The sequence below is a fragment of the Gossypium hirsutum genome, chromosome A09 (assembly GCF_007990345.1).
Source record: "Gossypium hirsutum isolate 1008001.06 chromosome A09, Gossypium_hirsutum_v2.1, whole genome shotgun sequence".
Lineage (NCBI taxonomy): Eukaryota > Viridiplantae > Streptophyta > Magnoliopsida > Malvales > Malvaceae > Gossypium > Gossypium hirsutum.
This window is the reverse complement of record NC_053432.1, coordinates 70,514,494-70,658,672: the sequence shown is the minus strand read 5'-3', so window position 1 is coordinate 70,658,672 and position 144,179 is coordinate 70,514,494. Positions and strand designations below refer to the sequence as shown.

General features: G+C 32.0%; 12 protein-coding genes, 2 long non-coding RNA genes and 1 pseudogene across 19 annotated transcripts in view; 6 read left to right on the top strand and 9 right to left on the bottom strand.

The window, feature by feature from the left end:
• Nucleotides 1-10,127: 10,127 nt before the first annotated feature.
• LOC107889404 (probable glycosyltransferase STELLO2) lies at nt 10,128-14,882 on the top strand. The gene is made up of 3 exons (XM_041076578.1): nt 10,128-12,100; nt 13,711-13,837; nt 14,172-14,882. The coding sequence occupies exons 1-3, from the start codon at nt 10,401-10,403 to the stop codon at nt 14,643-14,645; spliced, it is 2,301 nt and encodes a 766-aa protein (XP_040932512.1). The 5' UTR covers nt 10,128-10,400; the 3' UTR covers nt 14,646-14,882.
• Nucleotides 14,883-22,628: 7,746 nt separating this feature from the next.
• LOC107889405 (magnesium-chelatase subunit ChlH, chloroplastic) lies at nt 22,629-28,512 on the bottom strand. Its single transcript, XM_041076577.1, has 5 exons — nt 26,498-28,512; nt 26,174-26,256; nt 23,876-25,678; nt 23,265-23,741; nt 22,629-23,164 (listed from the first exon to the last, which is right to left on the bottom strand). The coding sequence occupies exons 1-5, from the start codon at nt 27,903-27,905 to the stop codon at nt 22,787-22,789; spliced, it is 4,149 nt and encodes a 1,382-aa protein (XP_040932511.1). The 5' UTR covers nt 27,906-28,512; the 3' UTR covers nt 22,629-22,786.
• Nucleotides 28,513-30,414: 1,902 nt separating this feature from the next.
• Nucleotides 30,415-33,848, bottom strand: LOC107889406 (protein N-terminal glutamine amidohydrolase). Its single transcript, XM_016813813.2, has 6 exons — nt 33,722-33,848; nt 33,536-33,641; nt 32,865-32,942; nt 32,605-32,732; nt 31,594-31,718; nt 30,415-30,800 (listed from the first exon to the last, which is right to left on the bottom strand). Exons 1-6 carry the CDS (start codon nt 33,793-33,795, stop codon nt 30,643-30,645), a joined length of 669 nt encoding a protein of 222 aa, XP_016669302.1. The 5' UTR covers nt 33,796-33,848; the 3' UTR covers nt 30,415-30,642.
• Nucleotides 33,849-43,728: 9,880 nt separating this feature from the next.
• On the top strand, nt 43,729-45,876 carry LOC107889407 (tRNA-uridine aminocarboxypropyltransferase 2). Of its 4 annotated transcripts, none has more exons than XM_041076576.1 (5): nt 43,759-44,607; nt 45,009-45,125; nt 45,230-45,344; nt 45,438-45,502; nt 45,717-45,876. In XM_041076576.1, exons 1-2 carry the CDS (start codon nt 43,860-43,862, stop codon nt 45,026-45,028), a joined length of 768 nt encoding a protein of 255 aa, XP_040932510.1. In that variant the 5' UTR covers nt 43,759-43,859; the 3' UTR covers nt 45,029-45,125; nt 45,230-45,344; nt 45,438-45,502; nt 45,717-45,876. The 4 variants fall into 4 exon arrangements, with proteins under 4 accessions (XP_016669305.2, XP_040932510.1, XP_016669303.2 ...); XM_016813814.2 differs by having other exon boundaries at nt 45,438-45,562; XM_016813816.2 differs by lacking the exons at nt 45,009-45,125; nt 45,230-45,344 and having other exon boundaries at nt 43,729-44,607.
• Nucleotides 45,877-45,918: 42 nt separating this feature from the next.
• LOC107889409 (probable prolyl 4-hydroxylase 7) lies at nt 45,919-48,672 on the top strand. Its single transcript, XM_016813817.2, has 7 exons — nt 45,919-46,135; nt 46,236-46,293; nt 46,386-46,490; nt 47,132-47,189; nt 47,285-47,460; nt 47,586-47,647; nt 48,200-48,672. The coding sequence occupies exons 1-7, from the start codon at nt 45,978-45,980 to the stop codon at nt 48,207-48,209; spliced, it is 627 nt and encodes a 208-aa protein (XP_016669306.1). The 5' UTR covers nt 45,919-45,977; the 3' UTR covers nt 48,210-48,672.
• Nucleotides 48,673-49,325: 653 nt separating this feature from the next.
• Nucleotides 49,326-52,072, top strand: LOC107889410 (xylan glycosyltransferase MUCI21-like; annotated as a pseudogene).
• A 13,971-nt stretch (nt 52,073-66,043) lies between these two features.
• On the top strand, nt 66,044-71,267 carry LOC107889411 (transcription initiation factor IIB-2). Its single transcript, XM_016813819.2, has 7 exons — nt 66,044-66,691; nt 67,475-67,499; nt 68,984-69,113; nt 69,205-69,335; nt 69,502-69,590; nt 70,104-70,180; nt 70,818-71,267. Exons 1-7 carry the CDS (start codon nt 66,339-66,341, stop codon nt 70,949-70,951), a joined length of 939 nt encoding a protein of 312 aa, XP_016669308.1. The 5' UTR covers nt 66,044-66,338; the 3' UTR covers nt 70,952-71,267.
• Nucleotides 71,268-91,267: 20,000 nt separating this feature from the next.
• Nucleotides 91,268-94,235, bottom strand: LOC107890317 (uncharacterized). Its single transcript, XR_005901159.1, has 5 exons — nt 93,788-94,235; nt 92,592-92,654; nt 92,330-92,401; nt 92,097-92,204; nt 91,268-91,573 (listed from the first exon to the last, which is right to left on the bottom strand). It is a non-coding gene; the product is annotated as an uncharacterized lncRNA (long non-coding RNA).
• A 4,959-nt stretch (nt 94,236-99,194) lies between these two features.
• LOC107889412 (putative calcium-transporting ATPase 11, plasma membrane-type) lies at nt 99,195-107,359 on the top strand. Its single transcript, XM_016813820.2, has 7 exons — nt 99,195-99,684; nt 102,291-102,345; nt 102,449-104,388; nt 104,473-104,631; nt 105,767-105,938; nt 106,035-106,333; nt 106,779-107,359. The coding sequence occupies exons 1-7, from the start codon at nt 99,514-99,516 to the stop codon at nt 107,085-107,087; spliced, it is 3,105 nt and encodes a 1,034-aa protein (XP_016669309.1). The 5' UTR covers nt 99,195-99,513; the 3' UTR covers nt 107,088-107,359.
• A 640-nt stretch (nt 107,360-107,999) lies between these two features.
• LOC107889413 (UDP-URONIC ACID TRANSPORTER 1) lies at nt 108,000-112,606 on the bottom strand. The gene is made up of 4 exons (XM_016813821.2): nt 112,037-112,606; nt 110,392-110,495; nt 109,221-109,449; nt 108,000-108,501 (listed from the first exon to the last, which is right to left on the bottom strand). The coding sequence occupies exons 1-4, from the start codon at nt 112,499-112,501 to the stop codon at nt 108,355-108,357; spliced, it is 945 nt and encodes a 314-aa protein (XP_016669310.1). The 5' UTR covers nt 112,502-112,606; the 3' UTR covers nt 108,000-108,354.
• A 2,750-nt stretch (nt 112,607-115,356) lies between these two features.
• Nucleotides 115,357-117,136, bottom strand: LOC107890318 (uncharacterized). Of its 2 annotated transcripts, XR_005901158.1 has the most exons (6): nt 116,935-117,136; nt 116,399-116,441; nt 116,222-116,313; nt 116,051-116,150; nt 115,704-115,781; nt 115,357-115,536 (listed from the first exon to the last, which is right to left on the bottom strand). XR_005901158.1 is itself a non-coding variant. In XM_041076575.1 (5 exons), the coding sequence occupies exons 1-5, from the start codon at nt 116,998-117,000 to the stop codon at nt 115,478-115,480; spliced, it is 360 nt and encodes a 119-aa protein (XP_040932509.1). In that variant the 5' UTR covers nt 117,001-117,136; the 3' UTR covers nt 115,357-115,477. The 2 variants fall into 2 exon arrangements, 1 of the variants encoding a protein (XP_040932509.1); XM_041076575.1 differs by lacking the exon at nt 115,704-115,781.
• Nucleotides 117,137-120,095: 2,959 nt separating this feature from the next.
• LOC107889414 (uncharacterized) lies at nt 120,096-121,113 on the bottom strand. Its single transcript, XR_001681739.2, has 2 exons — nt 120,715-121,113; nt 120,096-120,476 (listed from the first exon to the last, which is right to left on the bottom strand). It is a non-coding gene; the product is annotated as an uncharacterized lncRNA (long non-coding RNA).
• Nucleotides 121,114-127,740: 6,627 nt separating this feature from the next.
• On the bottom strand, nt 127,741-130,974 carry LOC107889415 (glycerol-3-phosphate dehydrogenase [NAD(+)] GPDHC1, cytosolic). 2 transcript variants are annotated; one of them, XM_016813822.2, is made up of 5 exons: nt 129,536-130,974; nt 129,125-129,346; nt 128,562-128,809; nt 128,251-128,390; nt 127,741-128,104 (listed from the first exon to the last, which is right to left on the bottom strand). In XM_016813822.2, exons 1-5 carry the CDS (start codon nt 130,191-130,193, stop codon nt 127,981-127,983), a joined length of 1,392 nt encoding a protein of 463 aa, XP_016669311.1. In that variant the 5' UTR covers nt 130,194-130,974; the 3' UTR covers nt 127,741-127,980. The 2 variants fall into 2 exon arrangements, with proteins under 2 accessions (XP_016669311.1, XP_016669312.1); XM_016813823.2 differs by having other exon boundaries at nt 127,741-128,170; nt 129,536-130,882.
• A 3,888-nt stretch (nt 130,975-134,862) lies between these two features.
• LOC107889416 (flotillin-like protein 4) lies at nt 134,863-136,587 on the bottom strand. Its single transcript, XM_016813824.2, has 2 exons — nt 135,594-136,587; nt 134,863-135,500 (listed from the first exon to the last, which is right to left on the bottom strand). Exons 1-2 carry the CDS (start codon nt 136,521-136,523, stop codon nt 134,982-134,984), a joined length of 1,449 nt encoding a protein of 482 aa, XP_016669313.1. The 5' UTR covers nt 136,524-136,587; the 3' UTR covers nt 134,863-134,981.
• Nucleotides 136,588-141,284: 4,697 nt separating this feature from the next.
• The window catches only part of LOC107889418 (chromatin-remodeling ATPase INO80), a 9,902-nt gene continuing 7,007 nt past the window's right edge, over nt 141,285-144,179 (bottom strand). The window contains exons 17-23 of the mRNA XM_016813825.2: nt 144,150-144,179; nt 143,915-144,022; nt 143,386-143,480; nt 143,117-143,273; nt 142,686-142,883; nt 142,418-142,573; nt 141,285-142,004 (exon numbers count right to left, since the gene is read on the bottom strand). The exon at nt 144,150-144,179 is cut by the window's right edge and continues 228 nt beyond it. Of these exons, the coding sequence (XP_016669314.2) occupies nt 141,711-142,004; nt 142,418-142,573; nt 142,686-142,883; nt 143,117-143,273; nt 143,386-143,480; nt 143,915-144,022; nt 144,150-144,179 (1,038 nt within the window). The 3' untranslated portion in view covers nt 141,285-141,710. The remainder of the gene's footprint in view (nt 142,005-142,417; nt 142,574-142,685; nt 142,884-143,116; nt 143,274-143,385; nt 143,481-143,914; nt 144,023-144,149) is intronic.

Here is a 144,179-nt window from a genome sequence, read left to right as displayed (position 1 = left end):
TCATGTTAGTGAAGCGAAAATAAGAGAAAGTGATGAGAAATAGTGTAGAAAAAGAAAATAAGGGTGTTATAAACATGGTAATTAATATCTTGCACTAAAACAGTTCTAGATAGCAGCAGTAGTCTAACTTGGAAAAATGACAAAAAATTGTATAAATCGAATTATAGGATGAATAAAATATGAAATTAAATCTTATTGAGTCTACTTTCTTATAGAAGAAATTATGTAAGCAATGGAATTGTAAATCATGAGATATAATAAATTTTGTGAGACAAGGTCAGAATGATTTCGGGTTCCCCTGTTATGACTTTTAAAAATCATAAAAAATTGGAGAAAAATAATTATGGGATTAAATTTATATTTATAGAATCTTGAATGAGTATATTTTCAAGAGAAATAAACGGAAACATCATTAGAATTCTGTACGATGAGATAATTAATTTTTAGTGAAGAAGGGTCATAACTGTCAGACAGCAGAACAGGGGTAACTTTAAAGAATAAACTGTACTTATTGACTGAACCAAAAATTCTAAAAATTTTATGGTAAGAATATATATGAGTCTAGTTTCAGGAAAAATTATCGGATCTTAATTTTGAGTTCTATAGCTCCAGATATAAATAATTTAGTGACTATGACACAGATGGACAACTTGAATATTCATAAAAGTAAATAATAAATATTATAGATAATGTTACTTACAAATGTGTTATATACATTAAGGATGTGGAATGGAGAGGAGGAAGAGGAAAATATATATGAATATTCAGCTAGCATGGCTAATTTGCATGTTTTAGGCTTAAGGACTAAATTGAATAAAAGTAAAACTTTAGGGGGTAATTTTGTAAAAATGTCAAAATGACCAAATTGAAGGGAATGAATTGTTTTATTATCTAAATTAATAAATTGAATGAAATTTTTAATTTAAGATCGGGTGAAAATTGGGAAAATGGTAAATTACCAAAATGTCCCTAAATCTTAATATTTCTGCAATTTTGCTAGGTAAGTTCGTATAACTTGAATTTTATTCTTAAATGCTTGAAATGTATGTTTTTGATATGAATATGATTTGAATGTTCATTGTATGAAAATTGATGAAACATTAACATATTTGATAAAAAAGGGAAGAAATCCCGATTGAATGAAAGGAAAATTCGATGGATCTCTGAAAAAGAATTGACGGTAAAAAGAATCTAGCCCGGACGGGTGATCCTATCCTGATATAGCCCTTCTGAAGAATACGGGTAAATGGATTTAGCCCGGACGGGTAATCTGAATCAGGGTCTGAATTTAGCCTGGACTGGTAATTCAGATCCAAGCTCATTAGAGTAATTGTCGTTACAGGGGATTTAGCCTGGACTGGTAATCCCGACAATACTCTATGAGTTTATATTATAGGGGATTTAGCCTGGACTGGTAATTCCACTGTAAGGATGAGGTTCGCGGGAGTGTGCTCTCTGATATGAAATGTATAAGACCATGGTTGAAAGATACCATGGCAACCTGATATGAAATGTGTAAGACCATGGTTGAAAGATACCATGGCAACGTGATATGAAATGAATAAGACCGTGGTTGAAAGATACCATGGCAACATGACGGGAAATGAATAAGACCATGGTTGAAAGATACCATGGCAACGTGACATGAAATGAATAAGACCATGGTTGAAAGATACCATGGCAACATGACAGAAAATGAGTAAGACCATAGTTGAAAGACACTATGGCATCATGTCAAAGATAAATAAGACCGTGGATGGGAGACGAAATGACATCTATTAAACAATTGATATTCAGGTAATATGTATCAGATGACGAATGGTTATATGAAATGGTTGTGTGAAATGTTTACAAGAACTGGTCATATGGAAATATATGTACAAAATAGTTGTATGAAATAATTATGAAGATACATAAACGAAATACGAATAAGTACATGGAATATAATTTATGTTAAGTTTGATATAAATTTTACCGGAATAAATATGCATAAAATATATGGAAATGATGGAGCATGAAATATTAATATAATGAAATGATTGATATATACTTATTAAAAAACGGTAAGAGAATGATATGTTTCATGACATGTACATATGATTATCTTTGATATGTTGATACAAGGAAATTATGTAAGTAAAGACAATTATTAAACTCAAGTCTAACATGTCGAGAAAATAAGTATATCAATGTTGAATTTATATGAAATATGTGCAAGTATACTAACAATGATGTTGTTTGACGCTTAGACAAGTGCCAAGCTATTGATTGAATGGTAACATGTTTAATTATAAGAAGCATTGAAATGGTAAGTACTTAGATAAGAATAAAATTTAAGATTTTGCGAAATTTTTTTTATGATCTCGATTTAATTCCGGTTGGTTTTTAATGTATGTTTGGGGCTTCGAGGGCCCAATAGAGAGACGTTATGATTATTTTCAAAATATGAATAATAAATGACTCAAAATTATCTGAAAATATTCAGTAAACTCCGGTAATGCCTCGTACCTATTCCGGCAATGGATACGGGTAGGGGTGTTACAACATACATCACCAAACATACCAAAATAAGCCAAATCACATGGCTATACACATAACAAAGCATTCATCATTTACAAGCCAACTCAAATGGCTAAATCCATTATTAACATATAGCAAAATGACCATAAATCCTATACATGCCATATACCAAACTACATAAGTTCAAAAGTACCAAAGTGATAGCTTGATTGTGTGATGAGATCTCCGATGATTCTTAAATCTGAGCAAGCTTTGATAATCACTATAAAACATGGAAAAGTAAATAGAGTAAGCTATAAAGCTTAGTAAGCTCGTATGCTAAGTAAGTAAAACTTACCAACCAACAATTCAATAACATAAACATCATATAATGCAATTCAAATTTGAAGCATAACTTAACACATATATTCAACCCAAGGATTAAACACAATTTCCATCAACTTCTTTGATTTAATGATTGTATAGTTTACGTACATACCTGTACAAGCTCGTATCAATTTCATACTCATCTATATCCTTGATATACCTATTGAACCATTTGGAATACTACCGAATACTCGGGTATCTTGCACCCTAAGTGCCAATGCATAGCCAAAGCTATCTCAATCTCATATCACATGTAATGCTCACTCTCGAGCTATCAATTGGTCTGCACACACAAGTTGACGGTCATAACGTAGCTACATGGTGTTCCTCACACGAGCTGACGAGAATCTGCAACGCATGCCAGATAACTTAGCCACTTGTAGGACGTACGGACCAGCACCCAAATCACATAACCCCTAGTGACATGTCATTCGTATCCTAATCTATTCCTAAGGTTCAATCGGGATTTCTCATTGCCGACTCTTCGTTGAACATTTCCGTACAACCATATTCATCAAAAATTCAAATATAAAGCATTTAAAACACAATTACAAGAATGTTTATTAACATACGAACTTACCTCAATCGCAAAAACGACGAAATAGATTAATTAGTCCAAAACTTTGTTTTTCCTCCGATCTAGATTCGAACTTTGCTTTTCTTGATCTATATGTAATTAAATTTAGATTATTTAATCATCAATCTATTCAATTTATCCCAAAAATCACATTATGGCAACTTTACACTTTTCCCCTAATATTTCAATTTCTTTACAATTTAGTCCTTAACTCATAAAAATACAAATTCATGCAATTAGATCCCTACCCATGCTAGCCGAATTTCTCTTATTACTATAGCAACCCACAATTTTCATTTATTTCACAATTTAACCACAATATTTTCATATTTCACAAATAAATCCCTAATTAAATATTTTACTAAAAATCACTTTATAAATGTTGTTTATCTAACAACAACCATACATTTTCTATCATCAAACATCAAAATACACATATATTAATCAATGGAAAAACCATAAACCTTTAACATTTTTGCAAGTTAGTCCTTGGGGTAGCTAGATTAAGCTGCAATAATCTCAAAAACATAGAAATCTTTAAAAACCGAGTCAAAATACATACCATGCACTCCAAGCTATCATGGTCGAACTTAACAAGGTTTTATGGCTTTTCTTTCTTTGTAAAATCAGTGGAAGAAGATGGAGAAAGATGATAGCCATGTTATTTTTATTTAATTTGTCTTTATTAACTAAATTACCAATTTAAACTTTTTAATTAACCATTAAACATTACTTAAAAGATGTCCATATTTTTCACTAATAATATTAATGGTCTAATTACCACTTGAGGACCTCCACTTTAAAGTTTCATAGCTATTAGACACCTTTAACTAATAAAACTCAAGTTTTACTCTTTACGCGATTTAGTCCTTCTTATCAAATCGAGCATTCAAACGATAAAATTTCTTAACGAAATTTTCACACAATCATACTATCATGATGTAGACATTAAAATGAAAATAAAATAATTATTTTGATCTTAGATTTGTGGTCCCAAAACCACTGTTCCGATTTGACTTAAAACGGGCTGTTACACACGGCCTGTGACATGGCCTGCCACACGATCGTGTACCACACACGATTGATTGACACGAACATATGGTGTGTTTAATTTTGGTGAGGTTTGTCCACACGACCTTAGTTAGTTACACGGTCTGGTAACACGATCGTGTGTCTCAAGAGTACACGGTTTAAATCTGTTACACAGTTTGTAACGTCCCCTAACCCTATACCGTCACCGGAACAGGGTTACGAGACATTACCAGTCAGTACAGTCCAATTCCGGTCATTAATTAAAATAAATATTCACACACATCCTAGTTTTAATATGTCGTCCCTTTAATGGGCCCTTGCGGTCCAATATGAACAGTAATTTCAATTCGGGACTAATTTAGAATCACTACGAATTTTTAGTAAATTTCAAAATTCATATTACATACCGTTGCCAACCATAATTTACTCATTTCATCAATACTTTTACAACCTAAATGACTCTCATTAAACATCCTGGGTACATGCCACTATCAATACTCAACATACTTTACCTTAATGAATTCGTGCCTGGGATGTTGATTCAACGTACCATCTTTACTTAACCTGCGCACGGAAACAAACCGTACGCTGAGTATGGTATACTCAGTGGTATTTCTATAATCCGAACAATTTATAATATAACAAATACTTAAGATCATAATAACAATTATAATTATTCAATTATTTATTCATAGATAAATTTCAACTACTTACCATATAAATTTTATACAAATCATATAATAAACACAATAACATAATTGTTCAATTCTTAACTAAATCCATTATTATTTACTCCATTGTTTCACTTACTATTCGGTATAGCTTTCCTTAATTTATTCACAATTCAATATCATTAAACTATATTCAACTATACACTTATCAATCATATTCCATTTTAATTCATTTCAATAACAGTCAATTTTATTTATATCATATCAACTTACTATCCCTGATAGCTTTCAGTATATACATACGATTCATATATCTCAAATCACATTTCAATTCATCAAGTGGCATCATATATCATCAATTCGAACTCCAATCATTTCATGAACCTTTGGTTCATATTTTCAATTTCATATAAATTTTCAATTCTCAATTCAATTTCTCGTTTCATTTCAATAGCTTGATCAATCAAATTTATTCGATTTATCTTTCACTTATTTACCCCTATTAACAAACCCGGACTTTGACGGATACACGGATTCCAACCCAAACACACCAGTACGGCACATTGTGCCTAAAACGGTACATAGTACCTGATCAGTATACGACACATAAAGTGCCTAAAACGACACACGAGGTGCCTGATACGACACGCGAGGTGCCTGATATATGACACATAAAGTGCCTGATCGATAAAGCCGGCAAATCCCGTACACTTCCAGATCATATGGCATGCCAATTATATCCGACTCAGCCCGACTAGTTAATAGGGTATTTCATTCACTTTCTCAATTTAATAATTCTTTCATCAATATACCATTCTGATAATCACATATATTCACCCATTTTCACAATTCATACAATTTCATTCAATTCAACAATATATTTCAATTATTCACATTAATTCATAATTCAATACAATTCAATTCACTTTTCAATATCAAATATTCAAATATCACAATCTCATATATTCATATCAATTTCCTCATATTTCTAATCAATATATTTTTTCAATATAATATTCATTCAATATTCAAATTTCTACATAAATCATATATATTATATAATTCAATCAATATAAATTCAATCAAAATAATTTCAATCAATATAAATTCAATAAATTCATCGCATACCAAAATCAATTCATTCTAATTGTAAAACATCATAATTCTAACACTAACAATTGCCATATGTATATAAATATAACAAATAATAATTAAGTTCGGATTATAGAAATACAAACCGTAATTTTTGCTCCCGTTGACTTTGTCTTGTCCTTTCTTAGCCGAGATTTCCGGTACCACATTGACTACGAAATTAATACAATTCATAATCATTAATACATTACTAATTCATATCTTGAGTTATAGAATTCTAAATTAAGATCCGCTAATTTTTACTGAAACTAGACTCACAAATCTTCTTACAATAAAATTTTCAGAATTTTTTGGTTTAGCCATTAAGTACAGTTTATTCTTTAAATTCACCCCTATTCTGCTGTCTAACAGTTTCGTCCCTTCTTCACTAAAAATTAATTATCTCACAATACAGAACTCGGATAATATTCCCGTTGATTTCTCCTGAAAATAGACTCATTAGGGATTCTAAACATATAACTTTAAGCCTATAATTATTTTTCTTCAATTTTTGGTGATTTTCCAAAGTCAGAACAGGGGAACCCGAATTCATTCTGACCTTATCTCACAAAATTCATTATATCTCATAATTTACAATTCAATTGCTTATATCGTTTCTTCTATAAGAAACTAGACTCAATAATATTTAATTTCATATTTTATTCATTCTATAATTCAATTTATAAAATTTTTGGTGATTTTTCAAACTTAGACTACTGCTGCTGTCCAAAATAGTCTTAGTACAAAATGTTGATTTACTTTAATTTCAATTTAATTCTAACTAAATTCACTTACTTTTCTATCTTAATTCATACTTTATTTCTACTCAATTTTTAACCAAACTTAGACATAATTATCTATTTTTCATCATAAAACCATAATTTCGAAATTCTTTCAATTTAGTCCTTAAAGCATAAAACTTATGAATCACTTTACAATTCAATCCTTGTATCATTTTTAACTTGAATTTCTATCAATTTAGCCCTTAATTCATCATTTTATTTAACATGGACAATATCTAGAAATTTAATAACTATCAAAATATCAACTTAATTTCATCAAAACTTTGTTCTAAACTTCTAAAACATCAAAATTAAGTAAAAATGGCTTGATTGACTTACTTATTAAAGCTTAAAGCTTCAAACCTTCAATTTTCCCTTTTCTCCCCTTCTTTCTTTCTTTTTCTCCCCTGCTCTGTTTTCGTTTCATTCTGTTTCTGTTTCCTTTCATTTGCTTCTTTAGTTTATATATATAATATAATATAATATAATATAATATAATATAATATAATATAATTAAAACATAAAGTATCTTTATTATATAATAATATAATAATATAATAATATACTAAACATAAAAAAAAATCTTAGATAAACCTTCTCAATTTATACTTTTTGTATAATTATCCTTTTAGTCCTTTTTATTTTCTTTTAATCTATAATTCAAGTTTCACACTTTATTCAATTTGGTCCTTTTACTTAATTACTCTTAATTAAATTAAATTCACTTAATTAAACTCTAATTAACCACTCATTTTACTTCGTAAATATTTTTAATAAATATTTACGAATTCATTTTTCAGAAACGGAGACCCGAAAATACACTTTTTCGGTAACGGTAAAATTCGAGTCATTACACAGTTAGACAACACGGCCATGCTAGGGACTACACTTTTTACCTGAATTTTTATAAAAGTTTCAGTTTAGTCATAATTTTATTCCAAGTTTTTTTAAAGGTCCTGTATATTAAATTAATGCTAGGTTTTGATTGTAAATCACATCATATTGTTGTTAATGTTGTTTAATAGATTTGTTGGTTATTTTTGTCGAATCTTTATATGATAGAAATGCTTTACAACTGTAATACCTTATAGCTCAGGTTAGATGATCAGGCCAGGTATAAGGTGTTACATTGAGTCACTTTTGTAATGTAAATAGTCATTTTGGAATCTTAAATTGGTAATGTTATTTTGAGTCCCAAGCATATGAATTGTTAAATGCATTCATGAGATAAGGTTGAAATGTTTGAAATATGCAAATGGTAACATATGTTGAGTCGGTTTTAAGTTTGAATAGTCAAATTGGTAAATTTTGAATAGAAATGCTTGTTTGATTTGTGGCATATGTTATGTTTGAAAGTGTGTACTTTGCTTAAATTGAATAGGTATAGAATTCGTCATTTTGTAAGTTGTGAATTGGTACCTAATGGATATTGTGCAAAATAGTAGGTGGCGTCCAAAGGACAGACCTTCAACATTGAAACATGAAATTGATAGAAAGTGGTGTCATGACTATGGATATCTGATGTCTTGATGACACTTATTGTTTTGTCAAAGTCGCGACGTGATACCTTCTACATCGCGACGCCAACCTGAGAATTTTAAAAATGTTATATTTTAGTCCTTAACCAACCTCAGTTTATTGAAAGAGCTTTCATAGGTTTGTTTATATCCCGAATTTAATTATATAACATTTTGCAATTATGTATTGAGCTTAAAATAACACATAAATTGTTTATTTGAATTGCAAATGTGATCGTAGTTGCTCTAGCAATGAATGTGGCATCTTGTAGCTTAGACTCGATGATCGGGTTGGGTATGGGGTGTTACAAAATGTCACTAAAATAAGAAGTTTCTTTAATTTAGCCGGATGTTATCGAAGGTTTGTAAAATGATTCTCGATAATTGCTTCTTGTTTGACCTAGTTACTGCAAAAAAAAAATGTTAAGTTTGAATGGTCGAATAAGTGTCAATAGACTTTTGAGAGATTAAAGGCAATGTTGATAAAAGCATCTGTTTTGACATAACCTGTGTATAGTAAAGAATTTTTAGTATTTAGTGATGCATCTCACAATGGTCTAGGTTTTGTATTAATGCCAGAGAGCAAAGGAGTTACGTATGCTTCACAACAACTCAAGTCACACGAGAAGAATTATCTTACTCATGAATTAGAGTATGCAATAGTAGTTTTTCCTTAATGATTGAGAGACACTATTTATATGGTGAGAAGTGTCATGTATTCACTAATCATTAAAGTGTAAAGTATATGCTCATTTAAAAGGAACTAAACTTGAGACTATATAGATGAGTTGAACTGCTTAAAGATTATGATTTTGTTATGGATTACCTTTTACCTCTTTTTTTTCTTACCAACCATGTTCATTTTCTTATCAATCAAACATGTGAAAACCCCATAAATTAAAGTTATTTTTTATTCAATCTCCTTTTTTTTCTTCAGCTATATGGGTTGACGACACTAACTTCGACGGTCTTACTCTTTGCTACATATATAATACTAGTTTTAGGCTCTAGTATTTTCATGTTTTTATCATTTCTAACTCAAGAATTGGAGAGAGATTGCATGTTAAGGCCATTGTATTTGATATTTCTAACTTTATCAATTGAATGAAAGAAAGAACAAAGTGAAAGATATTGTTTAAAGTAATTTTGTGTACAAAAATCTTAAATATATACTTATATTTACTTATTAAGATTTTTTAAGATTTTTAAATATTTTATCCAATTTTTATAATAAGGACTAAAATGGTAAATATTGTTAACGTTGATGACTAAATTTATTAAAAACTTTAAATTTAAGATCAAATTTATAGAATATATAAATATTGAAAAACTAAATTTAGTATTAGGTGAACAAAACAAAACTACCTTAAACATTCATTAAAACAAAGGGAAAAGTGATAAAAATATTTAATTTCGAAAAATTAATTAATAAAAAAATTAATTAAGTGATGAATATGGAATGAGTTGAATAATATACTAAAATAGTATTTTATACTCAAATATTTGAAGAAGAAAGACAGGACAACGACCCACCAAACTACCACTCATAAGTTGCTAAAAATTTACATTGAAGCCTACGAAACCCAGTTGTGTGTGTTCGCTTGTAGCTGTCGGCAGAGGTCATTAAAAAGACTCCAAGGTGACTGTCTTTCTGTTTCTTTCCCTCTTTTTTACACAACGGAAACAGAAAATTAAATAGAAAAGCAATTGGGGGATCTATGAGTGAAGCTGAGATTAAGGAGCAAAAGTGAAGATCTAGCAAGAATTTAGGTTTGGAAGAATCTATCCAAGAAGAAAAGATCAAATGTTGGTCCAAGACCGTGCAGTTCCTAAATCTCCAAAACCTCCCCAGAACAGAAAGCTCCCCACTGTTCAACCCAACAGATTGTCTGAACCCAAAAACCTCGACTTCTCCGCATGGGTACCCGACAACTGCTACAGAATCGTCACTATCTTAGTCCTAATCCTCACCATCGCCGCCGTTTTCTTCATCTACTCCTCCACCAACACAGCTTTTCTCCTTTGCCTCCAATCCGAAACCCAGAGCGCCGTGGATTCCATCTCTCTCCCTCAAATCAACTGGAATTCCATCAAACCCGTTCCTGACCGCACTTCGCCTTACGCTAATTTCAGATCAGAGCAATGGGTCGTTGTCTCCGTTTCTAATTACCCCTCCGACGCATTGAAGAAGATGGTGAAGATTAAAGGGTGGCAAGTTTTGGCAATTGGGAACTCCAGGACTCCCAGTGATTGGAGCTTAAAAGGTGCGATTTTTTTGTCTTTAGATATGCAAGCTAATTTGGGTTTTCGCGTTGTGGATCATTTGCCTTACGATTCTTATGTTAGAAAGAGCGTTGGTTACTTGTTTGCGATTCAACATGGTGCCAAAAAGATCTTCGATGCTGATGATCGTGGGGAAGTAATTGATAATGATCTAGGGAAACATTTTGATGTAGAATTAGTAGGGGAAGGGGCTAGGCAAGAAGTTATATTGCAGTATAGCCATGATAATCCTTATAGGACTGTAGTCAACCCTTATATTCATTTCGGCCAACGTTCAGTTTGGCCTAGGGGATTACCATTGGAAAATGTGGGTGACTTTGGACACGAGGAGTTCTACACTGAGGTCTTTGGTGGGAAACAGTTCATACAGCAAGGGATTTCGAATGGGTTACCAGATGTTGATTCCGTGTTTTATTTTACTAGGAAGTCGGGTTTGGAAGCCTTTGATATTAGGTTTGATGAGCATGCACCAAAAGTGGCCTTTCCTCAAGGTATGATGGTGCCATTGAATTCGTTCAATACATTATACCATTCATCGGCCTTTTGGGCCTTGATGCTGCCTGTTTCTGTTAGTACAATGGCTTCAGATGTATTGAGGGGTTACTGGGGACAGCGGCTCTTGTGGGAGATTGGTGGTAATGTTGCTGTGTATCCTCCTACAGTTCATCGGTATGACAGAATTGAGGCATACCCCTTTTCAGAGGAGAAGGATCTTCATGTGAATGTAGGTCGTTTGATCAAATTCTTGGTGTCATGGAGATCAAACAAGCATAGGTTGTTTGAGAAGATATTGGAACTGAGTTATGCCATGGCGGAGGAGGGGTTTTGGACTGAGCAGGATCTCAAGTTTACTGCTGCTTGGCTTCAGGACTTGGTTGCCGTAGGTTATCATCAGCCAAGGTTGATGACATTGGAACTGGACAGACCAAGGGCAAATATCGGTCATGGGGATCGAAAAGAATATATCCCTCAGAAATTGCCATCTGTTCATTTAGCAGTGGAGGAAACAGGGGTGGTTAGTTCTGAGATTGGGAATTTGATACGATGGAGGAAGAATTTTGGAAATATCGTGCTAATCATGTTCTGCAATGGTCCTGTGGAGCGTACTGCCCTGGAGTGGAGACTGCTTTACGGGCGGGTATTTAAAACTGTGGTTATTTTTTCTGCGCAGAAGAATTCAGATCTTGCCATTGAAGAAGGTCAATTAGATCAATTTTACAAGTAAGTTGCCACAAGAATCATCACTTGCCCTTCACATGATACTTTTAATCTATCAATTAATTTTTCCATGGTGCATCTTTCTTAGAATATTGATATATATCTTTTTTAATTTGTTACTTTCTTTGCTTTTGAATATTGTTTTGGTAGAATAAAGTGATATTCTGGTTTACTAGATAGCTTTTGCTTCCAGCCATTATTTGCCTGATTTTCTTTCATCTGTACCTGGCCAGCGAGGTTTTGCAATATAAGTCCTGATAAATTGTTCTTTAAATCTTTGGACAAAATGAATTTGGGCATAAATCATTAACCGCAATATTATTCATAGATAACAATTATTAGTTTCTGTCATCGCATTTTCATAAATTACTTTATCCATGAACAACCAATATGAAATTTTTGTAAAAGCAACTGATCCATGGACAGCTAAAATGAAATTCTCTTCATCTTCTTTCACGTGCTTTGCACGGAAAATAATTGGCAGTTATTACATGCATGAGGTGATAAAGAAAATGATATCATATTGTGCTTAGGTAGATGAAGACTTTTGGAAAACTGCTTAATTTCGATTTATACTTGGTTTTTTTTTTTTTCTGTTCATATTGAAGATCTTAACCTGTTGATTTATGTTAATCTTGATCCTTTATATTATCTTATAGATTGGAGGTGTAAATGCAGAGGGACTAGTAAATAATGATTGTAATATATTGGGAAGTGGACGTTGATATTTGTTGTTTAAAGAAACTTGTGTTTCTAATAATTATTTTATTTGAATTTTTAAAATAATAAATGAGTCTCTCTCCTGATCGTAAATAATTGATCCATAACCTTACCTTTTTCCAAGGGCATTTCATTAGCCTTAAAGAATCGAAGTTGTACTTTAAACTGTTCTTGCATGAAGTAGATTGACCATAGTATTTGAAACCAGGATTTGCTATACCTTGTGATTAGTTTTTGTTGATTCCAGACTACCTTCAGACATTCTAAAATCTCTAAATGGCCCCTCTTTCCTGATTTTCTTCATTATCTTCAAGAATCCGTTCCTTTCTTGTTGTGGCATCTCTCTTTTCCAATCAAAGTACTGCCTCTTCTTTCCCATGATATATCATCGGAGGCCCCCTCTTCAACCTTGAGCTTTGCCAGCAGGAAGGGGTGCAGTGGAATCCTTTTCACTAAGATTCATAATTATTTTACTTTTTTTTAGCATAACCTCGGATTATGAATTCTTCTTCTTGTTTTGATTCTCCCTACTAAGCAAACCCTAAAAGGGAAGAGTTACCTTATAGTCCTAATGGAGTTTACGAATTATAAATGCAATAATAATTGCATGTTTTTGTTTTTTTGTTTTTTTTCTATATTTTTGACAGGTTATCACATTTGGTACTTAGTCAATTAAGTTTTTGTATGTTCCTTTCTTCTGAGTTAAGACTTTCTAAAAGCAGCAAATCGTTGTTAAATGGTCAATTTATGGTTGGTAACCATGGAAACCATAGCTGTTAAGTGAGGTCATGCCTGTTTTAACAGTATTGAGTCGTCCAGTTGGAATGTTAAATGATAATTACTTTTACGAAGATCTTTTATGTTTGCTAATTGTCTCTCAACATATTTTGTAGGCATCTGCCCAAGATATTTGATCGGTTTTCAAGTGCTGATGGCTTTTTATTCCTCGAAGATGATACTGTTCTTAATTACTGGAATCTCTTACAGGCAGACAAGACTAAGCTATGGATAACGGATAAGGTACCTAAATTCTACCTTTTCACTTGGCATTTGTGCTTTACTTGTCGTTTTACATATTTAAAATGTTGTCAATAATTATTTGTCCTACCTATGGTACTTCAGCTTTTGTATTTTCTTTTAAGAATTTATATTGTTCTAGTATTTAGCTGTTCGACAGTCAATTTCTTTCGCCATTTATTTGAAGAAAACATTTTGGATTGTTCAAAAATAATTTTGCAAATGGCAATATAATCGTACAAGCTTGGCGTGTTATGTTCCTAAAATATGGAATTGTTCATTACGAGTAACTCCTAAGTCACTGCTCCTATTTTCTTCTTCATTTGATGGCATTTAGGTATCCATGTCTTGGAGTACTGCATCAACCAAAGGAAGTTCTGATTGGTACTCGAAGCAAGCGGAGCTGGTAAGGAAGGTAGTTAGTACAATGCCGGTTCACTTCCAAGTGAACTATAGAGAAGTTGTGAGGAGTGACCAGAGCCTCACAATTTGCAGTTCTGAGATATTCTACATTCCTCGATGGTTTGTAGCGGACTTTGTTGATCTTGTTAATCTGGTCGGACATCTAGATATCCATCAAAAGGTTTCCATACCCATGTTCTTTTTGTCAATGGATTCACCACAGAATTTCGATTCAGTGCTTAGTACAATGGTGTATAAGCCAGAAGCACAATCTGCTAATTCTTCTTCGACACATTATTCCGCACACGCACCTGCGGTGCATCCATGGAAGGTGTCAAGCGAGCAGGAATTCATAAAGCTAATCAGAATAATGGGTGAAGGTGATCCTCTATTAACGGAGTTAGTTTGAACACTAATGAAAGGCAGTAGTGTGGAGGAAAGAAACATGTACTACTGTTGTAACTGTAATATGAAAAACTGTTTTTTTTTCTTTTTCTTTCTTTTCTTTACTTGTTCCATAATCATTTTTCAGGGGGAAAGGGGGTGTTCTTTTTGTAAGTTCCTCTGTAGATTCATTACATTTGTATGATTCATTACTGTTTGCAGATTCTATTAGAAGAGAAAATGAAATGAAATGATTCTGGTCTTTTGGGCTCATCAGTATATACATGAGAAGCAATCTGTTGATTTTCAATCTTGTTTTCTGATTTTAATGCTTACTGAAATTTCAGGTATAAAAAAAAATGTATCCGGTCAGTACTAAAATTGAGAATAAATATTACATAATTTAACAAATTTTCAATATTTACATTTTTAGTCAATATTTATACAAAAATTGAAAAAATTGAAGGTTAATTTTTTTTTCATTAATAAAACATTTTATTAATAAATTACTGAGTTAATTAGTTGGTTATATATATATATATATGTTAAGTGGGGAGGCAGAGAATCATCTTTCTTGCCTTCTCCATGATCGATTGTGAAAGAAGGATTAGGCAAAACTTGATATTTTTCATTCGGCCATCAAATTAACAAGGTACGTGAACTTGATTCTTCTTAAATTTCATAGATTTCTTTAGCATGAGATGTGTTCTTGTTAATCCATTGTTTATAGTTTAGTATTAGAAGAATTAATCTAAGTTACTATGGTAGAGAATGTTATGAAATTGAGTTGAAATTAAGAAAAATTAGTTGTTAATCTTGAAAGATGTAGGAAACATGTTAATAAGATAACGTGATAGGTAAGAATAAGTCTGATTTAAGTTTAAAACCTTGAAAGCTATTATTGCATCATTAAGGACTAAATCGGAAGGGATAAAAACTTTGGGTTTGATAATAAATAATGGTTGAAGGAGATCATTGTATTATATTTATTTAAGTCGGATTTAAATTCAACTTGGTGAATTGTGAAATTAGAGTGTTTCAGATATTAGCATTAGTAGGGATTATATAGAATAAAATATACTCATATTTAATTATCATCTTTCTATGTCCGAATTATATATTTAATGGATTTTTTATATTCGAATTTATAGTACATAGCTAAAAACGACATTGTTATGTCGAAAAGCAAAAAAGAAAGACAAGTTGTCGATGAATAGCTAATCTGGTTTGTGCTCTCATAATTCGAGTTCTTTAGATAATTATATGCATATGTTTGATTCGTTAAATGTCCGAAAATGACAAACCATCAATGTGAAATGTTTATGCCTAACTATGTGACTTGAGCTTGTTTGACAGACTAAATATATGTGTATATGTTTGTTGATGAAATACAATCAATAATATTGATAATTGCCTATTAACGTTATTAGATAGAATCACTAGTATAGTTAGCATGTCATATAGTCTGTTTTGATAGGTGAGAGATTTAGTGCTATGTGCGTTTATATTATGATAGTTCTCTAATACCTTGGGGGTTGAGAACGTATCACCAGCTCAAATTCCACAAAGGTACAAGCGTATTCTAGTGTGGTTAGTGGGATCAATGTCCCAATTAGCACTTCGATGCATATTTGGTGTGTTGGTGGATTGATCCGAGTATCTGTCCTTCAATTCGATATATGTTAATAAGGATTAAAAATGTAATACTATTTATTATATACATGTGTACTATATTGGGATAAAAATATTGAAGTGATACATGGTTTGATATGTTAAAGTAGATGCAAATACTCTGAGGGTGTATTGAAAACTATAATGAGTAATTGAGCAAATTATTGATGTGAACAAGATGAAATGATAAATGATTTATTTGTGTATACGTATCGTTGATATTAATGTTGAATGGTTATTGATTAACTTGAGTTATCTTATTACTTATTTCTATTTGATTTTGTTATGTTTATAATTGAATTTGAATTATGTTAGCACTACTAAGTATATATTCCTTAGCGTATGGATTTGTTTGTTCCATTTGCAGGTATTGGATAAAAGTTATAGTAGATTTGTGGTCAAACATCAAACTCAAAGGCTCGGGTCGAAAGTCTTCTCATTGGTACTTTTGGTAGTTTGGCTTTTTGATCGTTAGCTAATTATGCTTGATTATGTGAGTTTGAATATGTAAATTAGTTAGTTTAGTAATGACATGTTGGAAGGTACGATTTGGTAGTGATTGAATGCATTTTAATAGATTGAATTAATGATTATGTTTCGAGGTAAGTTTTGGTTCATTTTAATAAGGTTTGAGATACTTGAAAGTGGGTATTTTAGCAATTTGACCATTAAGTCTTGAGACATACTGAGCTGGTACCAAGACAAGAGGCCTTTGTCGAGACAAGGGCACATCAAAGCTAGATTAATTTTGTCCTGCTCCAGCCTCAAGATAAAAGCCCCTTATTTCTAGACATTTAAGCATCAAAGTAAAAATGAGAAAATAGGAGTCGAGGGACCTTGTCTCAAGACATAATTTCAAGTGTCTTGAGACATACTGATATCGAAGCTAAAATTTCCAAAATCAAATAAGACCTATCTTGAGACATGGAGTCCCATGTCTAGAGACATAACCTTGAATTTGACAAAAAAGTTGGATTCAAGTCTAACTCTAAATTTGACTTAATATAACCTTGTATTTATATGAAATTGATTATTGTATGAAAAGAGTGTGTATATATTGTTCAATGGATGATTAGATTGTTGTGAATGAAACTTTGTGAATTTCATGTCAAGTTAGCCTGAGTTGTTTCTGCAACATAATGTGGTTTCAGACATCTAGATCTGTTAATCGGGTTAAGTGTGAAGGTGTCACAATTATGTATATAGTTTGTCGAAAAACAAAGTCATGTTACTTAGGCCTTATACTGACTATGAAAAGAAGCTATAAAAAATAGCAAAACATGTTGTTTGTTAAATCAAATAATCAAACTGAAATTGTCAAGAGAGGGTGAATTGACTTTTAAAAATTTTGTGGAAGCTAGAAAGGATAATAAATTAAACACAAGAATTTAGAGTGGTTCAGCCCTAATTGCCTACTCCACTACTTTAACTTTCCACAACTAAGGATTTTCTCAAATTCACTAATTTAATAATCTTTGAGACAAGGTTTAACCTTGCAAACTCTCTTCAGGTTTTCTACCCAAACCATAAGATACAAAACCTCACAAAGAGATAGAAAAAATCAAACAAAGAAAATAATCCTTACTAGATAAAGTGTTTGCAAATTAAGCTCAATTACAATGAAAAACACTTGAGCAAATAAAATGACAATAAATCTCACCAATGTATGAAAGAAAAAGTATGGAAATATTTGGCACAAAGGTTATTTGATTGTTCTTTTTGCTTGAATATTTTTTCTTGTTGTTGTAAGACCTATGATTTAGTGCCTTGATTCAATTACTGTTAAAACTAAAAAAAACGATACTAAGATAAAATTATTGATACCAAACAAAAGATATTGATACTTGATCGATATTTAATGAATACCTCAAAATGGAAAAATTTTAATTTCGTATCGATATTGAAAAATATATCGATAAAGTGTGTCAAAATTGATACCATTTAAAAAATATTCGATACCTAACAAAAAGGTATCGATACTTGGTAAATTGTTTGCAACTTAGTAGTCTATTTTGGTATCGATTTCTAAAAATATATTGATAGACAAAAAGAATCGATAGTGGGCCTTGAGCATTTTTGACTTGTTTAAAAATTTTCCAAGTATAAATTTGATATTTTTTGTGTTTTAGAAATAATTTGAAGTACAATTTTGTTTAAAATTATTTTTATTCAAAACATAATTTTTGTTATATCAAAATGTTTTTTATCAAATAAAGCTTGGGTCAATAATGGCCCTCTTTTTATATAACAAAATAATTTGTGAATTTTGGTTTTGAATAAAATTTGGCCCCCTTTCTAAAATTCATTTTCACTTTTAAGGTTTCATCAAACATTGTTGCTTATTGTCAAAATTAACATATTCATTTGTGTTCATTTTTAGTTGAAAAACATTTTTAAACAATTGGTCACTAAATTTTGGCAACACAATCAACTATTGTTCAATCAACCATTACCATTAACTCTACCTTTCTCTTCTCTCCCTTTTTGTTATATCAAAATAAGACAAATAAAGCTTTAAGGAGAGAAATTTTGTTAGCCCAAGAATAGAAATTGAAAAACATGAAAACAAAGAACTAACATTAAGAATAAACATGATAATATCCCAAATTAAAGTAGGACAATAGAAGAGTACATTAACAAATTAAAAGATGCATGATGCAAACGTATGAATGGTCTAAACTAATCATCCCTAGGTGATGATGAAGGATCCACTGGAGGAAAGCGAGCAAGAAGTTGAGCCATTTGCTCCTCCAAAGTCTTTATCCTAGAGCCTAGATTACCAACATTATTATTTACTCAATCAAAAGCATCATCTACACAAGTACAAAAACCTCTAAACTCCTCACTCAAGGAAGTAATAGCACCAAGGATGGCAACAAACATGTTGTCAGAGTGAGACAGAGCAGATGGTTGAGCAGATGAAGATGCCGGTGGAGGAGCCTTCTTGGCAGGAAGTGGAATATCATCAAGATCAACTCCAAGGTCTTCATCATCATGACACGCCGCTTGGCCTTCTTTCTCCCATTCTCCAGTAGAGGGATTTTGTTTGTACTTGGCATGATGAAGAGCCCCAATACCGATAGGTTGATGTCTTCAGATAGGGGTATTGACACAAGTTTTGATGCCCAAACAAGAAAAAAAAAAAAAAGAAAGGTCCCAGATGGTAAGGTTACAGAGCTACCTAGGTCTCTCCCAATAGATTTGGTAATGTCGTTATACATGAGAAGAGCAACATCCGAACACCTGTTTGACTTAAAGCAATCGATCCACCAATAATCGATGTTTCGAATGACGATATATGCTTAGATATGGGTTGAAAGATCCAATAGATAAATGAAATGCAATAATTGATCATGCATATCTAAGTTAACAGCAAGATTAGATGGACCAAAATTGGTGGGATTAAAAGAACCCTTTTCATTAGACACAACCGGGAGGTAATGACAAAATTTCTGAAATCTTCTAGAGTGAGGTAAATATCTGTATTCATAAGATAGGAATTAATGGCAATAACAGTGTCGTCGGACTCATCATATTCGACCATTTGGTTACTATAAAAGGCTCGGACAAGGTTTTCGGGAGAACTATTCTAAAGAAATCAAGAAATTGTCACTTACGTAAAAGGGGAAGATACCTAAAATTAAATGATTATAAGCAATCAACATCTAATGTTCTAGAGGTATTAACTAGATGAGTGATGAAGTTTCTATAAAAACGTTCTCGTTCTCCCAGAGAACGAAAACATTCGCCAAAGGACAAGTTAGACCCACTAGGGGCACTAGCATAAGAGGGATCGAAGCTAAGACATTTCTTAAGAGGCATAATTTAATCTAGAATTCTAGAACACACTAATTTTACTAAGAAATTTCGTTGGGAAATTTGGACAAAGACTTGGTGAGCAAGAGATTAAAACAAGATTTTCAATAATACGGGCAAAAAATTTGGTAATCTCCTGCATAAAAACACAATAAATATGTTATAAATCATCTCAAAACTCAATTTCAAAATAGCTATTTAACAAACATTTTAATGAAATTTCGAAATAATTTTTTTTTTACCTCAAAATGTGTTTTAAAATGGTGAAATCCTTGAGAAACCTTGTGTAATCCTTGATGAAAATGATAATATGGGAATGAAAAACGGATGAGAAAAAAGGTAGGGGAAAATTTGTTTTATGTTTAGAAAACACGGTGTAGTATCATAAAACCGTAATAGGTATCGATAAGTTTAAATGTCTATTATGTTTTCTAAAGTGCAGAAAATTGTTTCCAAACTTGATTTCTAAATAATCAAATGTTTTAAATTAACTATTTTATTAAATTCTAATGATTTTATATGCTTAAATATGTTAAATTTAAGTACGATGCATATAAAACACATGTAAAAATTGTATATTATCATTCAACAAAAAAAAAATAGATCAAATAAGTTAAAAATAGACTAATCATGCAAAATCACCTCCCCTAGCTAATTGCATATGAGAGTCATTTAAATAATTTGTTCATGCTTTTTCAAATAATTTCAACTCATAAAATATTTTAAAATACATTATAGTGCAAAGATGTAAATAAACACAAATTCAAGGTAAGCCAGTAATATCTAACTCTCTCCTAAGTGTCTAAAATATTTCTTTATCTGGTTTTATAAAAATGTCAACTAATTAGTTCAAGGTGTCACTTATTTGGTTCAATGTGTCAATAAAGATCATTAGCAGCTCCAAAAATAATATCATCAACATATAAGTGAACTACTAATAAACCATTATCTTTTCTTTTGATAAAAAGTGTTGTGTCAACCTTCACTTCACAATAAAAAAAATTTAATAATTATTCATTCCAAACTCTAGGAGCTTGTTTTAAACTATATAAGGTTTTTAAAAGTTTGAAAACATGATTTGTAAATTTTAAATCTTCAAAATCAAGTGGTTGTTCAACATATACTTCTTCAATTAGAAAACCAATTAGAAAACACATAATATAAATATGTTAGAGTGTTATAATTATGAAAACATTATTAATGAGATCTACCTACGTGAGTGTGAAGTGCGTCTGCTTCTAGGAGCTCAATGACTTAACTTTAACTGCATTCATGAAAAAGGGTTATAGAAACATAGCCATAATGGTGTCCCCAGATAATGTGCATTGATTGATATTGAAATCATTGAGTGAAATTTATTCAGTTAATTAAATGGAATATTTGGTTCAAAGCATAGTCTACCATATAATTTCAATTAACTTTTAACATATTTCCAATCGCAGTACGACTTCAGTTATACAATCTATTTCCAATATATTAGATTTTGAAAGTGAGAAAGATTGTTGGAACATTTTTAAAATATTTATAATGTTCCAATAGTTATAATTGAAAAGTTACAAGTAATCCAAAAGTTATGTCTCCTGGTTATTAACCAAAAGATTATCACTATTTGTAATGATGAGTTATCTCTCTTGTTATCAAAAGTTATGTCACTTAATTGTTAACAAAGAATCATAATTATTCAAGTACATATCTATTGAATAATTATGCTTATTGGTAAAAGATGTGACTAACGATTTAGATAGTTATACTTTTATAAGAAGATATGAGAACTTCTATAAATAGTAGAGGAATTTCATTTGCATGATAAACTAATATATACCAAAACACACCAAAACTCATAAAAAAAGTTTTCTCTATTATCTCCATCTTCTAATAGTTAAAGATTATTCTATTAAAAAATTACTGTAGAAGTTTTTTATAGAATTTGATAAATAAGCTATGTTCCTCTTAGTGTTGTGGATTATTTTCGTCAGTACAAAATGCAAACAATCATTAATTTTCATTGTATTCTTAAGATTCATTTGTGAATAACTCTTTTGTAAAACAAAATATAAATGGAAGTGAATAGAATGTTAAAGAAAATGACATAGTTACACACCATAAAAACTTATGTTAAAGGAACATAAAATACACTTCAAACAAATCAAAGTATATTTTATAGTTCTAGATTTATTCCAATTTCAACACGATTTTTATAATTTATATTGTAATGATTTGAGTTTGATTATAATTATTTATAATACTAATTGTACCTTTAAAGAAAAAATTAGATTTTCTTCTATACAAATTTTTGTTGTGATGAACATAATAAAGCTTATTCCGCTGCAATGTTTAATTGTAGATGTGATTGTATTGAATTTCACATATCCCTGAAAATTCTTTTTACCAAAAAAAGAAAGATCAGTAGTGGTATTGTTTCATGTTGCTTTTGTAAGTTTCTTTAGTTTTCGCTGGGAAAAGCTTGAAAAGAAGGGAAAAACAATGTCTAATGATAGCAAATGGTGAATGACTCATGAAATTGACAAAATTACAAAGCAAAGGGTTTTTATTTTTTTTTTATTTTTTATGAACAAAATTACATTCCATAAGTTCACGAGTGTTTCAGCTCATCCTAAAGGGAGGGGCTCAAGTAAGTCATCAAATATTTGCCATTTTAGAAGCTATTTGGTTTACGGTTCATCGATCAATACCTTCAATCTTATCTTCGACTTCTGAATACAACTGCCTCAACTTCTCAATATTCTCCTCCGAAGTTTCCCAATAGCCACGTCCGTTGGCCTCCAAGAATGTTTGAATCAACTTCCTGAACGAGTTGGGATTGGTGTTCATCAGCCTGCTCAACATGTTCTCATCTTGAATGAAAGTTGAATTAGCCTCTTCGTACACCCAGTTATCCACTTGCCCCGAAGTTGCACTCCACCCTACAGTATTTGTAAGGCGCTTCTCAATTTCGCGAACCCCTTCATATCCACTGGACATCATTCCTTCATACCATTTGGGGTTCAACAACTTGGTTCGTGCATCTAGTCGCACAGTTTCAGCCAGAGTTCGAACCTGTAAATTAGAGCAAAGTAGGATTGTGTAATCAGCTTAAAAATTGGCACGTCTCAAAGATGATCCTATAACATTTGGAGGATAGATTCATGGTGCACACCTGGGCGTTTGCAGTGGTGGTATCTGCAATGTATGCACTCGGCTTCTTTCCATCCTTGCGGAGGTTTTGTACTAAGTTTGTTGGATCCGAGTCGAAGTAGTGACTCACATCAGTGAGTGAAATTTCTGAGGAATCAAGATTTTGGAAAGTGGCATCTGCTGTGCTTAGAGCCATCTCAAAGACTTTCCTTTTCTCAGTCATACCTGCACCTGGGGCATCACAGTCAAAAGCAAATGATTTCCGGCTCAGGTACATATCTTGGAGCTGTTTCTCATCATTCCATGAGGAGTTCTCAACGGCAAGGTTGACGTTCGAAGAGTACGATCCTGAAGCGTTTGAGAAGACCCTTGTTGCAGCTTCTCTAACCTCAATTCCCAAGGCTTTGGCTTGCTCTAAGGCGTGCTTACGTACATAGTTCTGCTCCACAGGTTCATCTAATTCAGCTACCATCTTCACTGCCCGATCAAGGAGGTTCATCTGTCAACCAAAAATAAGAAATAAGAACATGAAATGGTAAGAAAGGTGTAGGCAAATGTAAGAAAAACATGATCTTTATATACAAATTACCGAATGCATGTTCAAAACGGCTTTAAAAAAACTAGGATTGGTACCTGATTAATGAATAAATCTCTGAAAACTCCAGAGCAGTTAACAACAACATCAATCCTGGGTCTGCCAAGCTCTTCAAGGCTGACTGGCTCAACTCTGTTGACTCGACCAAATGTATCAGCCACTGGCCTTACTCCTATCATCCACAAGACCTGAGCGAGTGATTCACCGTAAGTTTTGATATTATCGGTTCCCCATAATACAAGTGCAACTGTCTCCGGATACTTTCCCCCGTTGTCAACCTTCTGTCTCTCAACTAACCTATCTACCACAATTTTTGCACTCTGCATTGCAGCTGTTGTTGGAATAGCTTGTGGATCCAATGCATGAATGTTCTTTCCTGTTGGCAACACTTTCGGGTTTCGAATAGGATCACCACCAGGCCCAGGTTCAACATATTTCCCCTCCAATGCTTGTTTCAGACTGCCTAACTCATTATCAGCAACAACCAGCTTTAAACACTCACCTAGGAACTCAAATAATACTCTAAGCTTTTCCCTATCTGCACGGTAAAATTTTGTGTTCGATAAATACTGAATCCACGGCTCGTTGATACCAAACCCAAGGATCGAGCTTAACTTATCAGCCACATCAACAACTTGACCATTCTTGTTGGTTGTTTTCTGCACAAAGGCAGAAATTGCCCCACGTGAGGCCTCAGTAATTTGCCGCAGAAGCTCTACATCCTTCAAGATGCCTTTGTCACTTCCTCTGTACACATCCTCTATGTTTCTTCCAACAGTCTCAGCTAATATAGATGGCAGTGATGAAATCCCATCTTCAGGTCGGTCTAAAGCAGCAATATTCACCAATGTAGCAACTGCTTCCATAGCAGATGGAGGCTCACCAATAACATGAAGCCCACATGGTAACAGTCGGGACTCGATCTCCATGATCTTGGAATATACTTTTCCAACAACAAGATCCCGTTCTTTTGCTGAAATTTCCTCTCCCTCTTCGGGAAGCTCTACATCCTTGTCAAGATTGCATTGTCTAGCCGTGCTGATAATAGAGCTAACAATTTGTTGCCCACGACCTGAGTCTTTAAGGGACTGGTATGATGAGATAAGTTCACTCAGTTGCTTAAGTCCCCTGTAAAGCCCAGCGTTTTCAGCCGGAGGAGTCAGATAGCTAATTGTATTAGCATAACTACGACGCTTGGCTATGGTAGCTTCAGACGGGTTATTAGCAGCATAGTAGTAAACATTGGGAATATTCCCGATAAGACTATCAGGGTAACAAACATCACTCATTCCCACCTGCTTTCCAGGCATAAATTCAAGTGATCCATGAGTACCAAAATGAAGAACAGCATCAGCTTCAAAAATCTTCTCAACGAAGGAGTAGTATGCAGCAAACCCATGATGCGGGCTAGCTGATTTTGAGAAAAGTAACCGCATAGGATCGCCCTCATAACCAAAAGTAGGCTGGACTCCAATGAAGACATTGCCGTACTGCTTTCCATATACCAAAAGATTCTCTCCATCAGAATTCAAATTTCCAGGAGGTTTACCCCAGTTTTCTTCCAAAGCAGGAGCGTAGGGAGTAAGGTTCTGGTATTCACGGATGCTCATTTTATAAGCAACATTCAGATTAGGGCTGTTAAATTGTGCCTCCTTGTCGTGAATCACATCCTCAATTAAAGCTTCAGCAGTCTCTGGGAGGCCTTCGACATTGTAGCCATCTTTCTGAAGGTCTTTCAAAACCGAATATATGGAAGCAAAAACATTGAGGTAGGCAGCTGTGCCAACATTCCCTTTGTCAGGAGGGAAGCTGAAGACGGTGATTGCCAACTTCTTCTCAGTCTGCAGGGATCATACAAACACAATTAACATAACAATCTAACCAAGAAAGCCCATATGTGCTAGTCAACAGTAATATCCTACAACAGCATGTTGTCAAGATTTGTTAAGCTGTACGTCATAGAATGTGAAGAATGAGGATAGGGTTGTTTATTGAACACAATTTAAACAATTATCAGTATGGAACACAATTTAAACAATTGGTTGATGAGTGACTGAAGATTTATAAACATATGTATAGTTTACTGAAGATCCCTTCTAGATTAAAAGCTGAAAAGTAGATTCAACTGCTAAGTGGTAGAATCTTATGGTAAACAATGTATCATTAGTCATTAAACATATATATACATGCTCTCTAGACTGAAAAAGCTAATTGCTGTTAATTTAAACTACTTTTTTGTTGATTACTTGGATCGAGGCTCTCATGGAAAACAGTAGAGGCCATCTAATGTGCACAGATTGGAAAGTTATATAGCATTAAAACTTAAAAGCAAATACCTTTGATTTCCTTTTCAATTCAGCCCACTTGATGGCTCGAGTGCAAAGCTGCTCAACCCTCTTGTGAAGAGCATGGGATTTCCCTGGAATCAAAAGTCAAAAGGACCATTTTAATCAACTCTGAAAACAATTTTTACTTGAGCCAGAAAGCCCAAAGTATACAAATGACAAATATAAGTGAAGCATGAGAGGAGACCACCAAAGATAAAGCAATAGACAAACCCCTCATTAGCTAAAAAACTAAGCACCTAAAATCAAACAAGTTCTGACAGGCAAATTTAGACATTAAATATGAGACTTGCTAAAATAGGTAACTTCAATTGCCTGTTCTTGGGTCACGACCGGCAAAAACGATGGGTTCCATGCCTCCGTCAAGCTCTGGAAGGGCCACCTGGAGAGCTACTTGAATAGGATGCAGTCCCAAAGTACTGTTTAGCCACTCCTCGGTTGTTTGGAAAACCAAAGGCAGTGCAACAATGTAAGGAACATCAAGCTTCATCAGTGCCTCAACGGCCCTTGGATGGTCCTGCCTAGCGGGTCCACCAACGAGAGCAAAGCCTGTTAATGACACCACCGAGTTCACCATTGGTTTCTTGGTAACCGGATCGATCAAGAACCTTTCAACTGGTCCAGAAAAATCAAGTCCACCGGCAAAAATTGGTATTACTTTGGCCCCTTTTGCCTCTAATTCCATGATGACTGCTACGTAGTGGCTCTCATCACCGGTAACAATGTGACTCCTTTGCAAAACCAATCCAATTACAGGTGCATCAGGCCCCCTAAGCTTCTCATTAACATCCCTCCTGGTACCATACCAATTCAAATACTCCTTCACGTCATCATACATGCAAGGAGCCAGTGGGTGCCAAATCCCACTGTCTAAGAACAAAACGGGATCCGAGTAATCAACTTTTGTCCCTTTGAGTGCAGGCACATAAGAGCTAGATATCATTTTCAAGAAATTCTGTAGATTATCGGGTGAACCACCAAGCCAAAACTGGAGGCTCAATATGTAAAGCCTAGCATCTTGTGCCTTGTCACTGGGCAAGTATTTCAAAACCTTAGGCAATGTCCTTACTAGCTTTAACATACTATCAGCAAAACCTGCTCCTTGCTTCTTTCTTTTGAATAACTGAAAAAATGGACTCTTCGATTGACCAAGCTGTGACATGCTGAAAGAGCCCAACTTGTTTAGCCTCATTACTTCAGGCATTGAAGGGAACACCAAAACAGCATCAAGCCTATCCCTCTCTTTCTCCACTGCAGTCTTCACTTTCAAGGCAAGCTCCTCAACGAAAATCAAAGACCCAATAAAGATATTCGCGCCTTCGAGATCTTTGCAGAATGTTTTATAAGTGTTTTCATCTCTAAGCTCCTCAACCAAGTACCCAACGACTTCAAATGAAGCAAAGTTGGAATTTTGGTTCAAGGACTGGACTGCACTTGAAAGGGAAGACTGGTACTGCGCTTCCAGGACAACATAGACAATTTTTACAGTGGGGAGATTGTTTTTGTTTTCTGGCACAATTCTACGAACTTCTGGTGTGGTTTGAGTGAAAAGGCCATTCCCAATTGCTGCACATTTTACTTTAAAGGAAGATTTTGAGTTGGGAAGGTTGTTGATTTTCTTGGGAAGAAATGAGTGAAGAAAGAAGTGTTTTTGGGAAAGAGAAGAAAGCTGATCAGCCTTGGAAGCTGGCAGAGTAAACGGGGAAGAAACAAGAGAAGCCATTGTAGGTGACACAACTAAAACCAGAGCAGTCGGTTTCACAATTAACAAAGAAGAAGAAAAAGAAGGAATACAGAATGAACAGACTCCTTATCTAAGAAGGAAAAGAATTTCTCTGCTTCTCTCTTGGTTTTTGCTGCTTCAGCTTCTTCTTCTTCTTTTTGGGAGATGAAAGGCTTGCTGATTTTATATTTTCTGTGTGGACTGTGGGATTATGAGAAATTGAAAAGTTTTTTCTTTTAAGGTTAGTGGTGAAAGATACAAACACGTGGCAAAATGGGTCTTTAAGAGAGAATGCAATTGGAGCTCTTTGTGAGGTTGAGTTTGTTTTGGGCTTATTACAGAAAACAAATAGAGAGGGAGGAAAGCTGAGTGTGGAACTTTATCTATCTATTGGGATTGTGATGATGGTGTTTACTGAAATCTGATTGGCGGAGTTGGATTTTTAAAAGTGCTATGAGGGACACAACGAGATAATGAGAGCATAGGAACGGGATAGAGATATTCACAAAATGTGCTCTTCATCATTACTTTGTAAAAGATTTTATTTTTGCTTTGGTGAGTTTGTGTTCCACAGCGAATAACAAAACTGATATTTTATCATTTTCGTGTGATGCTAACTGGACCAGGTTTCACTGGTTTTCACCAAGTCACAGTTCTACCGTATTTCTTGTCTTTTTCTCAACCTCCTTCATTGATGACATTAAAAGCTAGGATGCAACAGTGTTCCTTCAATAGTTATTATCCATCTTTGCGCCTCTATCAGTGCGGCAAATATATATTAAAATTAAAATATGCTGTAACTTTCTATACTAGATTTATTTTTTTCAACAATTTAATCTTTGTTTTTTATATTTTAAAATTCAAAGTTTTAATAATTACAATTCTTATTCTAAATTTATTGATTGGTGTAATTTTTTTAAAGTAAAATAAGTATTCAAATAAAAGTTATGTAAAAATAATGATGTTGTAATAAATCTGAATTTAATCTTTTTTTCAACTCTAATATATTTTTCAAATATTTTTTTAACAACTTGTAGATTGGGTATTTTAAAAAAAAAATTCATGCTCATTAATCATCTTATACAAAAAAGATCTTAAAGAAATTCTACATAAATAAACCATATCTATTGAGTATTTTTAATAGCTATAAGATCATTAGATATGAATAAAAATCCCATCCCTTTCGTCCTTGTGAAAATTACCAAGAACTTCTTGGTCTAAAGTATCATATATTAGTGCTATAAGAGCATTAAAGTATCTTGAAAACAATACATAATATGATCTAACATTTGCTATAAGTTTATTAGTAATATTTATCTCTTCTCCAACTCATAAATATTAGAATAGATAGATATCTCAAAGCCACAATTGGTATACGATTATTTAAACAATTCAAAGCATTAATTAGTTAGTTTTGCAAATGCCGGATATTTATCAAATCCACGTAAAGGTCAATCTCAATTTAGATATTTATTCACGATCATATCATGACATTCAACAAAACAAAACTATTGTCTCTTTATATCATGCATAAATAATTGCAATGCATAAGAGCAACTAAGACTGTGTATAACTAAGGCTATTGACTCAACAAATTCAAAAGATATGTAATTTATTTCCACGGGAAAAAACGACAATTATCTTATATAAAAATAAAGTAAGATATATAACTCGACTAAAAGGAAGATAAAAATAAAAAGAAACATATTTCATGCTCTTAAGAAAGGTGAAATAAAAGTTTAAAAATTCATTTTAGCGATAATGCCAAGCTAATATACAAAATTTAAATACATCAACTCAAAAATGTTATGTAACTTTGTTATTAAGGGGAGTCTAAGACGTATCATAATCTTTTTCTTTAACCATGATTTTGTCACACTGGGAGTTAAAAAAATATACTGTGCTAACAGTTTTTCCTAGACAAATTTTTCGTTCATGTATATCTAACGGGAAGTGTTGCAAATACAATCATAAAGTAGCTGTCCATACAAGTCCCGAAACTTCCGAAGAATAAAGCAGAAGACATTCCAACTCCTGAATAGTTAAATAAAGGTTACGTTCAAGCTTATAAAGAATCAGAAAAGTCATATACCTTCCTTTGGTTTTACCATAATTTTATAAGAAAAACAAATGTATAATTGTTAAACCAAACAAACCAAGTGCACCTGAGCTGAGCTGAGTGTTCTCTTAATAATTAAGGCCTTCTTAAACCCAACCGACCGTGGAATTTGTCCGATTAATACTACACAACAAAATCAGTTGCGCATTTTTTACATGGATCCATCTTTTGGTAAATGTTTGTTATGCATTGCCGGACCCATCATTTAAGCTTACAATATTATTCCTTTTAATATTCTGTGTATCCTTTCTCTTTTTAATATATGTATAAAAAATCATAACTAGAGATAACAACCGTGACCCTGTTAAACCTGTGCATAAATGCAAAAGTCCCCATTGTCCAGATAGTATGAGTGGGAAGACCAGCAGACAAAAAGCTCAAGAACAACCATTAACAATGGCAAACAAAGAATTTTATTACAATCAAAGATAATATATATATATACACACACATCAACAATATTGCTGTAAGTATGTTGTTTTCCTTCATTTTTGCAGGCTTGTGGCACGACATATATAACAGTATTGGAAACATATTTGTACAGTAGCAGTTTTAAGTGCTCAAGACTATGCATCAAACATGCAAGTTCTAAGATTTTGGTTAAAAGTACCCACCATATCAAGGAATTTGAGAAAATAATTCCTCAAGATGCGCTTCACCAATTACAACTCCGTGCTTCTGACCAAAAACTGCACTTGTCAATTCCGGGGGTAGATCTGTTAGTACATCAGCAGCACGGATCTCCATGTACTCGTTTAAGTTGTGCACAGATCCATCTAGATACGCATATTTACAAGAAAGAGTTAAATAAAATCTAAAGCAAAATCCTAACACAAATTGCTTCAAATAATCATATTCATCCAATACCTTAATGAGGGGTATTAACCCTACATCAAAAACTTGACCCACAATCAACAGTGTAGTGTCAAACAACACTAGTAACTATGCATGAGAAAGGACAGTAGAGAACATGCAGCCAACAATTTAGAGTCACTAAACAAATTATATATTTTCGTACAATAATCTTTCTGTGATTTGATTTTGGTATGAACCAAAGAACCTTGTCTAGCAGAAGTTTTGCAGCTCTCAATGCACTTTGTGCTCACAGAAGATTCTAGATCTGATGTCTTCAAACATCTAAATTCTCAAGAGATATTCTCAGTTTGCATATTTAATTTACTTTCCAGTCCCTAAGAATTTCTTCTGGTTCACTACAAGAAGTTGAGAGTTTAAACAGTCTTTCCGTTGCTCAACTAGCAGTCAATAACAAAGAAAAGGGATTCACAAATACCAGAACAACAAGAGAAAAAAAATGCAGATAAACAAGGAGCCTAGCAGCAAAAAATGAAGAAAAGTACAACCGATGCAATGCCTCAACAAACTCTTCAAGATTCAGCTTGGGTGACAAAACTGATTACTCTCAGACATATTAATCTTCTACAAGCTCTAAGACAGATAGATATTATACGGAAGTTCTGAATCTTAAAATTCTACAGCATTAACCCACTGGAAATGGAGCAGATGAGTAACTGATACTAATACTTTTGGTTTATAGTTGATAGCATGTACCTTCAGCAACTATGGGTTCATATGGAGGAGGTTGAGCAGTCCAGTTCCCTTCAGAATCTTTCATGTGTCTTCTATCAGATGCAAAGTGACGAAGAAATAAAGGAGCATACACTACCCGGAAAAACCTGATAATATTATATATATATATGAAGAGGGTAATAGAAAAAGGAAGTTTATCAAGAACTACATGAATTCATGCTTAGACTGTAGACTACAGCATTAATCAACACATGAGGCATCAATTTTTTCAGTGCTTGTTTAACTTTAGAATTAACAAACTGGATCTCCAATGACATTGTAAACGTTCCAACATTATGCATTTGCAAGAAATATGAAAAAATTTATGCTTCACCAGAATGCTTCTATGGCTCCATGCAAGATGCTATACAAATGGTAATGTTTCCATTACAGGTTGAGATTGGATAGGACTATCAAGGACTTGCTTGTTTCTTACAACTAGAAGAGTTTCTAATTGCTGGAAACACACATGGCATTACAATACAACAGTAAAGATAATGAAAATGAAAAATAACTAGAGGCACAAAGGTAAAATTAGAGACATTGACATTCTTAAAATTAATGTTACAATTGAATTTTGACCTACAAATGGCTGGGGATGATTGACAACCTCCTTCAGCAGATGCCATATGTCTAAGGAAATTATACACTATAATAAATAATACTAAAGAGCTTCCTAAAATTGCATATGTCCTATGAAATATGTTGCTTCAAATTCTTTCTTAGCACTCTGTCCTAGCACAGTAACATCATATATTTTAAGATAACAATCAGTCACAGGTGGCTTTACAATAAAAGAAACAGATTTCACAGTTTCATCATCATATTATTTCTAGGTGAGAAGGGAAAAGACGAAAAGAATTACAGGTAACTCAATAGCTGTTCTACTCCAATGCAAACAATTAGTAAATACTGCTCAGTCAAAAACCAGTATTGAACAACATAGGGTATTCTCTACAAACATTAGCAGCAAGAAGCTAAAATTTACCTCACCTCTGAAACTCCGAAAAGAGCTGAAATGATGGCCGGATAGTTTCTGACACATAGGCAGCTAAAGGACAAGGAAATGGAAGACTTGAATCCAAGTCCCATACTAAATGAGTACCGCCATCTTTCTTCCTCTAAAGAAGGCAAATAGAAGACCAAGCAACCATGAATTACAATAAGTGAACTCATGAAATGATCCTAGAGCTTGGGTGAAAGAAAACAATATTTACTAGATTAAATCACATCACATAAGATTCAGCTCTCACCTGAACACAAATTACATGGTAATCCCAGAGAATTACACCATCTGCTCTATGGCTAGCTTTTTGATGCCACAGTGGAATCTACAAAGTTTTTGTAGCAAATATCAGAACAACATTCCACCAAAACAGTAAACAAGAAAATTCTTAAGAGTCTATCAAGATAGAATTAGAGTTATAACAAAAAGCAGCACTTCATCATTCGCATCTCCTATATACATATGTCCCAATTCGCAAATGAAACAAACAATTATTCATTGGCAAAGCTCAAACACAAAATGCATTGTTTACATAATACACTTCACAGGTAGTTCAATAACCACACACTACCTAAGTAGAATCCCATTATTTCAAAGGAAAGAAAAACATTTTAACATGTTATAATGTAAAATTTCGAGCTTTCCAGAAAAGAAAGGAAAATCCCAATTCACAAAAATGCACTATTTACAGGAATACACATTACAGGTAGTTCACTAGTCACTAGAGTATAAAAGATGGATTCTCCATCATTCTTCAGGAAAGAAAAGGACTTGGAACTTTTAACATTCAATACTGCAAAATTCAAGTCTTTTGTAAAGGAAAAAGAAAAACCCAATATCCGAATTGGATGATGAGTTCCAAAGGACGAAAAAGCTAAGAAAAGGGAAAACCCAAAAAAGAAATGGAAAAATACGTGCCTGTTTATTGTCATTGGAAATGAAAACGACAAAAAGATCAGATCCTTGAGCATCTGCTATCTGGGATGAACAAAGTTTCTTGCAAAGAAAATAGACGTTCTCCTCGCTGAAAACACACCCAATTGATATTTCAGGGATAAATCAAATAATAATAAAAGAGTTGGTAATGAAAGCAAGATATAAAACCAGTAAAAGGGAGTATGATTGAAGAGAGAAGCGTCCAAGTTGTTTAGCTGCAACTGCAATTCCGAAGTCGTCATTCTGACTCTCCTATGCTACAAAATTTTCAGTATTTATTTAATAAAAGGAAGTCAAAAGTTGGCCTTCTTTCGCTATGCCTATAACAAGGGAAAATATCTTAATTGGCCCTGTTACTTTATCAAATCTTTTATTATGATATTTTTACTTCTAAAATGTTAATTTTGATATTTGAATTTTAATTCGATGCTAATATGTTATCTTCCTAGCAGTAGGGGTGTTTAAATTTCAGTAAAAACCAAATTAACCGATCAAATCAATTTGTCTGTTAACCGATCTAATTCGATCGGAGGTCAGTTAAAAGTTTTTTTGAAATTTTGGTTAATGGTTAATTCGGTTTAAAATCAGGTAATCAACCGAATTAACCGAAATTAGTAAATAATATATTATATTAGACTATTATTAATTCGGATAATTCGGTCAAATGAACATTATCATTTTTTATATGTATTTATACTTGTTTTAATAAAAAAAACAAAACATATAAATTTTGGTTAATTCAGTTAATCGATCGAATTAACTGAAATATTTTGGTTCGGTTAATTTTTTTTTAAAAATTTCGGTTTAGTTGACGGTTAAAGGATTAAAAAGTTCGATTAATTCGGTTAATACTAGTTCTGTTTGGTTTACCATTTGAACACCCCTACCTACCCGTGTTAAAATTTGACATCACCGAAGACGTGGACTGATCTTATGATACCATATGGTAATTTTTGTAGGAAAAAACAAACAGTCAAGAGACTTAAAAAACTGTATCTCTTGAATGCTTTGGTTTTTGTTGAAGTTTTTGGTATCTATTCAAGAGAGAAAAGAAAAAGAAAAAAAAATTGTGTTTAGTAAGAAGGGAAAAAATTAGAGAAAAAGAAGAACAAAGATTTGTGTTTTAAATTTTAAAAATCAAGTTCGAGTTTATAATGTTAGGTTGTAATTATTTGTATGTAATTATTTTTTTTTAATAGGATCTATTAATTTTTTAAAATAGAACTTATTTTTTAAAAATTTATCTTACAAATATTTTATTGAAGATGAATAACCAATTTTTTATATATGTTTATTTTAAGAGAGTAATTTTACGAACATCAGTTGGTTTTATATTCGAATCTTGTCAGCAATTAGGAATGGGTTTAATAAGAATGTAAAAGTTGATATGAAACAAAAGATTAATGCAAAAATAGTTCGATATTGTGGGAGGGGAATGTCTAGACTATTCAACAAATTTTCAGTTTCGTCAAATCCTATCAAACTTACTGAGATAGAACTTGTAGATGATGAAGACGTGAAGACAATGATTGCACTATATTGCTCGACTAGGAACGTTAACGTTGAACAAATTCAACTATTTGTTGAGTTAACGGATATAGAGTCTGTTCTAAATGTCACTCTATTAGATCAACAATATGGAATTGAAGACCTATGTACAGAGGTTCCAAAAGCATTTATTAATTTTAATTTATTTGATTTTATTTTTTAATTCACTAAAAAATAAAATCTATTAATTTCAAACCAAAACTCTCTTCAATTCCATTAGATTCTCACATTCTCAATTTTTGTTATTAACCAAAAAATAAAAAAAATCATAAATTAAAATAATTTCTCTCTAATTTATTTAAAAATAATTAAAAACAAGCAAACTACAATAACCCATGAAAGAATCATTCAATATAATTCAAATCAATAATACAAGTCAAATCCTCTCATAATTAAACCTTTTGTGGGTTGTTCGGGTTAGATTGTAAATGCACATTTTATTAAGGATAATATTAGATAATAATGTAAATTAGTCAATGCCAATACAAAAGAATAATAAGATTGTCCGGCACTTTTACCATGAGCTTCAATTAAAAAAAATTACCAAAAATATTGATAAATCGTTAAATATTTTGGTAAAAGATAAATTTTGAGAAATTCTTAAAAATATTGATAAATCCTTAGATTTTTAGATATTTTGGTAAAAGCTATTTTAATATTTTGTAGTGAAGCTCAGTAGCTCACCCTAGAATTTCTCTAATGTTGTTACGTTTAGAATATTGAGTTTTGTGAAATGCAATACCCTTCTTTCTTCTTCTTTCTCTTCTCCCTTGAATCTTCTTGTTATTGTTTTTTCTCTTCTTTCCTTTTCTTCTTTTTTTTTATCTATAAATTCTATTTCAAATATGTTGGTTCATAACAATTTATATCAAAGCCATCTAATTTTGGCTATGATTGATTGTGGGATGATGTTATCAAAGGATGTAGTTGCTCAGCTAATTGCGTGTTTGGAGTAAAAGATCGACAATTTTTTTAAAGTGATAATGATGTAATATACGAAATGATCTTGAGAACTTTCACACAAAAGCAATGTAATACCCCAAAAACATTTTATAGTAAGATATTATTCTTGATATAGTAAAATAAGAAAATAAAGTCACAAAAAGAGAAATTTTGAGTTATGTCAACATTGGGAAGTTTATTATGATATATTAATTCAAGAAAGGACTAAATCGTAAAAGTGAGAAAAGTTTTGTTGCACAAGAGTAAATACTCAAAATTTGAGGGGTTAAAGCATAACTATGAAAAAGTTAAAGGACCAATAGTGTAAATATTTTACGGGTGAAATGATCTAGAAACTAAGAAAAATAGATGAATTAGGACCAAATTGAATAGGTGAAGAATTGTGAGGGACTAAATTGTAATTATACCAAATTAAATGATGACTCAATGATGGAATTTTAAAAGATCATAAAGGGAAAATGATCAATTAGAAGGAGAGAGAAATCTAGAAGGCAATGATGATGTGGAGATATTTTAGATTAAATAAATAAATAAATAAATATTAGTTTATTAATATTTTAATTTGATTTTTTTAATTATATTTTATTATTATTTCATCTAATATATAAAGAAAGAAAGACGATGAATTCTCTTCATTTTTCCCATGCATCAATGTGAGAAGAAGAGAGAGAGAAAGAAAGTTTTGCTTTCTTTACAATTTGGTCCTTTCACCAAAAATTCACTATTTTCACCTAGAAATCAAAAGAATTTCCATAGCCATCAAGAGAGAAAGATAACAAGGAGACTATGGGGAGCTAGAATATCAAGTTAAATTCAAGAAATAGAAGCTGGATGAGAGAGAAAATTAAGTTAAAGATTGAAATCAATAGAACAAGGTAAGAACATCAAGATTTCAATATATTTTAAAGTTTGATATTATTAAAAAAGCATGAAAATGATATTATAGTAGAGTTTTCTTATATAAGCCTCTATGTTCTTGATATGTTAGTGAAGGGAAATAAGAGAAAGTGATGGGGAATACTATAGAGAAATGGAATGAGGGTGTTATAAACTTGGTAATTAATATTTTGCACTAAAATAGTTTTAGACAGCAGCAGTGGTCTAACTTTGAAAATTCACCAAAAACTGTGGAAATTGAATTAGAGGTTAAATAAAATATGAAATTAAATTTGATTGAGTATAGTTTCTCATAGAAGAAACACTGTAAGCAATGGAATTGTAACTTATGAGATATAATAAATTTTGTGAGACAATGTCAGAATGATTTCGGATTCCCCTGTTCTAACTTTGGAAAATCATTAAAAATTGTATAAAAATATTTTTGGGTTTAAATTTATATGATTAAATTATTAATGAGTCTATTTTCAAGAGAAATAAATGAGAACATCATCCAAACCCCGTATTAAGAGAATATTAATTTTTAGTAAAGAAATGTCGAAACTGTCAAACAGCAGAACAGGGATAAATTTAAAGATTTTACTATACTTATTGGCTAAATTATAAATTCTAAAATTTTTATGTAGAAATATATTTGAGTCTAGTTTTAAAAACATCAAGAGTATCTTAATTTGGAATTTTGTAGCTCAGATATAAATAATTTAGTGATTATGACTCAAGTGGATAGCTTGATATGAACATATAAGTAAATAGTCGAATTATGTATATATTAAGGATGTGGAATGGAGAGGAGGAGGAGGATATTTATCTAGCAAGATTTTACATTAAAAATGGATAATTTACATGTTTTAACCTCAGGGATTAAATTGAATAAAAGTAAAACTTTAGGGATAATTTTATAAAAATGTCAAAAATGACCAATTTGAAGGAAATGAATTGTTTTATTGTTTAAATTAATAAATTGAATGAAATTATTAATTTAAGATTGGGTGAAAATCGGGGAAAATAGAAAATTACCAAAATGCCCCTGAATCTTAGTATTTTTGCAATTTAGCCAAGTAAGTTCATGTAACTAAATTTTGTATATTTTTGTGCTTTGTGTACATATAAATTATATACATACTATGAATATATTTGAAATTATTCGCATATGTCCAACAAAACCCGATAAATGATAATGCCCGATAAGTGACAAGTTTCAATTAAATATTGAATATCAATGGATAAAGGTGATTTCCCATATAGAATAAGGTCCTACATGTGTTGCTGATGGATTTAGCTTGGAGGAGTAATCCTTGACCTCATTACAAAAATGATTTAGCCCGGAGGGGTAATCATGATATAAGCCTTCTTGAACATATGTTAAAGACAGAATTTAGCCTGGACTGGTAATTTTGATCTTACGTTGAAATCAGGATTTAGACTGGATTGGTAATCCTTATTATATGTTAGAGATGGGATTTAGCCTGGACTGGTAATCCTAATCTCACTGATTATATATTGTAGACAGGATTTAGCCTGGACTGGTAATCCTGCCACATAGTTCTTGTGAGCATTCTGATTGGTAATGAATCTGTATGTGTTGCACACTAAATAGCTATTTTTGAGCATCATGTTACATTATTTGATCGGTTGTGATCCTGCATACATTGCGGACACAAACGCAACTCTTTGTGAGCGTCCTGACATGGCTCGCTTGAACTCTCTAAGACATGGTTATCCGGTGCTCCTGTTACATGGCTCTTTGTGAGCAATTATGAGTTTTCTGATTTAAAAGTTCTTTGTGAACTTCCTGAGATTTAGCCCGGATGAGCATCCTGACATGTGGCTCGAGAGTGTGCTTTCCGATTATGTGCCCTAAAGAGGTACCACTGGATACAACTTGACGGATTACAGACTTGTACACTTTAAGTGTACTATATGAGTATCCATCGATATTTCAAATAAATTCAACGGGCAAAGTTCTGACAGGGCTAAATATGAACTAAAGATAAGTTGCCATGGAATGAAATATTAAATATGGAAATATAACATGAAAAGAAATTGTTTTTACATGTATTTTCCTGAAATAGATGAAAATAATGTTACATGAAATATGAAAGTATGAAATGGTTTGATGAATACGTTCATCTATGAGAATAGATTTGTACACCTTGAGTGTACTATCCATATAGTTATTATTATCTCAATTGATTAATGAGTAACGTTTTGACATGAATTAGATTGAACTTGATATGAATTAGTGTGAAAATGTAATTGAAATATAGCGATATGTTTTGAAAATATTATAAGGATGCAAGATATGGTAAAGATATGTGTTAGGGCTTGTGATCAAAAAGATTAAATGTGCCATGCATGTTTATAATGAAATGAATGAATATAAATCAGAAGTTCACTGGATTAGAAGCATAGAGGGATCACTTACACTACCCATTGGCCCATTTCGGTATATATATATGGTAAATTAATTATGGTTAAAATGGCATGTATAGGTTAATTTGGTCAACAATGGCATATAAAGGTTTGGTTATAACTAGCCATTGGAATGACTAGTGATAAACATGTTTCGATGTTTATATATAAAATATCATATTATGGTATATGTTTGAAATGATTAATTTATAGAAATCATGTTAGTAAAATGATGATGGAATTTGGTTAACATGTTTGTTACAACATGCATAAAAATGAAATGAGTATCTAGTAAATATAAGATTAAATATGTTCGATTTTGAATATGAACAGTAAATTACATAAGTTAACCGAAATTCTTCCGAAAATTTTGGTAATACTCTGTAACCTTGTTCCGGCGACGGATACGAGTTAGAGGTGTTACAAACAACTTTAGTGCTTAATCAAATGCTTGTGAGAATGGATGAGATAGTTTGTAATCTAAAGGTTAGTGATGCATTCAACACGAATACCCAACTTTATATGGAATCAAAGCCATCATTATCAGGTTATGATTGGTTGCCTTCATTAACCAAACCCATCTTTGATTTCATCTCACCAAAAATAAAATGAGACATTAGTTAAGCAATCGGGTATAAATTCTTCAACATTACATGTGTAATCTTGTGTTGCCAAATATGTTTCTTATGTTGCATATGAGGGAATCTCTATTGGATTTTATTTGTTTATGTTAGAGCTAAATTTGAAAATGATTATTCAAGAATAGAGATATATGTGAATGAAATTGTTATAGTTTATGACCCTTACGAGTTTATACTTGCGATAACGGAAAAATGTAATGGTCTTATGCAAATTGTTTGAATTAATAAAATAGTCACTTTTTGGACTTCAATGATAGAAGACAATATGTGCATTATACAAATATTATGGGTTGGTATGGATTTCAAGCAATGGTTGGAAATGTGAGTTTGTTTCGGTTGTAGAGGTAGAACAATTTTTTGACAACTAAAGGCATGTCCTTTGAAAATTAGAAGGTTGAATTGAATATGGATCAAGTCATAGGAAGAGAGGCTACAAGTTGTGATTGTTTGCAAGGGTTTCTTGGTTTTAATGTTTCAATGGAGACATTGGGTCAGGTCTTAGTTCTTTCGTTATAAGTGTTTATATTTCAATTATGGAAAGAAATTTTGCGTTTGGTTTAATTGTGCACCCATCTTCTTAAGTTTTCATTTTTTGTTGTCTAGTCTAGCAATAATGTTCTATTATTTCACTCATTGTTGAAGCACACTATTATGGCTATTCTCTTTGAAGATGAAGACTACCAATGGCTGCTACTAGATGTACAAATCACTAGCCATGCATTGCAACCCTCAACTTTGATGGTTAAAATATCAAAGTTTCATCCACTTGAAATAACAAGTAATGTTGAACTTGATATAGGGGAAATTACTGACCCTATTATGGAATCGCCTAGTGATGTGATCAAGACAAAAAAAATTGAAGAGATATCAAATGGTAGACCTTCAAGATCAAGTAAGAAGGACAAAGTTAAGCAAACATTAATTGTTGGAACATTTAGGGAGAACAAATTGGTTACGATCCAATTGGATAGTGCAAGTGGAGTTACTCTTATTAGAACAAGGTTTACAACTTATGGTGTAACAATATTTGTTGGATCATTCTTTCATGACTTAAAAGATTATGAAGATCAAAAAGATTTAATCCTTGAGGACAAGGATTCTTTGTACTATGGAGTTAGATTTTTTTTGTGCACTTAATGTAGTAATTTCATCGTATTTGATAAATTACTTATATGGTCAAATTAACTATTCATGGAAATAAACAAATGTCAATCATTATCTCTATATTAGAATTGTCCTTCGTTTTTGCACACAAAAAAATGTACAAGTAAATATTGTCTCATTAATTTTCTAAAATTTAATTAATATTAAGTTGCATTATATGCTTGAATTACAATGCGAGAAGACAATTTAGATTACATGTGTCTATATTAACAGGTAATCTAAATTGTTCATAGTCTGCAATAGTCAAATTTGAGCAAATGATTCAAATAATAAATGGCTACTATGTCATCTATAAGTCTAATTGGAAAGATATCTTGTATTAAAGCTAGATTGACTCTAAAAAATAAAGACATAAATGTGATTGTCTAGACTAACAATACATTGGACAAGACACAAGTTAAGTTTATCCTAGATAAGATTATGAATTTATTCACTAGTGATGTTTATGGAAGTGAACAACCATCCACGTTGACTCATGTGCTTAGATATATTGAAAACCTACGGTAGTGATCCAAAAATTGGCATGTTAGGTATGTAACTTATGCATGATATGATTTCACTTACAATAATGGAATCATAGCTCTATAAAAGAGTAAATGGTATCCTCTCATTGGTATTTTATAAATTATGAAAATAGAACATGGTCAATGGTATTTGCTTTGGACAAATGATTTTAACATTACTAGCACAAGTAATGACCATTTCCATTGCGGAAGATACAATTGCTATCATGAGATAAAATGGATTGAATCAAGTAATGGTATATAATGGGGACTTCAATCACGATATTTTTGGTGGATTGACTCCATAACTAGATAAGAAATTAATTTATAAATAAGTAGTACATGTTATTCCAAACCTATCTATGTATGTTCAATCAATCGCTCTAGTAGCATTTAATACGAACAACTGTAAAGAACAATAAATGATTGAACAAGGATAAATTGTTTACTAAATTTGCTCATATGAGTAACAGTTGTTTTCTCATTTAATGATTAGATTGATCTAGAGTTAATTTGGTCATTTTGGATATTAATTTAATTGAGTGAAATGATGAATTCGATGTGAAGCTAAAGTAGGAGATCATATAACCTAATTATTTAGAATTGAACGAAATATAATAATTAAATTTTATGATTTTCAAAAACTAAACAAATCTCGGTCAATTTAAAGTATAAAAATTAAATTATTGATCTTTTTTTTTAAAGGGAAATTCATTAATTCATTCTATGAATGAGACCATACAATTCAGATGAGAGATAACAAACACCTGCTGTAGGTTGTGAAAGACAAGCTCCATCAACATGACAAAGGCTCTGTCTCATCATCAATAAAATATTATGGCAAGTTGACAATTAGCTCTGTCACAATTCAAGCACAACATATCTGAAGTGATTACAAGTACTTAATACAATAAGGAAATCAATCTCGGATGGTCCAAGGCGATGGCCAAAAATCGAGAAAAGAACCAACATCCACCAAATTGGAAAGGACCGTGACAAAATCACCCTTAAAATCACTTGCATAAGCAATACTAAAAAAATGTACTACAAGAACGCGAAAAAAACTTCTAAAAGTGAAGACTTATTAAATAATAAAAAATAAACAAAATATATATATAAAATTTAAGACAACACGAGTCTAAACCGACTCGTGAAATCATTTATTATTCAGAAACCCTAGCCTCCAATTTTTCAAAAGAAACTGTTGGTGGCCGGTGGAATTTCAGCGATGACAGACACTGTCATTTGTCCATCACAACTTGTGAAGACCATAAAAATACCCACAAAATAAATCTACAAACTAAAAAGAGAAAAGACACATGGATTGAATAAGGAGAAGAAAGAAAAAAATGTTGGTCAGTGAGAGAAAAAGGTGGGTGATAACCAACCTACACTCATGACCTTAAGTTTATGCGATCTTATAACCTCCAAACTATTGGAACTATAATAATAAAAACTAAGTTAATATTTACTTGACTCATTTCATTGTTTAAATAAGGCATAAAGATAAATTTAGTCATTAATGCGTACTCATTTTGTCATTTTGGCCCTTATTCTTTTTTTGGGCTCAACAATCTTTAAAATTTAGTCAAAATGCTTGTTTGTTGACAGAAAAACTAATTGAAATGTTAAAATTTTAATGATATTTATATGACAACTCATGTAGCATTTTACATATACTTCACTGTTAACATAGATAAATTTTCTAAAAGTTTTTATGAAATTTTTGAAATTTATTTATTTTTAAAATATTTTTATTAATTTGTATAAAATATACGTGGACTGTCATGTTAGTGGCCATGTCAATGTCGTAAAATATTTTAACAATTTAGTTTATTTTTCCATACAAAAACAAACAATTTAATTAAATTTTAAAAGTTGAGGATGAAAATAGCATTAAAAAAAAAAGTGAAATTGACAAAATGAGAATACCTTTAAATAATATTTAATAGGAATTGAAGATGAGTGGAGCCAAATTAATAAAATTTGTATCAAAGATTCAACCCATATGGGCTAACAAAACCCAGTCCAAGCATTCAGTGTAAACGGCCTTTCCATTAGGCTGCTCCCACGATAGAGCCTCAGCCGGCTCCCCCCCCCCGGCCCGCAGAAACATACTATACTTCTCAGGACAGGGAAGGAAAGCCTTCCCGAATTCAGCAACTCCACGGCCCGCTCATGGAAGAACCTGAACACCCCACCCCCTTCAAATCTCCACCATCGTCACCGCCGCAACGCCGCCAACTATGCTCTCATTGTGACCGGCCACTTCCAGCCTGCCTCTGCTACGCCCTCCCCGCCACCCCACTCCCAACCAAAACCAAAATCCTCATCATCCGCCACCCTCACGAGTCCCGGCACAAGCTCAACACAACCCCACTTATCTCCAAAACCCTCCTCAATGCCACCACCATCTCTTCCCGCCGCCTCCTCCCTCACCACCTCCCTAACCAATCCCCACCCGCCATCTACCTCTTCCCTCCTTCCCCTAACGCATCCGCCGTCACTCTATCCCAACTCAAATCCTCTAACCTCCTCAATTACGAAACTACTCCTCTCCTCTTAATTGTTTTCGATGCCACGTGGAAACATGCCAAGGAGATGGTGAGTGCCAGTGAAGGGGTTTTGAAGGGTCTCGCTTTAAGGGTTTGTTTGGACGGAGTGGATGAGAATGTGACGGGTGGGAGTATCTATGATAATGAATTGGTTTTAAGGAAAGAGCCCTTTGGTGGATGTGTTAGTACTCTGGAAGCTGTTGCTAGGTGCTTGGGAGTCATTGAGCCTAATGGAGATGAGGTTCAAGGAGTTTTGATTGGGGTCTTGAGGGAGATGGTGAGATTGCAAGCTGGGTTTTTGAAGCCTCTGAAACCTAGGCCCAAGATGCTGAAGAAGAGCAAGCATAAAGAAGAGGACAATTATCAGCTTGGTCAGTTGATTTCTTTTCTTATTAAGTTTCTTTGAATTTTGATTCAGATTTTTGAGTTTGCTACTTCTAATTTTATTTATTTTTATTTATGTTGGAGTTTTTATTATATTTCACATATTTTTATTCAAAATATGATTCTTTTGCTTAGATTTTTTAGCAACATCTAGGGATAAAAAGGGATGTATTAATGTAGTCAAAATTTATTAATTTCTTAGGGATCTTGCTTGTATCATCCAATGAAGCTCGCTTTGGATAGCTCATAGCTGGTTCATTGTGGCTGATATTGAATGATAAACTCTACTTATACTAGCCAGATGATTATTCATTTTGAATTTTTGTTGAGATGATGGTAACTTGTATTTTTATGTTGTTGATTCACTAACAATGTATGTTTACACTAGTGCATAAGTTCTTGTACTAGGAGGCAACTGCTCATTAAATACTACGTCGACCAGGGATAGCAACATGCTTATAGATATAAATTTTTGGAAGCCATCCTTAATGCTTGCTCAAATCTTGTAAGTTCTAACTGGATTAATGACCAACATCGATTTATACTGAAACTTGCTCTTGCTTATATAAGAAATAAAAGAAACGTGAATTTAATGTCACTGGTATGTAGGTATTGTATGTTAATAATTCACTGGAATGGATAACTAGCATTCATTTCCCAATCTGCTGATATGTTACCATCTATGAAGACTAGAAAATCCCTGCAAATGGGGGGCAAAATTCTTGTATGCTTCTGAACTTTGATAGCAATATGTTGTTTTGGACAATGTCTTGGAATATATTCCTGTTATTAACTTTGTGAATATTTTGATTACCAGGCTAAGGTTTTCTGAAGGCAAAATGAATGCTTACACTGATGAATGAGACTTTTTGGAGTTACTAGGTTAGTAGATCAGACTTCAACTTGTTTTGGCCTACAACTTGCTCTTGAGGTCGTATCAAGGTACGGGTTGTTGGCACTAACTGGTATTTTGGTCTCATGAATATTTACAGCATGTTTGGTTTGGTGTAATGGATTAGCCATTACACCCCTATTCTGTGGGCCCCACTAATCCCCACTTAATCCCATGTTTGGTTTGATGTATTGCCTATTACAGGCCTATTACAACACGGATGTATTCCTGATTTTCTCTGCTTCAACAACGATTAGCCATTCCGTTCCAAAAGTAAGGATTAGCTAATCGTTTCTGTTTTACCCTCCCCAGCCAAAATCTGCTGCTCCACCCCACCCTCTCCCTCCCAACATCAACAGCAGTACACAACCCACCAAACTCCAAGGCAAAAGTCTTCGAAGACCTATCATCTCTTTTATTTTATTACCGATTGGATCCAAACAAAGGATTTTTTTTGCCCTTTTAATGGATCATTGGTATTTTATAGGATTTTTGCTTCTTATTTTGCTTCATCTCTGTTTGGTTTCAGTTGAGATCAATGGATCGGTGCTTGAAATGAAGAGAGGAACTTCTTCGGTTCCATTTGATCCCACTCGTGTTACTCAACTCTCATGGCACCCTAGGTCACTTTAATTTCTCTCTTCTTCTTTTTCGCATTTTGTAACTTTTTTCTGTTTAATTTACTCAAAATTGTGAACTTTATGTTTTTATTTTTATTTTCGGGGCTTTCCTTTACAAAGGATTTTTATCAAGTGAGGAATGCGATCACCTTATTACTCTGGTAAGCAACATTTTTTTAAACTAATTTGTTGATTAATTTCGATTTGTGATGTTAACCCCCTCCCTTTTTTTCTTAAAATGTGTGAATTTCAGGCTAAGGATAAATTAGAGAAGTCAATGGTGGCGGATAATGAATCGGGTGATAGCATTGAGAGTGAAGTTCGAACCAGCTCTGGCATGTTTCTTCAGAAAGCTCGGGTATATAATTAAATTGCCCCTTTTTTTAGTTTAAATCTGTGAAATTAGCTGGAATTCTGTTAATGGAAGATAGAAATATTACAGCGGTGAAGGCAGTTCACTTATTCTTCATAAATAACCAAATTTTGGATGGTAGTTTATGACAGATGATGTTTTAGGTGTCTTTTACTCCTTTCCCCTAATGATTCATTCACACTTAATCTAGGGCAAGCTCTTTACCTAAAGAATCCGTTTCCTCACTGAATGCATTGAAAGTTAAAGATGATAGTTGTGCTCTTTGGCATTGGCTTAAGCTTTTGGGATAATTACTTTCCCTTAATGCTGTATCAGATATCTCGAGTAGGACTCCTGATAACTGATTTACTTCTTATTTCTTCCTCTGCTGTCTTGTTGCTCACTGGGGAATGCGTTACTGCTTTAATCATTCTTCAGTTTGCACCTTTTTCTTCATTGGAGTTCAGGTCCAAATGTGTACTGCTTAGTATTAGTTACTTGTTTCATTAAGTTTAGAGATCGTTTACTCAATACTAATTTTGATGACTCAGATTGTTTATTTTTGTGGACCGTGTTTGGAAAGCATTGTATATGCTGATTCTTGAAGTTCAAATGCTTATGTGGTGTCCTTTATTTCTCATGTGAAGGATGAAGTAGTTGCTGATATCGAAGCTAGGATTGCTGCATGGACCTTCCTTCCAGCAGGTATATATCATTTCTTGCTTGTTGTTACCCTATAATTTCTTAATCTACGTTGAATGGTGTTTTCTCATCTTATTTTAATATGGCACACCAACCAGAGAATGTGGAGTCCATGCAAATAATACATTACGAGAATGGTCAAAAGTATGAGCCACATTTCGATTATTTTCATGATAAGGCTAATCAAGAGCTGGGCGGTCACCGTATAGCCACTGTACTGATGTATTTGTCTGATGTTGAGAGTGGTGGGGAAACTGTGTTTCCAAATGCAGAGGTAAGCATTTGACTGTGAATTTTTTATTCCCCCTATTTATGTTTGCTCTCTTCCTATTCTATCATTGTTAAATGCTTACATTTCCATTTTATTTTGTTCATCACTTACTAGTCTGCCTTCTGCAGGGAAAACTTTCTCAGCCAAAGGATGATAGCTGGTCAGATTGTGCAAAAAAATGGATATGCAGGTAATACTATGATTTCCATTGGAGATTTTGTGAAATGCTTACTGAGTTGTGTTTTTACTTTTCTCGGATATTAATATGCTAGATCATACCGATTTGTTGGAAGAATTTTCATTTGATTCTAGCTGATAAAATCTCACTTTAATGAACAAGTGAAATTAAGTTTGCCACTTTTGTTTGTATGATTGGTTTGTGATTTGTATTCCAATGAATTCTGCAGATATTACTATGAACCTGCTGTATATGTTCATAGCTTCTTATTTAATTGTTCTCGGATAAAATTGCCACCTTAGAAATCCAACCATATACTTTTATTCATAATATACCTGTGGTATTATTAACATCGTGTAAGGCTAATATGGATAGGTGGTGATGGAACCTTACTATCATAATTTTGTTTTTGGTATGTATTTTATGAGCGTTAATTCATCATACTATTATTATGAGCGTTAATTCTGCTGAATATATCTAGATCTTTGTTTATAGAGAATCGACTGAATTGCAAAATTTTAGCATCTGCTATGATGAATGTCACCTGACTGGTAATCATTTCAGGGCACCCTGACTCAGTACTACGAATAGCTGCCAGTAAGTCTAGAGAATTTGAGGCTGTATATGGGAAACACCGAAGCAAGAGATCTGAAGACAAGTTGCCAATGCAAAGTAGTCTTGACGAAATGGTGGTTTTTATTCGGGAACTAATCAGCCTTACACGCTTACAGACATGGGAGGAGGGCACTTGTATTAGGTCATTGACTCAACTTCAACAGAGGGCAAGGATGCTTCTGCATCAACATTGATTCAATGAAATCCATGTAATATTTGTAATTTTTCCCAGGGTCATTCATTTTCGGATATAATTAGTGATGTGAATAGGATTGTGACTAATATGCTATCTAGCATTTTGTAAAGTTTGGGTAGGCTAGAAAATTGGAAAACATATTAGTTGGTAGCTGGAATGTTGAAATGAGCTGACTGGCATTTTGTACAATGCATTTCTAATGAGAAAAATTTGTTAGTTATAATTATTTTAAATTTTATTAAATCATATATTTTAATTAAAATATATTTAATATTAATTATTTCAAATTATATTTTATAGTATTATATATTATGATTTTAGTAAATTCATATAAGAATATTGATTATTAAGAATTTTATTAAATTATATATTTTAATTATAATATATTTAATAATAATTATGTTAAATTATCTATATTATAATTTGAGTAAATTCATATAAGAATATTAATTATTAAAAATTTTATTAAATTATATATTTTAATTATAATATATTTAATAATAATTATGTTTAAATATGATTAAATTATTTATTATTGATATTAATAATTTTATTAAATTTTAAATAACAATAACAATAATTATTTACCCAAACAAATTTATGCTAAGAGTATTCTAGTCATTTTAGTTTTTTCCATTATGCTATTACACCTCTATTCCATTCAACCAAACATAAGATTACTATTACGCATCTATTCTATTACATTCAACCAAACAGTTGATTTGTTATTACACCTTTATTCCATTACACCTCTAATCCAATACACCTCCAATCCAATACACCTCTAATCCAATACAGCGAACCAAACGTGCCTTATATTATCAAGTCAAAAGATGAAAGTATGAAATGACCGTACCCTAAGCAATTACGCATTCAAAGTCAACAAAGCTTGCATGCCTTGTAAATGTGACTGAACACATCATCCAAATATTTCTCTTACTTCTATGATTCTGTTCTTCTTACACACTACAACTTCCGTTCCTTTTCGGCCATTTTCTAGGGAATATATATATTCCCCAAAGCGGAAGCGCAGAGATACACATGTGTGCCTCTCTCTTCCTAAATCTTTCTTGAAACGGGGTTTTGTTCTGAACTAGCCAACCGCACTCATTATACCAAGCAAGCTCCTTTTTCCCTATATCTCTCTTTCTGTTTTTGGGTTGAGTATCACTACACGCTGCAAGGTTAAGCCCAGCACAGAAACGCTGATTGCACAATAGCATATACATAAAGTACGCTTTTCTAAGAGAAAGAAAGAAATATTGGGAGAAATGGTGCATCATCATCGTTATATCTGTTAAAAAAGGGTGGAGATGAAGAGGCCGGGACACTTGTTTTTCTTTATTACAGGAGAAGAAGGCCTAATCTTTTATCCGTTCTCTTTCTTTCTCTTCTCTCTTGTACCTTCATATTGGCTCCTCACTTGTTTAGCGCTTCTTCTTATTTGTCTCATCTCTGTAAGCTGCTCTTCTCTTTACTGGGTTTTTCTTATTTTTACTCTGTTTCTGCGTTTTTTTATTTCACCTCCATGGTTTTTGCAGGTTCTTTCGGTGTTCAAAATGAAGGCTTCGTTGGTAATATTGATGTAAATGCTCCACTCTGTTCCTCCATACCTAATGGTTAGTTGTGTTTCTTTCATTTTTTGTGCTTGATTTTTGCATCTTCTTGGATTTTAACCAAACAGTCGAATCTGGTTCCCTTTAATTGATTTATTTTTCTTTAATCTCTTGATTATTAATGGGTCCATTTTTAAAGCAACGGTATCCTTTTCTCAGAATCCACAAATGTTATTTTGAAACTTTTCTCATTTGGACGAAATACAGGTAGAATCTGCTGTGACAGAAGCCATTTTCGTTCAGATATATGTTTTATGAAGGGTGACGTAAGAACACACTCTCCCTCCTCTTCAGTATTTCTTTATTCATCAAAAAGCAACAATGGATTCATTAGTTATGTTTCGAGTATGATTGATGATGGAGAACAAGAGGAACATGATGAACTTCAACATGAAAAGATCAAACCGTATACCCGAAAATGGGAAACAAGTATAATGGATACCATTGATGAATTGGACCTTATCTCAAAGAGAGCAAATTTGGGTGTTCACCATCCTTGTAATGTGATTCATAATGTTCCCGCAGTTATCTTCTCGACCGGAGGCTATACCGGCAACCTTTACCATGAGTTCAACGATGGGATTATGCCTTTGTACAGCACTTCACAGCATTTCAACAAGAAGGTTGTGTTTTTTATTCTTGATTATCGTAATTGGTGGGTGATGAAGTATGGTGACATCATTTCGCATCTCTCAGACGATCCCGTAATAGACTTTGTCGGAGACAACAGGACGCACTGCTTTACTGAGGCCATCATCGGTCTAAGGATACATGATGAGCTCACTGTGGACTCTTCATTAATGAGAAGCAATGAGAGTATTGTTGATTTTCGAAACCTTCTGGATAGAGCATACTGGCCTAGAATTAGAGGTTTGATTCAGGAAGAGGAACAAGAAACAGTAGATAAGAAAATGTCCAGAAGCCCAACATCAGGATCTGTATTTGATCATCAAGCAAGGAAACCAAAGTTGGTGATCTTGTCTCGAAATGGTTCTAGAGCAATAATGAATGAGAACAGTTTAGTGAAAACATCCGAGGAAATGGGGTTTCAAGTTCAAGTCCTGAGGCCTGAACGAACGACAGAGTTAGCAAAGATTTATCGATCACTTAATTCAAGTGATGTCATGATTGGCGTCCATGGTGCAGCCATGACTCATTTTCTGTTCATGAAACCAGGCTCTGTTTTGATTCAAGTTATTCCCCTAGGAATGGAATGGGCAGCCGAGACGTACTATGGGGATCCTGCAAGGAAGCTGGGTTTGAAGTATATTGGGTATAAAATCATGGGTAGAGAGAGCTCGTTGTTTGATGAATATGATAAAGATGATCCTGTTTTGAGAAACCCTTCGAGTTTTACCAAAAAGGGATGGAATACACAAAGAAGATCTATCTTGAGGATCAAACTGTGAGATTAGACCTCAGAAGATTTGGGAAGCGGTTGGCTCGTGCTTATTACTGTATTACTGGAATCCATCCGCAATCTTCTCTCTCGAGTGACAGTAATTTTAATCATGGAACATAATTGATTATCAATAATAGACTGGCAAGCATAACGTCATATTCTGTAAACCTTTGTTGTAGAAAATTAAACTTCAAATTGGCATGTTTATTTCGTTAGGGATTGCTAGTGTTGCATTTCATGTCCTGTATTTGGGTCTTCCCCATGGTACATGGCATCCGTTTGGTGTAACATGGAGGATATTTTCCTCCTCTTTTGTGTGAAATTTTGCTTCTCAAAAAAGAAAAGAAGATGAGGAGTGGAGGGTCAGTAAAGGTAAAGCCAAATTAGTTGTCAAATGACATTGGGGAAGGGAAACTCAAACTGGCCCTACTTCAACTATGGTCTCTGTGTCATTTTATCTTTTTGAAAATTGTTGCATCAAAACTACCGGGAATTATGGGGCCAAGCTCTAAAATTATTAATTTGGAAGTTCTTTTCTAAAAGGAAATTTATGTGATTCTAAATTTTAAAGTAATATGAGAGGTTCTTTTACTTGGTGAACAGTCAAATTTTAAGTGTCCACAATTATCTCCCATGTTCATGCTAGCTAAACTAAAACATAATAAGCCATCTTTTTGGTATTTTTCAATATTTAGTTTTTGCGCCATTTGGGAAGTGGGGAAATGAAAAAGAGAAAGGCAAGTAAAGTATGAGGCAATGGAAATGTAGCGAAAGTAAAGGTTCTTGAGAAATGTAAAAAGAAAGACATTTTTTGGTAATGGAAATGTAACGACACTCAAGTTTAGGATAAAGGAAATTTAAACTAGATTTTAGACTTCAATAATTTACTACAATAATTGGTGGATTTGGTGCAAAAGCAATGAATTTTTATTTAAACTAATACATATTTTTTAAAAGAAATATCCTGATTACCCATTTTAATGTTTTGGTCATCCAACATAAATTTTTTTTAATTTAGGCATTAACATTTGAATTTGCTCCTGTTTTGGTCACCCACAGTTAAATTTGATGATCAATACTTACATATTCTATCATTTTGATCCTAATTCTAAATAATTCAATAAATTCAACACTTCACATTTACAAATTCTATCAATTTGATCCTCAAACTTCTTAATAAAAACTTTCAACTTTTAAAATAGAGACATTCTTCAAACTAATTCATATTTTATAAGGAAATGTTTCGATTTACATATTCTATCAATTTAGACTTTCCATGATATGCTCAAAGGGGTGCAAGTTACAAAAACTTGCCAAATAATGAAAACTAAGAGCGGGTTGAGGAAGTTTGTTCATTCTTGACACTTTTTAATGAAGTTACCATCATTATCTCATGAAACAATTTCGATATATTAAGTTTTATGTTAACTTTTAGAGTTTTTTGTTATGTTATTTAATTTAAATAAGTATTTCTTTTATAAATATTAGGGTTTGAATATCTAACATCAAATTTATTTCTTCTTTTAACTTAGAAGTATCAAATAATTGTTGAATGAGAAATCTTTGAGTGAAAAAATTTGGATATCTAGAATTTAAATATGTAAAATATTTTTAAAACAATTTTTTAATAAAAATACATATTTAGAATGAATCTAAAGAAATAATTACCAACAAATGAAAATTTAGATTCATTTTAGTTACTGCAAAATTATAAAAATATTAAAAATTATTTAAATATGCAAGTGGTTTTTGTGTTTTAGGAAAGCTTGTAAAAACTTGCACAAAGAGGTGAGAGAAAGATAAAAGAAAATAAAAACAAAAGTATAAAGTATATATAAGGAAATTAATTATTAATATTTTTATAAATTATAATTTTTTAATTTTTAAATATTTTTATAGATTTTTTAAAATTTGTTGATGTGAATATACCTAATTTTTCAAATTTTTACTAAATAGTGCCGTTATCGATCAATTGATAGTTTCCATTAATGGAATAGCCTAGTTGATTTTTTTGGAGTCATTATAAGATACTAAAGACATTTTTTTTATCCTTAATCCTATAATTATTCTATTTAATTAAATTTATATTTAATTAACTTGTTAAATAAACCGAGTTTAAGGATTTATTTGTTTGGTGTTAAATTTTTTACGAAAATTGATTTTTTGGAAAAAAAAATTATATTTTTCGATGTTTGACTGATTCTGTATAAAATATTTTTCATTATTTGATCAATTTTCCTAAAGTCATTTTCCAAAAAGTGTTTTCTATAAAACAAATACAATACCAATGAGAATTTTTTTTTCATAATTGATCTAAAGAAAGAAATTTGATTATTAATTAATTAATTAAAGTAATAAACAATTTTGATTTGAAATGATGTATTCTATAATAATATTAAAAACTAAAATTTAAGTAATATGTATGAATTTTATAACATAACTAAAAAAAAAATCAAATGCGACTAGAATCATATGATTCATTAAAGTAAAACGCAACAACAATGTTGGTGTGCAAATGGTATGAAAAATATAAAACTCATTATATAAGAAAAAGTAAATGGAATGAAAAATATGAAAATGGCATGAAATTCTTTTATATAAACTTTGAAACTATGGCAATCTCAGATTTGAGATCTGAAAAAAGAAAAACAAAAAGCTAAAAAGGCATGAAAAATGAAAAAGAAAAAAAAATGGAATTACTAAATTTTGAAGCAAAAAATGAAAAGCAGGCTCTTTTTCCTTATGTTGGGTCTAAAAACACGGGGAAGTTATTGTAACATGTGTACATTGTTTTTATCAAAATGCTATGCTTTAATATGGATAGTTGGCCTTATTGCATATATTTATCGTTTTAATGCTATTACAATATAGGGTAAATTTTATCTAAGTTCACTCTAAAATTGAGTTTGTTTTATTTTAATTACTCTAATTTTTTTCTTCAATTTAATCATTCTCATGATTGTTCGAACTAATCACTATAGTTAAAAATTTTGTTAATCCATTAATGAATTGCTGATGCAACACATTTGCTAATTGAATTACGACATGTGACACTTTTTTTTATTGTCTCTAAAATTTAGGGACCTTTCTATAATTATTCCAAAATATATTTTTCTTTCTCTCTTCGTTGGTCGTCATTAAACCTCTCCTTTACGTTATCCATCGTCAAGGGAACCAGTTGGTTGCAACGATGACGGCTCTGGCAAGGATCCTCCGCAGATCGCCAATTCCCGCCCGTGAGGAAAGAAGCACCGCCGCCGAGTGACAACAAGAGGACGTCGACGCTGTCTTTGATGGCGCATTCCTTACCAGCTAGAAAGTCGAACCCGAAGCAACCCGTTTCCCAACAACCATTATATAATTTATCTATGGAAAGGCATGTTGGATGCTTAATAAAATGCAATGAAAATAAATCTTATTTGTAGAACGGAATTCCCTATTTCAAGTGAAGTATATACAAGATGATTCATTGATTTCTGTATCTTGTAATTTTCTTTGAAGTTCATTTTTTTGTAGATATGATAATAGATAGATTTTTTTTTTCAGCTCTGGAGTTCTGTTCTCTACAACAAAGCATCCAAAAACTAAGAATTTAATGGTGATTTTATCTCTTGAAAGTGATACGATTTTGTTAATCTAAGTACACACTGCTAAATGTTTTTCAATTGCAGCCAAAAGATTTTTGGATGAAGATGCCTACTAAAGGATAATGGTTTTTGCTCTGCCCAGGGAGACCGATCTTGCAGACCGAGGAGACTTCTACTGGTTTTGTAATGTTTCTATGTTCTCTTGTTCTATATCTTAAAATAGCTTGGCCCATTTGATGCTTCTTGTTTTCCCTTTTCAGTTGGTTAAATACAACAATGATAGAGAACCAGAGGCGTCTATGAGTTGAGTAGGGCTCAACCAAAATTTTAGGTTTGGGTCTGATCTAAAAAATAAGCTTAAAATTTTGTCTAAATTCAAGTTAGATAAAAATGCTAAAATTTGAGTTTGATCTAGCTTGTATTAATTTTTTATATGATTTTTTTATAAAATATATAATATATCAAAAATACTAAAAATATTAAAATAAATGTTTCCTTACAAATTGAAAATAAATTAAAAAATAATATGTATACTTAAATAATACTAAGATAGGTGCAACTTAACAATCAAATGTCTCTAAAATAATAACAAAATTAACAATAAAATAAAACTTATACAATATCCAAACAATAACATCAAAATAGTAACAACATAATAGTGAAATGGTAGCAAAATAGCAAAAAACAAACAAACAACAAAACAGTAAAAAAACAAATTTTTTTTGCATATTCTAGCCGAGTCAGGCTTAGGCAAAAAAAGCCTTACTCGAGGCCTGACCTATTTTCTAAACGGGCCTTTTTTTCCCAAGTCTATTTTTCAAGTAGGCCTTCGGGGCAGGTCGATAACCCGGCCCATGGATAGATCTATATAGAACAAAACAATACTAGAAGCCTCTTATATGGAACACGCCATCGAAGACGACATCAACATCCTCTCATTGTCACTTGGCAACCTCATGGGCAGTTATTAGCGCTTTGTGAAGGATCCTCGCCAACACCGTCATTACTGCCACCAATTGGTTTCTCTAGTAGTGGATAATGTGAAGGAGAGGCTTGAACTTTGAAGATGACAGAGAGAAGAGAAGAGAAAGAAAGAAAAAATTTAGAATAATTACATAGAGGTCTCTAAGTTTTAGTCAAAAGTAAAAAAAGTATCACATATCATCATTCAATTGGCTAATGCGTCATATTAGCAATTCATTAATGGATTAACAGAATTTTTAACAGCAGTGACTAGTTCAAACAATTATCTTAATTAAAGTAACTAAATTGAGAAAAAAATTTAAAATGACGAACATAGAATAAGCATTATTTTAGAGTAAGACTGATTATAGTTTACCCTACAATATATTAATTTTTAAAAGATTATATTATATTTTCAAAATTAATATATATGTAATATTTTTTAAAAGTTTGGTGTGATATTTTTTTTATATTTTTAAAATTAATATATATGTAATGCATTATACAAAACAACAAATAAATGAATAAAACAACAAAAACAATTCGTATAAGGCCAAAATGAAATGCAGAGATGAAATTGAATGTAATGAGAATTGAATTAGGGATTAAATTGAATATATCAAAATTATCAGAGATTAAATCAAATTAAAATCGTAAAATTCAACAAATTCTCATGTGCTGAATTAAACAAGTTAGACAAAAGAAATATGACATAAAATTTAAAGTTATAACTTCAAAAATTTTAAATTTGTATAATTTTTTAATATTTTATTTTATTACACTTTAAAAACTTTTTACTACTTGAAAAACAAGGTTTAAAAAATCCACGATGATTGAAGTATATTCAATTTAATTAGAAATATTTACTGATGATAGTAATGATTATAATTTTTTTTAAATAATAAAAATTAATTTGAAACAGTTATTATGAAGATGACGCTTTAAACTTAAGATTATCTATCATTTTTTATTTACATTATTAATTATTTAATCTAAATATTTATATTTCACAACATTGGAGTAATATATTTAAAATATTACAATTTTATATCTATATAATATATAAAACGGAATCCTTAGAGAGCCTTATGGGATAAATAGGGGTCAATTTGGTATGCTAACTTCAATTTAAGGGTAAAATAAGAATAGATTGCATCATTTTATTGATTTGGACTAAATAACAAATTAGTGAATCTTCTTCCTTTTGTCATCGGATTTTTCAATCAAATTCTTCATAATCCTTATAATGATCAATTTTCCAAATATTCTATTTGTTTTCAAACGTTCGTAGCATTGGGTCGGATAAACCCCTGTTTATTGCTTTTTTTCCACCAATAATGCCTATCCGTTCAACTCGTTCTAAAAAGTAGTATTTTGTATAATAAGTTTTTTTTTATATTAAAAAATAATCACAGAAATCTAAATATTTATCTATCTATCGTAATCTAGATCGGCCGTCACTCCTTCAATACGAAAATAAGTATGCATTATTATCATATTGGTGACAACTTTGAATAGATCACATACTAATTCTCTTTCTCTAAAAATATAAAAAAAGGAATCGGTGCATCAATATCTACCATAAAAAGTCCAAGCCATAATAAATAAGAAACTATATGACTTAACTCCAACATAATTACTATGATATAGCTAACACTTTTAAGAACTTGAATATTCCCTAATTTTTCTAGTCCATGTACAATTATTGTTTTTGTGAATATATAATATTTTCAACTCCCAAATAAAGTTATTGGAGTAAAAAGTTTAAGATAATTTATTTGAATTTAATATTATATCTAATTTATCTATTTTAATACTAAATATATCTATAATATTAATAATAATTAATGTTTAAAATAGTAATTCCAAACATTCTCCTCTCACAAACATTAAATACAAATATTTCCTATTAGAACTCATCTCTATATAAGTTAATTCTTTGTTAGAAATTTTTTTAGGGAGGGCTAAAATTATATTATAATTTTTATGATAATAAAAATTTAATTTTATAATTTTAATAATTTATATTTTTAATTTTAAAAAATTAAATTAATTTTTTATAATCATTAAGAGGGCAAAGCATACTTTTATTTTTATTAATTTAAAATTCTAAAAATTTTAAAGAGTTTAAATGAAAATTTTTCATTTTAACGTCTATGTAGAATTTGGTAACAGAAGAAAATACAACATCAAGGAGACCTACAACTAAATCTTCATCTGAAACAGTAGATTTCTGCAATGTAGATCCTACGTTTGTAATGTAATTTTTTAAAAAAGGTTATTGTAATTAGTTTTTTTTATTTATTTCATAAATTATGATTTTTTGATATTATTGTAGTTAAAACTTAGCTTTAGTTAATATATTAAAAAAGTCCTTAAACTATTATCTTGGTTTAAACAAGTTATTATACTATTTTTTTGTAGTTAAATAAGCTCTTAACCTATAATTTTTATTCATAAAAACCTTTGATTTTAATATTAGAGTAAAAATATTTTGAATTTTTAAATTAATTTTCATTTTATGTTGATGCGAATTTGACTATAATAATTTATTAAATAAAAATAAAATAATATTTTCTGAAAGTAAAATAAAATAATATTCTAAAATTTCTTCAAATGTTTCTATTGCATCAACAATAAATTAATATAAAGATCTTGGAATTCAAAATAACTTTACTTTAATATTAAAATCAATGAGTTTTATGAGTAAATATTATAAAATAAGGGTTTATTTAACTATAAAAATAATTTAAGAGTTTATTTAAACAAAATATAGTAATTTAAGGGTTTGTTTACTATATTAACACTAAGTTTTTTTAATAACAGTTTTCCAATAATCAGGAGACTTTTAGAGCTAGAAAATGAATGTTAAAAAATATAATCCTTTTGATATTAATTATTCTAGTTAGGTAAAAAATAATAATATTTAAAAATTAATTGAATATAATTAATTTTTTGGTAAAGGTTCTTTTAATTAAAATTTAGTAATTTTTTTTAATTATTTGGGAGTAAACTTATTAATGGGTCGGGTTGGGAAAGCCCACTCAAAAAATGGGAGAATTTGGGTAAAATTATAAGCTTGAAAAATGGGCTTGAGTAAAAAATAAGGCCCGTTTAAAAAACAGGTTAGGCCTCAGGTAAACTTTTTTGGCTCAAGCCTGACCCAACCCTAAAATGAAAAAAATTGTTGTTTTTTACTCCTTTTTTTTACTATTTTCTTGCTATTTTCTTGTTTTTTTTCACCATTTTGCTACAATTTTACTATTATGTTGCTACTATTTTGTTATTATTGTATAACTCTTGTTTTATTGTTAATTTTGTTACTATTTTAGAGGCATTTGCTTGTTAAGTTGTACCTATGTTAGTGTTATTTAAGCATACATATTTTTTAAATTTTATTTTTAATTTGTTTGGAAATATTTATTTTAATGCGTGGATTAACTCCAGTCTCCTATCAGGTGTGTATTTCTCACTACTCTAGCTGTAGGAACCGAGTTGTAAAACTACATCATTAGTGTGATTGTTTTTAGTATTTTTTGATGTATTATATATATTTTTAAATAATATAAAAGAAAATTAATACAACTGGGTCGGGCTTGGGAAAAATTTTAAACTTATTTTTTGGACCAGACTGAGCCCAGGCCTAGCACGCGGGCTTAAAATTTTGGTTGGGCCTGACCGACCATGAACACCTCTATTTGGAAGAATGTGCATTAATATAAAAAATGATACAATTAAATTTTTTTTAGACTAACAAAATTCAAAACATATGATAACAAATCCAATTGTATAGTGATTCATATGAAAAACAATCTATGCAAAATCAGAAGAGTTGGAAATCTGCAATGTGATAACAAATCCAATTGTATAAAGATTGATATGATAAATGTAACGATTCGATAGTTAGGGGTAACGAAAGATGTAGGTTTTGAGACTCTATTTTTTGTAAACTGGACTCGTAAATATTTATGGAGTTATATTTGAGGTGAATTAAATTTTAAATAAGTAAATTTCATGAAATTAAGAATTATTAACATATAGGGATTAAACCGTGAAAAGATTAAAAGTTGTATTGTAGATTGAATTAAATAAAAGGGACTAAGGTAGGAATTATACCATAAATTATACGGTTGGGTGATAACGGGTCATGGCTTAATGATATATGCATGTGTATATTATATACATGTTATATTTATAAGTTAACTAAAATAATAATAATAGATAATGGTAAAAAACAACCAAAATCATTTCTTTCTTTTATTTTTACATGCAAAATCGAATTGAGAAAAAAAAGAAGGAAGAAAACGCACGGGACATAAGGGTTTTAGGCATTTAGTTTATTAATTTAATCCATAATCTTGTAATTTTTATGTTTTTAGAATCTTGATATTTACAACTAACTGACCCACGTTATAATTTTTAGTATTGTTTAAGATTTTGGATGTTGCCATTGTTGAGTAGTTAAATCATTAATGGTTTATTTGATAGATTTTAAAGTTAGAAGTGAAAAAGGACTAAATAGTGAAATTAATTTTTTATTTTGAGCAATAGGGACTAGATTGTGAAAAATTTAAGATTGAGGGGTAGAATTAAAAATAGGGAACTAAATTTAGCTTGGAATGAAATTAGTTTAAAAATTGGAGGTTAAAAGTGAAGATTCAATTAGTCTTGATTTAGGGACTAAATTAAAGATTAAGCAAAATATAGTATAAAATTTGAAATTTAATAAAAATTTAGTTGTCTATTATTGATATATTTTAATTATTTTATTCCGTAATGAACGTTGTTCCAGAATTCTCGAGTAAGAAGGGGAAAGACAAGGTCGATGTCGAGTAGCTCGGAATATACAGTTTGTATTTCTATAATCTGAAACAAATTATAAATTATTGTGTATTGAATTGTTTGCATATGGTAAGTATTTGAGGTGAACATTCTTGTATTTTGGATTGAGTTGAATCAATTGATTATTAGAATGAATCAATTATGAATATTAAGAAATGTACTGTTTTTATGAATATTAAATGGAATATGTGTATTGAAAAAAGTTGGTTGCTATCAAATTGAATATATGCTTGTATCTGAGAATGTACATATATGAAATTGAGACATTGGTTGTTTTGAAAAGTGAAATGAAACCCTATTAATTGTTTCGTTCTAAGTCGGATATAGATGGCATGCCATAAGATAAGAAGAGTTCAGGAATCTCTTCGACTTCGAGTTGATGAGGCACTGGGTGCTAATTTGCTTCAGCTTAACTGATGAGACATTAGATGTTAACTTATTATAGCGCTGAGTGCAATTATTGCTTTGAATTTATCTGATGAGGCATTAAATGCCAAATTGGTGTGTTGGTTGGATCTGTATATCCGTTCGAGTCTGAGTCGTTTTAATAGGGGATATTAAATGATAAATTTGATGTATTTAATATTGAAATGATAAGGATGAAAAATGGAAAATGAGATGTGAATTGGAATATAAACTGGTGAAATTGGTTATCACATTGAAGGAATTATGAGAAATGGGTTGAATTATCAAATGCCATATGAAATGTTATTGCTATGTGCTAGAATTTGTAAAAACTATTGGATGTGGACAATGAATGAATAAACTATCATTATTGACTTGATATATATATAGTACATAACATAACTGATTTGCATATTTACATTTTAATCATTTATATCAAGTTTTAAATTTTCGGATTATAGAAATACCACTGAGTTATACTAAGTGTACGGTTTTGTTTCCTGTGTGTAGGTTAGGTACTTTTCAACTTATCGCCAATTCAGCATCCATCAACGATCCCAGACTCAAGTGTAGTGATGTTTTATTTTGTGACGGCATGTACTTAGGAGGTTTTTTGAATGATAATTGTTATATAATGCGATGATTTTAGGAGTCCTATATGTAATGGTATTTATGTGTTCATAAAGTTGAGGCTTAATTTATGTTTTGGTATGTTAGTCAAGCTTAATGTTTTTCATGTGTTTTAGTTTTAAGTTTGGTAGCCTAAATAGCTAAAACATTAGTTCAATTATGGTCATTTGGTATGAATGAATGTTTGGATGGTTGATGTCTCATTGATATGTTTGGAAATATAAAAATGTGGTACCAATAAGGGTACATTGGTTAGACACTTAATATGGATGTTTTGGCACGTTTTAAGCATGTTTAATTGTGTTTTGAATATGTTAAATGGCTGGGAATTGGGTTTCTTAGTGTCCAAATAAGCATGATTTTGTAAACTTGAGTTTTAAGGTGCATTTAGGTACACACGGTCTGTCACACGACCATGTGACACACAGGGCCTGGCCACACGGCCGTGTGTCTTGTAATACCCCATACCCGTACCTGAGACCGGGATAGGATACGAGGCATTACCGAGATTTTCAGAATAATTTCAATTAATTTATATTATTTAGTATTCATATTCGTGTTTCATGTAACATCCTTTTCAAATATTCAATTCAAACATCATATAAAATACGATACAATATTTAAATTATCATATTTACATGCTCATTCAATATATACGAACCTACCTGACTAAATTGCAGAAATATCAAGATTTAGGGACATATTGGTAATTTACCATTTTCCCAAATTTCACCCAATCTTAAATTGATAATTTCATTCAATTTATTAATTTAGATAATAAAACAATTCATTCCCTTCAATTTAGTCATCTTTGACATTTTTACAAAATTGCCCCCTAAAGTTTTACTTTTATTCAATTTAGTCCATGAGCTTAAAACATGCAAATTAGCCATGCTAATTGAATATTCATATATATTTTCCTCCTCCTCCACTCCATTCCACATCCTTAATGTATATATCATGCTTATAAGTAACATTATCAATAATTTCACTATTAACTTATATGTATATTCAAAGTTATCCATCTGTGTCATAATCACTAAATTATTTATATCTGGAGCTATGGAACTCAAAATTAAGATCCACTAATTTTTCCTGAAACTAGACTCATATATCTTCTTACCATAAAATTTTCAAAATTTTCGGTTTAGCCAATAAGTACAGTTTATTCTTTAAATTTTCCTCTGATCTGCTGTCTAACCGTTCTGACCCTTTTTCACTAAATATTAATTATCTCCTCGTACAGAATTCGAATGATGTTCCCGTTTATTTCTCTTGAAAATATACTCTTTCAGGATTCTAAACATATAAATTTAAGCCCCTAATTATTTTTATCCAATTTTTTATGATTTTCCAAAGTCAGAATAGGGGAACCCGAAATCATTCTAACATTGTCTCACAAAAGTTATTGTATCTCATGATTTACAACTCCATTGCTTACATAATTTCTTTTATAAGAAACTAAACTCAATAAGCTTTAATTTCATATTTTATTCATCCTCTAATTCGATTTATACAATTTTTGGTGATTTTTCAAAATTAAGCTACTGCTGCTGCTCAAAACAGTTTTAGTGCAAAATGTTGACTTCCATTTTACCCCAAATTTCACAATTCATACAATTCAGTCCTTGCTCAATTAACCCCTCAATTAAGATAATTTTCTCAATTAATAATTTTTATAGACATTATAAGTTATTTCATAACTATTGAAGTTCAGAATTTCCACATGAAACTCTAACTTTAAACTCTTTTACAATTAGGTCACAAACATTCACTTTCTATTCAATTCTTTCTATACAATCAGAATATAAACAATTTAAAGCTCTAATTCCATGCTAAATCATCATATACTTCCAACACTCATCCATAAAAACTTCAAAAATTAGACATGGAATCAAAAACTAATGAAATATTAAGTTGGACCCAATTGTAAAAGTCCAAAAACATAAAAATTTCAAGGAGAAAGCAAGAATTAAACTTACATGAAGCTAGAGTATGAAAACCATCTTGAACCCTCCTCCATGGCTGTTTTTCAGCTTATGAATATGAAGAGAAATGAAGAGAATTCTAGATATTCCAATTTAGTCCCATTTTTATTTAGCCAATTTTAGCAATTTTCCAATTTTGCCCTTATTTCACCCATTTCGTGGTTTTTCTCAGCTATTGCCGCCCAAAATATCTCCTTTGGGATTATTTTCACTTTAGGTTCTTCCTCATTTGACAATTGAGCTATTTTATCCTTTTAGCAACTTTTACAACCTTTTCAATTTAGTTCTTTTTATTTAATTAACCACCCAAACGTCAAAATTTTCTGACTAAATTTTATTACTACCTCACCAACACTCCATAAATATTTCTAAAAATATTTATGGCTCGATTTATGAAGTTGAGGTCTCGATACCTCATTCTCGACCCAATTTACCTAATTAAATCTTTTAAATCACCAAATTCACTAATTCAAAAATACTTTTATATTCACATTTGACTCATAGGTATTAATTTATTAATTTTTTAACTCACCCGTCGGATTTGGTGATATCAAATCTCTATTCCCGATACCACTGAAAATTAGGTTGTTACATGTCTTGTGAATTTTAGTGCATGTTTCACACGGTTTGACACTAGGGCCTGCGACATGGCCGTGTGATCCAAGTCAGTATGTTACACGGGCAGAGGTACGGGTTGGGATACGGCCGTGTGTTTCAAGTCAGTGAGTTACACGGGTAAAGGCATGGGCTGGGACACGGCCGTGTGTCCCAGCTTCGAAAACCACACGACCTGGGGCATATCACATGGCCTGACCACATAGCCGTGTGATCCTTGTTTCTAAAATTTTTAGAAAATTTCCCCAAACCCTTTTGAATTATTTCAAATTAATCCTTGTTTGTTTTCTAATTATTTTTGGGGTCCTATAAACTCGTATTAAGGAATGTAAGAATATTTTTACGCTAATTTTAAATGAAGTAGCAAACCTTAACTGGGTGAAATAGGTCATTCTACTAATATCATCGGATGTAGATAGTCAAAGTATAATCTAATTCTCTGATTCTAATAATTGGAATAGTCTTTTTAGGTATCCAACTTCTAGCTTTCAAGAGAGGATAAATAATGATCAGAATGTAAATAGTGGAAGACTAAGTTTAGCATTGCATATCATATCTAATTACTCTATTGTAAAAGATAATAATAATATGAAAGTATTAGATTAACATGTTCTGTTCTCTGTATATTATGAATGTTAATAGTTTGTTTGCACATTTGATTATGTTGAAATTAAATGTTCTGATCAGTTAATAATGCCTGTGACTCTAATCCGATGAAGGAGGTGGGTTAGGGGTGTTACAATAACTTAGTAACTAAATGTCTCTAAAATAGTAGTAAAATTAATAATAAAATAAGAGTTATACAATATTCAAACAATAACAACAAAATAGTAGCAATATGACAACAAAACAACAACAAATAGTAGCAGGAATTTTTTTTAGCCAAATTTGAGTAGAGTCCGGGCAAAAATTATTACTTGAGGCCTGACCCATTTAAAAAATGGGTATTATTTTTTGTCCAAACTTATTTTTCGGGTATATATTTTTACCCAAAATCCTCTAGCTTTTCGGATGAGTCTTCGAGCCTAGGTAGCTCGCCAAACCCATGATCAGATATATTTTATAATTGAAATATGTTATATTATTTAAGAATAATTTAGTTTATTTATTTAAAAATAAATAAAAGCATGCATAAAGTAAGGTTTAAACCCAAATTAATTATTGTATTAGTAAAACATTTAATTTATAACATAATTAAAATTTTGTTTTTGTATTTTTGTATATTTCAATATTTATTAAGCACATTTTATTATCTCTATCAACAGTATATATTAATGTATTTAATTGAGTTAGTATCATAAGTTAATTCAAGACCAATTCAAAATTGATGACAATATATGATAGATAATTTTAATCTAATTTTTTCATTTTAATATCGTACATATTTGTTATGATAACATTAATTAATTTCAAGTAATATATCTTATTATTTATTATATGTTATTTTTAAATGCATATTTATATTCTAGATATGTGAATTTGACACGTATATATGTGATAGGCCATGAGATAGGATGAATATATATTTTGTTTTTGTGAGATAATATATATATTTATATATATATTTAAGAAATAGATATTCACGGGTGAGAAACCAGTAACAAAAACATTCTCCACTATTTAACTTTCCCGTTGTTCTCCTCGTTTGGAAGAAAACCTTTTTCTGGGAACCCAGTCAAAGAAAAAAGAAAAAAACTAAACCGAAAATAAAATCCTATAATCTCACAAATTAAAATATTATAATAGAAATTTTTTTAACCTAACAAACTTTTCCATTTAATCTTTGAATCCATTGGCAAATCGAGCAAAATCAGGGAACTAGAAAAGAAAAAAGTGCTCCGGGAATGGGGGACGTGTATTGTTCAGACTGCAAGCGGCAGACGGAGGTGGTTTTTGATCACTCGGCGGGAGATACGGTGTGTTCGGAGTGCGGGTTGGTTTTAGAGTCACACTCGATCGATGAGACGTCGGAGTGGAGAACCTTCGCAAACGAGTCGGGTGATAACGATCCCGTCCGTGTAGGTGGTCCCACCAACCCGCTTTTGGCGGATGGCGGTTTATCTACTGTTATTGCTAAGCCTAACGGTGCTTCTGGTGAGTTCCTCTCGTCTTCGTTGGGTCGCTGGCAGAACCGTGGGTCGAATCCGGATCGGGGGTTGATTGTAGCTTTCAAGACTATTGCTACCATGTCTGATAGGTATTTGATTTTTATTGTTGGCTTTTTGGAATTTGCTTTTGGTTGGTATTATGGTGTCTGTTTGGATGGTCAGACTTTGTAAGTAAATAATGCGGAAAAAATGTGTGTTAGGGTTATGGATCTTGGGTGAAATTTTTTGGGTTTTGTTTGATTGAGGTGAATGTGTTAGGTGAGCTTGTCTTGTCCAATGCTTCTAGAGACAAATTGATGGAAATGCTAGAGATTTTGAGGGATTTCCATTTTTTTCCCGATGGGGGTTGGCAGGTGGAAAGGAGATGCTTCAGTTATCGGTGAAAACAAATTATGACGGTAATATTGTACTTTATCGTAATGGAGAAAATTGTGGATCAAAGTTTGAGGGCCGACTCTAGGAAATTTACAATTGATTGTCATTGTAATAGTTGTAAAGTGTTATACTTTTGAGTTGTGTTTTCCTTAGTCAGAATAAGACTGGCATCTAATTGTTTGAATTAGACAAATATGCTGTTCTCTGTTGTATCTGGCTTAATGTGATCCAACTGAATATTAAAATGGTGATCCGGCTGTACAATCTAGCTGAGTATTAAGATTGCATTTTTTTTAAAGCATTGATGTTTCAATATGTGTGATTACTTTCCGAACAGTTTCAATACTTGCTTCAGTAACCATCGTGTTTTCTTTAGGTTTAAAGATTTGCATAATTATTCACTTTCCCTCTCCTTTCTTCATGAAGTGAAGTTTTATGCTTGAGAGATAGTGATATACTATAATATGCCACTTATTTGGATAAGTTTTATGTTGCAGGTTGGGTCTCGTTGCAACTATCAAGGTATGCTACCCATTTCCTTGTAATATAATTTGAATCTTATATGGTATTTCACTCTATTACCATGGACTGGTGACATGCACATATGCATGGGCTGGGTCTATTCCGTTATTTTAGTATGTCGTGTATATATATTATTCATACTGGTTGGTTTTGCTGCCATAGACCAAAAAAAGGGTTTATCATGTACTAGACCATATCATGTCGGCAACAATACTAAATTAAAACGAAGTTAAAAGTGCAGCATGAGAGGCTTTATAAGAATGACTTGTTTGAAATAGAATGTCTCTACAGACAGATTTCTGATAAATTAACCAGCTTGGGACAAGGTATTCTCATGATCTCTAATCTTGTGCATATGCTGAAAGGCTAAAATACATTCAAGCATTACCGTCACTGCTGATCTCCTTTTGGCCAATCTTGTGCATGAGCAGAAAAGAATTACAAATATAGAGCACCAATCTTGTGCACGAGTTGAAACTATGAAATGCATATAAAAGTTACCATAGCAACTGAAACTTCCTTTTGGAGTCCTGGTTTATGCATGAACAAAAATAGGTTATGAATTTAAACCTCCAGTTCTATGCATGACTAAAAGAAGCTTCCCTGCTCTTAGTGACCTCACCATCAGGAAAAATAATAATGTTAGGGTTGATGGCTGGGAAAGAAAGCACTTGTTTATTACACAAAACTGTGTGGTAAGTGTGTTTGATTTAACAGACTTCTAAGATGTAATTAGATCTTGTCATTAATGAGGAAAAGTTACAGGGGAAGCATGCACCATTCTTTTATTTATTTATTATTTTACATATTATTTTACTATTTTTATAACGATAATAATACTGTAACCAAAGGAAGTTGCTGCATAGAACACCAGGATAGAATGTTCTATAAACTTTGAAATATTTGAGTAACAATGACAGAGGGACAGGCATCCTGGTGATAGTTTCTTTACTATGCCTTTCCTTCAAGTGACTGAAAAATGAGCATTTAACAGTAACACTTAGAAAATGGATGAATGTTCCGTTATCATTTGAAAATTTCCATTTTTTTGCAATTAGTTGTATGTAAATCTTTTAGAAAAAGGAAAATAATATGTTACAAATAAACTCTGCCATCTTTAAAGGCTTCTTAATTTTGAAGCTAGCTTTTAATTTTTGAAAACTAGCTGCAGTTCAGTTATAATTTTTTTCCATCTGGCCACTGAAATTTTCTTGTAACCACCATCCCTAGTAATCTCTTTTTCAGATATTGTTTTCTAATGATCACCATAAAAATTTGAGCATTTTTATGCTTCTAAAAGAAAATGATTTTATATTTGAAGTGATTGCCAAAGTTAGATTGAGAGGTTTCCTATTAATGAAAAGAATCTTTGTGCATGACATTTTAAATTTTAGTTTCATGACCTTTTTATTCTTTATTCTTTCTTTTTTTATTTACCAATTTTAATGTGCATGTAATTTATGGGGGTTTTCCATTGACTGAAGGATCGAGCCAATGAGATATATAAGAAGGTGGAAGATCAGAAGTCTAGCAGAGGAAGAAATCAAGATGCATTGTTGGCTGCTTGCCTATACATTGCTTGTAGACAAGAGGACAAGCCTCGCACTGTCAAGGGTACAGCCTAAGATTCTTTTAAAATCTGGATTCTTTGTGATTTATCTTTCTTAATGTGTATTAGCTTCCCTGAACCTTGCATTTCAATTAGAAATTTGCTCTGTTGCCAATGGAGCCACAAAGAAAGAAATTGGCCGAGCAAAAGAATACATAGTGAAACAACTGGGATTAGAGACTGGCCAGTCTGTGGAGATGGGAACCATACATGCCGGTGACTTCATGGTGAGTTCCCTTTATTGCTTAAGGAAAAAAAACTCTATAACAGTGCTTTTAGTAAACAATTGTGTCGTTTTCTTTATGCTCGGTAGGGTGCAGTTCCATTGTTAAATACTGTACTATTCATTTACCATTTATGGTTGCCACTGACATTAGTTTCTTTAATTATCAGAGGCGTTTTTGTTCCAATCTTGGTATGAATAATCAAGCAGTTAAAGCTGCCCAGGAATCAGTTCAGAAGTCTGAGGAGTTTGATATAAGGTAGTTTTTATTCTGTCTTCATCATGACAATGTCAGCCTAAACTGAAACTTCTGTTTAAGCCTTTTCCTTACAAATAAAAATTTAATTCACTATCCTCTTGACTTGGATAATTCTGTATGGATCTCTCCATTTAACAGAATGCATGATTAGGAAGTGGGTATTTTCAATTGAGCAACTCACATGATTAGGAAAGTTAGAATGTTTGAATAATGATGCAAAGAAAAGGAAGCTTATCGAGTATAGAAAGACCATTATAGTTGAAATTTTGCAATAGTTGCCCTTAGATCTTATTGACTATTAAGATGGAGGTGGATTATGAGATTCTGGTGAGTGAGAAGCAAAAACATTTAGGGATGCGGATGTTAATAAGGATGTTGAGAATCAGGAGTCAAGATTGTTGAATTGACTATTGTCTATTGAGACATTAGATCTCTTATGTATATCTTCTTTAATTTTTTTTCACTTATATTAGTTTCTGTATGTATTTGCTAATAATTTAGATAACTTTGCAGGCGAAGCCCGATATCAATTGCAGCTGCTGTTATTTATATCATAACACAGCTGTCTGACGATAAGAAGCCTCTTAGAGGTTTGATATTTCCCACCTTATTAAGTAGAAATAAAGATGTTTCACCAACGACTTTTATGTGCCTAATTTCCTTCTTGATATGGTTCGAAATACTGCAGTTTAGGTTCTAGTATTGATATGGTTCGAAATATTGCCAATGTTGTTAGAATGAGATTGAACCGTCCGGTTGAACTGGAAACTGGTGGTCCAACCAGTTAAACTGGTGACATATAACCGGAAAAAGGTCAATCGTTTGGTAAAAAACTGAAAATCATGAACCAAAAGAACAAATAAAAAAAGAATTTTTTTTTTAAATTTTTTGTCAAAAAATTTTGGATTATGTTTTGGTTCATTTTTAATTATGATTTTTTTCGTAAACATTTTTTTTCTTAATTTTAAGTTTTTGGAATTTTTTTATGAACTTTCTAATTATTAATAATTTATTCTTTTTAGTTTTTTAAAGTGGTTGAACCGGGAACCAGAGTTAACCTGGTTTGACATTCAGTTGAGTTCAGTTCTTGTCGCATTAGTGTGCACCTTATGGAATGTGTTTGTCTAATAAAAATAAGAAAGCACAAGGAGTGTATGCAAAATGTGAGCTGCTACTATCATTCTATTAAAAATGTTCACTTTTAATAGTAAAATGTGCTGGATGCAGATATTTCACTTGCTACAGGAGTTGCAGAAGGGACAATCCGAAATTCGTACAAGGATCTTTATCCCCATCTGGCAAAGATAATACCAAGTTGGTATGCCAAGGAAGAAGATCTCAAGAATCTATGTAGTCCTTGAAGTTAACAACAGACAATAATGAGAATACACAACACACACAAAAAAAGGGCCCTCAAATTGGCTGAGTTCTTGGAAAGTTCCAAGAATGTTCTTTTTTTTTTTTCTTTCTCAGTTTTCCAACTTGACTTTACCCTTAAGAATGGTAAGGGAGGTAATGTGGATAAGATGGTCTTAAGGTTTTTTTTTTTGGGGTACTTAGTGGTCTTAAGTTATTTACCGATAAATTTTAGTTAATTTAGTTAACGTTTGAACTTGCAGCAAATTTTTTGAGGGAGTATTGATATGATAGGAGTGCAATTTATACTTGATGTTTTAACCTTGGCTTTGTAGACGCTAGTTTCTGGATATCACCTCTTGGCATGTAGTGCTTTTTGGCAGCGGTTGTTGACAACATTGCCTAGTAGCAGCACTCCGTGCCCAAGCAGCTACCAGACGAGCTGCACTGAGTAGTTTTAGTACTTCTTTCCTTGAGCACTTAAGCATCCGAACGCTAACATGTGACGACCTTAAAATGCATCTAGAGAAGATTAAAAAGCTATGATAAGACTTGAACTAATCTTAGAAAGTAGGTAGAATTCTAAGGTTTATGACCTTTCTTTGGGACGTAAGTTCTGTCTCTTTCCATTGGACAAATAGTGATCGTAGCACTCCAATATAACCTTCACTATGTCAATTATCTTCCTGACTCGTTTTTACTTCATGTGAATGTAACTTTTCTCTCTTTCTCCATCCATAAAACCCCCGTTAACTTTGTTGCTTATCTTTATAACTTCTCTGGAAGGACTAGAATAGATGATCTTTTTAGGGGAAATAAGCTTCTTCTTCTATAATCACTAAAACCATTGTAATCTTCACCGTCGCCTTCATCATAATCATCTATCATCGCACTATTCTTTTAGGGTTTGTCTTGATTTCATTCACTATTTTCTCCTGACACTTCGTTTTACTTTTTTATAGGTTTAAAGAAACTAGATTGGGTTGGTTAGTTGATTGAAAATTAACATAATCTCTAGTTTAGTATATTATGTAAAATCGAATATTATCTGAATTTAATGGGAAAAAATTGGAAAAGTTAGTAGAAAGTTCATTAAAAGTGCATTGATAATTTAACACAAGTTAATGTGAATAAAGATGAGACTATACTTAAGCTGTCATAGATATATTTTTTTTTTATAATTAATGTGATTTAACTATCTAAATTTGTTTCGTGGAATTTATTAAATAGTGTAACTGGTTAAAATGGTTATTAGATTTTCACATTAAGATTGATATCACGATATTAAAGGAACAATATCACTTTTTTAATAGTGATTAACGCTCGTTTAAAGTGTATTGAAAAATGGTAAGTGATTTGTACCATCTTTTTCTCTTCACCGAATTTCTAAAATAAGAGAATTTTAATAATTATCGCTAGGTGGATATGGTAGTGGATGGAGCAAAATGATGCGACTATGGTTTGACATTTCCATCCAAGTCTTTCCCTTAAATCAATCAACCTATATTTTCGAACCTTTCTTTATCTTAAATTCATTTTCTCACACATGAATCCATGGTGAGGATTTTGCTACAGCAATGGTGTTTTGGTGGCCTCATAGATCTTGTCATGACCCGCTCTTGATTACAGATACTCCCCCTGTTGCGTTCGCAACATTTGGTGCATTGAGAGTCCAATTCAAGATGCTTACCACCTAAGAGAATGTCAAGTAACTCTCAGGGAAAAGATAGGAGAACTCAACACATGAGAAATTCTTTACCCTATGCACTTACTTAAGTACTAGAGTACATCTAGATATCCCTAAGGGAGTCCTCAGTATTGGAGACCTTATGGGGGCACTAACCTATCACCTTCAGCTCTAAAGATTACGGGGATATCCAAAGACTCGACGTGATCCTACTGTCATCATCGCTACCATTTATAGCCTTACCTTTACAAAAATATTGTTCAACGTGATGAAAAGCTCCAACGATATCCTTTTCCTTTGAACCATCTTCTAAATGGGCATTATGTTGCTAGATTATCACCACTATTTCTGCCTTTGGTGGGAACAGTGAACGTTGAGATATGCTCCCTTGGAAGTCTAGTTCTTATCCTCACGTTGGGGACATATCCTCAAACAACTACCACCGTGGTAAATTACTTAGTAGTAGATATTGCGTCGTCATACAAAGCCCTTCTCGAATGAACTATCTAGAATGCATTAATGGGAGCCATAAAATCTGTCCCACACCTAGAGGTGAAGTTTCCCACACTGCGCGAGATATGATAAACCTAAGGAAACCAACAACTAGCCCGAGAATGCGAGAACGTGAGAGAAAGGGGACAATTTGCCATAAAGAGAATCAAAATGTGAAAAGAGAAGGAAAAAGGTGTGAGTTGCAACTATTGAAGAATTAGAAGAGATCCATCTTGACCCAAGAACCTCAACAAGACTGTTTGCATAGGGACTTAGACTAGTTATGGTCGAGAAAGCAAAACTACTTACCTTTTTGCTAGAAACAAGACGCTTTCACTCAGTTGCAGAAATGCCAGGAATCGCCGCAGAAGTAATCGTGCGTCATCTAGGCGTAGACCCCTCTTTTAAGCCGGTCCAACAAAATAAAAGACTCTTTTCCATGGAAACAAGGCTCGCAATAGACGAGGTGGTTCATAAGTGTTGTTCCAATAGGGTCGGAAGCGTGTAAATTATTGTACTAAAAAATCACACAAAGTTCAATTCCCAGGGAAGAGAGGTGGATCACATGGATCTCTTAAATACCAAGTCTTTCCTTAGACAGAATATCCCTTCTATAGTAATTTAATAGCACAATTAAATACTACTATTATACCCTCAAATATTGAAAGAAAAATAGGACAAGAAAGAACACAAGAGTTTTAACGAGGTTCGGTAAATTATACCTACGTCCTTGGGCACTAACACCAGATGATAACTTTACTATCTCCAAAGTATTACAAACAAATAGAATTCCTTAAGAATTCTCAAATGGGAGAAGAGAGAAAACTAAGAGAGAAAGATTGTTTGAGATGGTTGAAATGAGAAATGGTTAGGCCTATTTATAGTTGAGGTTCAGGGACTAACTTGCAAATGGCCTAAAAAATTAGGGACCAAAATTGCAATTATCCCATTCAACTTTAAACAACTTGCCTATCACTTTTTTCTTTCGGTGCCACTTGCACCTCCCATTTTTGACTTTTCAACCCCTTTTTAATTTGACTTATCAACAATCTCCACCTTGAAGATTTGATTAGGATAATCACATCTTCACACACTTCCTTCAACTCCCTAAATTCGATAAAGCTATCTTTTGTAGTGCCTCCAAATGCGCTCTCGAGCGCCATACACCTAAAGGTGCTCAAATTCTCAGGATGTTAATCAAGTTCAAACAATGATTAAACTTGATTGTTGTTACCACCTTGGTCATCATATCTGCGGGATTATCTGCTGTCGGAATCTTCTGAAGTAGAATTTTTCCTTTTTCAAAGACTTCCCGCACAAAGTGATATCTTACGTCGATATGCTTGGTTCTTGAATGATAGACTTGATTTTTCGCTAAATGAATAGCGCTCTGACTGTCACAATATAAACTTATGTGACTTTGAACAACTCCTAAGTCTTTCAACAGTCCATTAAGCCAAATAGCCTCCTTAACAGCTTCTGTAACTGCCATATATTCTGCCTCTGTAGTAGACACAGCTATTGTAGACTGTAAGGTAGACTTCCAACTCACTGGGGCTTTCGCAAGAGTAAACAGATACCCCGTAGTTGAACGACGTTTATCTAAATCACCAGCAAAGTCGGAATCAACATATCCAACTACAAACTGACCAAGTGCTTTATCCTGGTCAAAAATTAAACCAACATCTACGGTTTTTCGAAGATACCGTAGAATCCATTTCACAGCTTGCCAATGTCCTTTTCCAGGATCATGCATATACCTGCTCACAACTCCAACAGCTTGTGAAATGTCAGGCCTCGTACACACCATCGCATACATCAAACTCCCAACTGCATTAGCATATAGGACTTTCGCCATATATTCTCTTTCTTCTTCAGTTTTCGGAGATAATTGAGCACTAAGTTTCAAATGAGAAGCAAGTGGGGTACTTACATGTTTTGTGTTTTCATTTACACCAAAACATTGTAATACCTTTTTCAGATATTGCTTCTGATTCAAACAAAGCTTGCCTCTCTGTCTATCTCTACTTATCTCCATACCGAGAATCTTCTTGGCCTCACCTAGATCTTTCATCTCGAACTCTTGATTCAACTGAGCCTTCAGCTTATCTATCTCATTTTGGCTCTTCGAAGCGATTAACATATCATCAACATACAAGAGTAGAAAAATGAAAGATCCGTCATGCAGCTTCTGCAAATACACACAATTGTCATATTTGCTTCTTGTGTACTTCTGCCTTCTCATAAAGCTATCAAATCGCTTGTACCACTGCCTCGGGGATTGCTTCAATCCATATAGCGATTTGTTAAGCTTACAAACCCAATTTCTACCACCAGCATCTGTGTATCCTTCTGGCTGAGTCATATAGATCTCCTCTTCTAACTCACCATGCAAGAAAGCCGTCTTAACATCAAGTTGAGCTAGCTCCAAATTCAACTGTGCTACCAAGGCCAACAAAATTCTAATGGAGGAATGCTTCACAACAGGGGAAAATACATCATTGTAGTCAATTCCCTCCTTCTGAGCGTAGCCTTTAGCTACCAATCTTGCCTTGTAGCGAATATCCTTCTTGCTAGGAGATCCATCTTTCTTTGCGAATACCCACTTGCATCCGATTGCCCTTTTACCTTTCGGTAATTGCGCCAACTCCCAAGTATTGTTCTTCAGGAGAGACTGCATTTCTTCATCCATGGCGCTTTTCCATTTATCACTTTCTAAGCTTTGCATTGCTTCTTGATAAGTGATAGGAATATCATCAACAACGGGAAGGGCGTAGGCCACCATATCAGTAAATCGAGCAGGTTTACGAATTTCTCTCCGTGGCCTTGCAACTGCAACTGGTTCTGGTGTACTTAGTGGTTCTTGGGTCAGAACCTCTTCAACCTCTAATTCCTCCATTGTGGCTGGAGAATTAGACTTATTAACTGGGCAAATCCCCATCTGCTCAAACTCCACCTGTTTTGGAGTACACTCCACCTGCTGTGGAGTATTGCTCGTCTGAATATCTTTATCTGCTACCTTTTTCAATGTGGCAGATTCATCAAAGGTAACATCTCTGCTACAGATCATTTTCTTTGTGCTTAAGCACCAAAGACGAAATCCCTTCACTCCAGAAGTGATTCCCATAAAGAGAGCTTTCTTTGCCCTCGGATCTAACTTTGACTCCTTCACATGGTAATATGCAGTGGATCCAAACACATGTAAGGAATCATAATCTGTAGCCGGTTTTCCAGACCATACCTCCATAGGAGTTTTTCTTTCTAATGCAGATGATGGCAAACGATTAACAAGATGGCCAGCGTATGTCACAGCCTCAGCCCAAAATTGCTTGCCCAACTCAGCATTGGACAACATACATTGAACTTTCTCCAGCAATGTTCGATTCATACGCTCTGCCACTCCATTCTGTTGTGGTGTATCCCTAACTGTGAAGTGTCGAACAATACCATACTCTTGGCACACATCGAAGAGCGGATCATTTTTATATTCCCCTCCATTGTCCGTCCTAAGCCGCTTGATTTTCTTGCCAGTCTGGTTTTCGATCATAGTTTTCCATTTAAGAAAAACTCCAAGCACTTCATCTTTAGTTTTCATGGTATACACCCAAACTCTTCTGGAAAAGTCATCAACAAAAGTAACAAAGTAGTGTTTTCCTCCCAACGAAGGTGTTTTGGAAGGCCCCCACACATCTGAGTGAATATATTCCAAAATACCTTTTGTATTATGGATAGCAGTGCCGAATTTCACTCTCTTTTGCTTTCCCAGAACACAGTGCTCACAAAATTTTAATTTGCAAGCCTTTGCACCTTTCAACAATCCTTGCTTTGCCAGAATTTGCAAGGATTTTTCGCTGGCATGTCCCAACTTCATATGCCACAACTGCATTGAGTCCAAGTCTTTGTTACCGGAAGCTGCAGCGACTGCTCCAATAACTGTACTACCTTGGTAGTAATACAAGTTATTTTTCCTAATGCCCTTCAATATCACAAGTGCGCCAGATGTCACTTTCAAAATCCCATCTCTCATAGTAACAACTGAACCATTGGATTCCAAGGCTCCCAATGAGATGAGATTTTTCTTCAAACTGGGCACGTACCGAACATCAGTCAGAACTCTGGTTGATCCATCTTGATTCTTTAATTGGATTGAACCTATCCCAACAGTTTTACAGGCATTGTCATTGCCCATATAAACAACTCCTCCATTTAGTTCTACTAAATCAGAGAACCACTCCCGGTTAGGGGACATATGATAGGTACAACCCGAATCCAATATCCACTCATCTGAATGGAACGACGATGATGATGCAACCAGTGATAGTTCAGAGTCACTAGTATCATGCTTTGCAACACAAGCATCTACAGCAGCTTTTCCCTTATTCTTCAGCTTTGGACAATTTTTCTTCCAGTGGCCTTTCTCATGACAAAAAGCACATTCATCTTTCCCGAGTCTGGACTTTGACTTTGATCTCCCCTTTTGAGTTTTCTTCCGAGTGTATGAACGACCTCGGATTACTAAAGCTTCTGTATCTCTGATTGAGTTTTTCTGTTTGTCCTTCTTTCTCTGTTCATAACTGTATAAGGCCGCACAGACTTCGCTCAGAGATATATCACTCCTGCCATGAAGTAGAGTAGTTTCTAGGAACTCAAACTCCTCAGGAAGTGACCCCAACAGCATCAAAGCCAAATCTTCATCTTTGAATGTCTCATCCATATTCAGCAAATCAGTGACTAACTGATTAAATTTGGTGATGTGATCATTCATTGTGGTACTTGGGACGTATGTGAAGCGAAACAGTATTTTCTTCAAGTGGAGCTTATTTTGACTGTTTTTCTTCAAAAATTTTTCTTCAAGTGCCACCCACAACTTATTTGCAGAAGTCTCCTTTGAAAAAGCATACCTCTGCTCTCGAGAAAGGCATGATCGAATTGTGCCACATGCCAACCGATTGATCGCCTTCCAATCTTTCTCCTGTACATCATCTGGTTTCTCTTCATCAATGGCAATGTCTAGACCCTGCTGAAAAAGGGCATCTAGAACCTCACTTTGCCACATACCAAAATGGCCCGTGCCATCAAAGATCTCCACGGCCAATCTTGCATTTGCAATTGTCGGTCTTGTCCACATGGACGATGTTGAAGCTCCTACACCGACCATTTTCTCCATAATCTTTCAATATACCTAAGGAAATCTTTTCTGATGTGGAAGATCAGTTTAAACTGCAACCACAGAGCATACTACGATTAACCTTCGGCTCTTGATACCACTTGTTGTTCCAATAGGGTCGGAAGCGTGTAAATTATTGTACTAAAAAATCACACAAAGTTCAATTCCCAGGGAAGAGAGGTGGATCACATGGATCTCTTAAATACCAAGTCTTTCCTTAGACAGAATATCCCTTCTATAGTAATTTAATAGCACAATTAAATACTACTATTATACCCTCAAATATTGAAAGAAAAATAGGACAAGAAAGAACACAAGAGTTTTAACGAGGTTCGGTAAATTATACCTACGTCCTCGGGCACTAACACCAGATGATAACTTTACTATCTCCAAAGTATTACAAACAAATAGAATTCCTTAAGAATTCTCAAATGGGAGAAGAGAGAAAACTAAGAGAGAAAGATTGGTTGGGATGGTTGAAATGAGAAATGGTTAGGCCTATTTATAGTTGAGGTTCAGGGACTAACTTGCAAATGGCCTAAAAAATTAGGGACCAAAATTGCAATTATCCCATTCAACTTTAAACAACTTGCCTATCACTTTTTTCTTTCGGTGCCACTTGCACCTCCCATTTTTGACTTTTCAACCCCTTTTTAATTTGACTTATCAACAATAAGCTCCTAGAAGATGGATTTATCTAGAAGGTACAATACCTACAATAGCTAACCAATGTTGTAATTGTTAAGAAACCTAATGGCAAGCGGAAGATTTGCTTAGATTTCATTGAATTAAACAAAGCATGCCCCGAAGACAACTTTCCCCTTTTTAGCATCAACAAACTAGTAGATGACAACTCTAGACAAGGATTGTTAAGCTTTATGGATGCCTATTCGAGATATAATCAAATTTGACTGTAATCTTGTCAATGAGAAAAAGACTTCGTTTATCACCGAAAGGGGAACACATTGCTAAAAGGTTTTGTCCTTCCGCCTGAAGAATACTAGAGAAAAATACCAAAGGTTGATCAGCAAAGTTTCGAGAAACAAATAGGGAGGAAGCTGGAAGCCTATGTAGACAACGTGCAAGTCAAGAGCCTCGACTCTAGCGGCCATATATCTGATCTTGAGGAATCTTGAGGTATCCTCATTGGAGGTTCCTAGGGTTTATGGTCACACAACGAAGAATTAAGGTTAACCCTGAAATGATCGAAGCCATCATCCAAATGGCAAGCCCACAAACGGTTAAGGACATACAACTTCTGATGGGAAGAATCACGACTTTTAAAATATTTATGTCTGAGTTGACAGAAAGATGCCTTTTTGTTCTTTAAGATGTTGAACGGAAACAAAGGCTTTGATTGGACACAAGAGTACAAAGACGCCTTTCAGCAACTCAAGGCCTTCCTAATGTCACCCGTCTTGCTCACCAAACCTGCTCCACATAACAGCTCTACCTATATATCCGCCACCGCTGAGACTATTAGCGCAAAATTAGTTTAAAGAAGAAGGAAACTAGAACCTATGTATTTCGTTAGCAAAAGTCTTGCAAGGGGTCGAGGTCTAGTATCACAAGTTGGAATAGCTACCTGTGGTTATCTCCAACGGAAGAATAAGTCATTACTTCCAGCCGCAAATCATTGTGGCGCTGATCGACAACCTGTTGTGCCAAGTACTCTATAAGCTCAAAATGTCAAAGAGAATCATGAAGTGGGCAGTTGAGCTGAATGAGTTTGACTTGCATATAAGACCCTTGACAATTCCAAAGTGACAGATCCTGATAGATTTCAACGTTGAGTATACACCTTCAAACCTAGAAGAAGACAGCGGCAAGTCACCTTCTTAGGAACTCTACGTAGACGGATCCTCCGAGATTCATGGATGGCGTATGACTCCTACTAAAAAGCCCTAAAGAAGTTAACGTATGACTCCTACTAAAAAGCCCTAAAGAAGTTAACTTGAAGTATGCCTTAAAATTCAACTTCAAATCCGCCAACAATAAAGCATAATATGAAGATTTGATGTAACACCCCCAAAATTTTTGACAAGATGTCTATCACTATTACGGGATCAAACAATGAAATCTCGAGAAATTTGCAAAAAAACGAGTTAAATAGAGAATTTTCATGAAAAGAATTGTAGAAGTGAATATGTGGAAAAAGGAATAAATTAAAAATTCTAAAAAGTTGGAGGACCTAAATGTAAATTTGACCAAAATAAGAAATATGAATTACTATTGATTTTTTTAAAGGGTTGTAGATGGTGAATGATAAGTTCTATCAACACAATAAAAGCTTTAGTCTTAGCATCAATAGAACATCATATCACGTTGACAATTGACTTTGTCACAACTCAAGCATGATATATCTGGAGTAATTGCAAACACTTAATATAAATTACTACTGATTTTTTTGGCATGAGAATAAGTTTTCGTGTGTATTGATGTGATGGAAATCACTTTTAGGACCAATTGAAAAGATTTGGAAGTATAATGACTAAATTGTAAATTTTTATTTTGTAGAGAAAAGGGTAGAAGTATAATTTCCACCATTCAAGGATGATTATTAAGAGCTAAATATGATTTATGAGAATTGAGTGGATAAATATATATTCAATGTGATGAAATTGTATAAAAAGACAAAAAAAAAAAGAAGAAGACAAAATGATAATTTTATCATAAAAAGACATTTTGATCATTTTTCAAGAATTATATATGGGAAATATTATTTTGACGAGATATTTTATATTTGGAAAATTTATACCATTTGATGTAATTTATTTGAAGAGATTAATTGTGGACCACAAGTTCAAGTTAGACTTTAGGCTAGTTTAGTATTGTTTTTAAGTATTCTTGGGACAAAAACATTCCTAAATAAGCGGTTTCTTTTTAGAGAAAAAGTGCTCTCCTAAGCTAAAAATTGGCCTAAAAATACTTTTTTTAAAAGTTAAAAATTTTAACTTCATCCCAAAAATGTTTTTTTTCCCCCAAAAAATACTTTTGAAAAGCATTCCTGAACTAGACCTTTTAACTTGGGCCTAAATGGAGTAAAAAGAAAAAGAGAAAAAAATCATCCTACTTCGACCTAGTTCAGCCAACCCTCATGGAACAAGAGAGAAAAATTTTCTCTTTTCTTTCCCTTTCCATTTTTCTTCAAATCTCACAAAAATCCAACATCTTAAGTCTTTAAACTTGAGTTTTTTTTTTCTTTCTAAAATCATCTAGGAAACTCATCTCTAAGCTTAAATTCACCTTCAAATCTCCATTTTCAGCAAGGGTCTCATAGGTTCTTGAGAGAGAAATTTAAAGCTAGAGAGAGAAAGATCCAGCAAGGTTAATAATGGTGTTTTTCACCTCTCCAAGCTTTGATATTTGAGTTTGATTGCTATGAGAAAGTTTGGAAAGTTTATATGCTAATTTATTAATATTATTATATTTTTGTGTATGGGAAAATGAGAAAATATTGAGAAGCGAAAATTTAAACTTATAAGAGGATAGATTCAAGTAACAAGAAGCTTGAATTTAAGTTTATATGCATCCAAGAGGTAAGTAATATTATTGGATACTCTTACTTTTTCAATGTTAAAATATTTACAGAACTTGATAAATTTATGTAATAATTAAGAAAATTATTATGTTATGAATTCCCTAGCTTAAAAGTGTTGAAAACAAGTGGTTTGAAAAATTGTGGCTTAATAAGCCTTGATCATAAAGTGAAGTATTAATCATTAATAATTTACCATGAAAACTTGGTCGCTATCGAATGGTTATAAATGTGACTTAGTACATGGGATTAAGCATGAAATGAGAAATTAGTTCAAATAGTATAATAAAGTGTAAAATGATGTTGTATAATTCAAATATGATTAGTAGTAATTATATGAGAAAAGTAATAATTTAATAGGTTGTGATAATTGGGGGTAACTTTGTGGAGTTCATGAACATTGAATAATGGGGTAAAATGTGAATCAATGCTAAAATGAACTAAAAATGAAATGTCCTAGCAAGAGGGAATGAGAAAATCATAGAATGTGTAATGTGTCTATTTATGCATGTGAAAAACATTGTTTAGAACTCTAAGTGTTTGAACATCCTAATAATTTAATATGCAATCTTTAATTAAAATTTCCCATCAAGTCTTTAAAAAGGTATGTGATACAATATTGTGGAAGTTGAAGATGTAAAATATTGCATGGAAGCTCATAAGCTCTAATTACATGAATATGATGTGTTGTATATCATGAAAATTATTGGAAAAATTCGATTTAGAAAACGTGATTGTTAGCATAGCGGAAATTTAATTTTTTTTGAAACCTGAGCTCTTATGTTATTTATAGTAATAAGCTTTACTAAATTAGTACATGTGCTTTCGACTTAGAGATTTTAGCCGGTTTTTGGCTTTCAACCAGTACGATCTTCTTTGCTATTCTCGAGCTCTTGATTTTCTTGGAGAGTATACTCTAATTCACAGACCAATCACACTATGAAAACTTTTAACTTTCTAATGGGGAAAATTAATTTTCTCAATGGACAAGAAACTTAACTTGAGTTCTCACAAAAATATAATTTATTTGAGAAAAATAAATATAATTTATTTGAGAAAAATACTCTTACTATTTTTTGGCATGGTAACTATGCTCAATGATCATTATTTTGACTTACCCTATAACACCCTTCACCTGTCCCGACTTACGATACAAAATGGGAAGAATTAGTGGAGCACTTACTGATCTTAACCCAAAAATTTGTTTTTATAAAAAATAATAATTTCACAACGTATTAATGTTCATTAAAACAAATTAGCAAAATTTAGATAGATTCAATTTGGTTACAAACCAATTCAGGTCATTGATTACTAATAAGGCCACATCCTAATCATAAAACAATTGCTCAAAACCTATAAGCTTAAAATAGAGTTCTTTTGGTTGAGGAAAATAGGAGTTTTATCGAAAATTAAATCTTCAAACAATTTAAACAAAATCATAAAAACAATATAAAAAAATTAATGGCTTTAAAATCAACTTAAAAAACAATTTAGAAATGTTTTTCGAGTGATTTGAGATGCCTAGGGTCAAGTAGAGCCTCAAAGGGCTCAAAGCAACCAAAACAGTGCAATAATCTTGTCCAGGAGCCTATATATCAGTACCTGGTCTAGGTATTGATACCTAGGTCCATGTACTATTGATTTTGGCATTCAGCCAAGTTAGGGTGTAACACTCTTAACCCTTATTCGTCGTCGGAACAAGGTTACGGAACATTACCAAATTTTACTGATTAATTACGAAAATTTCATTAGCTTTATTATACAAATCAAGAATCAATCATAGAACATTCATATTGTCCCTTAGATGGACCTTCAAGGCCTAGTATACACCTTAGAAGTGAATAGGGACTAAATCAAACACTAAAGAAATTTTTCTCTAAATCTCAAAATTTTTCTTAGGAGCAGGGGACACATATCCGTGTTTTAGGCTGTGTGGCTCACACAGCCAGGAGACACACCCATGTCTTAGGCCGTATGGGCATTTGATATGAGACACACAGCCGTGTCCTAGCCCGTTTCCTTACCCGTGTAACTCTTTGACTTGTGACACACGGCCAATCACACGTCCGTCTGTTAGGCCATGTCCAAAGTGCAGGGGTCACATGGCCAAGTCACACATCCGTGTGTTTGGCCGTGTGCAAAAACTTGGGAATTCTGTTTTGAAATTTCAAGGTGCAGGGGACACACGGCCAAACTACACGCCCATGTGCATGGCCGTGTGTGACACGCGGCTAAGACACACGTTCGTGTCTCTGCCCGTGTGGACAAAAATAGGCCATTTTAAGGCCACTTTTCTCACTTTTTATGCTATCAATCTGCATACAACACTCTCTCATACCAATATATCCCAAACAAGCAACCAATTTAAGTCAAAAATCATGTTTAAATCATAATATGTCATTACAAGACTCATTTCCATAAACTTACCATAATAACGCCATTCATTGATTACTAGAATCTCTACTAAATATATGTATACAAATATATATATGTATTATTCAAAACCATATTTCGAGTTTAGCTCTTTTCTAATTAAACTCTATACATGCCATATAAACCATAATATGTATAACAAATTCTACCAGAGCAATCTGAATAGTGTGGCTCGATGTGTTGATCCGATCCTTCAAATTCTTGAAAATCTACAAAGAACATTCAATAACACAAGTAAACTTAATGAAGCTTAGTAAGTTCATAGGCTTTAAATATAAATCTTACCAAACATGTTATAACAATAATTCATTAATTAAGCATTTTCACTAACATTTCCTGCCATTCACAATTTCAAATGATGAATTCACTTGATTGAGCTCAATATCAATAACTAATAAAATTCTTCCATATTAACTTCATTTGACACTAACCAATACTTGTCAAATTAAAGAATGACTTACGGATTTGAGTACATCGTTTTCTTAATGCCATAGTCCAACTATGATCTTACATATATATTGCCATGGTCCCGCCATAGTCTTACACTTGTAGTGCCATAACCTAGTTATGGTCTTATCATCAGGAAGCCATAGCCCAACTATAGTCTTACACTTATATTTATACTGCCATGGTCCAAACATGGTCTTACGTTCAAGGTGCCATAACCCAGTTACGGCCTTTTCACTAAAATGCCATAGTCCAGATATGGTCTTACATTTGAATATTGCCATGGTCCAACCATGGTCTTATCTGTCAATTCATACTTTCTCACTGAACAAGAGTACTCAATCCTGCGTTCCACTTAATTTGAACTTTCAATTCAATTTCTATATTTTTACAACAATCATAATTCAATAACAAAAATATGAAATAATACATTATATCTTTTCTATATTAACAATTAATCATGAAAGTTCAACTATATGAACTTACCTGGGGTAGTTTGTAGAAGTTGTAGAAATTCAGGACTAATCTGTTAATTTCTCTTTTCCACGTTTATCTTCGGGTTCTTGATCTACAATATAAAATTTTCCATTCATCAGCATCAAATTCAATTCTAATTCACTTAACAATTTATGTCCTTTAATTTTCAAAATTAAACATTTACCCCAACTTTTACAGTTTTTACAATTTAGTCCCTAATCAATTAACCCATCAATTGAGCTAAATTTACTTAATTAATACTTTATCTAATTATTTTAGGCTATTATACCGCCTTTTTATTTCATAAATTCAACACCAAACTCTAATTCTAAATTTTTTTCAAAATTAGGCCTAAAATCAATTTCTATTGAAATTACTTGATAAAATCATCATATAATAAAATTAAAACTTCAAATTCATGTTAATTCATCATAAAATTCTAGCACTAATCCATGGCAACTTTCACAATCACTCATGAAATAAAAAACTAATGAAATAGACAATTGGACCTAATTGTAAAAGTCTCAAAAACATAAAAATTTCAAGAAAAGAGCAAGAATTGAACTCACATATAGTAAAAATATGAAAAACCAGATTTTGGAGGACCTCCTATGGCTGTTTTTGGCTGAAGATTGATGACGAAATGTCTAGATTCAATTTGGTCACTTATTTTTATTTTTACTTTAATTTCCCAAATGACCATTTTGCCCCTAAGTCATAAAATTTAAAGATTTTTCTCAGCACAAACCGTTTCAGCCTTCTAAAAAGGTGTAATTCCTTTTTGGTCCTCCCTTACTTACCACTTAAGCTATTTAATCATTTAAAAAAGTTTTGTACCTTTTTCAATTTAGTCTTTTTAATTAATTAACTATCAAAACGTTAAAATTTTCTAACGAAATTTTAATACTAACTCAATGACACTATGTAAATATTTATAAAAATATTTGTGGCTCGTTTTATGAAATCGAGGTCTCAATTCCTCATTTTCAACCTAATTTTCCTAATAATTTCTTTTAAATCACAAATTTACTAATTCAAAAGTTTCCTAAAGTCATACTTGACACATAAATAATAATTAAATATTAAAAATTTCAAACTCACTCGTTGGATTTAGTGGTCTCGAACTACTATTTTCGATACAACTGAAAATTAGGCTGTTACATGGGGTGTGATACCCTTGACAGGGTATCAGACCTTAGGCCTTTGAAACTGAAAGTTGAGCTAAAAAACTTTAAAATTATGTCAAAACATCACAATATCATTCCAACGTGAATCAAAACATTATAAAGAAAAAAATTAAACTCATTTAGGCTCAAATACAGGGCATAAACACATCCAAGTTGAAATAATACAAATCTCATTTAAGAAAAATGTGAAAGAACTTTTAAGTTGGTCATTTAACTTTACAACAACTCATCTAGTCTAAGTATTTGTATACATGCCAATATTCAAATACAAATGGTATTTAAACCCTTAAATACAACCCTGAAATCTCAATGGGTGTAGGGGTTATTTTAGTGGCAGTATTTATGGCTTTCTACTTGAGGTTTCGACAAATGGAATCATAATGTTTGCGTCTTCTGGAGCTGTAAAAGGACTGTATGTTAGATCATAGGCTTTAGCTAAACCCACAAGAAAAGGATGAACTAAGAAGCATTAGAGTTAGACATTTCGATCATTAATTAAATAAAAATTTTGGTTTTCGACAATAAATTTAGGACCTTACCTCATATTATACATTTTCCTTTTAATCGACTTAGGGGCCAAGTCCCTTGTGATTGGCTCACGATTTTCTTCCTTCTTCTAGTGGTCTGGTGGGAATGTAACAGGTTGTCTACAGGCACAGATAAGAGAATGGATGCCATCTAAATTGACCAGTAAGTTGTTTGATTATTAAAGTAATATCTTTTAATTATTTGTCCTTATGAAGTGCATCTCTCTAGATAGTCAATGGGGTTCATGTGAATTGCTCTTTAAAAGGATAGAACATACCTTCTCCATTTTCTTTGGTTTTGGCTTATTTATTAGTATTACTTTAGCTTCGTTTTGCCCTTTGATTAATTCGGGAATTTCCCTTTTCCATTAGAATCTTTGGCCCTTTTATACCTTATATTATTTTTATTACTTATCTTCCCACTACCATCTATCTTTATTATTAACTTCCCCCACTACTAGCAATGATTTTTACTTATAATCTTTAAATATTATAATAATTCAACTAAAGAGATAAATTTGGTTAACTAAATGTTTAAATCACAAAATGGTATTTAAATTATATTTATATTTTTTAAGTTGGTATTTTAATTTTTTTTTTAGTCACAAGTAACGTTGTTTGAATCGGACCGATTGGATTGGGAATCATTCAAGGTACCAATTCAGAAAGTGACTTTGAATTGATTAGACTAGAAACTAGTATGAATTGGTGATTGAAACAAGATTTTCTTAATTTATATATTTTTTTAAATTTTTAATAATTTTTAATCGAACTAGTAAGATCGATTGGACTGATGAACCAGTGACCTGATCGGTTTAATCATCGGTCTGGTTAAAAACATTGATCCCAAGTGGTACCTAAATTATAATTTATTACCCAAATTACCCCAACCATTAAAAAAAATCTCTTAACTAATATACCTAAGATTTTTAACTTTAAAAAAATCTAAAAAGAAGTTAAATATTATTTCATTAAAAAATTTATAAACAGATTTAACTCTTGTTTTTCACCAAAGAACTCCAATAACAGAAAATTCAAGAACTTGTCTAAAAATTCATCCGAATCCAATTTTCAACAACAGAACCCAGTTCCGATGAGCTTTTTTTCTTTTCAACTTTTTAATATACCCTACAAGACATATGTAACACCTTCAACTTGCTTGTGGAATATAAAAAACTCCACAAGTGGTGTATGAGATAATTTTCTTTAATTAAATTAAAACTTTCATTTTTATTTTTTTTACATTCTCCTTCCCTACTTTCCCATGATTCTTTCTTCTCTTTTGAAGCAATTTTTTTTTAACCGTTAGAGTTTTTTTTTATTTTTTTTATTTTTACAATTCTCTTACCATTAAAGGTAAGCATGAGTTGGGCCGGGCCGGGTTTGGGTCAAGCTCGACTAAAAATTTAAGCCCATTTGCTAGGCCCAAGCCTAGCTCAAAAAATGGGTCTAAAATTTTGTCCAAGCTCGACCCGGATAAAAATGCTAAAACCCGAGCCCGACCCGATCCGCCCACATTAATTTTGATATTATTTTTTATATAATTTTAAAATAAATATAATACATCAAAAATACTAAAAACATCAAAATAAATATTTCCCAACAAATTAAAAATAAATTTTAAAAAATATGTGTACTTAAATAATACTAAGATAGATGTAACTAGAGATGTTCATGGGCCAGGCCCAAAAAAAGGGCCTAAAAATTTATCCAAGCCCAACCCAAATAAAAATGCTAAAACCCGGGCCCGGGTTGGCCCGCCCGTATTAATTTTTATATTATTTTTAAATATATATAATACATCAAAAATATTAAAAACATCAAAATAAATATTTCCCAACAAATTGAAAATAAATTTTAAAAAATATGTAGACTTAAATAACACTAAGATAGATGCAACTTAACAAGTAAATGCCTCTAAAATAATAAAAAATTAACAAATGCCTTTAAAATAATAACAAAATTAACAAGAAAATAAGTTTTATACAATATCCAAACAATAACAACAAAATAGTAGCAACACAATAGTAAAATGGTAGCAAAATAAGGAGAAAACAACAAGAAAATAACATTCAAAAAATAAAAAAATGCAGATTTTTTTGTCCTTTAGTGAATTCGGGCCAGGCTGGGCTGGGCCCGAGCTAAAAACACCTTACCTGAGGCCCGACTCTTTTTTAAACGGGCTTTTTTTTGTCCAAACCTATTTTTCGGGCTTATATTTATGCCCAAACACTCCTACATTTCGGGCAGGCCTTTAGGCCAGGCCGGGTAGCCCGGCCCATGAACACCACTAGATGTAACTTAATAAACAAATGTCTCTAAATTAATAACAAAATTAACAAATGTCTTTAAAATAATAACAAAATTAATAATAAAATAAGTTTTATAAAATATCCAAACAATAACAACAAAATAGTAGCAACATAATAGTAAAATGGTAGCAAAATAGGGAAAAAAATAAAAAGAAATTAATATTTAAAAAATCAATTTTTTTTGTTCTTTAGTGAATTCGGATCAGGCCAGGGCCAAAAATGCCTTACTCGAGGTTCGATCTATTTTTTAAACGGGTCTTATTTTTTTGTCCAAATCTATTTTTTGGGCCTATATTTTTTCTCAAACCCTCCCACATTTCGGGTAGGCCTTCAGGCAGGGCCAGGTGGCCCGACCGATGCTCGCCTCTACTTACCATGTTTTCTATTCAACTTCTCCTCTGCATTTGGATTTCATGCTTTGTCTAAGTTTTTTTTATTATAAAAGTTCATCCAATATTAACTATTTTATGTAAAATATATTGAAAAGAACGAAAAAAATTTATTTTTACGAAAAATAATATATGGATTGAAATTGGGTAAGAAAGGAATTAAAATTCACGTTTAGAAAGGAAAAGAAGCCAGCTGGAATTTAGGTTTTGTTGTCGAAAATTAGGTTTGGATGAGTTTTTCAATGGGCTTTTGAAATTTCTATACTAGAGTTATTGAGTGAAGAACAAAAAAGATGAATGTGTTCATAATTAAAAAAAAAAGGCTTAAAGAAATTATATTTAAGTTTTTTTATTTTTTAATTTAAAAATTGCCACATTTCACAAAATGATTAGTTAAGATATATTTTCTAATGGCTAGGGTAATTTGGGTAATGGTGTACAATTTACCTACCATTTTAGATAATGTGACAAAAAAAAATATATATATCAACTTAAAAAAATGACATAATTTTTATTTTGATTTGTCTGTGAATGGAAAACATTGAAAAAAGTGTTTAGTTGAAATTTAAAAAATGATTTAAAAAAATTAAAACATGTAAAAGAAGTTTAAAAATAAACAATAAAAAGTTATTTTTATTGTTTTTACTAAAAACGCTTTGTAAAAATAAAAAAATAAAAAGGTTAAAAACAAGAAATTTTAACTTTAAATGAAAAAACTCTAGTTCAAACTTATATAAACTAAAATAATTTTTTTTTCTAACATGTCTTAAATATCAATCTATTACGTTAGTTTAAATCCATATAAATCTAGTAAATTTTTTATTTTATATCTCATGTTCTTATTACAGGGAAGTAAGTACCAAACATGTTTTGATGTTTTCATTATTAATAACACACATTTAATTTTATTTATCTAATATATTTTTCAATTTAAAAAAAAAACAGAAATGAAATGAAAAGAAAACAGAAGTTAAATTCTTAAGACCTCCTCTTTGCAACTATACTAACATCGGCAATTACAATTCAAGTATAGGCGACAAATAAGCTAATATACTTAAAAGCAATGTAGTCAATGTGGCATTAGTGAGCGCACCATTTTTTTTTATTGGAACTAGTACTTATTGATATTAACTTATTTTGATGCCATGTTTTGGATTTATCAATGTTTTTAAGAATATTTTATAAATATAAATAGTAAGTTATTGGTCTTTGGTTAAGACATTTATTTCACATTCATCTCCACAAGATTGGGTGGTTGCATGTAATTTATCTATTTGTAATTCATTTTATTAGGTTGATGTTTCATCTTTACAAGTAGGATTTTCTAAGAGATTCTTATTAATATTTATTCTATTTCTTTATCTAGACTTAAATTATTAATTTTTCTTTTAGGCGTTTGCCAGTAAAATGTTTTCCGAAAAATGATTTTTGGAAAATGATTTACTTTTCTTATGTTTGGATGAATCTGTGTAAAATATTTTTTATTTTTTGGCAGATTTCATGAAAATATTTTTAGAAAAAGCTGTTTTTACATATATTAATAAATTTATATGCTATATACATAAGTAGTCCAGATTACACGTGTTGGTTTTTTAGCAGAAAACTAAAGGAGAAAAAAGAAAAAAGGAATGCAAAGTAGTTTGAACAAGAAGAAAACTGAATTTGATCTCCAAAAATCAGATCTTTTTCATTGACTTAGAAGCATTTATGTTACAATGAAATATGGTAGTTACCTAATGTATAACTCCTCCCACTAATACATGACTAAAGCTTAGATAGAATTACACACAAAATGTAGCTGACATACCAGCTATAACATCAAACATAAATCAACAACTGCTCTTACTAACTTTAAGTATAAATTACAAAGGAACTAAATCAAGTTACAACTGAACAAAATAAACAAAATGCTGCTGCTTTTCTGGTTTAGCTTGAATGCTGGTCTGCATGCTGGTTTGCTGCTGGTTCTTGCTGCATTGTAGGCCAAAGTTCAACAACATTTTGTACATTGCTTACTAATAAAGTAGTACATATTCCTTTTAGTGCATTAAGGGGGATTATGATTATGGTATGTTAGACATCAAAAGAACCTATATATTCTTAAAAAGTAAAGATATGAAAAAAGTAGAGTGTTGAAATGACTATTCAATGACATTGAAAATAATATCTAGGTGTCCAAAATTCAAATTCAAGGGTATAAGCAAAGCAAATAACAAAGACAATGTCACCACAAAAACTGTAAACTAAATGAAATATCGTGCAAGGCTGATCCAGAGATAAAAAATAAAATCTTTATTTGAAGTTCAAGGTCTTTGAAATGAACATACCCAAGCAAGCAACAAGGTATTTTCCAAAGCAATACATTGCAAATGATTCATAGCAATCACGTAGTATCAAGCAATCAATACTAATTGATGGGCACCAATGATACAAACTGTTAAAATATTTAACGTTTATAGGCAAGAAGCTAATCAACACAAAATATATACCGTACCTTGAGGTCTTAATGGTAAACACCCTTGCTATGGCAGTAATCCACAGCACTAATAAGTTGCTGAAAATACTTTCTAGCTTTATCTTCTTTCAACCTCCCTTTGCTTACCTGGCAGAAGAAGATAATAAGACAATAAAAACCAGATTAATATATAGTAATAAAACGTTGATACACAATTGAGATCTGATTCCTGAAGCACTTTTACATTCCAAGAGTAAACACAAATTTCTTACAATTTTGTCAAAAAGTTAACCACCAGTCACAAGTTTTAGAACAATGTATATTTTCGTCTCGTTAGCCATCACCTGTACCAAGAATATTGCTAGAAGTTACCAAGAAATATAGCCTTACCATACTTAAAATGTTTTTTAAAAGCCTAGTGGAGTCTTCTTTTGACAAAATGCAAGTCAGATTTGAAAGAGAGGAAACGAGAAGCAAGGAAGAAATGCATGGAGATCAATAAAGTAACTAAACTAGTAAAACTTCGTGCCAAACCTCATACAAACGGATGACATTTGGGTGTATGATGAGTTTCATTGTTGAAATTTCTCATTTAATCTGCAAATGAAAAGAGAAAAGAAAAAATGTAGCATGTATAAGGTAAAACATAAATAAGATTCATACGGTAAAACAAATCCATTGTTTAATACTATTTTGAAGAATAGTTTTCTTCTTTTGGGTAAAACATTAAGCAACCAAATGAGAGACATTCAAATAAGTTAATCTCAATTCAGAATTAAGTCAAGCTCACAAATAAAACATCTATAATTGCCACCAAACTCGAGGACATGTTATCCGGACTCTTCATTTTCCCTAAAATAAAGCATACCACACATGTACTCAACAAATATTCAAAAATGAGTGTGGGGGATTGATCCTCCACTTAAACAAAGGAACTTAGAAAAAGTTTAGCAAACCCATGTCGGACTCATACCCATATCTAAAACTCACCACAGAGTTGAGTAACATAGCATTGAGGGGAATAGAACCCGATAAAGAAAAAAAGAAAATAAATAAACTAAATTCTCTTGTATTGACTAAGTTGAATTCTACCTTCTTTTGCAAGCTAATTTCTTCCGCAAAAAACTCGAGGAAACGTGCACTAGAGTCACTCTCTCCACTTATTAAAACTTTTTCTATTGACTCAAGTAGCTTTATATTACTAGCATATTGATTTTTGTTCTTTTTTTTTATCTAATCAAGTCAAAAGGGCAAATTTTTGGATTTAAGTCATAAATGAAATGATAAGCAGAAACAAATTGCCCACACCAACCCAAGAAGCGATTAAATTTATGGCAAGATAGATCAAAATCCAAATACATAATAAAACCAAAACAAAATATGGTATAAGCAACAATCTTAAATGAAATTAACTCACAAAATTCCTAGTACACAAGTCAGACAACAAAGGAGGTTCTGCATTTCTGAATAGGATCTCTTTAACATCAATGTTTCCAGAAACACAAAATAAATATAAACTAAAAAATAAAAATGTTAGAAATCAAACAATGATCGTCGCCTTAAACTAAGACTCAGCTAAGAATTCATGGTAGATTTGGCTGAGAAAGAGAGGAAACGAAACAGAATATGCTGAGAAGAGAAGATATGCGACGGACTTTTACCTGGAAGAGAATATGAAGAACGGAGGAAGGAAAAGGAATTAAGAACGGAAGAAGGAGAAGGAGCTTTACTTGGATGAAGGAGGAACCGGAAAAGGTCATTGACCAAACTTTCTCGTCGTGTTCTTCGAAATCGCGTAGCTCTTGAGGAATTTAGGGCGGAGGGTAGGGTACCTTGCAATGGCACTAATTTGCAACCCAAGGGGAAGGGGAAGGGGAAAGGGGAGAAGAAGGCGTCATTTTCCGGAAAATGTCTTACCGAATTCAAAAGGGTAAGACATTTTCCCCAAATTGCAGGTCATTTTACCTGTGTTTGGAAAATATTTTTCAAATGTAAAATGTTTTTAAGCTTCCAAACACCATACAATCAGAAAAATATTTTCCGAAAAATCAAATCCTTGCAAACAAACGCACCCTTGATCTTACAATATTTTGAGATGTGTTTTGGTTTTCCACATCTATAATATTTTATTGTTTTATCCACTTTGTTTTCTGATTTTTGTTCTTCCTTTTCTTTTTTATATTTTTGTTTATTATAATATTCAATGGATGTTCTTTTTATTATTTTTTTGGTTTTACACGGCATCATGTTCTCAAGGGAGAATTATCACTTTTTATGTCAAATTGGCAGCAAAAAGATCTCGACCCTTTTTAGCATTGATATCTTGCTTTTGTAATTTTAGATCTTACCAATTTTTAATCCTTCTTTTTTTATAAAACTAATTAATTCGCCATATATAGGTTTTTCATAAGAAATGATGCCTTTGTAATCTTCCCTAATTTGGTTCCTAACTTTCTCTTCTAATATAGGATAGTAAGTCCTGCTAGAAAATTTTCTTTTCAAAATGGGTGTTAATTATTATATCTTTGTATGACACAAGTCATGAAGACATCTTTATACCATTTGAAATTTGTTGACTTTTTGTATTTTAAATTTGATAGTAATTTCAAATTTCTATTTTTGAGATGAGAAGATCTCCTATGAAATGTTTAAAGATTGAGAAAATCAAAGTTGTAACCACATATTGAGTTTCTCTTCCTTGTTCATCTAAGATATTTTCCCCTTGATCATCCTTTTTTTTTTTACAACTTTTAAAATTTCTTCTTGTAGAGTTGTAGTGAGTGCAAATCCCATCATCTTTTTAGTCGACTAGTGAAACCAACAACCAAAAGATTGGCTATGGCATGACCAGTGATTAACCTATTTTGGTTTGAGTTTTATAAACATTTGAAATTATTTTATTTTTATAATAAAGTACGATATTATATTCAAACATCCCATCTATATTCTATTTATATATGCTATTGACATTATATTTGTTTTAGAAGTTAGGTTTCTCTTCTATGATTAGGTCAAGTGAAGTGTTTTTTAGATAATATAATTGTTTTGATTTTTTCCAAGTCATTTTGTTAATCTATTGCTCATCTAATTGATCAAAGTCAAATTGGAAAGGTTGTAATACCCCATACCCGTACTTGAGACCGGGATAGGATACGAGGCATTACCGAAATTTTCAGAATAATTTCAATTAATTTATATTATTTAGTATTCATTTTCATGTTTCATGTAACATCCTTTTCATATATTCAATTCAAAATATCATATAAATACGATACAATACTTAAATTTTCATATTTACATGCTCATTCAAGGTATCCGAACCTACCTGACTAAATTGCAGAAATACCAAGATTTAGGGGCATATTGGTAATTTACCATTTTCCCAAATTTCACCCAATCTTAAATTGATAATTTCATTCAATTTATTAATTTAGATAATAAAACAATTTATTCCCTTCAATTTGGTCATTTTTGACATTTTTACAAAATTGCCCCCTAAAGTTTTACTTTTATTCAATTTAGTCCATGAGCTTAAAACATGCAAATTAGCCATGCTAACTGAATATTCATATATATTTTTCCTCCTCCTCCTCTCCATTCCACATCCTTAATGTATATAACATTCTTGTAAGTACGATTTCACAATTTACTTATTAATGCTCACATCAATCTGTTCACACGAGTCATAGTCACTCAATTATTTATAATTTGAGCTACAGAGCTCAAAATTAAGATCCGTAAATTTTCCCTAAAACTAGACTCACATATCATTCCACCATAAAATTTTAAGAATTTTTGGTTTAGCCAATTAGTACATTTTATTCATTTAAGTTTCCCCTGTTTCACTATCCAACAATTCTGACCTCTCTTCACTAAAAATTAATTATATCACAGTACAAAACTCGGATAATGTTCCCATTGATTTCTATTGAAAATAGACTCATTAAGGATTCTAAGCATATAAATTTGAGACTCTATTTAATTTTCTCCAATTTTTGGTGATTTTCCAAATTCAAAACAGGGGAACCCGAATTCATTCTAACATTGTCTCACAAAATTCATTATATCTCATAATTTACAAATTCATTGCTTACACCGTTTCTTCTATGAAAAACTAGACTAAATAAGCTTTAATTTCATATTTTATTCATCTTCTAATTCGATTTATACAATTTATGGTGATTTTTCAAAGTTAGTCTACTTTTGCTGTCCAATATTGTTTTAATTCAAGATGTTTATTACCATTTTTCCTTTAAATTTCAAAGGTCATACAATTCAGTCCTTGCTCAATTAGCCCATCTATTAAGCTAATTTTTCTCAATTAACATTTTATTCCATCATTCTAAACTATTACACAATCTTTGAAAATCAGAATTTTAACACTAAACCTTAATTCACAACTCTTTCACAATTAGGTCCTAAAATCAATATCTATTGAAATTACTTGATAAAATCATCAAACAACAAAATCAAAGCTTCAAATTCATTTTATTTCATCATAAACAGATAACACTTATCAATGATAGCTTTTAATTTTGTTCATAAAATTAAAAACTAATGAATTAAACACTTGGACCTAATTGTAAAAGTCACAAAAACATAAAAATCTCAAATAAAAGGGTAAGAATTGAACTCACATATGTCAAAGTATAAAAAACCAGCAGCTTTCAGACCTCCCATGGCGTTTTTGCTGAAGAAAAATGATGATATCTCTAGATTTTTCAAATTTGTCTTGTTTTATATGTTTAATTTGCAAAATTTCCCATTTTGCCCTTGTTTCTCCTTGTCTTTTTTGCTGATTTTCTTGTCCAACCGCCCAGCCCATACAATTTGGGTCCAATTGCCTTTTAAATCCCTCCTTTTTAATCACTTAAACTATTTAATCACAATTTAATAAATTTTGCACTATTTTCAATTTAGTTCTTTTTAATTAATTGACTAACCAAACGTTAAAATTTTCTAACAAAACTTTAATACTAACTTAATAACACTCCATCAATATTTATAAAAATATTTATGGCTCGGTTTATAAATCTGAGGTCTCGATACCTCGTTTTCAACCAAATTTACCTGATTAATTCTTTTAAAATCGCAAAATTCACTAATTAAAAATAATTCTTTTAAGTTCGCGCTTGGCCTATAATTATTATTTGTTAAAATTTCTAAACTTACTCGTCGGATTTAGTGATCTCGAATCACTGTTTCCGACACCACTGAAAAAATTGCCTGTTACAAAGGTTGGTGTAATATATTCATAGAATGTTTGACCTTATATTAGGGTGTTTGGGGCAACTAATTCGAACCTGTAACTTTCCAAAAGCATTAAGTCTTTGGATTTTAGTTAAGAAATCATTTTTAGAATTTTGTAAAGATTTTGTTATTTCATAATATGTAAATATCGGTTCTTCAGGATTCCTTTTAGCTTCTTTGATCAATTCTTTCCTAATTGATTGACCTTCTAGTGAATTTTTAATATAATTTACTTGCTTTCCTATTGTATAAAGACCTAGATTTGTATAATTGTTTTGTTCCGCTATCATTTTAACATCTTTTGATGAGATTTGTTCTCTTGCATCAAGAGATCTCACTCTTAAAGGACTTGTTTTTATTCCAATCTTTTTATGGATTTATTGGACCTCTATAAAATAAGGATGTTGAGATTCAACTTCTCCTTTATTTATTTTTCATTTAGTAATTTTTTATATTATATTAATAATTTTCAAATAATGCTCTTCAGACCATTTAAAGAATTTTATATCAAACTTATGGACCCATAAATTTGTAATACTTTCTGGAGAATGTATTCTTTCTCATTACCATAATTTTTAAGGTAATATTGTCCTTTTTTTTTATTCTCATTGGAGTAGAAGTGTTTTCTACACCCCTCTTTACTGATTTCAGAAGACTTTTCAAATGTGAAATTTATGAATTGTCATCTACTATTGCATTATTTTTCATTAATGAGTATGTCAGTAACATATTAGGTAAATTTGAGGGACTTCTTTCTTTTATAGCATAGATAGGTTGGAATATATTTGAAAAATAATCTATTTCTTGCAATTTGGTTTTAAATGTAGATGTCATGGAAGAGATAAAGCTTTATCTGTCCTAAAATTTATTCTTTGTGTTTCGAGATTTGATTCTTCTTCTAGATTTAGTTGTCTAAAGGTTACACTAAAGCTTCCTATTTCAAGAGAATATCTTTGATGTGTTGAGGGCACTCTAGATGGCCTATTGAATGTGAATTCAAGAGTGTCATCTTCGTGTTGAACAATGTATTTTGAATAGGGATTGGTACAACAAGATATGCAGCTCATTCCAATCTCCATCTGGCAGGGAGTTAGATCTCATGCCATTGTTATGTTCTATGTATTGTGGCATGGGAACTTGATGTATCTTTTGGTCTCATCATTTGTCCAAGATCCTTTTTGCAAAAACGAGTCATCCCTTGATGCCATTATCCATCCAAAACCTTCTTCACTAAGGGAAGATCACTGCTTGACATTGTCACCTGTTCGAGACACTCTCCACAAGCAAAGGCTATTTCTTAGCCCTTTTCGTATGAAGACTTCTCCCATGAAAAAAAGACTCTTTTAGAAGCCACTCGCAAGTAATCGCCTGCCTAAGATCGTCACACAAAAAGGGCCACCTCCATCTTGCAAGGGGAAGTCATCATGAAGACGGACAAGAAATCCTCTCTTCACCTTTGTGAGGCACGTTTACATGTTTTCACCATCTTCTTCCTCATCATTAGAATGTGTCATCCAAGAGAATAATTCAAAAAACATGTCTTCAGATTTTAATTTTATATACAAACATATTTAAAAAACAATACAACCACTATATTGAATCATAAAGAAATAAAAGTAATATAAAAATATTTAAAAATGTTTTTTAAAATAATTATTGATAAAATAATAAATTTTAAATAATTTTATAAATTAGAATTTAACTTATGTGACAATATTAATATTTTAGAATATTGTGCATTCAAATTCAAGTAATTAAGAGAGTAATTTTATTTTTAAAATAAATTAAATTAAATTGATAATTTTTTAATTAAATTTATGTGGATTGATTCAAAATTCTAACCCATACGAATAACTAATTAAATATAATAGCATATATATATATTCTGTTACTCAATTTAATGAATCGATTTTCTCTTTCTTAATGATGGAGTGTGATTTCTTCCCCTTTATTTTTAAGATTCACTTTTGAGATCTATTTAGGGAATATTAAACCCTAAAAGGGAGGTGTAGTTTTTTTTGTAATAAAAAGAGTTGTACTTTTTAGTTATTGTAAATAATATAATATTATATATATTTATGTGTGTGTATGTAATATATAAATAATACTACAACTGCTAGCAGCCTTAAACCAGGGAGAGGCGAGAGGGACAGGGAGAGAGTGGTAAGAAGCCAAGTCGTTTGTTTTGGTTTTGTTCAGCAGAAATATGGAAGAACTGTTGAAGGACTTTGAAGTGCCGCCGAAAAACTCGTCGGAGGCGGCGTTGAGGCGGTGGAGAAAGCTTGTCACGATTGTTAGGAACCCTCGCCGGAGGTTCCGAATGATCGCGAATCTCGAAAAAAGATCCGAAGCCGAACAGCAAAAGCTCAAAATCAAGGTTTTCATCTAGTTTTCCCCTTATACTTTTTATGAAAATTCCGTTATTGTCTTCCTTTTTTCTCTGAAGTTCTCCACTGAACTAGCAAATGCACAGTTACGATATTAATCAACTCTTGGATTCAAACAAAATGAAGGCCATTCCTTTCCAACCTTTTTTATTTGTTAAAAATTTTTACTTGATCGTCGGAGGAACCAAAGGGACGGCTAGGAATTTTCATTTGTTTTTTGGGCAACTGTGGTATACTCACAGATTAGGGAATCTCATTTCATTTCATTTTAACTTATGCTAATTGAGGCTAATTAATTAATTAATTTTAAATATTAGAAATTACGATTTGGTGGATCGGATCCATTTGTAGTCCCCTATAGTTAGGGAACATATTGTCGTACTTATCTGCAAGCACCAGTGATGTACTGCCACGTTTGGGGCACCTTGTGGTTGAACATGGTCTCTCCATTAAGATGGTGCTGTGGCAATCACTGATTCGGTTAAATGCTTTTTTAGCTACGCGTTTCTGTCTTTTTGGTGCAATTTAAGCTACGCCTCCCGCCAACTAAATCATCAAGAAAATCTATTCCTGCCGTCGCTTTTTACAGTGGAGAATCCACTACTGCAGTACCATAGTTTTCAATTTTCTCATGGGTTGTGATCCGCTGGGTTGATCAAAACAAACAACTCTAGTTGAGCGATTTATCAAATTTTCAAAAGTAATTTATAATGATTACGAACAAGACCTTATTCTTTTCTTTTTGAAAAAAAAAATACTTTTTGCTAAAAAAAAACTACTCAATCCATTTAGTCACTGTAGAAATCGAATTTATGATTGGATACAGAATATGTATTCCTTCAACATTTATATTCAACTTTTTAGGAGTTTTTTCATTTAATATGCAGTGGGATTCGTATGCAAGAACTTGGAAAAAGAATTAAAAGTTAGATCATCATGATGTCATGGGTTTGAAAGTAATTAATAATAGTTTTGAGAGAAAGTCAAACGAAAACGGAGTTGGTGCCGCTTACTCTAATAAATTATGGTGGTTTCAGTACAGTTCCGTCTTTCTAGAGTTCCTTGGATTTTGTCTTTAATTTTGGTTGTGACGTAGAGGTAGGGAGTGAATTTAAAAAATCTAATTTATGCTAGGCCAGAATTAATCAACGTTTTTGACTATAGATGATAAAGGGTTTCTAATGAAACTTCCTTGAAATTTCCTAGTAGGTTTCAAATGGACCCCAGGTGTATTGTACCGTATTAAATACGATACAAGCTATGGGGAACATTTATGTCAAGGATAAGGATGGCTTTTAATTTTGCCCCATTAGCTCTGCAAGAATCATGCCCTACCTGTATTATTTGTTCCACGTCACATATTTCTTATCCATCATGATATAAATAGATTTGTTCGTTTTGTGGGGAATCTTTTGTGTTTTAAAACTAATAATGCTGTTTAGTTTATTGCCTTCTAAGCTTTGAACTGTCGTGGCGGTCGACTTGTCTTCTAGTTGCAATCTCTATGATTAAATCACCATTATGCAATATCATATATTGCAGTTGTTGCGTGTTTTACAAGCTTGGGATTAGGAATCTGATAAAAGAATGCCATTTCAACTAATGTTTGATTCTTTAATGCTACATTTGGGAACATGAATTCATTTGTTACATAAATTGTAAGAATGAAATATATGCCTTTTATATATTTGGAAACTGTAAAATGCATGAAATTCATAATTCTTTTAAGAATTTCAAATTCACTACTATATAGTCATCCAACAAATCTACGAATTTGAGAAATAATCATGAATGCCACAATTATATGAGTTATCACTCAATTTACACTATTTTTGAAATCTAAGTTCCCAAACTCTACCTAAAGTGCTCAGTTTCTGATAAAAGGAAGATATAATGGAAATGGTGTAAATGTGTCAGTTCAATTAAAGGGTTGTTTTAAAAGCTTTGCTTGCGTCTAGAGAGCACTTTTGAATTTTGATAGTGCTGTCGTTTCATGTTAAATAAAGGTCCAGTCCTAACAAATGCCCAAGCTAAATTTCTTTTGAATAGGTTATATAATATTTATTAACATCATCTGAAGTTAAAAAAAAAAAAAAAAAACCACTTGTTACAAAGACATGGTGGAAATTGTATAAGGCAGGGATACGGTTGATGAAATGAATCCTGGTAAGAATACCTTATTCTTAGCAGAACGTTTTTGATAAGCCCAAATCCTTTCCATTATCAGTATTTATCTTTCTTATGTAAGACAAGTTTCCCCTTGAGCATCTAAATCATTTACTTTTAGCTGGTAATATATAATGAGGGTTTTTCTTTTCCTTACAAATTCTAATGAGATACTGGAACATGATACAATGTTGTGCATTGAAGATCATAAATATCAACAATAATCCAAAAATCTTCTTCGGGAAGATGACTGGGAACATTTTGAGATTGCTATTACAATGAATATACTATTATTGTTATGATAAGAATATCTTTTAAGTTCTGCTACAACACCAAGTATCACTATTGCAATGAATATACTTTATTTTACTAAACTACTTTGACCTTATAATGCATCTAATCTATTTATGACTTTTTCCCCCTAAACCAGGAGAAAATTCGAGTTGCTCTTATTGTTCAGAAAGCAGCTTTGCAGTTTATTGATGGTATGATATGCAGTTTTTCTGTTGGAACAATGCTTATATGATACCCCTTTTTATGTTATCTTTTTCTCATGTATAAATCAACTGATCCTGTGATCATATTCAGCTGCTGGTCCACCTGATTACAAGATTACTGACGAGGTTAGACAAGCAAAATTTGGAATTGAACCAGATGAACTTGCTTCTATTGTTCATGGTCATGATATAAAGCGCTTAAAGTCGCATGGTGGAGTTGATGGGATTGCTGAGAAAGTCACAGTCTCCCTTGATGAGGGTGTCTGCTCAGAAAACGTATCTACTAGACAAAGGATCTATGGCTTCAACCGATACACAGAGAAACCTCCAAGAAATTTCTGGATGTTTGTTTGGGATGCACTCCAAGACTTGACCTTGATCATCCTTATGATTTGTGCCGTGGTGTCTATAGGTGTTGGACTTGCCACAGAGGGGTGGCCAAAGGGAATGTATGATGGAGCAGGAATTTTACTCAGTATAATCTTGGTAGGATTAGTTACTGCTATCAGTGACTATAGGCAGTCATTGCAATTCAGAGACCTTGACAGGGAGAAGAAAAAGATTTCTGTTCAAGTTACAAGAGACGGACGTAGGCAGCAAGTTTCTATTTATGACCTGGTTGTCGGCGATGTTGTTCATTTAGGTATAGGTGACCAAGTTCCAGCTGATGGGCTGTTCATATCGGGATACAGCGTGCAGATTGATGAGTCAAGTTTGTCAGGGGAGACTGACCCAGTTGACATATATGAACAAAAGCCTTTTCTTCTTTCAGGAACCAAAGTTAGAGATGGATCAGCAAAGATGCTGGTCACAGCAGTTGGTATGAGGACCGAATGGGGGAAGTTGATGGAAACTTTGAATGAGGGGGGAGAAGATGAGACCCCACTTCAGGTGAAATTGAATGGTGTTGCTACAATTATTGGTAAAATCGGCTTGACATTTGCTGTGCTCACATTCTTGGTCTTAACAGTAAGGTTTCTCATTGAGAAAGCCCTCCACAATGAGTTCACAAAATGGTCCTCAACTGATGCATTGACGCTTCTGGACTACTTTGCTATTGCAGTAACAATAATAGTTGTTGCTGTTCCCGAAGGATTACCATTAGCAGTTACACTGAGCCTGGCCTTTGCAATGAAACAATTAATGGATGAAAGGGCGCTGGTCAGGCATCTCTCTGCATGTGAGACAATGGGTTCTGCTAGTTGCATCTGTACTGACAAGACAGGGACACTAACCACAAACCATATGGTAGTTAATAAGATATGGATATGTGAGAAAATTAGAAACATTGGTGGTAATGAGAACAAGAGCATTGATGAGCTGGAGATACATGAAAGTGTTTTCAGTATCCTTCTGCGTTCTATTTTTCTAAATAGTAGTGCTGAAGTGGTGAAAGATGAAAATGGAAAGAACTCCATTTTGGGAACACCAACAGAAACAGCACTGCTCGAATTTGGGCTTCTTTTGAGTGCTGATCTTGATGCATACCGAAGACAGTTTAAGATTCTCAAGGTTGAGCCTTTCAATTCAGACAGGAAGAAGATGTCTGTGTTGGTGGCTTTGCCTGAAGGCAGAATCCAAGCTTTTTGTAAAGGTGCACCTGAAATAGTATTACGTATGTGTGAAAAGGTTGTTGATTCCAGTGGGGAAGTAGTTCTTTTATCCGAAGAACGAGTAAGAGATATAACAGAGGCCATAAATGGCTTTGCTTCGGATGCTCTAAGGACTCTGTGTGTGGCTGTTAAAGATGTCGGTGAAACTTTTAATGAGAATGGTATACCTGATAGTGGCTATACCCTGATAGCGGTTTTTGGGATCAAGGATCCTGTGCGTCCTGGAGTCAAGGAAGCAGTTCAAACCTGTCTAGCTGCTGGAATTACTGTCCGTATGGTCACTGGTGATAATATTAACACTGCAAAAGCAATAGCTAAAGAATGTGGCATACTAACAGCAGAAGAGAATGCCATAGAAGGACCAGAGTTTAGTAGCAAGTCTCCTGATGAGATGAAGGACATTATACCAAATATTCAGGTTCAAATGACCATAAAAAACTTTTTATCTTTTTATTCATGCTTCATGAGGTGTACATTTTCTTGAACACTGTCTTGATTTCAGGTAATGGCACGGTCAAAGCCTTCCGATAAGCTCAATTTCGTAATCAATTTGAGAAATATGTTTGGAGAAGTTGTTGCTGTGACTGGTGATGGGACCAATGATGCTCCAGCTTTGCGCCGGTCAGATATTGGACTCGCTATGGGGATAGCTGGAACAGAGGTTTGTATGCATTCATAGTTTTATTTAATGACGATATGATTCTAACAAGCTTGGATGTGTTTATCTTCTTGATTTTGCTCACATATTTTGATGTTATTCAGCATCCTATGTGACGTTAGTTTATTGTTTATTCTCTTAATGTTTTCATTGGATGTCATCTCTCTCCAGGAACATCTTTGTATTTCATTTTGTTTTGTTTTGTTTTGTATTTCATGTTTACTACCGTATTATTTATATTTTATTGACTTTACTGAATTAGTTTATCCATTAAGAAATAGGAAAACAAATTGTTTTCCGAAAGTAACAAATTTTAACTTTTTCTTTTGGCCTTTTGACCGAGGTTTATCAATATCTTGGTTCCAACTTCCATTTTTAAAGATTGCCTAGGTGAATATTTTGAGCTTTGGATTTTTCTCCACTCCTCTTTCTAATTGGATGTTTCTCCCATTCTCTGGAAAAATGGCCTTCGTAATTTTGTAAATGACTCATCAAAAGAAATTTTTGGATCCATTGCTGTTTTGTTGCTTCCATTTTCTTGGTATCATTTGAACTTAATTCTCTCAGTTTCTATATGTTTTTTTCTTTGGTTTTTTTTATTTGGATAAGCATGCTTGTTTTTTATCAGGCATGTCCTTAATAACTTTCTGTCTGTCCTTGACATGCTTATAGAAGATATTTAATCTTTTTTTGGATGAAAGACCTGTGTATTTTTGTTAGTGGTCTTTTCTTTCTGTAGGGAGATGTTTGGATAACCAAGATATCTGATAAGTTTTATTGGATTGATTTAAAGTTGTTTTATTTTATTTCTTTGTGCTTGATACCCTAACTTTTTTTTCAAGCTGTACTTTATGAGTCTATAATTATCAGCTAATAACTTTTATTTGTGCAAGTAAATCATTTTTTTTTTGTGAACTGCTGGAAATATTTAGGAATAGCAGCATAGTAACATTTAGTTCTTGGAGGTATGTAGATTGGATTAAGATGTATGTTTGACAATGTCATTCTTTTTTATGAAGATATCTGCTATCAGACTACAATATTTGTACTCTGGGCTGACCTTGTTTCTATATCAAGTTTTTTAGCATTCTTCTCTTTCTGCTCTGACTTTCGTTTTGTTAATGCCTTGATTGTACAGGTTGCGAAAGAAAATGCTGATGTCATTGTAATGGATGATAATTTTGCTACTATTGTAAATGTAGCCAAATGGGGACGTGCAGTATACATAAACATACAAAAGTTTGTGCAGTTCCAGTTAACAGTTAATGTTGTAGCTCTTATAATCAATTTTGTCTCCGCATGCATCTCAGGTGTGTTGTTCTGTGAAGCTTTTGTCATACATGTATTATATTTGTAAAAATTAAACACTATCATTATCATTTGCTGACCTGTGCATGACTTTCCAGGATCTGCCCCTCTCACAGCTGTACAATTGCTTTGGGTTAATATGATAATGGATACTCTTGGGGCATTGGCACTAGCTACAGAGCCTCCAAATGATGCATTAATGAAAAGGCCGCCTGTTCCAAGGGGCGCAAGTTTTATCACCAAACCAATGTGGAGAAATATCATTGGCCAAAGTATATATCAACTAATTGTCCTTGGTGTTCTCAATTTTGATGGGAAGCAGCTTCTAAAGCTTACGGGTTCAGATGCCACCACTGTTCTGAATACTGTGATATTCAATTCATTTGTGTTTTGCCAGGTATGATTTTTCAGATTTAACAGCCACTATAAGCTTCTTTGGCGATAGCTTTTTATGCATTTGTTCAGTTGGATGACAAACATTCTCACATTATCAGTTTAAGATGATCATTTGATCAAGACACACCTCAAAAAGTTTCAAGATGTCTCTATTTCGAAGTGTGCTCATTGTCAGGAGCTTAAGGCTATAATTTGTATAGGTCAATGACAAAATCATAGTGAAATTAGTAGAGAAAATTGTATACCATCTCATTAATTAAAGTCGGAGGTAGATTCAAGGGGATAAGCAGGAGCCTTGGCTCCTTATTTAGTCTCCCAAAACTATATAATTCGATCCTCTTTAATAACCAAAACAGACTTCACCTAGAACAGAACGTTATAGCTCATCCTCATTTGGTAGAGGAAACGTCTTTAATTATTGACTTTTTCTCTTTGGATATTTGCAGGTGTTTAATGAAATAAATAGCCGTGAAATAGAGAAGATAAATATATTCCGGGGCATGTTTAGCAGCTGGATATTCCTTGGCGTGATGGCTTCGACAGTAGCATTCCAAGTGGTGATAGTTGAGTTCCTTGGAACATTTGCCAGCACTGTGCCTTTAAGTTGGCAACTATGGCTACTTTGCATCTTAATTGGGTCAGTTAGCTTGATTGTCGGTGTGATTGTGAAGTGTATCCCTGTTGAAAGAGCAGCTGTTAAGCCAAAGCATCATGATGGTTATGATGCACTTCCTAGTGGTCCAGAACTTGCATGAATTTTGCCAACTAAAAGTGGACTGAAGGTTCCTTCCTGATGTTCTACTTGAATTGCCGTTGGTTTCTTCACAGATTTTGATTCTTGGTTGGTTGGGATCCTTAAATTTTACTTGTTTCATTTTCCTTCTCTTTTCTTCAGATGTCCTTTCTTCGCCGGAGTGATTCCAGCCCTTAAGTTTTGCTTAGGAACGAGTTAAGTTCAATTGGACTTTTGGAGTTCACAAACCGTTTATGAATTCTCTATATTTTTATACTAATTTTGAGTTTTGTATTTTTGGATTTATTTTGACAAAATTAACTTTTAGACATTATTTTGTAAAGTTTCAATTTCCTTTTATAATTTAAAAATAAGAAGTTATTTTCAAGTAAAAAATAATGAATTGTTATGAGTTTTTCTAAAAAAATATATATTCTTTTATTTAGAAATTTTAAATTATTTTTACTAATTTAAATATGAAATATTTATTTTTACATAATAAAAAATAAATTTTGATTTGATTCAGGTCATTGTAATTTTTAAACTTATTGGTTTATTTTCCTTCCTCCGTTATTTTTTACTATGTTCAACTGTGGGTTAATAAGTAGTATCAAAGGATGGTCGGGTTAGGAAAAGTTTGAGTTTAGAAGGTTTGTTTTAAAGAATGTTTTTTAAGTTTGAGAAAAGGTGTTGTCACAAATTGATATTTAAAATTACAAAAATTCTTTACCTTTGTCTGTGATTTGGGTTTCAAATCATGAATCTCACTGTAAATTTTATTTTACCCTTTCAACGTGGTGTTTGTGGTGAGATATATCTTAATTGTGGGCAAACTCCCAGCTCGGATTTTATATACAACAATAGAGCTTTCACAATTTAGGCGGAGGCCCATGGATAGGATGGAGGTTCGTGCTTTATTTCAAATAGAAAGCTCAAAAGGAAAGAGGCGAGACTCCACCAACTAATTCGAGAGAAAGAACTATTCAATTACATAAACTATTATAGGTAACATGGGAGGGAGCTTGATGGAAAACACATATTTTCCTCTTAACATTACGCACACTGGAAGAAGCTAAAAATGGGAAGGTCTCCTGTCTCCCCAAATAAATAAGGGTAAGAACACAATACAAGGGAAGGCATGCATGTGTAGGCAATTAAAGTACTCTACAAAATACCATATTCACTAGGAATCTGCCCTTTAAATTTCACTATACTCTTTCATGAAAACACAACATTCCCAGGTCCACTAAATTGAATTTATATCGGTAAAATGTGACGTGACATGTCATTTATCTAAACCTACGCTTTGCTTCTCCATAAGCAACAACACCAAGGACAGTTATTGTATAACCACCGATGCCCACAACTGTTACAGGATTTCTGAACAAAAGTATTGAGATGACAACAGCCACAGCACCTTTTGCATTGCCTAACACCTGACCACAATATCAGATGAGAAAATGCAAGCACAAGCTGAAATTTCATTTTATTGCGGGTGAAATGCAAAAGAGGAATGTCCAACTAATGATGCGCTTTTGGTTGAGCTTCCAGCTATGTGAACGCTTATGATAGTTTTTCTTTTGTGATTCCTTTCCTGGCCACTAGAGAATTTAAAGGGCTTAAGTATGCTATTCTTTAAGTCTAACACTCACACTCGCTCATTAGTGAAGGCATGAATGTGGACTCCGAGATCCCTTAATACATCCAATAAAGGACATCTACCTCCTATGCAACAAAAGGCTTACTGAAAGCAAAGCATGCATGCAGTACTTAATCAAAGCCTTTTTTTTTTTTTTTGTTAACGAGACTACGAAATGATACTTCCTAATAAACTTGTATAACCTACAACATTCCAGGAAAGTATAAATGATGGTGAAACAGTCATTTGTGTAATGTGATGAAAGTTAATCACAAGTTATTCATCTATATAAGCCAAATATTATAGCTATACTAGTGTTCTACTTGTGCAATTGATATAAAGCAGTTACTGACATCACCTTAGTGAGATTCTTTTATGAGTTTATCAAATTTGATGAGAATACCTAGATGCATTAACGTGAGACATTGTTTAGTGCTGAAAGTCAACATTTACTACTATAATCCGTAAATATAGATATTAAAAAATTAAGCTAGAGGAAGGCAGAAGATATTGAACCTGGAGTGTTAATGCACTTGTATGTTTAGTCACCAAGAAGTTTGACAAGTTGGCTGAATATGCCATTGTTGAATTAATGAAAAGAAGCAGCCACATGTATCTGTGTTGTTTTCCAAGGGATAAGATGACTTCTAACACATTGGGCTCCATTATAATTACTGCAGGCACTAAAACTAGAACTGCAATTGGGGACATATAGAGTAGCAAATTCATCGAGTTCAACTTTTCTCTGTAAGAATGAAACGCACAAGCAGGTCTGTTAAGAGGGGAAGACAAATAGAAATGCTTGTAGGATACAAGAGAAAGACACAATCTGATGGGGGGTATAGGAAGAAGCAGAAACATTAGGCATCCATAACTCACTTTCAGATGATAGTAAAAGCCTTTGGCACTTATGTAGGAAGACTTATTTGGAAATGAGTTTTTTTCACATTAGAAAAAATGATGTTAATGCAAACAATTATATTACTACAAATCATCACCAATAGAAATTGAAATAATAAGAAATTTAAGGTCCAAACTTTTGCTCAGACTAATCGCTTAACTTGAAGATAAAGGGTATGTTAAATGCAATGTTTCTTCTGGTTGTCAACAATTACAAAGACCCATTTTTGGTCTACTTTCATGTCATTTTCTAGTTGGAATTTAGACAGAAACTAACGGTGGAAAGTTTTTCTTTTCATGGTTATAGTTGACAATGTCCTCTTCGTCAGAAAAGCTGGCTACCATCTATGCAGTCCTACATTTAAGAAAGGAGAGGAAAAGAACTCCACAATCCTATGTCAGTTTTTTTTATTTTTTTGCCACTTTTTCTCCCATAAATCAGGCTTTCAAAAGTTTTCCTCCATTTAACCTGATTTCTTCCCCAAAATATAATATCTGTAAGGGACACATGGAAGAAATGCACCCCTCATGACAGTATATTCCCTTTAAAAGATTGAAATACTAAATAATGACAGTAAAAAATAAACTTAATTGCAGCATTTGACTACATGGTCTTTCACTAACAGAAATTGTAGGCAACTTAACTTTGGTGCAAATCCAAGAGATTACAAGAGAATTCCCAATGCTCAAAAGAGAGGAGGGACAAAATAAAACCTATATGCACTGAAATGCACAAAGAAATGTGGCAATGCAGATGATGAACTAATAAAAATAAAACTGTTAATACCCTTCAGAAGAAAGCAGAATGCCCTGAAGAACAGATTTGAAGGCCCTTGCGGCAGTTGCACTTAAGCACATAATGAATCCAAACCAGTGAAAACCTGGTTCACCCTGCCATAAAATTCATTAACCAAATAAGTTTTTAGGGAAGAATTAAAGGTAGCCCAGCACTGCTGAAAGTTACTTAGAGCTCTTTGTCTCTTTCCTAGTTAACAAATCATGAACTGAATGACAGGGTTTTGAGAATAATTCCTTTGCCACCAATTTTGCAGCATGAATTGATGAACAAGGTGCAAAGACCAACAAAACTTGATTTGGAAACTTGACCAAACACATTTAGACAGCATTATGGAATGAAACAATGGTTTCTGTATTTAAGCACAGTAAAGAAACGTCACTATGGTGCAGCCCGAATAGGCCATAGCTATGCTAGTGTAGCAGAGAAATGTATTAACATGGGCAATAAACCTGCCTTTTCCTCCCCAAAATATAGTGGAGTCCAAGGTGGAACGATCTTCTTTCATTTGTTTTCTTTTTCATTTTCTTGGGGAAGATTGGAGGGAGGGAGACAGTTTAACATGATGCAGCCAAAAGATTTTGCAACAATAGGTTCTTCTATGTGGTGGTCAATTATACATCAAAGAAGGAATTACTTGTAAACAGAGTGGACACCCCAAGCCAGTTTGATTGTTTTTTGCTTCTCTACTTGTTTCCTCTTCTAGAAATCTCAAATTCTCAAGCCAGTTTGCTTGTATTAGTTATGAATCTAAAGCTATACGGTCAATACGGCTAATCACTATGCAGCCAGTATCTCGCATAAAGAAACATTGGTCCCAATGACATTGCAACTTCTATTACAAAGGAAGTAATTTACACTTTCAGTGCACACCTGTTGCAGATTATTATCAAGATATTGAATTACACTCTGAATGGCTTAGTGCTGGACAAATGTTACAGTTGGAGTTCTTGGCCTAATGAGATGAGCTGTACATCTATAGTTTATCATCACAAGTGGCACAAGACCATCCTAAAGGATATACAAATTAAACAAGTGCGATCAATAACTGAGTTCTGAGATACCGCATGCATAACTTAAGCATAACTACACCAACATCTACTTTTACTTCAGATTGAACGAATTTCCATAGTTTCAAGATATCTCGCTTTCTAGCTGCAATTTGATGCAAACTGCATACAGCTTTACTACGACTTACAGAACAAAGACAGCATGAAATATGTCTACGTCAAAGACAACGAAAAACGTAAAAGCTACAAAGCTTTTGCTGGTTCCTATTGTTTCAATTTATTAAACTAATTAATCATCTATGCCGATATGGACTAATTGGTTAAATTTTAAATTACAAATGCATTACCATCGTTAATCTCTCACAGTTATATTATACACTCCTTATGATTTATGGTAGTCAGAGATCAGCATACATTTACAACTAATTATCATAGACAAATAACATCAATAGTAATACAATTTCAGATCTATAATCTCATCACTTCATACACATTTACACACACACACAAAAAAAAGAAAAAAGAGAGACAAAATTACGTAAAGAACCTAACCAAACATAAAAGTAGAAGGTTTCTTCATCTTATCACTAAAAGATCCAAAAAGACCGAAAAAAAAAGGAACATACCCCACTAGCAATGACAACCCCAGCAACAACAGGAACAAGAGCACCATAAGTAACCCAAGCTTCTCTCTTGAATGTCATGAAGTAAGCAAATAAGGCAGTGAAAAAGGGTGTGGTAGCACCAACAGCCTGGTTAAAAGAGACAGGGAGGTATCTTAAGGAAATGTTACCTCCAACAACAGAACCACAAAAGACAACACTTAAAGTTGCAATCTTTAGGAACTGAGGCCTGGATTTGATAGGTTGAAGAGGGACAAGTTTCATGAACACAATAGAGACGTAACTGAGAAAAGCACAAGCTGACATGTGGCACATTGTTAAAAAGATTGGGAATCTGAAACCATAGTTGGAAAGTAAGAATTTATTTAAGAGAAGAACTCCAATGTTTGAGGAGTACCATAGGATTATAAGTGAAGCTATGAAAAGGGTTTGCTTTTTTGTTGAAGAGGATTGCTGGGTTGATGACATTTTTCTAGAGTTTGGAAGGGTGGAAGGGAAAAGGGCTGGATCTATTGTTGATTAAAAAACAGCAGCAGAAGAAGAAGCTGTCATTTGAGCTTCAACGGAAATTTTGGCTTTTGCGGTTATTTATTTATTTATTTTTAAAAGGGAAAATATTCGATAAAAAGACAATTTTAAATGGTTTTTCGAGTTAACTATTTATTAAAAAAATTAAATGATTTTTAAATAAAATTTTATAATTTGTTAGTTATTAATTATTTTATTTATTTTTTTATATTCAATAATTATATTTAATAATTTTTAATTATAATAATCTAATTAATTATAAAAATATTTTAATTATTATTAATTAAATAATAAAGGTTTAATATAACCACTTACCATTTTAGAGAATATAATATATACAAATATAATTATGTTATAATTATAAATAATGCATCCAAATAAATATAATCAGAAGTATGATTACATTAATAATCAAAATACATTCATATACAACCTAAACATTCTTAAAATAATAGATGATAATTGTATTCTACGCTAAAGGATGGGTAAATGTTTTTTTTGTTTTTTTATTTAAGGTAAACTATACTACTTATCACTTAATTATTTTTAAGGTTTTTTTTACTCATTTAGAAAAAATTACAAAAATGGTCACTTAACCAATTATATTTATCTTTTATGGTCTAATTCTATTAATTTTTATTAGCTCTAAAACAAAGATATAACATTATAATTTTTAAATTGATGTAATAACAAATTTAGTTTCCAACTTTTATATTTTTTTTATCAATTTGACTCTATTTATATTTAAAAAATTATAATAAAAAAATTAAAAACCCCATTTTTACTAAAATATAGTTTTGTATTCTAAATATCATCATCTTCATCAATCTTTTGACTAAATCTCCTAAGCCGAGATCTGCGCTCACCACCACCACCTTTCTATTCGTATTCTTGGCAGGATTTTGTAGATTTAGAGGTACTTTTTTCAAATACCCAAATTAATAGAAAATATAAAAATTAGCTAAATTTATTACTACACCGTCAAAAAGTTAATAGCAATTAATGAAATTGAAAAAAAGGAAAACAAAGGCAATTAGTTGAAGGAACATATTATAATTAGGTAAGGACCTACTGTGTTATTTTTCTTTAATTTGCGATAGAAATTTAATGGAAAGGAAAATTCTAAAAAGAGCCCCTGAGCTTATTCTGAAGTAGAAGAAACTTAGTCGTTAGAAGAAAAATTAAAAAAATGGAAAATGATTTAAAGCATGAATGAGGAAAAGAAAAGCTAAATGCTAAAGAAATGGGATTACCAAGTTGCAAGTTAAGAATTACTTCATTTTTTAGAAATATTTTGTTTTAAGTAACTTTCCCGCAATTTAGGAATTACTTATTTTCTTAACAACTTTTTAATGTTGAAGTAAACTTTTCTTAATTTAAGAATTATTTAACTTTTTAGAAATATTTTAATGTTTCTTTTTTTGAAAAACTATTTTAATGTTTTAAGTAACCTTTCATTATTTACAAGTAACCTTTTAATATTTGAAGTAGCCTTTCAAGTATTAAATATGTTTTCAGTAATTACTTAGAATCCTCTTAGTAGATTAAATAATTTTTAAAGTAAATTTTCCCAGAAATTACTAAATTTCTTAGAAATCTTTTTTTTTTTTTTTTTAGAAAATAACAACTCTAGATGATTACATTAAATTATTGATCCCTTATGAAGCATTCCTTGAACTAAGTTTAACGAATCTGTAAATTACTATTATTCGCATGCTTAGTCATTTGGTCAACGGCAATATTCTGAGACCGTGGGATATGCCAAAATCTTTATTTTTCAATTCCGTTGGAGTAAGCTCATCTGGCTAGCAACATCTCCACTAGAAGGGAATCATCACACTCAAGTTCGATTTGCCTGAATCCTTTCTCCCATGCTATGCACAAGCCTTCCAGAATGGCCCGTGATTCAATACTAAATTTCTTAAAAATCTTTTAATGATTTAAGTAAACTTTAATATATCAAGTAACTTACAACGTCAAATATTTCTTCTTAAACTTCATATAAAACACAGAAATCTAATATTCGTTTTTGATAAGTTTTATCCTCTTGAGAAAATACTCTATATTCTCATCGACAGCTTTCTTTGTCATATTAATATATATATATTTTAAATTTCATTAATATAACATTTATCCATTGAATTTTATTAACAAATGTCTAATGTTTAAAAATGATAAACAAATTATTAAATTGACAAATGCATTTTTTATTACTTCTAAGCCTAAATGCATTTCTAAGAAGTGTAAATCAATTTTTCATTGATAAAATTTAAGGAATAGACCACCAACAAATCCAGATATACAACTCAATGTAGAGGGCTAATTTGCTACAATTAAAAGAGTCAGGGCCAAATTGAACAAATGTGTAAAGGGGTCAAAGGCTAAATTTATTATTATGCCTTGCATATAAGACCAAAATAAACATTTAGAGACACAATTTTAACAAAGGGACTAGTCTGGTCTCTCAACTAACATATAGGGACCAATTTGGCCATTTTTTCAGTAGAGGGATCAAAATGCTATCTAATATATAGTAGAGAGACTGTTATGTGTAGTGTATCATTCATCAATTCCAACTTCTATTCCTAGTTCCTACCACACACTTCCTATTTATGGACTCCAGGGTCTGACCCAAGTCCTAATCTTATATCCTTTTTTACTGGTTTGCATCAGTATTGTCTCATCCATTACCCAAAAAGGACTTTCTAAGAAAGTCCCACATATCTGAGGACTTCTCAAAACCTTTATTTCAAAGTAAAGGGCATTTTCATTCATGGCCTTTTGTTCATGCTAAGTACCAATCAATCCAAATGATTATAGAAATCCGAAAGGAAAGTGTTTACAGATGCCTTGCATTGTACAGGTATAATCAGACCACTTCAACAAGAAACATGTGAACAATCTCATGGTCCAAACTCACAATCTCATGGTCTCAAATTTTGATGATGTCTGTGCTGTTGCTTCGGAAACATCACCTGTTGACATTGAACCAATGTATGTATTAACAAGCTGGGACCAATGTATGGCACATCAGAACTCAAGATGGTCAAAACAACCACTAAAGCAATGAAGAAAAAGGAAATAAATTCTGACAATAAACATCCATGGAACGCCATTGCTGGTTGTTTTGATCATTTTGCACCTTTTCATTGTCCAAGAACACCACTGCTATCATTTGAGCAGTATTATTGATGGGTCAAATACACTCAAGCATGTTTTCCTGTCGCACAATGTGCAGAAGATAACACTTGCCTAAGTAAGACCAATATATATATTTAAACTAAGCTATGATATATAACCCTGACAATAAACTCAAAAGTCGTCTGTTTTTCTTGGAAAAACATATCTCAGAAGTCTAATTACTCTAGATCTACAGGTAATCGACTTTCTGTTGTCCTAATCCAAAATTACTTGTATATGGTTTCTGGTTCTAGGACAATTCATAACATATAAGCTTCAATATCCAGCACAATAAATTTCAATTCTTACCTCTCATGCACTCTAATTTCTGATCAGCCACCTTAACTGCTTGGACAAGATGGGCAATGCGATATTTGAGTTTTTCATTTTCCATGGCCAGCTTCTTAGCCTACAAGTAGCAAGTCATCGTGCTATAAATCCTATTGTTTTCCACAAAATATTAGACAAAGTTTCAACTACCTTTTCTCGCTCTGAAAGTGTCTCAGCAATTGCATCTTCTAACTTTGCCTGTAATTCACTTATTAACTGGGAAAGTTCCTGATTTCCAGCATCTATATTGCCAACATTCAGTAATCTAATTAGAATCTAATTTAGGTAAGCATAAATTAGCTTCCAGTGGAATACCTCAGCCATTACCTTTATTGCCCGCTAGAAGAGCTTCTAGTCTGGATAGCCGTTCCTTTAATACGAAAAGCAAGCACATCAGTAAGCAGAATACATAATGGAATATTAAAAAGTCCAAATGTTCATATACTGATACTGAAAATAACAATTTTATCACAAGCATTCATAGGAGTCTCAAAGGAAAGCAAGTTCAAAAAGTTCCGATTATTCAACAAGGTACAATTCAGAAACTAATTAACAGTAAGAACCGTGAGGTGATTTTAAGGGTTGACTATCGACATTGCTGAACAAATAGCTAACCCAGAACTCCAGTTTATGCACAAATGAAAAACTATACAGAAAAAAGCAGAAAATAATTTATTCATGAATTTCAAAAGGATAAATCAGGCCAAGGCAATTTTTATGATTATAAAAATGATAGCAATGGCAGAATTAAACATCTTTAGTAACCCACTATAATAGAATTTCTATTAGCAAAAGTAAAAAAAAAAAGAGGTTATACAATGATTAAGAAGAAAAAAAAAAGAAAGAGGAAAAGAAATGAAAACCTCGGCTTCGGTAGCTCTCTGGTAGAAGGGTTTGAGGAGCTCTTCACTCGCCATGGTTGGCTTCATTGAAACTTAAAACTGTGATTTAAACCCTAATTTAGTGGTTCTATTCTATTAAGAGATGGTCCACGCTTCCTAAAGAACATTTTATACAATATAAGGGAGGAACTTTTGGCATATATACAGTATACACATACACTTCTTTCTATACCTGTATCATGCATTGTTTTATTATATTTTTAATAATTTTAAATTATATTTAAAAATTAAATAACCTTTGAAAAATAATATGTTCAAAAATTAAAATATCATTCTCGAAATCATTTTTCTTTATAATTTAATACAAATAAATTACTATATATTATAATTCTTATGATATATGTTGCATGCGAATAGTTAAAAAAAAAAAAGGTAAACATGTGAATTATTAATAAATAACAATTATATGAAATAAAATAAGCTTTTCTAAAAAATTAAAGTAAGAAAATAGTAGAAATTAAAACCCAAATCATAAGGACTTAATTATAAAAATCAAAAGTGAACTTAGGTATTAAATCTAAATAAATTAAGACTTCAAATCAAAGATTAAACTGAAAGAAATAAAAAATTCGTAACAATTAATAATAAAATTAAATGAAATAAAGTTAAATTTTTTTAAAAAATGGAATTACAAAAAGAAAAGGTTAAAAAAGAGAAGTTAAATTATAATGTGTTAAAAATGAAATATATAAAATGCAAAAAAGGAATTATTTATTTGATTCAAAAAGTGAAAATGACGTTATCATATAATACTCCCAAATTATAAAAGAGTAAATAAAAGAAATGTTGATTACAAAAACGCATGGCTTACGGAATTTCATAATAACAGGGAGTTGATGTGTTAATCATAGAGCCTCCACGTTAGAATATACTATTGTTTTTTTCTAAAATAAAAATGTATTAATTTTTAAAACCGCTTAAGAGTGTAAAAACTACTCAAATTTTTTTTTAAAAATTAAGCTTTTTTTTTTCTACTTAATTAAGCACTTGAACTTTTAAAATGTATAAAAAAACTCTTAAACTTCTTCAAAAAAAGTAATTAGGTCCCTTTTTTTTTACTCAATTGGATACTTAAACTTTCAAAATTTATAAAAATGCCCTTAAATTTTTTCAAAAAAATTAATTAGGCCCCTGCTTTTTTTTCGCTCAATTGAGTATTTGAACTTTCAAAATACATCAAAAAGACCCTCAAAATTTTTCAAAAAAGAAATTAAGTCATAGCTCTTATTAAAAATTAGAAAATAAATAATAAAAAATAAATTTTAGAAAATCTATTAAATTTTAATAAAATATGAAAAAATTAAAACTTATTAAAAATTATAATTTTTTATAAAAATAGTAAAAAAAATAAAAAATTGTAACATTTTATAAAAATCATAAAAAAAATTAACGACCTCTAATTTTTTTCAATTAAAGTCATCACATGTGGGGAAAAATGATAAAAAAATAAAAAATAAAATCAGTTTGGATGGGCAAATACAAAAATATGCATTATTTAATAAATTTAGGGTAAGTTTGGATGGGCGATGTATTTACCTGCAGTTAGTGTAAAAACAGTAGTGACATAAAAAGTAAGTTAAACGTACCACACCGCACCCAATCGCCCATCTAAACCACCCTTAATGTTGAACGATAACTTTTTAACATATCAAAATAAAACGTCAAAAGTTGAGTGAGAAGTTGAAAACTTTGAGGGCCCAAACACATAAATATGCATTTTTTTAATAAAATTATAAAAAACCAAGTAAGATATTAAAAAATTAGTGGGAGAAAGGGGGAGATGTTAGAATATGCCCAAAGACCAATCATGAAATGAATGTAATCACATTCTCGTTTTTACCTAGTTTGTTAATATAATGCATGTCATTATTATTTCAGTTTCTTTTTGTGTGTGTAAATAAATTGATTAATAATAATGTCCTGAGAATAATATGATTATTCTTAAAAGGTTTTTAATTAAGTATTATTGTGGGTTTAGATAATAATAATGTGTTGAGACTAATGTGTAGTTGATTGATGACAAAGTGTTGTCATTGACATATGGATGTCAAAATCAATACAAGAGTATGTATTAGATAAAAACATGTTGAACTGACCTGCTATGAGTATTGTCGAAACCATTTTTTTGTAAAAAGGATCGACTTTGATTTTGAAAATGAAAACAAAAAAAAAAACGGGAGTTGCCACCAATCATTTTTGATGAGGTCTGATCGGATCACCTCGAAAAGTGGTTGTTCTCAATAAACAGTTTGATTTATTAAAACAACGATTTTAGTCTATGAAATTTAGAAAGATGAGTTTGGGAGTCGATTACACACGATGAAGGATTAGCACCTTCGTAACGCCCAAAATTGGTATCTCGTTGATTAATTAGTGTCTTAATGTCGAAGATTAAAAATTTGAAAAAAATACGATCCTTTTGTTAAACATTGTTTAATTAAATTTTTACAAAAAAGGGATATATTTCACGTTAACCGAGGAAAAGGATTACGTCCTATAAGTTAAGACACGATGCCTTAAATCCTTGAAACGAGAATAAACGCCAAAAATTTATTAATTTTGAAAAATGTTGGATTATCTTGATTTTAGAAAGAAATCATATTCCTTAAGTTAGATTACGATTTTTTTCTTAATTCTCGAGAATATTTAAAAATTAATTAGATTTCGATTTTTTTTTAATTCTCGAGAATATTTAAAAATTAATGCATTGAAAATGTTCGAGTATTTGGATTTATCGAGAAAGTCGAAACCCCATAAGTTAGGGAACAACCTTTCAAATTTTAAAACACAGAGTATTGCTTATTGAAAACAAAATTTTTAGTGTATCGGATAAAATGTAACATGATTTTATGGTAAGATGGGAAATGAATTACGGTAGTGATATGCGTAATAGAATAATAATAACGAAGATGATAATATAAATACAATAATAACAAATAACATAAACTTGCAGGTATATGAAGACATAAATGAATAAATGTATAATAAGACAAATAATAATGAGAACAAAAACAAAATAAAAATGAAATAAATAAATAAAATAATAAAGGAAAAATAAATGAAATAACAAAGAAAATTCTAGTGAAAATTTAATTTAAATTGAAAATAAACAAATAAACATATGAATAAAGAAACATTGAATGAAATGACTTAAAAATAATTGGAATAGGCCAATTTAGCCCGGGGCAATAAAAGCCAAAAATGGACCAACCCGTTACCAATAATAATAGACCAAAAATAATTAAGTCCAAATATCAAGTCCATTTACAATAAGTCATCAGCCCAAACAAATAACCCAAATAAAAAGCCCAAATTTTGCAGGCCCAAAACTAAAAACCCTAGCCCAAAACATAGCCCAGAGCCTAGACACTTTCAGCCGAAGGAAACCCTAGGCGCCGCAGCCTCCATGTGCGACCTTGGCGCGCACGTCGCCCGAGGGTCAGCCCCTCTGTCTACCTTACACCAGAATGGCAAAATTTGCCCTCACTAACTCCTTCTATGACCTGCAAACACAATAAAGAAAGGAAAGCAGCAAAAAGCAGAAAAAGCAAATAGAAACAGTAGAAACAGAGGCCTAAACAGAAAAATCAAATCAGCTCTAAAGCCCCAAGACTAGATTGTATTGTTTTTTTAGACAAGAACTCTTGAATAAAAATAGAAACAATCAGAACCAAATATTTCAAAGGTGCCTCATTTATTTATTTATTCAAAATAAAAGCATAAATAATAATACAATCTTACCGTGGTTCGTTCTCTGTCGCGGTTGAGAACCTCCGGTGACCCAAACGTCACAAAACCCACTCGGGTTTCGACGAGGGTCGGAGGAGCGGCGAAGACGGGAGTTTTCTCCCCTTGCTATTCAACCATTATTTCATTTTTTTGTTGTGTTTTCCTTTTTTTTTAAAAATAGCCTAAATCTATTTAAAAAAAAGAAGAGGGGATTCGAAAGGCCACGGCGAAGCCATGGCTGAGGCTCACTAGAGCCATGCCGGACCTGGACCGGAGACTGAGAAGGGGGAGAGGATTTGAAGGCCTTTTCTTTCGTTTTTTTTTTTTAGAAGTAAAGAAGAAATGAAAATTAAAAAAAAAAGTTTAAATAGCCTTTGTGAAACAACACCGCTTCACTTAGGCTTTCACAATTATTGGGAAATAGTTTAAATAGTTTAAATACCGCTGTTTCAATGAAATGACCCGAGACCCGACCCGCATAAGCGCTAGGATCCGTGTGTTTCCAATTATTGGGATATTTGTGAACGAGGTCCCTCCGCCTTTGTGTACGCTACAATCATGCCCTTTCATTTATTTTATTTTTTTCTTAAATCTAGCTCATAATTTTATTTTTGATGCGCTTTAGTCCATGTTGAAACGCTGCGTATAAAGGGTTGGGAATAATTTCCGGTTTAACCCTTGTCCCTTTGCACGTGTTTTAATCATGCCTTATCCTTTTTTTTCTCTTTTAAATTCAACAATTTGGTTTTATTTTGTTTTCAAATTGGTCCCTCAAGTTGTCAGGCTGAATGGTGTGCAGGAAACTTAGAGAAAATTTTCCTTGTTAGTCCTTGTTTCTTTCAGCGCGCTTTATTTCGGTCCCTTATTCTTTTTATTTTTACCATTTATCTTGCTAAATTTCGTTTAATTCTCAGTGTAGTCCCTTTTATACTTATTCATTTATCTTTATTATGATTTAGGCTCCAAATTTCGTTTTAAAACTCGATTTAATCCTTTATTCCTATAATCTCAACCTTTCATAGAATTTCATGCCTATTGTTATGTTTTCTTTTATTTATTCATTTATTTATACATTCATTCATTTATTTATTTATTTATTTATGCTTTTATTTTGTATTTAAAATTTATTTGGTCGTTCATTCCTTCATTCACTGTTTTATTATTATTATTTATTTTAAGATTTGTTTATATTACTTATATTCAATTGTTCCATTATCACTTGTTTTAAAATTTTCACACATTTTGTGTTTTAAACCACTTCAAACTATTACCCATTTTAAATTTTTTTATATTAGTTATATATATATATCATCTATTTTAAATTTTTATATGTTATTTAGTTATACAGTTTCATATGTTAACTATTTTAAATTCTCTCTTTGTTATTTATTATAAACCTTTTTATTATTATTAATTTTAAGATTTTATATATTATTTCTATTAAACTTTTCATATGTTTTTTTTTACATGTCATTTATTTTAAATTTCTTTTGACATATTATTTATTCTAGACTTTCAACATGTTATTTTAAATTGTTATATATTATTTATTTTAAGTTGCTTTATTTTATTTTAAATTGTTTTACATATTAATTATTTTAAATTGTTTTATACTATTCACTTTAAATTGCTTTTTATAATATCTATTTTAAACTTATTTTTTTATGTATTTATTTAAAATTGTCTCATTATTTATTTTTAAACGGTATTATGTTATCTATTTTATTCTTTTGGTTATTAATGTTGGTATTTAAGTGACATATGTTATGTGATTTTTGCCATTGTGTGTATTATAATTCGTTCATTCATATTTTCATATCATTGTCATTCACTTGTATAATATTGTATTGATGTATTATTGTTTTATGCTCATTACTATATTTTATTTCATGTAATCGCATTGTGTGTTAAGTTCCAACATATTTATTCGATATAGACCGTTATTTTACTCCAAACAAAGTAAACGCACATTACTAAAGGTTGCACTCGTTATTATTAAAAAAAGAAGAAGAAAATATTCAAAATAAGACAATATTTCGCGTTTCGGTAATTCAAGAAATCGTACCTTAACTTACGGGGTTCCGATTTTCTTGTTAAACCTAAATAGCCAAATATCCTTTTGGGATTTCAAAATACACAAAGTTGTAGATAAAAATTAAAGATAAACTTATTCCCAAGGATTCAAATGTCGCATCCTAACTTACGGGATGTGACATTTTGTTATATCGGGATGAGTAGGCCTTTGATGTTCGTTTCAACTTAACTCAAGTATTTTTCAAAACAAACATTAATAAAAATGGATCGTATTTTAATTCTTTTCAAATCTTCAACATTCGACATTAGGATATTAATCAATCAATTAGGTATCAATTTTGGGCGTTACGAGGGTGCTAATCCTTCCTCGTACGTAACTGATCTCCAAACTCGTTTTCTCGAATTTCGTAGATCAAAATCGTTGTTTTAATAAATCAAGCCGTTTATCGAAAATAACCACTTTTCGAGGTGACCCGATCACACCTCATCAAAAAGGATTGGTGGCAACTCCCATTTTTTCGTTTTCAAAACCAAATCGACTCCTTTTCAAAAAAATTAGTTTTGACAATAATAATGATGATGATACTATAATGATAATAATAACAGTAATAATAATAATAATAATACTAATGATAATAATAGCAATAATAATAGAAATCATAATAGTAATAATAACAATAATGTTGATAGGAATAATAAATAAATTAATTTGAATAATAAAATAGTAAAATAACTAAAAAAGGACTAAATTGAATTTAAAACAGAAATTCGGGGCGAATTCGAAACAAAAATGTAAAGAAAAGGACCGATTTGGACGCGCGAATAATAAGGAAGGACTAAAATGAGCAATATCCCACCCTCCCAAAACGCATAGCATCAAGAGGGACTAAATTGAAAGTCAAAATAAATTATAGGGAAAAATAAAAAAATAAAAAAAACTTAATTGCAAAACTATAAAAGAGCAGAAGGGTCATACGCATAAATACGCTATTTTTACCAAAAACACGCGAATTCTGGCTTGTTGGGTCAGGTTCGGGTCGACCTTCCCAAAACGACGTCGTTTTGGCGCCTGGGGAGGCTAAATGGAATAGCGCAGTTTTGCTGTTCTATAAAAGGCCAATTTTTTTTAAAAAAAATCATTTTTCACCAAATTTAAAAAAAAAAAAACAAAAAAGGGCTCCCCTTTTCTCTTTGGGTTAACCCAAATTTCGTCCAAGAAGCTGACGGGCCTCCATCGCAGCTCCGTCGCGGCTCCGCCATGGCCGGTGGCCGGAGCTGCAAAAAGGGGGGGCCTTTTCAACCCCTTTCCCCTCTTCTTCCTTTTTTAAAACAAAAAAATATATTTTGAAATCTAGATCTAAAAAGAAAAGAAAGAAAAAAGTTGGTAAATCGCGAAGTAAAATCTTCGCCTTCGTTGCGTTTCTGACCTTATCGGAACCTAAATTGGTTGCAACGACGTTTGAGTTACCGGATATCCTTGACGGTGATAAGAAAAGAACCAAGGTAAGATCTTTATTACTTATGCAAGTTATTTCGAATAAAATAAAAACGAGCAAAAAAAACACCTTTCAATTTTTTTATTAATCTCGTGTTTGCTTTTCTTGTATTTTTTTTCGAAAAAAATTACATTCATCGGTTTGTGGCTTTTATAGCCAAATAAATATTATTGCTAGTTCCTTTTTGCTTGTTTCTCTTCTGTCTGCCTTTGCGTGTTGCTACTTCCATTCTTCTTTTGGATTGTTTGCAGGTTAGGGGAAAAGTCAACGAGCGAGGGCTTCCATTTCGGTACAAAGGAACAAGAGGAGTCGAGCCTCGGGCGTTGGACGTGCTGACAAGGCACGTGGGGGGTGCGGCGCTACAAAGGTTCAGAAACCTTAGGGTTTCTGAGTTGGTTTAGTCTTTTGGGCCTATTGGGCTAATAGGAATTGGGTTAGGGATTTTGGGTTGTGGTTTGGGTTTGATATTGTAATTGGGCTTTGAATTTTGGACTTTGGACTGGTAATATTTATTTTGGAATATTTTTGGTTGTCTACTTTGGGGTTGGGCTGGGCAAAATAGGCCTGTTACAAGTATGTTTCTTAGATTATTATGTACTAATCACAACATTACTCGTCGTGATAACTATATATATGATCTTCAAACTTGAGATCATCATTGTCCCAACATCGTGAGTTGTATATTTTGATACAGCCAAACGTCTACCGTAACATGTTGTACTATAAAGACTGATGTTGGGTATGTCACAATTTATGTAGTGGGATATGATTGATCAATATATGATTTGTCCCTCCTACATAATGGGAGTAATATCTTAAGCCACTTTATGAAGTGAAACTAGAAATGCATGGTCATGCTTAAATAAGTTAATATGATATATCACATTTATTTGTTTATCATAGTCTACTTAGAGTATCAATAAATATGAGATTAGACTATACAAGTGTGATTATTCCATAATTTGTGTCAGATCTAGATATAAAGGATAAAATGATATAATACATGAAAATTTATCATAGAAAGATTATGTCGAATCACGACTTCTTGTAACTTGGGTAGCAATGATGTATTGCTAGATGTTACTCATTACTTGTAACATTAGAAATATTCTAGTATTGCTACTATTGTTACAATAGCCTACAGGGTCGCACCCTATGGTTGAAGCGAACAAAATACAGTTGATATTGTGTTTAGTTGTCACATGAATTAAATTAATTATTGAATCAATTTAATTTAATAGTTAAATATTGAACATATTATATGTACAAACTTGTTGTATATAAATAGAGAATATAGTTAAAATTAATATATGAATTTGATTCATATAAAATATTAACTGAATATAGTTTACCGAAATTATTAAAATAAATAGTTATAATAATTTCAGTCAAAATAAAAATTATGGAAGATAATGTTCTTTTGGAAAGAATATAATGTATTGATACTTTCCATAGTTTTCTTTACAAATAAAAGGGAATTATTCTGTTTTTTATTAGCTCAAATTAATAAAAGGAATAGAATCCCTTAGAGAGTGTTGGTTACCAAAAAACAAATAGAGGGTTTAGCAGTTGTTTTGAATTTTCTCTCTAAAAAGTTAAAGAGAGTTTTTGCTATTTATTTTGATTGGGTGAACTATGCAATGCCTGAGACGATTTTGTTGGGGCTTGGGATCGACATTGCAAAGGGATCGGGCTGAAACAATATCGACATCGAAAGGGGATCAAATTGAAAAAGTATTTCTTTGACTTTATTTTAACTCGATTCGTTCATCGTACATAAATCCATGGTTAATGATCGTTGAAATTTTTTTTTTCGCTATGCCACGAGACATACCGATGTTCCACCAGGAGGATGGTCCCCACCAATCCCCCTAGCTACACCGTTGTATCTTAATTGCCTCTCCAAGCCTAACGCTCGCCCATTATGTTTCTTTCTTCAGTGTAAGGTTTGTATCAAATGTGCTCACCCCACTTGCCTTTTTAGACCTAAGGCACATTTTATCAAGTTTGCTTTTTCGATTACCTTTTCAGGCGTGCTCACTTTTACCTCCTCTTTCAGGACTATTCACCAAAACAAACAACCTACTTAACCCCCTAGCATATACCCAATTGCCTTGAAAATGTTCCTTTATAACCTTTACTTCAACTGTGGGTTTTCCAGCACCTCGCTAATCTAAGGAATTTGCCCAATTCAAGAGCTCATCGACTCAATAGCTCACCTACTTAGGGAACCATTTGTATCCTGCCGAAAATTTGCCAAAACCCTCTCCCATCACAGCGTCACATTTCAATGCATGTTGTAACACCTTGCCACTAGCTACCTATTATGTAGCTTCCCTCATCTAATCATGTCATAACAAAAAACTCATAACCCTACCAATTATCCTATAAAGTACGGATACTTTCACTAGGATCTATAGATAGTCTTCTTAAAAACTCACTGCCTATAAAAAAACTTTCCCCCTAAAAAGGAACCCGAACATTTTGTCCTCACCAAGTCTCTTTTGGTAGTTCTCGACATCTTTACTACGGTACAAATCATCCTTAATCACAAAACTCTAAACCACGCATCAACAAATATATAAATTTAATATTATAATTTTTAATTTTAAATATAATTTTAATAATTTTAATTACTTAATTTATATATATAATTAATATCTTTACTAATTATTATCTTTCTATTATAATTCATTTTTAAAAGCAATTGTACAATTGAATGTATGTATATTGTTATTATATCAAAATTTGACCGACAGAATTGAAATTGATGCATACATGTATAATTGAGTTTATAAATACTACAAAATACTGTATGTTATAACTATACTATATTGGCAGGACTATTTTGGCACTTGAAGGAGTTAACATACAAGGAATGTAATGAAGCAAGTGGCAAGTGGGTCTTATGAGATTAGGACTGCTTTCAGATTTGTTTTGGGTAGAAGAACGGCAATTTTGCCTGTCTTATTTAGTTGAAGTTGACAAGCCTAAGAGGAATGAATGGCATTGATGGCTATATGGTGCATGGACATGGATATGGACTGATAAGATAAGATTATGGTAGTCGGTATCGTACCGGTATTGGCTGTATCGATCGGTACATATCATTTCCATCTTAAACTGATATTAAATAGTTTATGTTTCATTTTTGTCAAGGTTTTAATGGGTTTAAGCTATTTCGGTATATTTCAACCTATTTCATTCAATACCAACTTGTACCGACCCATATTGATTAATACAAAATTTTGACATTTTAAACTAATTTTTAACGTTGTTCTCTTAACCAATTTAAACTTTCCATAATTACATTTAAAACTAAAAGCTATTAAATTGAATTACTCAACCTAACAAACAATATAAACATATTTATATGAATATAATCGAGATATATTTCCATGTTGACATTAAAATTTTAAAACAATTTTTAAATTCATATTCAAAATTTTTAACTAAAGGGTAAAAGAAAAAATAAAGTTGCTGTTGACTTTAAATTCAAGAGTTGAAATAATTAAAATTCTCGTGATTCTCGCTATAAAAATTTTCATTCTTGTTGTCACAACATAAAAATGCTCCCTTTGTCAAAAAAAGAAAAAAAAATTCACTGAGACAAATTTCATGGATGGAGCTTCGGATAAAGGCAGCACTCTATATTTATGACAATGACACACCATGTTGAATTCTGAAACAATTGGTTCCATATGATTAGTTCCCTTTAAACTTGAAATCTTGGTATGCATCAAACTTGTCAAGGCTGGCCTAGAAGTGAAGGTTTATAGAATGCATGTGTCTGGGCAATCTCAATGCGCTCTCGAGGATCATTCAGGGTTTCATCCCTCAGTGCCTGCAGAATCGCTTCAGCCGTCTTCTCCCTAAACATTCAAAATATATGACCACGAGCTTAGCATTGGACTTATTCCTCATACATAACCATGTCACTACACATTGGTCAAAGAGACATGTTATCTGATATTTGTAGCTGAAAATTGAAGTTGTTGTATGAGGAATATGAAGCTACCTTGTTATAAGAATTTTGTAGAGCGTCTTCAATAGAGGGCACAACTCAACAGGGGCAACAGGCTTGTTTCCATCTGGATGCAACACACTTAAGCTCGATTGACTCAGAAGTTCATAAAATGCTCCTACTGCAGACACTCCCTGGTAAACAATTACCATTTGTTTAATTTTGTTCTTCATTAGTATAATGGATAGATGCAATTTAGAGTCATAACCCTGAAGTACTGCCACATTCTCATAAAGTCATCAATTGCACTTACTAAATAACAGTTGAAGAATAAGATATATGTTTAACAAGCATTTTTTTTTTACCTGAATCATTCCTTTTCCGCTGATGCTATCACCCATATCTCGACTTAGTTCTCCTTTGGCTAACATTTGGCCATACCATGCATTACGACCTTTTAACAATGTCACATAAGTGTCAGCCAGCAAAGGGCCTGCCAGCTTCTCTGGTTCTTCAGCCAACAAATGGGTAATAAATATCATTTCTGATGTACAATGTGCAAAATACACAGATTTGCTAGTAGCACTTTCCTTGGTCAGGGCTGCTACCATTCCTGAGAAAATCAAACTTGAAAGTCATTATCAAGTATACCTTTTGAACTCGAATGATTAGATTGTTTCCTATTTGCATCCATCTTAAATATAAATTAAAGATTTAGCTTCTTCAAAGTTTCTTTCTTAAGCAGATAAACGATGTCTAACCTATCATGAACCAAATTTGTTCACCATTACTTCCATGGAAATCAAATAGTATATAATCTTTGAAGGAAGCCAATGGGATGGGTAAAAGAATCACTGCAAATATGCTGGTGCACCAGTTGTGGTCTATTATACAAACTTAGTTGGCCGAAAGATACAGGGGTACTTACCGGCTCCGATGGCATAGACATTCTTCAGGCCGCCCATGACTTCATGAGTGACAAGATCACTGTTGTCCCATACAATGAAATGGGGCTGTCTTAAGAACTTTGCTAGGGGTTTTCTCCACTGTTCGGCTCCACATATTCGAGCGTTAGCATATTCCTTGTTGTATATCTCAGAGGCAATATTTGGTCCCCCAAGATAGAGTATGTTCTCTATAGGTACTCCAGCTGCAAGGAACATACGCATAAAGCTCAAAAACAGGACAGATAAAAGATTTACTTGAGAAGAAACAGAGAATCCTACTCGACTATCGGTTGTGCGGTCTGGAAAGTGAAAGTAGTAACAATATCATCTGGAATTGAAAATTTTGCTTTGCTTCACCAATGCATATTAAATAATTGAAGAGGAAGTCTTACTTGCTCGATTAATCATTTGTGTTGGGGTAATGATATGAGGAAGGGGTTGCAGTGCAGCCTCTATACCCTTAGACAAAGAGATAATGATAGGCACAGTGATCCTTTCTTTCCAATAATTGCTGATCTCTTGGAACACATCACGTGTCTCGGTGGAAGGCAAGCCGTTTACCACGATATCGGCATCCCAAACAGCTTCCTGCAAATTAGTCACAACTTTCAAAGGACAAAGTGGCGTATCAATCATGTTCAAGCAAAACCCATCTTTCAAAATCTCATCCGCAAATAGTGTTCGATCGCCTAGCCTAGCCTCAACATACTTCAAATAGGCACAACGTCGTATCAACCTCCTCAATACATCTTCCCTGGAATTGATCACTTCAAAGAGATGTTCTGCGGTAGCTCTATCAACTGCTCTTGCAGGCCTCCTCCATATTCTGATTTGAACCTTGTCTCGAAACTGCCCGTAGCTATCTTGCAGCAAAGCTGCGAACACACTTCCCCAAGCACCTGCTCCCACACTCACAATCCTCAACGGATCACCATCACTCTTGCATAGAAGGTGCCGAAGCTCATCAAGTTTCTCCTCCAAACCATTAAAGTTGTAAAAAGATCCATTTGAGTTCAAACTCCGGTGCAATGTGTCTATACTCCCTACCATCTTTTTCCAACAAAGAAAACCCAATTCTCTGATTCTAAGGATGTAGGATATATGTTGTGAGGTAGAAAAGGATCATGGAAAATTTGCCAAATTACCTAATGATTTTATATGGCTTTTGCTCTCCTAAAACCGCACTAAACAGCCTTTATTTGAAACAAGGAAAAACATGTTGAATTCTCCGTGATTGAATAAGAATAAAATTTTATTGGTGGATTCTTGTACCAAAACCAGAGCTAACTTTTTCTCACTCCCTATAGATATTCATACCAACCCGTTCTAGAAATTGTTCTTGTACAGAGTTCCAATATAAAACAATATCATCAGAATGAATGCATCTAAACAGTTCGAGTTCATTGAAGGCAGCTAAAGGATAGAATCAAAAAAATAGGAAACAAAACAAAACATTGATATCTCCGTCTAGAGTTTGTTCATCTACCCAACTATAAGCTTCAACAGAAAAGATAGAATAATAAATAAAAAGAAAAAGACAAGCGGGCAAAGAAGAAGAAATAATTGTCAATGAAATATGGACCAACCTTTGGCTTTTTGGGTGTTGTTAGTTACAAATAAAGTAGAGGATTTCGTTTAATTACTACAGCATGGTTAATTTCAAAGTGCATTTACTTAAGAGGGAAGAAAGGCAAACACAAAGTAAGAATGTGTGAATGTTGATGCTAAAGTAAATGAAACAGATGAGTGAAATGGTGAAAGCTGGGTTTGTGATCAATAATAATGGTGAGAGAGATGCATTGATGAGTGACAGTTGAGAAGAGCGTGATTGATTTGACTTGGGAGTTGCATTAAAGGTTGTTGCATGCCAACCGTCATTACATAAATATTGGATGACTTATTCACCTTAATATTATTGATTTTACTTCTTTACATCTCACAATCTTACTAATCAAAATGTCACCATTGTGTATCTCCATTCACCTCCTCCGCTGCATTATCAATTTTTTTTTTAATTTTCAGCATTGGGGACTTTTAGCTTAAATGGGATAATATGAAATTTTTAGTTATATCCGAGTTTGGGAATGCAGTGCATTAATGGATGGTAGGGGTGGTTCCTTCCATAATCAATAATCCCTGATCTAAGTAGGAGACCTTGACGGTGGGCTGCCCTATAATCACTTACATAACCCTCATCTACTTATATGATAACAAGTAGCATTTTGTACGACAACATACCCTACATAATCCCTAACAAATCCAACCTTACAAATAAATTTATTAACGTTTGTTAACTTTATTGATGCGGTAGTTTACGTGTATGTCACATTAATAATTAATTAATTTTTTAAAAATTAAAAAATATTTTTATATTTTTAAAAAAATAAGTTTAAAGATTTTTAATTTTTAAATATATTCTTTTAAAAATTTTAAAAGAGACAAAATTAAATAGAAACTAAATAAATTATTATATTAATCCATAAATATCTAATTATACATTTATTCCATTCAACTTATCTAATACTATTATATTTCTATTCCGTTTATACTCAATCCTTATTATATTTGCATTCAATTCCGTTTTAACCAACCAAACGCCCACACCTTTGGTAACGACTCTCTTCTCCCAGACATGTTGAATTAGTGCAATTATGATCCTAGGTGAGAACAGTCTCGACAAATGCAATCCCCAATTAGAATTGTTTTAGTGAAGGGCTTCTTTATGATTTCCCCGTCAGCTACGGGAAATTGTTGGACCACTAGATATCATTGGGCCCTGAGAAACCAAATTGTAGCCAACCTTAAAGCCTTAGTGAGTCCATGCCTCGGCCATATAACGTGTACATTTGCACGCATGCTACTCGACTAAGGTCACCTTGCCATTCACATCCATGAGCCTCTAAACTGGCACATCATGACCTGTGAAGGCTTCGACTCCCTAGGTAGCGTTGATCAAGCTTGACATAACCTGCATTGCAGCTCCAAAACCACCCCCATAATTTCTCCTTCCTCCGAGACATCAATAATATATAGAAAATACAATCAAGTTCCTTATAAATTAATTACTCAAAAACATTTTTTTTCCAAAAAGGTCTAAAAAAATCTTGGTAATTTTTTTTAAAAAAATAATTAAATCTTTAGAGACAATTACACCTAATTGAGCCTCTAATGATAAAAAAAATCAATAAGATCTTTCAGTTAATGGAAATCGTCGATCGATTTGACTGTAAATGGATGTTGGCGGAAGGATTGAGAAGCTGCAACATACCACTTGCTTTTGATTTCTAAACAAAGTTCCAAGTGAAATCAAGTCTCCAACAATTTCAAAAGCTCAATTTTCATGATAGGATTTATGAGTTCATGGGTAGAAATAAGAGAGAGTTAAGAAAATGTGAGAAAGCAATGTGATAAAGTAAGAATTCAAGTGTTTTTTTTTAATGGATTTTGTCATTTATTGATGTAGAAACATAAGGAAGCGATTTCTAGTATAGATTTTGATTGTGTTCATGAAGTGAAAAAGAAAGAAAGTGGTGAAAGTGTTGTAGGCAAAAGAAAAAAGTATCAAAGGAGTGAAAGGAAGAAAAAAGAAGCAAAAGAAGTGAAATCTAGTAAACAATAGGTAAGTACTCTTATGAGTTATATTTACTTAAGCATTAAATTGAAATATGTGGAAAATCAAGTGTAATAATTGTGTATTTAATTTAAAATAATATTAGTGTACAAGAAATAGTGAGAATTTACATATAGAAAGTAAAAAAATTAGGTGAATTAATTGGCATATTACGAAGTATAAGTGAATATAATAGTGACATTTTAGTGCGAAAATGAGAAAATAGATGAATTTAGTATAAGTATATGCAAGAGATATGAAAGTTTATTGTAAAAAGTGATAAGTGGTATGAATTATAAATGAAAGTAATATGTTTCATAAGAAAATTAAAGCAATGAAGTACTTAGCGAATAAGTGCTTATCATAAGTGTTCATGAGTGAAATTCTATGGAATAACTACAAAGTATGTAAGATGTGAAAGTTAGTGACTAAGTGAATGTGAAAGTAAAAGTGAATGTGAATGTGATAAGTGGTAAGTGGAGTTAGTAAAAGAATATTTCATAAGTGGATTAAGTGATAAATAATGCGAATTATTTGTGTAAAAATGTGTGACCTAGCCATAAGTGACATATGAAAGTGTATATTTAAATACAAAGTGCAAATATGATGAAAATAAAAAGAAATGTTACAAGTGAATAAGATATTGTAAAGGCTAGTAAACAAAGTAACAAGTCAGATATAAATGGTATGTCATTAGAAATTCATTTAGCGCACTCGTGTGATTAGCACTTCAATGCTTGTGACTATTATCTATGTGCTCGTGTTCCTTAGCACTTCAGTGCTCGTGATTATTAGCACTTACATGCATGTGCTATTCCACATATTCTTCTCGGTCCTCCTTTGTTTACTAAGGGTTAAGTGAAGTAAGTGGTAAATGAATTTTATACTTAGGGTTTACATCTATAATGAAGTGATAAAGATAAAACAAAATGAAATATTAGTGTATTTAAATAAAATTTATATTGAATACTAGGATAAGTATAAAATTCGTGAGTATTTACTAAGCTTTCATGAAGCTTAATGCATTGTCTTCAAACACGTAGATTGAAAAAAGAGATCATAAGAATAGAGTTCAAATGTGGCTTGCCAAATCACATCTTATCAACAAGGTAAGGATGGTGAAGTATGGAATTTAAATTATGGACACTAGTGTGGCATGTACATAAATATTCTTTTGACATGAAAGTATCAAACAAACAGTGAAATGATATAAGGACAAGTTATGTTTAAGTGAATGTTTTAAACACTTTGTGGTTTATTGTTGGTGATTGAACATAGGAGAGTTATGTGATGATTTGAATGATAATTAGGAGTACTTTTAAGGTCTAAGAATGGTTGAGGATGGTTGAGAATGATTAGGGTATAAATTGGTATTTTTGTAATGTCTTTAATTTAAACTTGATTTTGGCTCTCTTGCATCCAAGTCATCTAACTAGGGTCTAAGTATTAAAAATTAGAATTTTTTTTATAATTTATAGAAGCTTTATAAATTTTTATAAGATACTTTTTTAAAAGTTTTATGATTTTTATTGGAAAAATGAAATATTAAATTAAGGGTTTTCATACATCGTCAATTGATTTTAATTGTCAACATAGTTAAAGAAGGAAATCGTCAACGAATGGAATTAATTAAAATTTTTTATTAACAGCAATGGTTGAAATTGGTGTGAATTAAGTCTAGAGGATTAAATAATTTTTTTAAATATTTCCTTAAGGACATTTTATACTTATAAGCCTAAATTTTTTATATTTAAAAAATAATTTCTAGTTTCATATTTTTTTAATTTGTAAATAATTTTAATTTTAAAAATATGTTTTATAAAATTATAATTTAAAATTTTAAAGAATATACAATTTAAAAAATATAATATTAAATAATTTATTTTAAAACTAAATTGTATTTTAAAAAAGATTAAAAGATAATATGTATATTAAATATTTTTAAACAAATTTTGTGCTGCCAGGGGATAGACGTACCATTTTAGAAACATGAAGATAAATGGTTGAATAGAATGGCAAGATTAAGAAATTTGATAAATTTAGAGGTCATTAGTGACTTATTTTAAAATTTGAATTACAAGATATATGAGTCACGAAGCAGGTGCAATGTAGCCAAACCAATAACTTTGTACGATTATATCAACACCGTATATGTAAAACCAAGGCAAAATACTTAAAAGCCAAAACAAGGAAGTGCATGGCAAAGCGTTATTAGACGATTTGCTTGTTTAATCGGTGGTAGCTTTTTTTGGGTCCGGCAATGTGCCCATCCAGGGAGGCGGAAGCATTCCAGTTTGCTCGTGCACCGTCTTAAACAAGGGCGGCAGCATCCGATAAACACCAGCAACCTCCTTCATGGCGTTGCTTCCATTACCATCAATTGCTTCTCCACCACCGTTAGTCCAAATGCTAATCTTAGGCTGAAGTCCCCGCACGGCTTCAGCGTTGATCTTAGCAATCTCTTGAAACATTCCACCATTGATCATCAAGTAATCCCTTAGGGCAGCATAATTGCCGCCCAATGCCTCTAAAAGTGTTCGTAGATAAACACCTTGGGCTTGTGCCAGTGCCATAAGCCCTTCCGCCTCTTTCTGCTTTGCATACAGTTCTACATCCGCAACCCTTTGACGACCATAAAATGCTGCATCTGCTATTGCCTTTTGCCCTGCTGCCTCTTTTTCCTTCTCATACAGAATTGCCTCTGCTTGTTTCTGTTTTTGGTACAGCTCCCAATTTGCTTCTTGCACCTTTTATTTCAAATGGGTCAAAAACAAATAGTAAAAATATACTAACGAGGTAAAGCGAAGACAAAAGGATCGGCGTATATATATGTTGTTTACCTTGGTATCGTACTCAACACTTGCTTGGCTAAGAAACTCAGCCTTGAGCTTCTCAGTCCTGGTCAAAGCGTTCATCCTCTCCACCTCTCTTTGCAACTCAGCTTCCCTCAACGCCACAGCCTTGGCGGATTCCACCTCCGCCACTTGCGCTTCCTTAGCCCAACTTGCCTTCTTCTTTGCCAAATCTGCGTTTGCCTCAGCTATCTCAGCTTCTCTTTGATTCTCATAAACCTTCACCTCAGTCTTTACCTTTATCTCCTCCTTCTTCCCCTCTCCTTGCCGCTGCGTGGATATAATCTTGGTCTCCGCATCGATTCTGGCGGCGTTTTGAAGTGTTTGGCCCTCCCGTAGCTTGGACCCGATCTCCCCCTTCATTCTGGCCTCTGCAACATCCACTTTGGCCTGATTAGCAGCTTCCATTTGAGTCTTTTGACCCAAGTAAGAGAAGTACTCGTGGCCAGGGACATCCACAAGCTGCTTAACATTAGCGTTGTAAATCAAAAGTCCAAACTGGTTGAGTTCAAGCTGGACTTTCTCAAAAACCTCGAGTTTGAACTCTTTGGTTCCTTTGAAAATCTCTTCCATGGTCATAGAAGCAGCAAGGACCCTTGTTTCGCCTTCGATGATTCCTTGTACGAGCTCTTTCACATGGTTAGAGAGCTTGTCGTGAGGAGAGATAAGCTTGGCATACTTGAGGAGACTGGGCTCATCATCGACACGAGGCCCAATAGTGAAAACAGCGGGGAGGACAAAGGGGAGCTTCTCGGCGCTCATGGCTTGGACTTCGAAGGTGTAGTTAACGGGGGAGAGGTCGAAAACGGTGTAAGACTGACCAGGGAGAATCCATGCCTTCTTGGCCAGCTTTATGTCTTGGATGCCAACACCAGTAATGACAAGATATTCTGATGCATTTGCTACCTTATAGTACATATTGCTTCTTCTTTCTTTTCTTTGAATCTATTGTGGGTATAATTTGAATGTGCAACTCAGTCTGAGCTAAACAACAGAAGCATATGTATATATATATATAAGTTGATTGAATATAATAAAAATAAAAAGTAAAAAACAAACATGCAGATATTATTAATATACTAGTCTGCCCACGGGATTGGTTGTTTGAATGAACTTAGGAAAATATTTGGTAACTTCCATTGAGTGTTTTTATACTCCATAAATAGATTACGGATTTAGTAAATATTTTATATGGAATATAATAAAATATTAAAAAAAGTTTAAAATAAAAGAGATGATTGCTAGTGGAATAAAAAAATATAAATACTATCCATAAATGAAAATATTATTTTATATAAAAAAATAAAAAAAACTAAATCATAAATCTATAAAAATAAAGAATTGCCATTTTCTTAAAAATGGTATTGTATTACGATTTTTTTGAAAAAAATAAATTCTAATATCAAAATTATTTATTTTATAAAATAGTAACAAAAGGATCATAGGAGAAATTATTAATTAAGGATAAAATTGTAGGACAATAATTAAGGAAGAATATATTTTGGAATTAAAAAAATAATCTAGAACCTAAAGATTTCATATATGTTTTTGTTGTTTCCTTTGTAATATATGTCGTGAGATACATAGACCGGTTGTGTATGTTAATTTTTTTTGCTTGGTGTTGTGTATATTAATTTAATAATATTTTGTAACATTGGTTTTTGCTTAAAATTATTAATGAATTGAAAAGTAACGTAATTGTAAAGTATTTTTAAAAAATATTTAATTAATTTAGAATTGGTTATATTAATGTTATGTAATTTTAAAAATGTTTAACATTAAAATAACACAAAAATTATCATCGTTTGAATATTAATATTAGTTTAATATAATTTAAATAATATTATTAATAATTTTGATAGGTTATTTATTGTATATATTATAAAATTAATTTGTTTTGAAATTAAAATTGTTAATATTTAATTATTTTATAATTTTATTTTTATCTTTGTTTTACTGTCATCAATAAATATAATTAACTTTTATTATATTTAAAATATATATAAATTTAATTTCATCAAATTTATTACCATGTGATTTTTTAAAACCTATATTTTAAGCTTATCAATTTAATATTTAATCATTTTATTAATATAAATTTAATTAAGTAAAATATTAAAATAAAAAATAATTTATTTAAAATCAAAATTACATTTAACATATAAAAATTCTAAAGAAAATAAATTTGAACAAAAATCATTGAAAAACATAAAAAATTAAAAGAGTATTTACCCAAACTAGAAATAAGTGTTACAAATAGAGAATACCACGTGTCAAAATTGTAATGTCAATATGGGTATTTATTTCCTCTTTTAGATATAATATATTAGTTTGTTTTTTTTTATCTCGTACGATGCATGTGTTAAATTTGTGTTTATAAATTAAAATATATTTAATAATTTTAAAAATTTTTAAATAAAGTTTTAAAATTTTCTAAAAAGATTCTAATTTTTACTTAAATGAAGTTTTAAATAAATTTTTATTTAATTAAAATACAATAAAAATATATTATATTTATATACATGTTTAGTTAACAAATCATAATGTATTTTAACATATTTTACTTATTTTTTAAGCATTTACGTAAATTGATATAAAATTATGAAAAATTACATAAATGTTTAAAAATTAAACAATTTATTTTAAAATATGCATGTTATACCGTTTTAATTTTTTTATTTTTAAAAATAAATATTTAATTTCATAGCATGATATTACAAATTAAAAATGAAAGTATTTTGAAATTTAAAAGTTTGCATTTTTTTTCTTTTGTAGATTCTTTTATAATATATTATTATATATTTTTTAAAAGATCCTATAATTATATTTGACTAACAGGTTAAAAAATATAAAACAAATAATAATTAATTGATAATGATATATTGTATTAGCTGCAATCTTTAAGCCCTTATCCATTGTGATTATCATATGATATTTAATAGTGTTCAACGCTCAAACAACCACAATTTTTTTTTCATAATGCCATTTATGTGTGTACATTTATATTTGATTGAGAGGTTATAAAACTCGTAATTATAATGTAATGAAGTTTTTATCCTATAATTATATATTTTTTAAAAGATCATGGCATTATATTTGATTGACATGTTAAAAATATAATTAACCGATAATTATATAAGTTGCAATTTTGAACCCTTTATATATCATGATTATCATACGATGCTTAATATCCATGTTGATTAATGAGATACTTTTTAAAAAGTAATTATAATGGTAATATACGGTTTTATGTATTATCAAGAAAGCAAATGTAATTATCATTATCGAATGATATGTCATTCGGTGTATTAATACATCATCAATAAATCAAATATAATTATTGGTTTAAAATTGATACATTCAAATGTCTCATTAATGTAATTATACATCATCATTAAAAAATATAAATAAATTCTAATTAAAAATAAAAATAAAATTATATTTAAAACTTAATTGTAGAAACGAGGCCCACTTTAAATATAAATAAAAAAGGAAACATTTTGAAACTAAAAAAAAAACTAACATAAAATTCAATGTTTCCATATATACTCGTGTACCTTTGTTTATATTATAGATATGACTAGTTTTCTTTATCTACAGGTGTTAACTAAATTACATTTAATTATTTCTTAAATTTTTTTATATATTTTGTAACGCTTCTTATGGAATTAAAATATAATAACATATAATTTTAATAAAATTATACAAACATGATAATTAATAGTAGACTAAATTTAAATAAATATAAATATTATAATAGGAGATTATGCAAAATTCTATTTTTATATAATTAATCATAATATTGTTTATATTTTTAATATCTAATCTAATTTTAATGGTGTATTTTATTTGTAAAAATAGTAATTTTTTTTAAAGTAATTTTAAAATTTACACTAACTTAGTATATAAATTTGAAAATTGAATGATTAGATATAAGCAAAATAAAAAAATATATATATATATATAAGTTGCAGAACAAGTGATATTAAAAAGTTGGAAGTTGCTCCCCCATTATCAAAAGTCAAAGAACAAAAAAGCATGGTGATTGCGGATGTGATTAAAATACAGGGGTTGAGTAATCCATTGTGACATTTTGGCGACGGAGGGGAACCTTCCTCAAACTTGCGTTATTTATTATCCTATTCCAATATATACATACAGCTAGCCTTGCCTACCAAGCATTCGCACTTTGAAATTTTCAACGAAGAAATTCCCTTGTCGTTATTTAGGTAGCAGAAATTGGGTGGCAAATGGCAACAACCTCATTTCTTTACTTTTTCTCACATTTTATATAAATTTTTAATTTATCAAAACACAACATTTTCTATAAAATATATTGTTTTTTATGAAGATATTTTATTATTTTATATTTTTATTTAATATATATATAAACATCATAATTTTTAAATTTTTATATATAGTAATTTTACATAAATTTCTTTATAAATATAATTTTAAATATTTTTTATTCATATTCATGTCATGTATGTGCTAATCTAGCATATATACATATATATATATGTGTGCACGTAGTTAACGGGATGTTACGAAGATGCCATATCAGTACAGTTAATAAACATTAACTTATTCATTTATTTTAAGATAATTTGATAAATAATATAAATTTAAAAATTAAAAGAGAGAAAAATAATAATAAAAAAAACTAAATAAATACAAGGAGGATTGGGACACAATCATTATGAAATCTACTAGCTTCTTTATTATTTTTTTTTTTGGTAAAAGTTTCACAAGGATGAAGAAACGCTGTAGCACCAGCTAGCAGCCCAACTCTCCAATCTCTGTGCCATAGAACTGTTTTACCAAACCGCAGCGCCGCTTTGCTATTTTAAACCCGAGATGCAAGGTTACTTTCGTCTTTTCAAATATTTAAGTTTAAATCAAGTTTGTAACCCTAATATGAAGGCAATTAAAACTCCGCAGCTCTACAAATTATCTCCACTCTCAATTTTAATTTAATTTTGCACTTTACTTTTTATAGCTTGCTAAATTTCTCTTTTCTAGTTGAGTTTGTAAGATTGAATTACTTCTAATCTTTTTTTTTCTTGATAGGATTATTTGTGTAATATGGACAACAATCTAACTCAAATAACTCTGATTGTACATTTGTTAGTTAAAATTGAATCTTTTTCATTTTTAAGACTATTGATAAAATTATATTCTTTAAGTGTTCATTACAGGTTATTTGTCAATAAAAAAAATTAATAATAATTATCTTGATTATAAAAAAAACAAGAAAAAAATAAAATTTTAGACAACCGTCAATAACTATAACTAATTTATTAAAAAACATTGTAATTTAGCTTTGCATCAATAATCAAATCCTTAAATCAAACAAAGAATTTACTTATCTCATTGGGATTAATGCTTTCTTTGCTTTTTCTAAATTCTTAGTTTTTAAGTTTTTTGTTTTAGTTGGAAGAAAAAATTTTCTATCGATCTCTGTACGAATTCTTCAACATCAGTACACTACTCTCTTTTGACAAATGCTTCACCTATTCCTTTTATAGCATCCAGGACAATGGAAAACCAGAATTCAACACATTGCAATAACCACGTTGAATTGTTAGATGTCTTCAACAGTTCTGCCTTTCATTGTTATTTGCTATCTCATTAAACTTGATCAAAGAAATAGAAGAAATCTATAACCAAAGATCAAAGTTAAACAGCATACTATTGGGAGAACTGTCATTAAAGAATCCAAAGCAGGAAGCAGAAGCATCCGTCCTGTTTCAGCAGAGAATTAGGAAAGCAAGTGGAAACTAAATACGTTGACTTTTACGGACCCAATCTAGAGTGCTCGATAAATATATGGGTCTGTTATTGGTAAAGCAACAACGTTGACTGCACCCAGGCTGGTTATAACATCTACAATATATGATTATCCCGCATATATTTTCCCATATTTTCTAATGTAATTAACCGCTACACCTAGAACAATTCTCCCTCCCACCAAAAATTAATGTTATATATACATACTACTATACTATTCAATATGCAGGTCAATTTTAGTTGAAATGACCACAACCATCCAAGTGTTGCAGTGACAGCAATTGAGGTGTACCTTGCTTTCCTTTCGTCAAGTTATCACGTTGACATATTACTCTGCGCCATGTTATGCTCCATTTCAGTCCCAAAACCACCAGGACCAAACTCATTTCCAGGTACCTGGCCAGAAGCTGATGCAGCAGCTGCAGTAGTAATTGCTGGTTCTAGGTTTTCATTTACACTCTTCTTTGGTCTCTTAGGCCTCTTGGGTCTCTGTGATTGCATATCATCTTGAAGGGCATCATCTAACTCATTATCCACAAGGCTAGGTTCACTCGTCTTCTGAGAAATCCTATGCTTAGCAGATGTTTGCCTTTCAGAAGCACTTTTTCTCTGCACAAATATTTAAATAAATAAAGTTGTTAACACATAAAATATTGCCTAAAAGAGGTTGTCCTCTACTTCTCATGGTCAGCAGCACCAAAAGAGAATTGCAGGACACAACCACCCTCACAGAGGATAAGGATACACAGTTTTTCTATGCTATACAATGGTTGGAGAGGCCCTCAAGGATCAACCAAAAATAATTAGATCATCCTTTGCAGCAGCTAATAATAATATAACAAGAGACAAACCAATAGGACTACACAATTTAAGCATTCCTTGGCTTAGCATTTCGTCTCTTGTAAATTATTTTTATTCAGGATATCCTGGAATCTCTACAATATAGGCCTTCATTATTATTTCTTGTAAAAAAAAAGACTATTATTTCAATCATAATTATGAATCAAAATGACCTTCAGTACCTTTTTATTACTGGACTTGGCTTTTTCGGGATCTGGAGATGGATCAACCCCAGTACCCTGAGCTCCAGCATTCGCTAAGTCTTCCAAAGATGCATCACCTTCCGCATCTAGCCGTATGCCCTTTGTTGGCTGTTTTTTCTTTAGTCTATCCTTAGCCTTGAGGGTGCATAAAACATAAAAATCAGTACAGGGCCCATAAACAGTAGTAAAGCCCATTTTGATGCTGAGAAAAGTAGAGAATTTTACACCATATCAGATTCAACCTTACCTGCAGCGGAATTTCTCTTAATTTCTGCTCCAGCTGTGCATCATCCAAAAGTAAAGATACAACATCTTCAGGAGCCAAGAGATCTCCCTGAACATGGCCACCTGTCATGACAAGCTGCTGCACTGTACTTTTCTGACTTGCTCTCTGCAAAATCTTCTCCTCAACTGTTTCCTTACAAATGAGTCGATAGACGGTAACCTACGCATGTAAGATTGTGCAACTATTACCTATTAAAAAGTGTTTGAAAATTTAAATAAACAAATATTTTCATAACAGTAACAAAAAAAAGAGCTTAAACGTTATTTGCGGAAATACAAGTGGGAAGTTAACCAGCATAATATAAGCAAGGTTATCTCAAGAATCATTAAATAAATGTCCGACATCAAATCATTCACTTTCTATTATACTATAGGTAAGAAGCAGAATCCTACATCCTTTGTCTGCCCTAAACGGTGAGCTCTGTCCATGGCTTGCAAATCCAAGGTTGGATTCCAATCACTTTCATAAAAGATTACAGTGTCAGCAGCTGTCAAGTTAATACCCAATCCACCAGCTCTGGTACTCAGCAAGAACACAAAAATGTCATTCCTGCAATAGAAAACAAAGTACATATTTTATTTTCATGACTTCATAAAAGGAGATGAAAAGAAGTAGTGATCACTGAAACCTGTTATGGAGTCAGATGTTATGAAATACTCACCGCAGCTGAAAGTCTCTGACCATGTCTCGTCGATCCATAATTGTAGAAGACCCGTCAAGCCTCAGGTACCTATATTTTCTATAGTTCATGTAGTCCTGCAATAACAAACAAAGAACCAGCACCAACAATGTGCAGATACAGACAAGCGTTAAAATCCAATGCATCAGTATAAAGCAATCCATCAATAATATAAGTTCTGTTATTGTAGACTGAGATGTTGCAATTAAAATAAAATCAGTACAGAATTAGGAAACCCATTTCTAACTCCAATGCATACAAGCAATGATAACAGCCATACCTTACAACTGCACTTTACTATGCATAATAAATAATACAGCATGCACATTATGGAAGCGTGTTTTTAAGTGTTTTTGTTTTATCACATATCGAATCTAACTATCCAACCGATAACCATTATTAACAGCTTGATCCAAATGCTTTTGCACCATATCTAAGAATCAAGTTTAAAATAGAACAGACAAGCTTAGGAAATAAGATAAAGGTAAAGAATAAACAGGATAAAAAATACCTCCAAGATATTCAGCATTTTTGTCATTTGTGCAAACAAAAGAACGCGGTGGTTTTCTGCCCGGAGACGTTTCAGTAATATATCAAGCGTCTGAAGTTTGCCAGAATCCTAAGGAGGAAATAAATTAATTTTAATGTCAAAAAAATAAATATCAAAACCCAAAAGAGCAACTAGAATATTACCCAAAAAAAAAAAAAAGAAAAGCAACTATAAAGTGCACAAGAAATATTCTTACTGTTAGCAACTTTGCATGGTCAAAACTTTG

Bases quoted from the DNA above. Each gene is read 5' to 3' on its own strand.
- LOC107889409 (XM_016813817.2), top strand. From the start codon at position 45,978: ATGGATCATTGGTATTTTATAGGATTTTTGCTTCTTATTTTGCTTCAT. The intron at 46,136-46,235 runs GTCACTTTAATT...TTTTATTTTCGG, and splicing joins CAACTCTCATGGCACCCTAG to GGCTTTCCTTTACAAAGGAT. The intron at 47,190-47,284 runs GTATATATCATT...CACACCAACCAG, and splicing joins ATGGACCTTCCTTCCAGCAG to AGAATGTGGAGTCCATGCAA.
- LOC107889413 (XM_016813821.2), bottom strand. From the start codon at position 112,501: ATGTCATCAACCCAGCAATCCTCTTCAACAAAAAAGCAAACCCTTTTC. The intron at 110,496-112,036 runs GTATGTTCCTTT...ATTTTATGGCAG, and splicing joins GGGTTGTCATTGCTAGTGGG to GGTGAACCAGGTTTTCACTG. The intron at 108,502-109,220 runs GTTCAATATCTT...TATTGTGGTCAG, and splicing joins CAAGTGCATTAACACTCCAG to GTGTTAGGCAATGCAAAAGG.
- LOC107890318 (XM_041076575.1), bottom strand. From the start codon at position 117,000: ATGAAGCCAACCATGGCGAGTGAAGAGCTCCTCAAACCCTTCTACCAG. The intron at 116,314-116,398 runs GTAATGGCTGAG...TTGGCAATATAG, and splicing joins TCTTCTAGCGGGCAATAAAG to ATGCTGGAAATCAGGAACTT. The intron at 115,537-116,050 runs GTAAGAATTGAA...CAATGTCAACAG, and splicing joins GAAATTAGAGTGCATGAGAG to GTGATGTTTCCGAAGCAACA.
- LOC107889404 (XM_041076578.1), top strand. From the start codon at position 10,401: ATGTTGGTCCAAGACCGTGCAGTTCCTAAATCTCCAAAACCTCCCCAG. The intron at 12,101-13,710 runs GTAAGTTGCCAC...CATATTTTGTAG, and splicing joins CAATTAGATCAATTTTACAA to GCATCTGCCCAAGATATTTG. The intron at 13,838-14,171 runs GTACCTAAATTC...GATGGCATTTAG, and splicing joins AGCTATGGATAACGGATAAG to GTATCCATGTCTTGGAGTAC.
- LOC107889405 (XM_041076577.1), bottom strand. From the start codon at position 27,905: ATGGCTTCTCTTGTTTCTTCCCCGTTTACTCTGCCAGCTTCCAAGGCT. The intron at 26,257-26,497 runs GCAATTGAAGTT...TTTTGATTCCAG, and splicing joins CGGTCGTGACCCAAGAACAG to GGAAATCCCATGCTCTTCAC. The intron at 25,679-26,173 runs GTATTTGCTTTT...TGATCCCTGCAG, and splicing joins AATTGAAAAGGAAATCAAAG to ACTGAGAAGAAGTTGGCAAT.
- LOC107889416 (XM_016813824.2), bottom strand. From the start codon at position 136,523: ATGTACTATAAGGTAGCAAATGCATCAGAATATCTTGTCATTACTGGT. The intron at 135,501-135,593 runs GTAAACAACATA...TTGAAATAAAAG, and splicing joins GTGTTGAGTACGATACCAAG to GTGCAAGAAGCAAATTGGGA.
- LOC107889407 (XM_041076576.1), top strand. From the start codon at position 43,860: ATGGAAGAACCTGAACACCCCACCCCCTTCAAATCTCCACCATCGTCA. The intron at 44,608-45,008 runs GTCAGTTGATTT...TGTTTACACTAG, and splicing joins AGAGGACAATTATCAGCTTG to TGCATAAGTTCTTGTACTAG.
- LOC107889415 (XM_016813822.2), bottom strand. From the start codon at position 130,193: ATGGTAGGGAGTATAGACACATTGCACCGGAGTTTGAACTCAAATGGA. The intron at 129,347-129,535 runs GTAAGACTTCCT...TGTTCCTTGCAG, and splicing joins ACAAATGATTAATCGAGCAA to CTGGAGTACCTATAGAGAAC. The intron at 128,810-129,124 runs GTAAGTACCCCT...TGATTTTCTCAG, and splicing joins TGTCTATGCCATCGGAGCCG to GAATGGTAGCAGCCCTGACC.
- LOC107889412 (XM_016813820.2), top strand. From the start codon at position 99,514: ATGGAAGAACTGTTGAAGGACTTTGAAGTGCCGCCGAAAAACTCGTCG. The intron at 102,346-102,448 runs GTATGATATGCA...GATCATATTCAG, and splicing joins AGCTTTGCAGTTTATTGATG to CTGCTGGTCCACCTGATTAC. The intron at 106,334-106,778 runs GTATGATTTTTC...GGATATTTGCAG, and splicing joins ATTCATTTGTGTTTTGCCAG to GTGTTTAATGAAATAAATAG.
- LOC107889406 (XM_016813813.2), bottom strand. From the start codon at position 33,795: ATGACGACTTCGGAATTGCAGTTGCAGCTAAACAACTTGGACGCTTCT. The intron at 31,719-32,604 runs GTGAGGTAAATT...TAATATTATCAG, and splicing joins CTCTTTTCGGAGTTTCAGAG to GTTTTTCCGGGTAGTGTATG. The intron at 30,801-31,593 runs GTACATGCTATC...ATGCGTATCTAG, and splicing joins TGAACCCATAGTTGCTGAAG to ATGGATCTGTGCACAACTTA.
- LOC107889411 (XM_016813819.2), top strand. From the start codon at position 66,339: ATGGGGGACGTGTATTGTTCAGACTGCAAGCGGCAGACGGAGGTGGTT. The intron at 69,114-69,204 runs GTACAGCCTAAG...CATTTCAATTAG, and splicing joins CAAGCCTCGCACTGTCAAGG to AAATTTGCTCTGTTGCCAAT. The intron at 69,591-70,103 runs GTAGTTTTTATT...ATAACTTTGCAG, and splicing joins TCTGAGGAGTTTGATATAAG to GCGAAGCCCGATATCAATTG.